A 144,179-nucleotide genomic window follows, 5' to 3' on the forward strand; every position below is an offset into this window, starting at 1 on the left:
GGACTTACTGGGGCCAGCAGCAGGAGCCTCGGTCGAGGAGCGGTCCTGTGGTTCCCCCGCCAACTCCGACCCCGTCTTCTTGCCCCTGGGTGGTGCTGATGATCATGTAAAATATAATAAAGAAAGAGACAAACATTAAGGAGTGCTGTGAAACAAATAATAATAAATCATTTGGAAAAATAAGTCAAACAACATTTTAGGAAACAACAATTGCAATAAAATTGACCTATCTAATCAGATGGATCGACTACTGGCTGCTTCCTGCATTCACGGATCGTCTACTTATTTATGAACACTCCAGTGTTCCATAATCATTCTGATTACAATTACTAACGAAGCATAGTAAGTACCACCTGACCTACACCACCTATTCCAGACGGGCCAATTTTTCACTAAGTCTGCATTTCCATTTTTTTCAGTCATCAAATGCATAGATGAGATGGAGGACACATGCATACATTTGTGCATACATACAACAAATTGTGGGTTGGTTGCATGATTCTGATCTAGTTCTGCTACTGACTGACCAATGCTAAGCCTACCACTCACTAAACAAAGTAAAAAAGGTTCTACGGAGGACTGGGGTAAGCAGCACTCATTGACAGAGGAGGCATCACGCAGACCACATAAAACAATTATTAACTAATACTAACAAACTAAACCTGGGGGCAGATTTATGTTCCCTGGCGCATCCCTGCAAATCAGCATGGATGCGCCAGGGAAGATGCGTCACTCAAGTTTGCCCTTGCGCCACTGCAGATGCGCCGCATTTACAATGAGGTGCATCGTGGCGCAAGGACAAGCAGATACGTGACGCATCTGCCGGCGTAAGGTTGGCGCAGTGCTGAAGTTGCGTCGCAAGCACGACGCAACTCCATCACTGTTCCAACCTACCCTATCCCTAACATGGTGCGTCAAGCCTTACGCCTGCTTCAAGCAGGCGCAGGGTTTTGATGCATCAGCGTTGGGAAAGTGACTCAGTGAAATCTTATAGATTTCACTGAGTCACTTTTCAGGGGTGTTCCTGCGACGGAACGCCCCCCCTGAGTAGAAACGCCCACATGAAACCTGACGTAGGTTTCATGTGGTGCAGGGCTTGACACAGTGGCGCATCTCCATAGATGCGTCATGATGTAAATGGGGCGCAACATGACGCAGGGTTTACGCCACCGCTGCGTCACAAAAGTGACGCAACGGCGGCGTAAAAGTGGCGCAAGTCTGATATAAATCTGCCCCCTAGTATCCAATATCCATCCACCACTATTTTACAGTAGGACAATGGAAGGACTAGAGTCTCTCTAGCAAATCGCGTTACCTAACTTCAGTTCTCTAAAATAAACTCTTACATAACCAGCACAAGCTAGCGCAAACTAAGTTGCAAACAAGTAAGAGTACCACCGAGCACCTGGGTCCTACAATCACAGAAGATTTTGCTTTTTGGAACGTAATTTACCAGCAACATGTAGCATGCAGCAATAATCTTGTTATTCATCAAATTCAATTTATACACAATAAGTTACTCACCAAGCCCAATGACCTCGACACCTAGCAGGTCCAACAGGTCCTGCTCCCGGTCCAGGATGTCGGACCACCGGTGGGCCAGCTGATTATGGGTGTGCTGGACCTCAGAGCACCGGAACACTGCCTGGCGCACCTTTGCCCACCGACAGTGACGCTCCTGGGTAGCGTACCGGGAGCCGGGCCTGCCGCCTGCTGCCAAGGTCAAGGGGAGGTGGCGCTGAATGAAAAAAACAAAGGGCGGCCACCTCCCCAAAAAGTTGCCGGGCCTGCACCCCTGCAGGACGCATTCTGCCGCAGGCGGACCTTGTCTGCTCCTGCAGGTCCCTTGCCCTTGGCTCTAGGTGTGCCCTTAGCCATGGTTCTGGGGTGGGTGGGAGGCGGAAAAGAATAGTTAGAAGGGGAAAAAAAGTTAGGGGGAAGAAGAAAGAAAGAACTTTATAAAAGTTAAAAAAACACAGTGAAAGTAGAAATAAAATGCAAAATATAAACGTAGGGAAAGAGAGAGATAGATGCTAACTAAAAAAAGTCAGAAAAAATGTTTTAAATACAAAGGATTACAAAGATTAAGGGAGGATAGAAAAGTAGGCCCAGAACCATAGCATAGAGTGAAAAACAAGATGGCCGCGCCCATTCACGACCGTGTGGGTAAGTTTGCGCGATATTTCTCGCGAACATGCACTATTCGTCGCGAACAAGTAAAATGCGCTCCCGAACATGACAATGCGCATCGCGAACACGCTATCTGTGACCCGGAGCAGGAAATAAGGCATCGCGGGCGGGACAATTGAAAAACAAGATGGCCGCGCCCATTGGAGACCGCATGGGTAAGATCGTGAGATATTATCCCCCGAGCATGCAAACATCTCCCCGAACACCCTCACCATGCTCCCGAACAAGAAAAAGCCATCGCGAACGGGCGCACCAAGCAACTACACAAGCTCACGAAGCTACGCGTAGCTCGCGTAGTGCAAGTTCATCTTTGCGTAGCTTCGTGAAGCGCGACTACACGAACTACGCCCAGGGTTAAAATTAGCTCCACTAACTATAACGTTCGAATTTCTTTGTTTTTGTAAGAGTGAAATGACCAACTAAGTATAACGTCCCTGAAACCTATGGTTTTTTCAGTCAATTTAAAAAAAAATGTAAATGCTAATTTCTAACTATAACATCCCTGAAACCTATGGTTTTTTCATTGAATATATTTATATATACATTTTATTTTAAACACCTCCATTTTCACTGCTTTTCCTTTGGAAAACTACCTCATTCAGCTCCAGCCTTCTCTTGACTGCTATTGCTCTTTCACTTCAAAATGCTTGGAATATGGATTGTGGGCCACAGCTATAGCTATTGGGCTAAAAAAGCTGGAAAAAAGAGAGGTATTGACAGGGGCTTGGGTTTGCCAAATGTGCAGATTACTTGGTTTGGTCAGGGAGGGTTAAAGTTTTATCAGTTGCTGGCTTTGGTTAAATGCATTGTGGATTCCCAAGCTCCTCACCTCATGATTGCACACTGTGGTTCCAATGATCTAGGCACATTGACTGGGGTAGGGCCGGAATTCCTAATGAAAGAAACCTTTAATGAACTGATGCCGCTTTTCCCTCACACTGTCTTGGTATATTCTAATAAATTCAAGATCAGGGGAGAATGAATCACATGTCCTGTTTTTTGCCAGGGTCTTACGATCTTGTATTTTTGAGACCCTCATTCACATTTAAATCTGGGTGCGGTATATGTTGGTTCTTCACTCTGTCAGTTAGGTAAATAGCATCATCATTGGGTCTTTTATCACTTGAGTGTTCAGTTCTTCAAGTGATTTGAGTTTTCCACCTGGAGGGAGACAGTCTGGTTTTTAGACAGTTGTGACTAGAAAGTGAATAGTGTCCGGAAGAGGTGAGCAAAATTTAAAAATTATCTCCATTCCCTTGTTTGGTCTTATATTATGACAGGGAAGGGGCAATATTAAACGGGGTGAGCAGTGCTAAAGTTGATGTGTTAATGATCCACCGTACCTTGTGTCAGGTCGTGGTAGGTCGACATCTTTCTTCCCTCGGTTGCCCTAACGGGTCTGTGGGCCTTCTTCAGGACCAAAGTGAAGCTGACTACTTTTTAGGTCGCTTCTAGGGAGTAAGCAAATCACTTACCCCAGGTTGGGACCAGGTCACCCACACAACAGGCAGGGCACCGGGGGATGGGGTCCCTGGGCTACAAATGGCCACAAGGGGGCCTGCTTGGACCCCCACCCTTTCAAATCTAAAAAAACATAAAAGGCTGGGCCCCGGGAAATGGGGACGCCGTGGCCTAAATTGTCCAGGGAGGGAGGCCACATGGCCCCCTCCCTTTTGGTCCCCTTCCTAAAAAATGCACTTAGAATTTTTTGTTAAAAAAGCCAGCGTTTCATCTGAGACCCCACCTCCTTTCTCCACGACACTGCAAACATGCCTCCTGGTGTGCTGCTGGTTGGGGAATGAAGTCCCCTTGGCTGCTGAGAGTCCTAAGGGGCCAACAGGCCCTCCTGTTACCTCCAGTAAGCCCCATACAGTGGGATTGGTGAGTGGTGGTCTGAGGTCATGCCCCCTTTCTCCACCACTCTGCAAATGCGCCTCTCAGTGTACTGCTGGTGGTGGGATGAGGTCCTCTTGCCTCCTGATGGCCTCAGGACTACAGTGGACTGCTTCCCCAAAGCAGCAGTGCACCAGGAGGCGTGTTAGCAAAGTGGTAGAGAAAGGGAGCATGGCCTCTGACAACCTCTCAGTAATCCATCTGTGTGGGTCTTACTGGAGGTAAATGGAAGGCTAGTTGGCCCCCAAGGACCCTTAAGAGCCAGGGACTGTGTCCCCAACTAGTAGTGTGCCAGGAGGCGCGTCTGCAGAGTAGAGGAGAAAGGGGGCATGGTCATCAACATCCTCTCAGCAAACCCACTGTGTGGGACTTGCTGGAGGTAACAGGAGGGATAGTTGTCCCCCAAGGACCCTCAAAGTCAAGTGGACTTTATCCCCCTACTAGTAGTGTGCCAGGTGGTGCATTTGCAGAGTAGTGGAGGTGGGGGTTGTGGCCTTCTACAAGGTCTGAGCAATCCCGCTATGAGGGACTTACTGGAGGTAACAGGAGGGGTAGTTGGTCCCCAAGGATGTCCTTGGGAACCAACTATCCCTCCGGTTATCTCCAGTAAGTCCCACAGAGTCGGATTGCTAAGAGGTCTTCGGAGGCCTTGCACACCTTTCTCCACCACTCTGCAAACGCGAATCGCAGTGCACTACTGGTTGGAGGATAAAGTCCATTTTACTCCTGAGGGACCTTGGGGGCCATGAAGCCCTCCTCGTACCTCCAGTAAGCTCAACACAGTGGAATTCCTGAGAGCTGGTTAGAGGCCCAACCCCCTTTCTCCATCACTCTCTAAACGTAACTACTACATAAAAAACAATAGAAATTCACTGAAAAAAACAAAGGTTACAGGGACGTTATAGTTAGGAAATGGAATAAAAAAGAACCTAAGTAATTCACTGAAAAAACTAACAGTTACAGGGACGTTATAGTTAGGCTCAGGTTTCACTCATACAAAACCAGTGAAATTCAGCAGGTATAGTTAGTTGAGCTAACTATAACTCATGCCCCTCAATGCACTGCTTATGACCTCACCTATTACCATCCCTCATGCCATGATCAGTGACATCACTCATGACATCACTGATTACATCTCAAATGACATCACTACAGAATCTCAAATGCACCCACTCACACCCCATATAACCTTTCATACACCCACTGCACACACACATCGACTCACTCACCCATCCAGCCACTCACACAGCCACTCACTCACCCATTTAGTTACACACACACTCATACACTTACTCATACAGATACTTACACATACTCACTCACCTATACAATCACTGACACAAGCACACATTCACCCATACAGCCATTTCCACATTAACTCACACACCCATACAGTCATTCATATACCCCATTACTCACCTATACTGTCTTTCACATACCCAGTTACTCTCCCATATACCACTGACATATGCACTCACTCACCGGCACAGTCATACACACACTCACTAACCCGTACAGCCCTTCACACACAAACTCACTAACCCATAGACTCACAGACTCACCCACTCACGTATCCATACAGGCAGTCACAACCCTCCTCAATCAATCAATCAATCAATCAAAGACATTTCTAGAGCGCGCTACATACCCGTAGGGTCTCAAGGCGCTGGGGGGGGGGGTGCCGCTACTGCTCGAACAGCCAGGTCTTCAGCTTCTTCCTGAAGGAGAGGTGGTCTTGGGTCAGGCGCAGGTCGGTCGGTCGGGAGTTCCAGGTCTTGGCGGCCAGGTAGGAGAAGGACCTTCCTCCTGTAGTCGCTCTTCGGATGCGGGGGACGGCGGCGAGGGCGTGGCTGGCAGATCGGAGGTGGCGTTTGGGAGCGTAGAAGTTGACTCGGCTGTTGAGGTAGCTCGGGCCTTGGTCGTGTAGGGCTTTGTGTGCGTGGGTGAGGAGGCGGAAGGTGACTCTCTTGCTGACGGGGAGCCAGTGGAGGTCTCTCAGATGTCCGGAGATGTGGCTGGTTCGTGGGATGTCGAGGATGAGTCTGGCTGAGGCGTTTTGGATCCGCTGGAGTCTCTTCTGGAGCTTGGCGGTGGTGCCGGCGTAGAGGGCGTTGCCGTAGTCCAGTCGGCTGGTGACGAGGGCCTGGGTGACGGTCTTCCTGGTCTCTGTGGGGATCCACCAGAAGATCTTCCGTAGCATGCGTAGGATGTTGAAGCATGACGAGGAGACGGCGTTGACTTGCCTGGTCATGGAGAGGGAGGAGTCCAGGATGAAGCCCAGGTTGCGTGCATGGTCTGTCGGTTTGGGTGCGGTGCCCAGGGCGGGAGGCCACCAGGAGTCGTCCCAGGCGGAGGGTGAGGAGCCCAGGATGAGGACCTCCGTCTTGTCTGAGTTCAGCTTCAGGCGGCTGGTCGTCATCCACTCGGCTACCTCTTTCATCCCTTCTTGTAGGTTGGCTTTGGCGGCGGCGGGGTCGTTGGTCAGGGAGAGGATCAGCTGGGTGTCGTCGGCGTAGGAGATTATGCTGAGGTTGTGTTTGCGTACGATGGCCGCGAGGGGGCTCATGTAGACGTTGAAGAGGGTGGGGCTCAGAGAAGATCCTTGGGGGACGCCGCAGATGACTTCGGAGGCCTCTGACTTGTATGGTGGTAGGCGGACTCTCTGTGTTCTACCGCCGAGGAAGGAGATGATCCATTCTAGCGCCTTGTCCTGGATTCCGACGTTGCTGAGGCGCCGTACTAGGGTGCGGTGGCAGACCGTGTCGAAAGCCGCGGAGAGGTCTAGGAGGATGAGGGCCGCTGTTTCTCCATTGTCCATCAGGGCTCGGATGTCATCGGTGGCGGCGATGAGGGCGGTCTCGGTGCTGTGATTGGCTCGGAAGCCGGACTGAGAGGGGTCGAGGGATCCGTTTGTCTCGAGGAAGGCGGCCATCTGCTTGTTGACGGTCTTCTCGATGACTTTGGCTGGAAACGGGAGAAGCGAGATGGGGCGGTAATTCTTGAGGTCGGTGGGGTCCGCTGTTGGTTTCTTGAGTAGGGCGCTGAGTTCGGCGTGCTTCCAGCTCTCCGGGAAGGTGGCGGTGTTGAAGGATATGTTGATGATGTCTCGCAGGTGGGGTGCGATGACAGCGTCGGCCTTGTTGAAGACGTGGTGAGGGCAGGGGTCAGTCGGTGATCCGGAGTGGATGGAGTTCATCGTGCGGATGGTGTCTTCGGTACTGATCGGGGTCCAGGCGTGGAGGGTGGTGGTGGGGGGTGGTTGTTCGGTCATGCTGTGCGTTGGTTGGTTGTCGAAGCTGCTGTGTATGTCTGTGATCTTGTTGTGGAAGTATGAGGCGAGGGAGTTGCAGAGGTCTTGCGATGGGGTGATGTCGTTGTTTCCTGCGCTGGGGTTGGAAAGCTCTTTCACGATGTTGAAGAGTTCCTTGCAGTTGTGTGCGTTGTTGTCCAACCGGTCCTTGAATGCTGTTTTCTTGGCGGCGCGGATCAGCTGGTGGTGCTTCCGGGTAGCAAGCTTGAAGGAGGTCCTGTTGTCCGGTGTCGGTTCCCTTTTCCAGACTCTCTCGAGGGCTCGGCAGTTCTTCTTGGAGCTCTTGAGTTCTTCGGTGAACCATGGGGCCTTCTTGCTGCCGGGTCTGCTGGGCGCGGTCCTCAGTGGGGCGAGTTCGTCCGCGCAGTTGCTGATCCACTTCGTGAGGTTGTCGGCGGCCTGGCTGGGGTTCGCTGAGCTGGCAGGAGGGTGCTGGCTCAGGGAGGTGGCGAGCTGGTCTGCTGTGATCTTGTTCCAGCTTCTGCGGGCGGCCTGTTGTTGGTGATGGTGGGTCGGCGTTCTCTTGAAGGTGAAGTGGACGCAGCTGTGGTCCGTCCAGTGAAGCTCTGTGGCGTGGCTGAAGTCGATGTCTGTGCTGGATGAGAAGACGGCGTCGAGAGTGTGTCCGGCAAGGTGGGTGGGGGTGGACACCAGTTGCTTGAGTCCCAGGTTGGCGAGGTTGTCGAGCAGGGTGCTGGTGTTGTGGTCGTTGTTGTTCTCCAGGTGGAAGTTGAGGTCTCCCAGGAGGATGTAGTCAGCGGAGGGGAGGGCAAGCGGGCTGACGAAGTCGGTGATGTCCTCGCTGAATTGGGTGCGTGGACCAGGGGGTCGGTAGATCAGGGTGCCTCTGAGGGTGGTGGTCGGGTTGGTGTGGATCTGGAAGTGCAGGTGTTCGGCGCTGGTCAGGGTGTTGTCGGTGCTGGTCGTGAGACGGATGGTGTTCTTGTGGATGATGGCGATGCCTCCTCCCATCTGGTTGGCGTTTCGGTCCCTCCGGACGATCTTGTAGCCCTCTGGGATGGCGATGGCGATGTCGGGAGCTGAAGAGGCGTTCATCCAGGTCTCCGTGAGGAAGGCAACGTCAGGGGCTGTGGCGTCGAGGAGGTTCCAGAGTTCGATGGCGTGTCTGTGGACGGAGCGGGTGTTGAGCAGGATGCACTTGAGGTGGGTACTGCTGGTGTTCGGCTTGGTGGGTGCGGGGCAGGATCGGATGCATGAGAACTTGCAGGCGTGGCAGCTGAAAGGTCCGTTGGTACGTCCAGGAGTGGCTTGATGGCATTCTGGGTGTCGGCCGGTGTTGAGAGCGCTGAGGGTGGCGGCTGAGTACGTCAGGCGTGTAGGTCGGGGTCTTCGAGGTCCAGGGGTCCTGGCACTGGGCGCGGTCCAGGCGCGGACGGGCGTAGACGGGCTTGCCTTTGGCGCGCCTTCGGCGCGCCCGCTGCGCGTGACCGCTGCGCGTTCGCACGGTCGCCATATAAGGCGAAGTGCGCGGGTGGGCGGGGCAGCTGGGAGGCGGGAGCGGGGAGGGAACAGAAAGAAAAAAGGGGCGTGGTCAGCGGTGGTGGCGGGAAGCGGGGAGCGGGGAGGGAGGACGGCGCGGTGGGCGGGCAGGCAGGCAGGAGGGCGCGAAGGGCTGAAAAAGACACGAACAAAATGCAGGCACAAATGTCAGGAGAAAAGAAAAACAGTTGACACGGGGAGAAGAGCAGTTTAAGCAAGCACAAATTTTGACAAAACAAGCGAGAACAGACGCTATGAAAAAAAATAGTTAACACGGGGAGAAGAGCGGTTAAGCAAGCACAAATTTTCGACAAAGCAGGCGAAAACAGACGCCAGCGGCGACAGCCGGCAGCGAGGCAGAGGGCAGGCAAGGGGGCACACACAGCAGTTGGTGGCCGTGCGGCGCGGGGGTGTCCCACAAGTGGGTCACACTCACCTGCGTCGCACGGTCGCCATATAAGGCCAAGTGCGCGGGTGGGCGGGGCAGCTGGGAGGCGGGAGCGGGGAGGGAACAGAAAGAAAAAAGGGGCGTGGTCAGCGGTGGTGGCGGGAAGCGGGGAGCGGGGAGGGAGGACGGCGCGGTGGGCGGGCAGGCAGGCAGGAGGGCGCGAAGGGCTGAAAAAGACACGAACAAAATGCAGGCACAAATGTCAGGAGAAAAGAAAAACAGTTGACACGGGGAGAAGAGCAGTTTAAGCAAGCACAAATTTTGACAAAACAAGCGAGAACAGACGCTATGAAAAAAAATAGTTAACACGGGGAGAAGAGCGGTTAAGCAAGCACAAATTTTCGACAAAGCAGGCGAAAACAGACGCCAGCGGCGACAGCCGGCAGCGAGGCAGAGGGCAGGCAAGGGGGCACACACAGCAGTTGGTGGCCGTGCGGCACGGGGGTGTCCCACAAGTGGGTCACACTCACCTGCGTCGCACGGTCGCCATATAAGGCCAAGTGCGCGGGTGGGCGGGGCAGCTGGGAGGCGGGAGCGGGGAGGGAACAGAAAGAAAAAAGGGGCGTGGTCAGCGGTGGTGGCGGGAAGCGGGGAGCGGGGAGGGAGGACGGCGCGGTGGGCGGGCAGGCAGGCAGGAGGGCGCGAAGGGCTGAAAAAGACACGAACAAAATGCAGGCACAAATGTCAGGAGAAAAGAAAAACAGTTGACACGGGGAGAAGAGCAGTTTAAGCAAGCACAAATTTTGACAAAACAAGCGAGAACAGACGCTATGAAAAAAAATAGTTAACACGGGGAGAAGAGCGGTTAAGCAAGCACAAATTTTCGACAAAGCAGGCGAAAACAGACGCCAGCGGCGACAGCCGGCAGCGAGGCAGAGGGCAGGCAAGGGGGCACACACAGCAGTTGGTGGCCGTGCGGCGCGGGGGTGTCCCACAAGTGGGTCACCCACCCACACAGACATTCAGACAACCATACAGGTACACAGTCAACCAATCACTCACCCATACAGCCAGTCATGTATCCACTCACACACCCATACAGCCACTTAGACACCAACTGACAGACAGATACAGACATTCACACAACCAGTCAGTCACTCATAAATTCACTGAAACACCTAATCCGTCACGTATACAGTTAGTCATGCACCCACTGAAACATCCAAACAGGCACTCATATACTCACTAATTCACCAATGCACATTGTTGTATATATATTTAACACATAAACTTTTTAAAAACCTTCGGTAACCAATTGAAGTCATCAGTGAAGTTATCAGTGATGTCAATTGAGATGTCATCAGTGATGTGACTGACCATGTCATGAGTGATATAATATGTGAGGTCATGAGCAGTGCATTGCAGGGGCACGAGTTATAGTTAGCTCAGCTAAATATAACTGCTGTATTTCACTGGTTTTGTCAGTAAAAACCTGAGCCTAACTATAACATCCCTGTAACCTATGATTTTTTCACAGAAATAATATAAATAAATATATATATATATATATATATATATATATATATATATATATATATATATATATATATATATATATATATATATACACAAACATATTTTTTTCTTTTTACCTACTGGCGGTTGCCAATAGGTAGTTATAGATAGGACCTAGGTTCAATAAGGAAACTGTTTTGTGACTTGGCTATATCTTTGGCGCCGTTTGATTAATCTTCATGAAATTTTGTAAACAAAATGTTTCCTAATATCTTGTTGTACTTGAAAAGTGTCGGGGAGATTTGTGAAGTTAGGGCTGAGGAAATGGGGGTAAAGAAAAGTGTGTTTCCCATGTTAATTTCCATAGGGATTTTGGAAATGACTACTGCCTGAACTGCTGGACGGAATTACGCCAGATTTTGCAAAAAGGTAGCTCATGGTCCAGATAGCATGGGTGTTTGCTATTTGGTTTTAAATCAGTTTAGTAGTTTTCGAGATATTATTAGAAATCCAAATTTGTATATCAAGGGTCGCAACTAATTAGTAACGAATCGCCAATAGGCGCAACAACAGGAATGCAGCAATTGACTGGCTACAACCTGAGCAGGAAGTTGTGGTTACCATTTTAAGTAAGAGGACACAGTCCCCAGGGCTGAACATGAAGAACAAAAGTGCTAGAATATAGGGGTGTTTGTGTGACACATTTATGTGTTCAAAATGTTTTTTTCAACACGCGAAATTCACCAATGTGTCGCAACGCTCAGCCTGCGCTTGTGAAAAAATCCTGATGAATTCATAAATATCACTGAAATAAACAAAAGCTATCACACCCACTCACAGACCCACACAGACACTCATGCACCCGCTCACAGACCCACTCAGACACTTAAACCCACTCAGAGACCCAGTTAGGCACTCATGCAGGCACTCACAGCCCCAAACAGACACTCAAGCAGCCACTCATAGAATCATTCAGAGACTCATGCACACACTCACTAACCCACACAGACACTCAACCACTCACTCTTATGCCCATTCAGAGACTCATGTACCCATTTTCTCCATTCTGCTGTACTATCACGAGGCAATATGCACTTTATTTAAACTTTGTTCTGGATTTTACTTATGTTTCAACTTTTTAATGTTAACTGTGGCTGCATTTTATTATTTTATATGTGTATGTATAGCATACTTTTATGGTAAATGTATAAATGTATTTCAATCAACCAATCGACTCATACACCCACTCAGAGACCCACTCAGGCATTCAAGAACCCACTCAGAGACTCACTTGATACTCATGCACCCACTCCCAGACCCACTCAGACAAGCATGCACCCACTCACAGACCCTATCAGATACTTATGCATCTGCTCATACTCACATGGACCCAGTCACAGATCCACTCAGATACTCACACACCCACTCAAACACTAATGGATCCACTGACAGATCAGCTGAGAGACTGATGCACCCACCCACAGGATCAGCCAGAGACTTACCAACACACTTATTGAGGTACTCAGACATTCATGCACACAATCACAGACTCACTCCAACAGTCATGCACCCAGTCATAGGCCACAACACTCAGACACCCACTCAGAGATCTACTCAGAGACTCACAGTGAAACTCACAGATCCACTTAAGCACACATGCACCCACTCACAGTCCCACTCAGACACATACACACCCACTCATGAACCCACTAAAGCACCCACTTACAGACCCTCTCAAACACTCACATACCTATTCACAGACCCACTCAGGCACTCACACATCCACTCACCGACCCACACAGAGCACTCACACTCCCACCTAAAGACCCACTCAGAAACTTACAAACCCACGCATTCAGACAGTGATACACCCAGTGTGATGCACAGAACCACTTATATAGTTGCAAAGTTTTGAATGTGCTGGTGTTTATTGATTGTCTACTTTTGTTTTGCAAATTCGTGACGTGGTAGCAAATTTTGAAAATAACTTAAAAATACATTTTAAAAGAAAATGGACAATATTTTGGGACAAATTGTGGCTCTGTGAAGATCCTTTGTGTTTATTGTGTGTATATGATAATTACACATAAAGCAGGATGCAGTGCATCAAGTTTCTGCAAAACACCCAGTTGCCTTTGTCTGTGAAGTGAACTGTGACACTTCTATAGATTCCCTCCACTGTCAAAGCACAAGTTGTTGAACATAGAACCCATTTTATGGCCTCTGAAGAATGCAGAAACAGTTTTATCACCATGTTTCCTAGCTTTTTCTATTTGTGGACAGAATTCACTTTACCAGTTTTATTTCTGCCTTTGGCATATGTTGGAGAACACCAAGGCAGTCTGAGGAAAAAGTAACATTAATTGAGCGAAGGTATTTGGATTTCCAATCCTACCCCAGTAAGTGTTCAGAGGTTTTGCCACTACAGTGCACAATCATGAGATCAGGGGCTGGCAATCTGTAATGCTTTTAACCAAAGGCAGCAATTAACGCCACTTTAACCCTCTCTGGCCAGTCTAAGTAATGTCCACATTTGGCAAACCAAGGCCCCTGTCAATGCCACACTAGCATATTCTCTGTCCCAAATTACAAAGCTGTGACCCACAATCTAAACTCTAACCATTTTGAAGGCAAGCAGGTATAGCACGCAGGAAAAGGCCAGAACAGAATGAGACAGCTTTGAAAATGAAAGGAAGTTATAATGGAGGACAGGAGTTATTTAAACAATATGATAGATTTGTTGGATGGTGTAAGCAAACAGAAAATTTGGTAGTGATTTTTAAGAAGAAGTAAGTACATCTGTGATTGGCTGTGCTTAATATAAAAAATGAATGTACTCTTAGATATGCTTACAATTGGAAACAGTCAAGTACAGCTGCTGCAGTTGAGTTGGAGAGTAATGTGCAGTTTCTAGAATATGTTGTGAACTTCTGACCTACTGGTTCTAGTGGGTTGCTATGGAAACTCTGCTAAGAAGGTTTTGGGAAAAGAGTAGTAAACAGTGTAGTATGTTTTTACAAATTAGAGTTGTTTAGGGTCTTGGATGCCTTGACGAACTAAGTGGGTTCTTTATAAAAAAAAGGGGGGGAGCCTGACTCGAATCTCAGAGAATTACACTTACTAAAAGATTTCTCATCTTTTGAAACCTACAGGATGTGACAACAGGGTCCACCCCCTCGGCCTATCCCAGGTAGCTAGAAGTTTCCACCGTAAACTTAGTTTCTCTCTTGTTTTTTTTACTGCACACCGCTGTAATAAAAGAGTCCATTTCCGAAAGATTCATACACATACCAGTGATAAGCGCTGTTAGCCACATTTTGTACACAAGTGCCGAGCACCTCAATAATTTAAATATACATTTGTCCCATGGAAAAGGTACACTGCATGAAGCATATAAGGACAAGTGGGGCGGCAGGGTGTCACAAACAAAATGCACACAAAAGGCTTTATTAAAAGCACAGCATGAAACAAATCTGGAAGCCACAATAGTTGCATAAGGGTGACAGATTATGTGAAAATAAGATAAAGAGTTGCACCCTTGATTGAAATAGAAAATAACATTCGATCTCTATTCTGTCTTTATATATGTCCTGTTTGTGAGAAGCCCATATGTGTGTCAACAAACATAACAATTCAGGAGGTGGCATGCACACCGCGTTCTCAATGTAATCCATATCTTCAATGTACACATTTGCGTGCGAAACTGGGCCATGCCTTGCCCAAAATGCATCTAGAGTTATACAATGTAGTGGGGAGCGTGTTTATACGCTCCACTCCCAGTCGCACAGCTTGTTCGGATACTGTGATCCTTTAACTTTTAGAGCATTTAACTCGTTATGAATGTATTCCTTTTAATCCAGACCTTTGTCCAAAATTTCTTCAATTGATTTAAACCATTTTACAGATCCACATTTTTCCATAGTGCATTTTATTCATGCTTCTCATGATCACGAGTGCCCATCCAGGCTTCTTCGGGAAAACGATCACAAAATGCAGATAAAAGTTCAGAGCAGCATTACTTTATTAAGACCCAATGCATTTCGGGCATATTTCCAGCCCTTCGTCAGGGGTAACTGTGAATCAACAATTTAAAAAAATATATTATTATTACGTAATCATCTTTGTTACATCTTATACAAAAAACCGCGTAAGTTTATAATTGCCTTATGTATCTTATTAACTCAAAAACAGTGCATGTGCCGTTCCATTAAAACCAAAACTTCTCACTTAACCCAACAAAATAAATTATACAAATGTTACCCACGTTCCCCCAAGTATCAATCTTAATTGTGCAACCCCTTTAACCCGCCCGTTTGCTAAATCATTGCGCGCTTTCTCTAAACCCACCGCTGCTCAAATGTTAGCACTTATACGTTTAAACTAACCCTCTCGTCCCGACATTTCCATATTGCCACATTTCATAGGACTCTCACGCCCTTTCTTATCTCTCCTAGTATTCCTGTTGTTTCCCATCATTAAACATCTACGTCAACCCCGTATGTCAAAAGTCCTACTCCTCACGTACCTGCTCACCATGATTTCTCTTTCCGCACAGCGTGCGCCTGAAGTAACATTGTATCACCAGTAACGGGCTTTCTAATTTAAACTCAAGGTGCTCCACCCCCTGTGTGTATGTGATTAATCACCTGACGCTCTCAGTTTCCCAGTGAACTATAATCCCCAAGATGCACTTTGTTACAACAAAATTATGTTCAACAGTAATTGTGTTAATACCAAACGCCAAATCGTTAATCTATATGTGGAATTTTAGTGATTTCATTATATAAAAAGACTTTGTCGATCCATGAAGTCAGCTTCGTTATTCATTGCTGCTACTGAGAACTTGCTGTATCATCGTATGTGGAATCCTTTATGTGAAGTTCTTCATTTATAGTTCGACTGTTCATTCGGGTGCAAAACCAACAAGGGCAAAAAATTTCTATAACAATTCAGGAGGTGGCATGCACACCGCGTTCTCAATGTAATCCATATCTTCAATGTACACATTTGCGTGCGAAACTGGGCCATGCCTTGCCCAAAATGCATCTAGAGTTATACAATGTAGTGGGGAGCGTGTTTATACGCTCCACTCCCAGTCGCACAGCTTGTTCGGATACTGTGATCCTTTAACTTTTAGAGCATTTAACTCGTTATGAATGTATTCCTTTTAATCCAGACCTTTGTCCAAAATTTCTTCAATTGATTTAAACCATTTTACAGATCCACATTTTTCCATAGTGCATTTTATTCATGCTTCTCATGATCACGAGTGCCCATCCAGGCTTCTTCGGGAAAACGATCACAAAATGCAGATAAAAGTTCAGAGCAGCATTACTTTATTAAGACCCAATGCATTTCGGGCATATTTCCAGCCCTTCGTCAGGGGTAACTGTGAATCAACAATTTAAAAAAATATATTATTATTACGTAATCATCTTTGTTACATCTTATACAAAAAACCGCGTAAGTTTATAATTGCCTTATGTATCTTATTAACTCAAAAACAGTGCATGTGCCGTTCCATTAAAACCAAAACTTCTCACTTAACCCAACAAAATAAATTATACAAATGTTACCCACGTTCCCCCAAGTATCAATCTTAATTGTGCAACCCCTTTAACCCGCCCGTTTGCTAAATCATTGCGCGCTTTCTCTAAACCCACCGCTGCTCAAATGTTAGCACTTATACGTTTAAACTAACCCTCTCGTCCCGACATTTCCATATTGCCACATTTCATAGGACTCTCACGCCCTTTCTTATCTCTCCTAGTATTCCTGTTGTTTCCCATCATTAAACATCTACGTCAACCCCGTATGTCAAAAGTCCTACTCCTCACGTACCTGCTCACCATGATTTCTCTTTCCGCACAGCGTGCGCCTGAAGTAACATTGTATCACCAGTAACGGGCTTTCTAATTTAAACTCAAGGTGCTCCACCCCCTGTGTGTATGTGATTAATCACCTGACGCTCTCAGTTTCCCAGTGAACTATAATCCCCAAGATGCACTTTGTTACAACAAAATTATGTTCAACAGTAATTGTGTTAATACCAAACGCCAAATCGTTAATCTATATGTGGAATTTTAGTGATTTCATTATATAAAAAGACTTTGTCGATCCATGAAGTCAGCTTCGTTATTCATTGCTGCTACTGAGAACTTGCTGTATCATCGTATGTGGAATCCTTTATGTGAAGTTCTTCATTTATAGTTCGACTGTTCATTCGGGTGCAAAACCAACAAGGGCAAAAAATTTCTATAACAATTCAGGAGGTGGCATGCACACCGCGTTCTCAATGTAATCCATATCTTCAATGTACACATTTGCGTGCGAAACTGGGCCATGCCTTGCCCAAAATGCATCTAGAGTTATACAATGTAGTGGGGAGCGTGTTTATACGCTCCACTCCCAGTCGCACAGCTTGTTCGGATACTGTGATCCTTTAACTTTTAGAGCATTTAACTCGTTATGAATGTATTCCTTTTAATCCAGACCTTTGTCCAAAATTTCTTCAATTGATTTAAACCATTTTACAGATCCACATTTTTCCATAGTGCATTTTATTCATGCTTCTCATGATCATGAGAAGCATGAATAAAATGCACTATGGAAAAATGTGGATCTGTAAAATGGTTTAAATCAATTGAAGAAATTTTGGACAAAGGTCTGGATTAAAAGGAATACATTCATAACGAGTTAAATGCTCTAAAAGTTAAAGGATCACAGTATCCGAACAAGCTGTGCGACTGGGAGTGGAGCGTATAAACACGCTCCCCACTACATTGTATAACTCTAGATGCATTTTGGGCAAGGCATGGCCCAGTTTCGCACGCAAATGTGTACATTGAAGATATGGATTACATTGAGAACGCGGTGTGCATGCCACCTCCTGAATTGTTATAGAAATTTTTTGCCCTTGTTGGTTTTGCACCCGAATGAACAGTCGAACTATAAATGAAGAACTTCACATAAAGGATTCCACATACGATGATACAGCAAGTTCTCAGTAGCAGCAATGAATAACGAAGCTGACTTCATGGATCGACAAAGTCTTTTTATATAATGAAATCACTAAAATTCCACATATAGATTAACGATTTGGCGTTTGGTATTAACACAATTACTGTTGAACATAATTTTGTTGTAACAAAGTGCATCTTGGGGATTATAGTTCACTGGGAAACTGAGAGCGTCAGGTGATTAATCACATACACACAGGGGGTGGAGCACCTTGAGTTTAAATTAGAAAGCCCGTTACTGGTGATACAATGTTACTTCAGGCGCACGCTGTGCGGAAAGAGAAATCATGGTGAGCAGGTACGTGAGGAGTAGGACTTTTGACATACGGGGTTGACGTAGATGTTTAATGATGGGAAACAACAGGAATACTAGGAGAGATAAGAAAGGGCGTGAGAGTCCTATGAAATGTGGCAATATGGAAATGTCGGGACGAGAGGGTTAGTTTAAACGTATAAGTGCTAACATTTGAGCAGCGGTGGGTTTAGAGAAAGCGCGCAATGATTTAGCAAACGGGCGGGTTAAAGGGGTTGCACAATTAAGATTGATACTTGGGGGAACGTGGGTAACATTTGTATAATTTATTTTGTTGGGTTAAGTGAGAAGTTTTGGTTTTAATGGAACGGCACATGCACTGTTTTTGAGTTAATAAGATACATAAGGCAATTATAAACTTACGCGGTTTTTTGTATAAGATGTAACAAAGATGATTACGTAATAATAATATATTTTTTTAAATTGTTGATTCACAGTTACCCCTGACGAAGGGCTGGAAATATGCCCGAAATGCATTGGGTCTTAATAAAGTAATGCTGCTCTGAACTTTTATCTGCATTTTGTGATCGTTTTCCCGAAGAAGCCTGGATGGGCACTCGTGATCATGAGAAGCATGAATAAAATGCACTATGGAAAAATGTGGATCTGTAAAATGGTTTAAATCAATTGAAGAAATTTTGGACAAAGGTCTGGATTAAAAGGAATACATTCATAACGAGTTAAATGCTCTAAAAGTTAAAGGATCACAGTATCCGAACAAGCTGTGCGACTGGGAGTGGAGCGTATAAACACGCTCCCCACTACATTGTATAACTCTAGATGCATTTTGGGCAAGGCATGGCCCAGTTTCGCACGCAAATGTGTACATTGAAGATATGGATTACATTGAGAACGCGGTGTGCATGCCACCTCCTGAATTGTTATAGAAATTTTTTGCCCTTGTTGGTTTTGCACCCGAATGAACAGTCGAACTATAAATGAAGAACTTCACATAAAGGATTCCACATACGATGATACAGCAAGTTCTCAGTAGCAGCAATGAATAACGAAGCTGACTTCATGGATCGACAAAGTCTTTTTATATAATGAAATCACTAAAATTCCACATATAGATTAACGATTTGGCGTTTGGTATTAACACAATTACTGTTGAACATAATTTTGTTGTAACAAAGTGCATCTTGGGGATTATAGTTCACTGGGAAACTGAGAGCGTCAGGTGATTAATCACATACACACAGGGGGTGGAGCACCTTGAGTTTAAATTAGAAAGCCCGTTACTGGTGATACAATGTTACTTCAGGCGCACGCTGTGCGGAAAGAGAAATCATGGTGAGCAGGTACGTGAGGAGTAGGACTTTTGACATACGGGGTTGACGTAGATGTTTAATGATGGGAAACAACAGGAATACTAGGAGAGATAAGAAAGGGCGTGAGAGTCCTATGAAATGTGGCAATATGGAAATGTCGGGACGAGAGGGTTAGTTTAAACGTATAAGTGCTAACATTTGAGCAGCGGTGGGTTTAGAGAAAGCGCGCAATGATTTAGCAAACGGGCGGGTTAAAGGGGTTGCACAATTAAGATTGATACTTGGGGGAACGTGGGTAACATTTGTATAATTTATTTTGTTGGGTTAAGTGAGAAGTTTTGGTTTTAATGGAACGGCACATGCACTGTTTTTGAGTTAATAAGATACATAAGGCAATTATAAACTTACGCGGTTTTTTGTATAAGATGTAACAAAGATGATTACGTAATAATAATATATTTTTTTAAATTGTGGATTCACAGTTACCCCTGACGAAGGGCTGGAAATATGCCCGAAATGCATTGGGTCTTAATAAAGTAATGCTGCTCTGAACTTTTATCTGCATTTTGTGATCGTTTTCCCGAAGAAGCCTGGATGGGCACTCGTGATCATGAGAAGCATGAATAAAATGCACTATGGAAAAATGTGGATCTGTAAAATGGTTTAAATCAATTGAAGAAATTTTGGACAAAGGTCTGGATTAAAAGGAATACATTCATAACGAGTTAAATGCTCTAAAAGTTAAAGGATCACAGTATGTCAACAAACATAGACAGTCTCTATTTTGAATCCTCACTAGAGACATTGTTTGGCTGTATATCCTGTCTGTAAAACAGTAATTTCTTATGTGCAAACATATGTGCATCATTTTAAACTATACCAATAGTAATGATACACAATATTTGTGAAATAAACATGGCAATAAGTCACGGGTAGGAACTAGAGAAGAAGGAACCCATCTGGCTCTGAATTTACCTTATCTATATGCTACCACTGCCACTTTCTAATACACTTCACTTCTTTCAGGAGGAAAAACAAAATGTGATTTTCCTGACGAGTGTTGTAAGTAGAAACCACACACACCATCCTTGCATGCCATAGTGTGCATGCTTGTTTTTTTCTTTATTGGTCCTGACAAAAGCAATTATGAACCTGAGAGGCACTATTAGAAGATAGCTGAAACATGTAGACCACACTAAGGATAAGTGGGATCAATTTAACATCCCACATTTATTCCACTATTTTTAACATTGACCACAATTTACTTCACTTAAATGTATGTCTATTTCACTGGAATACTTGAGCTAATTTTAAAACGACACTTTTCACTAATTAACTCACCATCACTGTTTTCCCCTATAAAAAAACAGCTCTGCTGTAATCAGGCATCGCAGCACACCCTGGAAGCACTCGGCGACCAGGCTGGGAACCCAATGATGAAGCATGTCACCTATTAGGTAGGTGAGTTAGGCTTTTTTTAAGACACCCTGTGGGTTCCAAGGCAGTGCACCTAATAAACCATGAAAAAGTGGTTATAGGAATAGTGGCTAATTGAATGAAAGCCTCGTTCTCATTTTGTTATTATATTGATTGTTTGGGATGATGAACGGGTCTTGGTTCTCGCTTCTCTCTCTCCTATTTATATTTAGATATACTAGTGCAGCGCACAGCTGTGAGAGAATACTAACTATAGTCTTCTAAGAAGAATTACGCACAATAACTCCAGGACAAGAAAATACTTCTCTGAGGGGTACTATGAAGACTACCACATTCGGTATACCTCTGGAGACTTACTCTTGACATAAACCCCGACACTAACAACAGTGACAGACAACCAAGGTCTCACGTTCACAGATGACAAATTGGAAGAGAGTCTCTCAGTCCCACTGTTACCAGCAGATTTAAACATGGCCCAGACAATTGCACAAAGAAAAGATTGGGATACTTTAATAGAACAGAAAATAAACAGAATCTGTACCAATTTACATGGAGTCATGATGATGGAATACCTAAGAGCAAGCACAGCACAAAGGGGTCTAAGAGTAACGAATGCCCCTAGACAATGGCCCAAAATGTACTGTGGAGTCTTAAAAATTATCGATCAAAAAAAGATTTTGTTTTGCGAGGTAGTCATCTGTGTTTTTGGTCCGGGGCTCGGTGGGCATCTAAGGAAACCTACCAAACTCAGACATTTCTGAAAACTAGACACCCTGAGGAGTCAAGGGAGGTGTGGCTTGTATGGATCACTTAACGTTTGCCTAACCAAAACCCCCAACAAACCTCAAATTTAGTTGAAAAAAATCAAATTTTTCTCACATTTCTTTGTGGGAACGTTTTGGGACCACTGGGCGGAAACAAATTTCCTACTTCCCAGCATTTCCCCAGGTCTCTTGATAAAAATGGTACCTCACTTTTGTGGGTGGGCCAGGTACCCGTGGCAGGGAAGGGCACAAAACGTATATTGCGGAGACATCAAAATGATCTATCTCAAGATGACCTGTTTTTGCAAGATGGTCACCTACATTTTTGGTTCCGGGCTCATCGGCCATCTAGGGAAACCTACCAGCGCCACAGATTTCTGAAACTAGACACCCGGGGGAGTCCAGTGAGATGTGATCCCCAATGATTTCCTACCCAGAATCCCCTGCAAACCTCAAATTTAGCTGAATAAAATCAAATTTTTCCTCACATTTCTCTGTGGGAAAGTTGTGGGTTCACCGGGCTGCCACAAATTCACTACCACCCAGCGTTCCCCCAGGTCTCTCAATAAAAATGGTACCTCACTTGTGTAGTTGGGCCAAGTAACTGCAGCAGGGAAGGGCCCAAAATGTAGTGTGGAGACATCAAGAATATCTGTCACTCGACGGCCATCTAGGAAAACCTACCAAAAGCAGAGATTTCAGAAAACTAGAACTTGAGGGAGTTGCATGGCTTGCATGGATCCCCCAATGTTTTCCTACCCAGAATCCACTGCAAACCTCAAATTTTGCTACAAAAATCAAATTTTCCTCACATTTCTGCCTGGGATCAACACACTGTCACAAATGTCCTATCACCCAGTGTTCCCCTTGGTCTCCCGATAAAAATGATACCTCACTTGTGTGGGTGTCTAATGCAGAATCAGTCTAAATATGCATATAAAACAAATATAGCGCTTAGAGCTCGCTGTGCTATCATCTCAATCCCTATGTTTTTGGCCCTTCCCAGCCGCAAGGGGAACACTGGGTGGTAGGTATTCTGTGCCGGCATGGTAATCCCAGACAGAAATGTGAGGAAAATTTGATTTTTTTAGCTACATTTGAGGTCTGCAGCGGATACTGGGTAAGAAAACGTTGGGGGATCCAACCAAAGCCATACCTCCATGAACTCCCCCGGCTGACCACAGAAATATCTGGCATTGTAGGTTTTCCCTAGATGGCCGCTGAACCCGATACACGAAATGCAGGTGTCCCCTTGCAAAACCAGGTCGTTTTGGGATAGAAAGGGGGCATCTGTGTATTTTGTCCCGGGCTCGGCGATCATCTAGGGAAACCTACCAAAGCCATACATTTAAAATAACTGGACACCCAGGGGAGCTCAGGGAGGTATGGTTTGCGTGGATACCCCAATGTTTTCCTACCCAGAATCTCCTGCAAACCTCAAATTTAGCTAAAAAAATCACATTTTCTTCTGGGACCACTGCGCCAGCACAAATGTCCTATGACTCAGCATTCCCGTCAGTCTCCCGAGTAAAATGAAACCTCACTTGTGTGGGTGGGCCAAGGGCTGGCGGCTGGCAAAGGGCCAAAAACATAGGGCTTGAGGGGATAGCACAGCAAACTCTAAGCGCTAAAAATCAGTTTTTAGGCAATTCTGACAGTGCAGTGATCCCACTCAGAAATGTACGGAAAATGAGATTTTATTTAGCTAAATTTGTGGTTTGCATGGGATTCTGGGTAGGAAAATGGTAGGGGATCCACGCAAGCCACACATCCCTGGACTCCCCAGGGCATCTAGTGTTAAAAAATGTGTGGGTTTGGTAGGTTTCCCTAGATGGCGGCTGAGCCTGAGGCCAAAAATGCATGTGCGCCCCTTGCGAAACCAGATTGTCTTGTGATAATTTTGATGTCTCCACAATATGTGTTAGGGCCTTGCCTTGCATGTGCACTTGGCCTACCCACACAAGTAAGGGACTATTTTTAATGGGAGACCTCGGGAATGCTTGGTGGTAGGAAATTTGTGTCAGCCTGGTGATCCCACAACTTTTCCACACAGAATTATGAGAACAATTACATTTTGTCAGCTAAATTTTAGTTTTGCAGTGGATTCTGGGTAGGAAAACATTTGGGGATCCATACAACTCACTCCTACCTGGACTCCCCCGGGTGTGTAGTTTTTCAAAATGTCTGGAATTGGTATGTTTCCCTAGATGACCGCTGAGCCAGGTATCAAAAACGCAGGTGATTCCCACGCAAAACAAGGTCTTTTGGTGGTTGATAATTTTGAAGTTTCCACAGTATGTTTTGGGCCATTTCCTGTCTCAGGCAGTAGTCCTACCCACACAAGTGAGGTACCATTTTATTGGGAGACTTGGGGGAATGCTGGGTAGATGGACGTTTGTGTATCCATGCAGATTCCAGAACTTTCTGTCACAAAAATGTGAGGAAAATATTTTATTTTCAAAGTTTGAGGTTTGCAAGGGATTCTGGGTAATAGAACCTGGTGAGAGTCACACAAGTCACCCCATCCCAGGTTCCCTTGGGTGTTTAGTTTTAAAAAATGTATAGGTTTGCTAGGTTTCCTTAAGTACCGGCTAAGCTAGGGTCCAAAATCCACACATAGGCACATTGTGAAAAAAGGGTCAGTTTTCAGTGGAAAGATGTGATGTGTCCATGTTGCATTTAGGGCTGTTTCCTGTTGTGGGTACTCAGCCTACCCACACAAGTGAGGTACCATTTTTATTGGGAAACTTGGGGAAATGCTGGGTGAATGGAAGTTTGTGGCTCCCTGCAGATTTCAGAACTTTCCATCACAGAAATGTGAGGAAAATGTGTTTTTTTTACAATGTTTGGCCTTTGCATGGGATTCTGGGTAACAGAACCTGGTGAAAGCCACACAGGTCACCCCATCCTGGAGTCCCCTGAATGTCTAGGTTTCAAAAATCTACAGGTTTTCTAGGTTTCTCTAGGTGTTGACTGAGCTAGAGACCAAAATCCACAACTAAGTCATTGAAAAGAAAGGGTCAGTTTTCTGTGGAAAACTGATGTTTCCATGTTGCGTTTTGGGACGCTTCCTGTCACGGGCACTAGGCCTACCCACACAAGTGAGATACCATTTTATTGGGAGACTTGGGGGAATGCTGAGTAGGTGGACGTTTGTGTATCCGTGCAGATTCCAGAACTTGCTGTCACAAAAATTTGAGGAAAATGTTTTATTTTCAAAGTTTGAGGTTTGTAAGGGGTTCTGGGTAACAGAACCTGGTGAGAGTCACACAAGTCACCCAATCCCAGGTTCTCCTGAGTGTTTAGTTTTAAAAAATGTATAGGTTTGCGAGGTTTCCTTAGGTGCTAGCAGAGCTAGGGTCCAAAATCCACAGCTAGGCACATTGCGAAAAAGAGTTCAGTTCTCACTGCAAAAATGTGATGTGTCCACGTTTCATGTTGGGCTGTTTCCTGTCGCAGGCACTAGACCTACTCACATAAGTGAGGTACAATTGTTATTGGGAGACTCAGGCTAACACAAAAAATATTAGAACAAGTGTTATTACCAATTTACTTTCTTTGCATTTCTACCTTCCAAATGTAAGACAATGTGTAAAAAAAGAAGTCACTTTGAAAGATTTCCTCTAATTCACATGCTTGCGGGGGTACCCACAATTTCGGAGATGTGCAAATAACCACTAGTTCTAAACTCTATATTTTGTTCCCATTTTGTAAATATATAGGTTGTCTTAGTTACCTATTTCTCACTCTTTATATTTTACTAAATGTATTGCTATATACTCAGTACACAATGAAAAAGCATTGCAAGTTGCAAATATAACGGTATATTGCTTTAAAAAATCTGCCATTGTTAGAAGAAGTTACAGGTGAAAACGTTAGCACAAATGGCTGTTTTTTTCAACTCAATTTAAATATTTCTTTATTTCAATTGTTAGTTTCTAGAGAAAACTCTTGAAGAATCTACACAAATGACCCCTTGCTGAATGTCTAGTTTTACGGGATCCATTATTGGTTTCACACCCATTACTACCACTAACTGGAAATAGGTTGAAAAAACAAAATATAGGAAAAATAGGCTATGTCCCATTAAAATGCTAAAACTGTGTAGTAAATGTTGGTTTTCTGACAAAGGTGTGCCTGATCCTGAGGGAAGATGATGGTTTTAGCACCACAAACCATTTGTCGATATCCTTTGCAGGGAAAAAAACAGATGCTTTCTTCTGCAGCACTTCCCCTTTCCCACAAAGAAATAGCTGTATTTTGGCCAATTTCTTGGTTTCCTTTATGGGAATCCATAAACCCTGGGTACCTTTAGAATCTTCAAGATGTTGTAGAAAAAGGAGGCAAATTTGGCGTGGATACCTTATGTGGACAAAAAGCTATAGGGGCTGAAGTGCAAACTACTCCAAATAGACCAAAAAGACTTAGCAAGGTTGATTTGATTGCTTTTATTGTTAACCGTTCGATTAATTAAAATCATTACAGTAAAAAAGCTAAAAGTGAAACCCACCCATGCCATCCCTCTCTCCAGCCATCCGGTGAACTTTAAAACACTGTTTCCGATAGTCAATCTTGTGTTGCAAAGTCCCTTTTGCCATTAATCCGTGGGCTTAACTCATGTTACGCCAATGTTCCAATCAAAGCACATGAAGTGGTGGGTAAGCTCTTTTTTGTCCATGGATGTTATGGCAGCACCTTGTTAGCCCATTAATCAGTCTCTGAGGTTCAAGAGCTTGTGGAAAATCATTTATACACTTGCGTCTCAAGCCTGGCTGATCTGGTGAACAAATGTTGCCGCTCTTGCGAGGTAGTGGGTTTTTGTTTCAGAAAGGCACCAATCTGATGCCTCCTTGCACATTCTAATGCCGAGGTCTCTTAAAATGGAACGGAGCAGCCTTTGTCGTTCGCTGGTCAATTTGGGGCAGCAACATAATAGGTGGAGCCAGGATTTCCTTTGGTAGTTGCGTAGGCGACAAGAGACGGCTCCGTCTGCTCGTGCCCTTGCTGGATTAAAGTCCGCAGTTATAAGGGCCATTAGGCTCATAAAAAGGATTTTCCTCCGGACCTGGGCCCCTAATGCTTCCCTTAGGTATTGTTGAGCTTTCCCCATGGTGTAAGATTCGTCCAATACCTTTGTGAGGATATTATGGCAAAGTGCGGTTAAATCCTTTTCAGACGAAGTAGAGTGGACTTGCCGTTTCATGATATTTGACCAGGCCTTATGCGGAATGTCTGGTAGAGACAGACTATTGAGTTCGATGTTTAGGGTCCCTATTGCTTTGCCCAGCTTGGTGTACCAGGGGGAGTCCTCTTCGCTGAAGATTGTTACCAAATGATGTTTAAGAGAGTTATACGATGCTTTAAAGCCTCTAATATAATACTTAATTAGGGCCAGTTCAGGTCTGCAGAGCCCTAGTTCCAACCGTAGCCGGTGTTCCTTCCGTGCCTGGGTACTTGCAGCACAATCTTGTGGGCTTTGACCTGAGGTGCTGCTATAAGTTTGTCTAAGGCTCCTGGAAATGCCAAATGACCGCAGTTAATGGCCGGGATTAGTTTTGCCTTAAGTACCCTCAACATGGGGTCTGCTGTAGGGCTAGTCAAGCGTTAGCATAGGCGTCTCATTGTTAGAATTACACCATTGGTTTTGGCAGTTAAGTGTTTTATATGAGTTGCCGGTGTTGCCCTCTCATGTAGCCAAACCCCAAGATAATTATAGGCTGTGGTAGTCCCAATTTGGTGATCTCCCAAATTCCAGACTGCTTGTTTTTTGTGGGGGTATCTGCCGAATATCATTATTTTTGTTTTACTCTGGTTGACTGTCAAATAATTTTCCTTATTATACGTCCCCAGCTCTTTTAATGCTCTTTGAAGGCCCACCCTTGTGTGATCCATCACTACGGTATCATCTGCATACTGGAGAATTGCCAGTCTTGCCGTGCCCAGTTTGGGTGGAAATAGACTTTCCTCTCTCAGAGCTTCCCCCATGTCTGCTGTATAGAGGTTGAATGATAGGGGGGACAAGACACAGCCCTGCTTCAGTCCGTTGTTGGTTTGGACTCTTGCTGAAAGCACTGTGGGGCTTATCTTGACTTGTACCCAGGTCCGCTCGTGAAGGGATATGATGGCTTTCAGGAGCTTTGATGGAATTGCCCAGGCCGACAATTTTCCCCAGAGTTTTCCCCTATCAACTCTATCAAAAGCGGTGCTCTAATCAATAAAACAGCAAAACAAAGGCAGGTGCCTGTCTTTCACAGCTCATTTTGAGAGGTAGGCCAGAGCCATGATGTTGTTCTGTTTGTCCTGAAGCCGGTCAGGTAGAATGGTAGTTTTTCGTTGTTATTAGCCCAGTTCTCTACTTCTCTCAATAATAGTTTGGCATAGGCTTTAGCTTCTACGTCCAGCAGGGCCACTAGCCTATAGTTGGCGGGGTTGGAGTGGTCGCCTTTCTTGTGAATGGGAAATAGGATTGATCCTTTCCATGATTGTGGAATTATTGCAGTCGAGTAAGCAAAGTTGTATAAAGGGGTAGGGATTGAGGCAAAGAATGATTTGACTGATTTAAATGCCATGGCTGGAATGCTATTAGGGCCTGGCTCCCCATTGTTCCTCATTTTCCTGATCTACCTTATTATTTCTATGAGTGTCTATGTAAGTGCTTATTTCCCAGGTGTTCTTAGGAAGGGCATGCTCGTCAGCTGATGTACCTCTAGTGTATAAGCCTCTTACGTACCCTTCCCACTCATTACTTGCATGTTATTCTCCTTGCTCCTAGACTGGGATCTCAGGCGGTTGATATACCTCCATAATTTGGCGTTGTTCTTTTCCTTTAACAGGGCGAATACCGTGAGCCATTTTTGTTCCATTTCTTTCCTCTTGTGTTTGTCTACTTTCCTCCTGTGGCGGATCTCAACACCACGATGGAGGCTCCCTCTGCCAATGTTCCTCTTTTCTTCCTACTTCTGAGTGCCTTCATAAGAACACCTTTACATTGACTCAAGCTCTTTGGTATCTGTGGGTTCTTTGAAAAAGAGGCCTTATGGGAAAGTATTTTTTTACAATCTTTTTTGACCAGCTTCTGACACAGGTCTTCTGTCAGAGCTTCCCAGAGACTCTGAATGGTTCTCCCGAAGTCCTCGAGCTTGCCACGTTAGTCCCAACTCCTAGATTTTCCCTTCGAGTTTGGTTGTTAATTTTATTCTTTTAATGGCTCTGAAGCGTTTATCCTCTGTGGATTCTCCCATCATTTTATGGAGGTCTGATGATTCCATTCCTAGGTAGAATGTTGCACATAGAGGCCTATGATCGAATTCCCCTCTGTCGTCGACCTGAAAGTCTTTCAACTTATTGGCTGATTTCTCGTTGATTAAAATATAGTCAATAGTAGATATGTTCTTTAATGATGGTGTAGGGCTCTACAAGGGTGATTGTAGTTTCATTATGAAGTGAGTTGAGTAAAGTTTAACATTTTTAAAAAGAGAGAGCAATGGGCCCACCATGTGCCCTTTCTATTGTTTGCCAGGGGCCCTTTCCAAACCTCTCAAATTAAAATCTCCTGCAATGATTACATTGTAATGCTCGTATTTAATATATGTTCCAGCCTGTTGGTGAATGATTCCATGCTGGCTGCAGTCAGTGCCTGCAGTCAGTGTTGATATAGCAATTTATGAGCAGCAAATTAAATGGCAGGTGGCCCTTCCTTAACCCAGCGATTGTCATTACTTGCAGGTCTGGGGAGTTTACTGGTATTTCTGTAGATTTTAGTTTACGTGCATGGCGTATGAAAATTGAAAGACCCCCGGAGGGGCGTCCGAAGATGTTTTTTTGGTTGCATTTATCCGATGTTCATGGAAGCCCACTATGGGTGTTGATGTCATTGACCAGGTTTATTGACAGCATTTAATGTCCCCTTTTGCGAGGTAGCCCTGTAATTCCTTGATCACTGCTTTTTTGTTTAACCCTGTGATGTTCCATGATATGAGAGTTAGTTCTTGAGAGAGGTCAGAGTTCCGGCCTTGGTGTTGATCTTCCCACACCGACATTTCCCTTCCTGCTCTAACGAAGACTTGATTTTGGCTAGGGGTGCTGTTGTCAATTCTCGCCTCTTGCAGCCTTAGCAAGGTGGGGGATGAAGGCCTAGCAGCAAAGGGGTTAACACAGTTTCATCAGAGAAATCAAACCGTCCTTATAAATGTTGTCGGCACACTCACTACAAAAGTCAAACTCGTAATGTTGTGCATTCAAATACTGAAGAAGAGAACAGAGATAAGTGGCAAGAATTTGCTGCCTACTTATTTGTAGAGGAACGGTTTTGTTTGTCCACACAGCAAATTATATGTACGTACTGCTATGATAAGTTAGAGGATAATAAATTGCCAGCTAGAGCAGCACATAACAAGTTAAAATTTGTTTCAATTTCACAAGTACTAAGCATTAAATATTTACAAATCAATTCCCGTACAATGTATACATCCTTTCCAAGCTATAGTTTGTATGGAACCAAAAACTGGGAATACCGCCAACAGAGCTACAGACAGGTCCTAAAGGTAGAGTTGTGTACTTGCCATTAGATTTCAAAAAGAGTTTTCAAATTATAGAGGTGCAGAGAGATTTTGATGATCCACTTAGTATTCTAGTATATGGTGTCCGGACTAAGAGCAAAACAATATGGCAAGAGTGAGGGGATATTAATAACGTTAAAAAAAAAACATTTTACCTGGTACAAAATTATATTTATTATAAAAATGCTGATTTTGTTATATAACACATATGGAGAATGAAACGTTACTTTCAAGTGGTCAGATGAAAAGGTGGATTGATTGAGATCAGAAGAAGTTTATTAACAATATAGCATCCATCCTCGGCATTCTAAACAATTTATTGGTGATGCTATTGATCTGTTTCAAATGAAGAAAGCAAAAAAAACTCCCATGAGTGTTTGGCTGAAAGGTTTAGAGGCTCGCTGTTTTTCACAACTGTCTTACCACAGGAGAAGGTAGACGCAATGATGAATGCCCCGTACAGATAACAGCAGCTGAATACCGGCCAACCAGATTATATTCAGAGGATCCTAGATTTCGCCAATGTGTTCCATACATATTTCATCTTCTGTTTGAGAGTGACTTGTATGGACTTTCATATACTGTAAACCATGTACTAATAACAGGAGTAATCGTCAAAACCTTTTTGAAAAGGAGTTCATTGCCAAAGTTCATGGAAAGGATGAAAAGTTGAAATACAGCCTGATTAATCTGATGACATGCCAACGTAGCACTGAGTATTGGTATCATCATCATGGTGAGCTGAAATGTATGTTGAGAAACCTAGGTGCAGCTACTTGGTTTCTGACATTCAGTTGTGCTGAGTATGCATGGGATTACTTGCTTGAATTTTTGAGAGAAGCAAATGCAAACATTAATGATATAAAAAGGAAGACAGCTGGAGAACTTTGCTCCTTGCATCCTGCTGATATTTGCAGGGAGACTTTCTTGGCCGATCCTATTGCCCTGCTGTTTGTTGGCCGTGCAGGATGCTTTTGTGTGCTGCCACTTGTGTTGGAGGAACCCCTAGTGGGACCAGGGTCACAGGGACACAGGGCCACGCGATACCTATTCCTGCATTGCTTTTATCACCCTGGGAGAGGACTACAATCCCCAGGGTGCAACATCACCACAGCAGCTGCTGTGGGTGAGGGGTTGGTGTGGTCATCACGCATAAAGCGCTGCCTCTCACCCCGCAACGCGGGACACGCGCGGGCCGAAGCCCGGACAAAGCCCGGACGAAGCCTGGACCAAGGGTGGGCCCATCTGAGCCCATCAGGGACAGGAAGAGACTGGGCTGGGCCACCCCTCTAACGTGTGACTTGTAAGCATTGTGCTTGGTAATTTACATTGTTGTTGACTATTGGTTGTTGGCTAAAATGAGCAAGCGTAAGGTGGGTGTGGGCTCAGGAGTTGTGGAGACATTAGACACATTTCTCTCTAGGGCCGAATCAGCGCTAAGGCTGTCACTGGAACCCCAACAACCGCTAAGTAGCATAACGTTGTCGTCTATCCCTGAGCATATTGCCACTGATGATGGAACCCTACAGTCTAGGCAGAATTCCCCGGTACGTTCACGTTCTCCACTCTCTAGCCCGGAAAGTTCAGCCCACACCCCCAAGACCCCTATGGTCCTCACGAGGAGACAGATGTCAAGTCAGGTCTGCGGTGAGGAACCACCATCAAAAAAAAGGAAAGCTCGAGGACACTTGAAGCCCAATCAACAGGTACCAAGAGCTGCTAAACGCAAGGCGGGTGAAAACGGGAGCAAAGGCAGTTGAAAGCCTAACAATGCCCGCAACAATTTACGTATTACAACTGCTACCACCGCTACATCTGACCCATTACCATGTCCGTCTTAGGACGTATTTTTTACAGGGATAGAAAATAAACTCTTAGCCCTGGTCAACCCCCTATTAGAAAAGCTGACTCTGATAGAGGGAAGGTTGGCAAGAATAGAGCAGTGCACCTCTAGTGCTCTGTTAATTAATCCTAGTGTGCGGCAGAGAGAAGAGATGGGCTCACAGCTGGTGACCGGAATAGACTCCAGGGCACCCCCAAATATAGTACATTGTCTCCCTCCCCCAGCCGCAGTATCACCTGTGGTTAACCAACCCACCCATCCTACTCAAAGCGTAGTATCCCCTCCATCAGTATTGACAGTGGGTGACTCTCGTACTCGGGCTCTTCAGCAACGTGTCAGTAATAATTCATACGCCCCCACGTCTTCACACCTCCCGCCGGACGCAACACCCTACACAGTTCTCCTGGCCAATGTTCCTGTGTTACTGTCTTCTTCACAGGAACACTGCTCTTCATTGAGGAATAGGGCCGTACATCTGCTGACCGTTAGGACTGGCATCAAGCATGATCTTTTCTCAGAGTTTAAAGTGGTTGGAAGAGTACCCTGGATTGGTAAATCACACAAGTCCCTGTCTGGTGTCTGTGTGTTTTAAGCTTTGGGTCTTCGGGTCTGGTCCAGCACATCTTGGACAGGGCTGGAAATCGACACATCGAGATGGATGATATTAATATTCTTCCCCTAGGCTTTTTCTACCAACCGTCTGTAGATAGCAGGCACATTGCATGGAGGGTGGCACCCCAAGTTTGTGGTCTATATAACTACTCAGTCCCTACATGTAACCGTTTTGATATTTTTGCCTCCTTAGATGATATCAATTGACTTGGATCAAACATTAGTCCATCCTTTATAGGCACACAAGACCACAGGGTACATTGCAAGACCGATTTAGATCTAAACATTCTTAATAATGAGGAACCAATTTCATACAGGAATTCCAAACAGGTAGGGGTTGAACACGGGGGTGGCATTAACACTGTGGGGGATGCAGGCCAAGGTGGGGTGGACATGAGTAGGGTAGTGAGGGAGGATAATCTACCTACAATTCCCTTAGAAGGGTTCCCCATGTCTACTAGTTTATCTAATCCGGGGGACTTGGATAATGCTTATGTTCTTAACTCCTTGGTCATTCCTGATACATTAAACCAAGGACTTAAAAAAACAAATCTGTCACTTGTCTGTTGGAATATAGCGGGTCTTTCTTCTAAAACCTCCTCTACCGAATGGTCTGCATTTATCGACGATCACGATATTTGGGCATTCCAGGAAACCTGCCCATTAGAACAAATTTATCACACTGGGTTCCTTAATTGTTTTAAACCGGCTTTGGGGGTACAGAGGGGTAGACCCTTAGGGGGACTTGTCATCTGGGTTAGACAGCAAACAGGCTACATAGTGGAGGAAGTTCAGATTGACAGTAGGGATACTATGGTTATTAGACTCCGGATGGCAAACGTACCGGATATACGGGTCACTAATGTTTACGCAAGAGGGACTCCAGGGGGTAGAGGCTCCAGTACAGTTGCGCTTTTAGATGGTCTCTTAGATCAGCATAAGGGACGCAGTAATTTGATAATCGCTGGGGATTTCAATTGCTCCTTTGAGCCCTTAGATTATGAGGATTACAACCTCGGTGATGAGGAGGATGCACAATGTGATATTCTGCCCCTTGAACTACCACCTATTAAAAGATGGACTGAGGCTGCAATAAAGCTATGTTTGGAATGGGGAGTAAGGGAAGTGAATGGGAGGTCTAAATCAGATACATTTAATAACAGGCTGAGAGGCAGCCGTATAGATTTTATTCTTCTCAATATTGAATTTTGGTCCTCCCTACTGGATATGGTAGTACAGGAGCGGATCAAAAGTGATCATAAACCTCTTGCACTATTATTGCAGGTACGAGATCTTCCCATTCACAACTATCAGGAAGCTGTGAAGGCAACAGTAGAAGTTAAGCTCTCAAACGACTGCAGGAGAGTCAGATGGGCTAAGTTCATTGACAATGAAGTGCACTTAGAACAGATGATGGTGCTGGTTGAGTGCTCGATAGCTACCCTTCACAACTGTGATACTCAGGAGGATATAAATTCAATCATCCCACAACTCCATAATGATCTGTTTATTAAACTCAAAACTTTTTTTACCAAAAAGATAAATAAAGAGAGGAAAGAACCGTGCTGAAGGGTAGCCACCTGGTACAATACATCTTGCCGATGGGCATACAGGGTACTATCAAGAGCCATTACACTAAACGGCATGGACGATATTAAAAAGGCAAGGGCTGGGTACAAGCAAACTCTATTACAAGCCAAAAGGGACTGGGATGAAAACCGCTGGCAAGATTTGCTTACAGCCAGCAAGGGGTAAAACATGGCTAACTTTTGGCATCTTATCAAATGGGGCAGTGGCAAATTAAATCAAGCTCCAGTCAACTATGTTGCACCGGAGCTGTGGACCTCGCATTTTGAGGCCCACTTTGCTGCCACTGAAGCTAGTACTGGTCAATTTTATATACCCAACCCTACTGCCACCCTGTACTTCTCTAGGTTAGAGGGCCAACATGCACTTAAACCAATCCCCAAAGGCAGGGCTCCCAGCCTAGACTGCATACCGGCAGACCTGTTCATGCATGACGAGGACAACTGGGTGACTTATATTCAGCTACTTGCTAATGCCATAGCTAGTGGTGCGTCTATTCCAGAAACGTGGTCTGGAGCAGAAATCGTCCCAATTTTGAAAAAGGGGGATCGATCTAAACCTGGCAATCACAGGCCAATTATTCTTTTTGATTGTACTCAAAAAATTATTGCCAGGTTGTTACTATGTAGGATCCAGACGTGGATAGATGAAACAGATATTATGTCACCATTACAGGCAGGGTTTTGACCACACACTGGCACCATAGACCAGGTTTTTAGGTTCATGATCATTTACTGGCGGGTAGTTATTATAGGAGGGGGCACAATTTATGCGGCTTTTATCGATCTTAAATCTGCTTTTGATTTGGTGGCTCGTATCAAAATGTGGAGAGTTTTCTTGGATATGGGGATACCACCTAAAATACTGTCTGTCTTAGTTACCCTACACGACTCTAACTATGCTCAGGTTCGCTGGGGCATGTAAGGGGATGTTACGGATAAGTTTACTATTTCCAAGGGGGTTTTCCAGGGGTGCGTCCTCGCACCCACCTTGTTTTCCCTATTTATTAACAGGGTTGTGCAGTATTTTTCTAACTACCCCACAGATGCTCCAACCTTAGCAGGTATGAAGATACCCCTGCTAATGTTCGCGGATGACACCCTGATAATGTCCAAGACCCAAAAAGGGTTACAGTCAGCCCTTTCTAGGTTCGAGGTATTTTGCCGCGATCATGAATTGGTGGTGAATGTGGAGAAGACCTAGTTTATGGTTCTCCACAAAAGTAAAGCCATAAAAGGGAGAGTTTTTATGAACAATGTCCATCTAGAGCAGACAGACGTTTTTACGTATTTGGGAATCACACTAGGTAGAAAATTAAATTGAAAACCCCAAATTGATATGCTGGCTCTTACACATGGCCAATTGACTGGAGTACTTATGAAGGAACAGAGACTTTCTCATACCAATCCAGTGGCTCCAGTTCTGAAGATTTATAAAACCAAAATTAGCACCTCGCTACTATATGGGGCTGAGCTGTGGGGTTTTGAGGATCTAGCTTCCCTGACCACAGCCCAAAACAAATTTGTGAGAGCCTTATTAGGTCTCCCACAATCAACACCATTATTGCCTCTTTATTTAGACTTGGACTGTTATAAAATTGAGAACATAGCTCGCTTCAGACCGGTGGCATACTAGAGAAGGCTTTGGGTTACCCCCGAACTGGCCCTGATGATAGGAAACTGTATCACCAGTTTAGAGTGGGTTCCCTCCCAATAAAATCTTTTATCTGTAAATGGCATCCCCTGAATGATGATAAATGTATTGCATGTCCATCACAGAAGGAAACATCAGCACATGTTCTGTTTGTGTGCCCTGCTTATAAGCCTCCCAGGAAGAAATGGCTTTAACCAATCTGTTCGATTCTGGGTACAAGGTCGGGCGTGGAGGCACTAAGGATCTTGAAGTCTGATACACACGAGCCCATAGAGATCGCCGTTGCTAAATCCTTGCGATGGATGTGGGTTATTCGAGCTAAAATGATGAGGGCACCATAATTGAGCCAAAGTTTATTAATATTTTTAGCATTTAATTGTCTTATGGTCGTCCCATAATTTTTTGGCTACGTATGTGAATCCCCTACCCAAATAACGTGTCAGCATTGTTCGGTTTCTAGTCATGCGGCTAAATAGTGGTGTCAAAACTGTGAAAGTTCTGTTTATGGTGTACACTCATGGTTTTATGTAAACTGATATTTATTTGTTTTTAACCAATTTTAATACTAACTGCTTTATTATTGTGATATTTTCTGCCAAACGTTTTATTGATATGGATTCATCAAATTATTTTTATACCATGAATTTGTTAGTCCCTTTATCTGTTGATGTACGATGTCTTTAATGATTATGACAATCGAAATAAAGACTAATTGACTGACTGACTGATATTTGCAGATATTTTAACCACAGGTTTCAAGCCATGATGTCTTTCATCTGTAACAAATCCAATTTTTCTCTTGGCTAAGTAACTGATTTATTTTGATGTAAAGAATACCAACCAAGAGGTGCTTCTCATATTCACATGCTGTTACAGATACAAGATGCACTGAAATTTGGAACAGACAGTGATGAGTCTGTCCTGTCTTTCATAGAACAGTATGTGACATCTGCTATCCCAAAAGAGAGTGGTGAAAAAGGTTAGAGACAGCAAGTTCTGCACTTTCAAACTCATAGATGTGAGAAGTACTGTCATCGAAAATACAGATGCAAAGATACATTTAATGTCGTTTTGGATTCATACAGCCCATCATTTCACAAGGAAGAGTAAGCAGCTTTTTATCTGCAGGCAGACATACACTGGCATGAAAGCACCGATAAAACATACAACCTGAGAAGAACAGAGACCTCAAGTATTTTAATGACTATAGTCCAATCATTCTGAAAATATAGAATGTGAACATGGATATACAGTTTGTTGCAGACAACTCCATTGCTGTTGCTTGTTACGTCACTTCATGTATTGCAAAATCAGAGAAGACAAAGATGAAGTAGATGTTGGAAGAGATTTCTGCAGAAACGATTTACCAATAATGGTATACCTTCCACTTGAAAATGCTTTCCCACAGAGAGATAGGGTTCTATGAGTGCTCAGATCGGTTGAGCTCAGTTAGTTTGTTCTTGAAGTCAAAGGGAATTGTTTGGCTAAGTATAGGACTTGCAAGCACACAAAATATAGTGTTAAAGTCTTTTTTGGATATTCAGCATCTAACGGAGTTTGATCCGGAAAGCACAGATAGTGTGAAATCAAATATGTTGGACATGTACTATCGATGAGTCCACACCTACAAAACATGTGCCTTTATAAAGTACTTCTGCAAAAACAACAGTTGATGGACAGAATGCAGAACAATGTCATACATTCACCCCAGTACAGAGATCTGGGCCTAAATTCATTGTTGTTTTGCTCACCATGCCATTCCAGTTTGAGCCCAGCCATATGCAAATCAGTCTTGACCCTGTGCCTCATGGGAACAGTCCAGCCCGAACTGCCAAGCCAGGTCCTCCCTGGACTGGAAACAAGCATCCTAGGACCGGTTTCGGGCTTCCACCCCCTTCAGCCAGGATAGCTTGATTCAAGTGGCATGGAGAGCACAGGACCCACGCCTGGGCATACCCGTCCCACTTGGGATGACAAATGCAAAAACAACAGTTGATGGACAGAATGAAGAACAATGTCATACATTCACCCCAGTACAGAGATCTGGGGCTAAATCCATCGTTATTTTGCTCGCCATGCCATTCCAGTTTTAACCCAGTCATATGCAAATCAGTCTTGACCCTGTGCCTCATGGGAACAGTCCAGCCCGAACTGCCAAGCCAGGTCCTCCCTGGACTGGAAACAAGCATCCTAGGACCGGTTTTGGGGTTTCACCCCTCTTCAGCCAGGATAGCTTGATTCCAGTGGCATGGAGAGCACGGGACCCACGTCTGGGCATACCCGTGCCCCTCGGGGTGACAAATGCAAAAACAACAGTTGATGGACAGAATGCAGTACAATGTCATACATTCACCCCAGTACAGAGATCTGGGCCTAAATCATAGTTTTTTTGCTCACCATGCCATTCCATTTTGAACCCAGCCATATGCAAATCAGTCTTGACCCTGTGCCTCATGGGAACAGTCCAGCCCGAACTGCCAAGTCAGGTCCTCCCTGGACTGGAAACAAGCATCCTAGGACCAGTTTCGGGGTTTCACCCTAAGTTGGCAGGGTATGCCCAGACGTGGGTCCCTTGCTCACTTTGTCACTGGATTCAAGATAGCCTGGCTGATGAGGGTTATGAACCTGAAACCGGTCCCAGGATGCTTGTTTCCGGTCCAGGGAAGACATGGCTTGGCATTTCGGGCTGGACTGTTCCCATGAGGCACAGGGTCAGACTGATATGCATATGGCCATGTCTGAACTGGGGTGGTGGAGTGAGCTAAAGAATGATGTGATGATGGATTAAACCCAGATCAGTTGACTGGGGTGAGTGTTTGATTTTCTCAAACACTCCGTCCATCGTCCCCTTTGTTATCTCTTTGTTCGCCCTAAGTTGGCAGGGTATGCCCAGACGTGGGTCCCTTGCTCACTTTGTCACTGGATTCAAGATAGCCTAGCTGATGAGGGTTATGAACCTGAAACCGGTCCCAGGATGCTTGTTTCCGGTCCAAGGAAGACATGGCTTGGCAGTTTGGGCTGGACTGTTCCCATGAGGCACAGGGTCAGACTGATTTGCATATGGCCATGTCTGAACTGGGGTGGTGGAGTGAGCTAAAGAATGATGATGGATTAAACCCAGATCAGTTGACTGGGGGTGAGTGTTTGATTTGCTCAAACGCTCCTTCCATCATCTCCTTTGGTATCGCTTTATAAAGTACCTCAACACTACAGATATAGAAGTGATGTAACGGAAAACATAGAAGAAGGGAAATATGTGGAAGTTGGATTTAACAGTTATTTGGTGAGACATAGCAAAGGATATCTAATTAACCACTGGAAACTGAGTTGCCAATCTTTAGAAAGGAGAGAGTTTTTCTATTTGGCACTTCTACAATGTTTCAAGCCTTGGCATGCTGAATCAGAACTACTTGGAGACTATGACTGCTAAGAAGATTCTTTCAACGCTGTAAAAGACAGCCTTCACTATCCAGTCTTTCCAAACTACTTGAAAATGTTGAAAGATGAGATTGAAAAGGAATAAACCATTGCTGCTGAGGTAGCTAAGGAGAGTTCAAAAAGCAGACAAAGTTCTATACCTTTAAGTCAAGCTCCTCTTCGACAACCAGTTATTAAAGATAAAGCAGCCGAAGCCATGAATGAGGTGGGGACTGCAATGCAACAAGCAAGACAGGAAAATGATGTTTTCGAACACTCAGGAGCAGAACTGAAGACTAACAGAAAGAAATGTATATAGAAGTAAAAGATAAAATAGAGCATGGATTTCTGCACAAGAAGAAGGAATGTGAACGCCCTTCATTTAAACCAATACTACTATACATGAGTAGTCAAACTAGCACTGGGAGAAGCTTTTTAATTAAAGTTCTCACTGCTTATCTACAGAGGACATTCAGAATCAAATTTCTCATATGTAGTAACAGCACCAACTGGATTAGCGGCACACAACTTTAAAGGAATTATTTTACGTTGACTACTTATGCTACCTGTTGAACAAGACAATAGGCTGGAATACCAGTACTGATGTGGTGAAGCTTGTCATTAGGTGCTAAGAGTATTGAAGAAGCGGAAGCTTTTAATCATCGATGAGTTGAGCATGGTCGACCTTAATACTTGCCTTTGTATACTTAAGAATGCAGCAGATTTTAAATACAGTGTAATGAGTGCTGTGTGGAGGAAAGCATTTAATTGTTTTCGGTGACCTACTGCAACTTACCCGCCGTGAAAGGATAGCCTGTTTTTAAGACACTTCGCCATAATGAAACAAGACATTCTTTAGGAGGTATTAGTAAAGTAAATATTTGGTTAAACTTTGAATACAAGGAACTAGTGAAGAATATGCATCGCGCATCAGATGTGGAATAAGGAGATATCCTGAAGAACTTTAGAGTAGGAGTTTTAACAAAAGAGGGGAAACATGCTTTGGAAAGACGACTTATCAAGAATCAATTTTCATCTAACAACACAGCAGCAAAACTAATGTACAATTTCATTGAAGAAGACAGATCCATAGTCTGTTTAATGCCAACAATTCAAGAGTGTTCCAACTGTAACAAACAATTACTGAAACTAGGGAAAGAAGATATTTTGAAAATTATAGCTATCGTTAAAAGGAACACCAGGGAGTAACAATACTACAATCGGAAAAACTACAAGCAAAATTGGATACTTTGGAGAAGTCTGTATCGAGGACTGCAGGATTAGAAAAGTGTTTACACATGTGCAAGGGCTGTTGAGTAATTTTTTGGCATCATTTAAATGTTGAGTAAGGGTTAGTAAATGGTGCTATGGATAAAGTTATTGATTTCATTAATTTTCCAAATAGGAATGAGGTTGAATATTTAGCTATAAAATTTGATCAGTTCATTGGTATGAAGCAGATTGGGCAATATATAGTGTACATTTTTTGCTTGTAAAGCACTTGCATGTACAGTGGCAGCAGTTTCCAGTGTCTCTAAAGTATGCTGTAACTATCCATAAATCTCAAGGTTTAAGTGTACATGCAACTTTTATTAGTATTGGATAGTTTTCAAAGAAGGTATGTTGTATGTAGCATTATCCCGAGTTAGAACATTGTCCGGTTTGTTTTTGGTTTATTTTGATGGTAGGAAAGGTAGTGCCGATGCAAATTGTGTCAAGAGAGTACAATTGTTTAAGAAGTGTATACGCTCCTCATTTAAGACAATGTCGCATTTATGAAAAATGGTTAATCTGTATAAGACAGTGTAGTGAAGATCGTTATCTACATATGTACAATGCTAAGTTAGCACAACCATGTTAGATGTTAGAAAGCCATCTTGCCGCTTTTGCTGCTTTTGCACACGACACTGTAGTCACGGTATTAAATTGAGAAATGCTTACTCGACTCTGCTTCACATGAGAACTGTCTGTTGTTAACATCCCAAACAGTGAGCAGCGACCTTGGTCTGTACACAGTGTAAAGAAACAGTCTGGGTCGCTAGACGGTGCATGTTGTTGAGTTCAGGTTGATCGGCCCACTAGTTTAGCCATAACACGCGCGCAGCTGCAAATACCTGAAAGTCGGGTGCTTTTAATATTGCAGTGTTACATGTTTTCATTACATTCGGAAGAAGAGCGTTCCCAGGAGCAGAGCATAGCTGATCCTGTGATGTGAACTCACTGAGCTGATCTTTACGGTATGGGGTTCCCCATTCAAGCCTAGAGACCTTCTATTAGTCTAATAATACTATTAGTGTGTTAGAGAAAGGAAGGTGGCTTCGATCCACTGTCATTTTAATATGATTACTCCTTTCATTTTCTATGGTATTGTAACTATGCTGATGGTTTTTATTTTAATCGTTTGCCTGCTTATGTTAGCCAAACTGCTGCATCTTAGGACACAAGGTTTATAAAATAAACTCTTTTAACTTTTACCTAGTCTCTGTTAATTCTGTTGTGGACTGGTATGAGAATAATTACGAAAAGGTGTTTCTGATTCCCACCATTCCTGAGAAATATACTAAGTCGCTTGTTCTGGGTTGTCTATACATTGGGACCGCCGAGCTAAACCTCGGATAACGAATGGGACACTGATGCTGGCCGGATAAGAGGTTCTGGGTTCTGAGGTGAGTTTTTGGTACACCACAATTCACTGAGGGCCTGGGTTCCTGCGCATAGTTCTGCGCATAAGCAGAATCCCTGCAACATGGCGCACCTAACGGTTGGTCTATTGATTTGAGACGCCTTAGTAGTGCTTGTATTAGTCCACAATACCCTCACTCTGGTTTCCGGATAACGGGAGTGACGGTTTAACCTACCTGTGTTTCGAATAAAATAGGTTCCTTCAAGCTTGATCATTAAAAAGGTTATTTAATCTGAACCCTTGTGCTACTAATAGACTGTAGATTTACTGTTTGTGTCCTAATGGCGGTCGATATTCCCGCTCATAGCCGTGCACCCCTGAAACGTCATTTGGCACAGTATGGGGTGCCGGACGATGGTATAGCTGTGATTTTTGTGGTAAGTGCCAATGTGTTGTTTCCATTTGAGTTGTTCTACTCTTGGGTTACTTTGCCGGCGGTGAGTGAAGACGATGATACGTTCCACTCCTATACTGCCACGCAGCTACCAGCCAACTATACGCCATACAGGACTCAGGAAATTCCTATTTCTGCCTGGCAGCATAGCATTTGGTTTAATGGCACCCTTCCCCATGCAGTTATACCGGCGAGAATGGGCCCTTTGTCAATTGCAGGGGCCACATTGCCGGTACTGGCCGGAAATACGCCTCATCCCCGCTATCTTCAAGTGACGGTGGCTGAGTTGCGTGTACATCACACAGCCCTTAATACAGTACATAGGGCTTTAGTGCAGTACATGTCACGCAACGTGCAGGTGGGGGCACCTGCTGTTGCGGGACAACCAATGGACAACCACGCAGTGGTTATTAGTCCTGTTATGGTTAATTTGGTTGTGGGCAAGTGCCCCCAGAATAGGGATGATTTCCCTTATTGGCTTGCTGAGAAATGTGACCAATTGGAAGCGGTTTATCCGCATACGACTCCTGTGGAGAAACACAGGATCCTTACCATTACTTTGCCGAAAGACTTGGTCCCAGATATGGCTGATTGTGAAAACTGGGGCAAAGTCTTTGCTGCGACGTACTCAAAGTGCTTTGGCACTCCATCTCTGTCGGTATTGCCCTCCGTTATTAAATGTGTTCAGGAGAATCACAGCGCAGAGGCTGCCGTGGAATTGGGAATGCGGCTTGTCGGAGTGTTCGATGTGGTTGCTACCATGATACTGGGCAACCTCAAAGGAGATGCTATGCAATTCCAAGTGCTTAATAAATTAGACGCAGTGAACGAAGACGACAAGCCGAGGGAATTCGCGAAAATTATCGCGAATGCCTATAAACAAGTTGGTCGTAGCACTTTAGGTGTTAAACCAACTGTGAAGAATCCTGATTTAATACAGCAAACAAAGGCAAACTCGTCTGGTAAGGACGAACGCCCTAATTTTCCAAAACAAAGTTGGCGGGCGAAAAAACAGGAGAAGCAGCAACAGAAACAGGGGTCTCGTCCTGCCTCTCCAGTTCAGTCAGGTAGTGAACGCACTTATGATCTGCGCGATCGTGCTACTATTAAGTCACCTGATCGATTTCAGGTTTCTGAACAACGTTCTCCTCGTTCTTCACAGGAAACATCGGCTTCACAGTCCAGTGGCGGAGGCGGTGGCAAAAGTCGGGGTGCCCCACAAGCATGTGAGCAATCCCGACAGACTGACGGCAAACGCAAGCAGGAGGAATTTGCACGTCAAAGACCCCCATTTCAGAAGAAGAAAGTTGCTGCACTGACAGCGAGGTATGCTTCAGATGGTACGGACGCAGCTTCAGAACCTGACATGGCCGCTAATGCTTCTAGACAGCGCAGCGGTAGTGCGACAAGCACTGCGTCCATATCTGGTGGCGACAGCAACTGATATATTCGTGAATATTGAAACTGCTGACACTCGGGTGTCTCCCCCTGATAGACTGTATAATATAGTCATTCAAATTGAAGGTGACAGACAACGTACAATTCAAGGTTTTTTTGGGGATAATCTGACCACTTCCTATGATATTCTATTGGCGGAGGCAGATTGGCCTCCGGCTTTCGTTTTAGATGCTCCTAGAGGGGAGGAAGTAATCCTCCCGTCCTTTGTGCACACTGTGCCTAAGGTCCTAGCTAAAAAGTACGCCGAGGAATGGGCTCAGGTGCAAGCGCCTGCGTTATATCGAAATGAGGTTGGCTGGGATAAAATGTCTCCCGGCCATGAGATTCCGTTGCGGACTACACCCCAACCTCAACCCCAATACCCCATACGTCGCGAAGCTAGACCTCACGTTGCATCGATACTTGAACAATTGGAATATCAAGGAGTTATTGAAACATGTGTGTCACCTATGAATAATCCCTTGTTCACTGTGACGAAGCCTGACGGGTCGTACCGCCTAGTTTTGGATTACCGGCACCTAAACTCTCATTGCTGGACCTGTGCAGTACAGAACACCCACAGTTCGGCTCTCGTCGATAGTCTCGTGAGAAAAAGGTTTAAAACCACACTTGACATTTCTAATGGCTTTTACAGCCATAACCTGTCCTCTCTTAGTAGTGAGTGGACGGCGTTCACCTCAGGTGGCAGAACAAAAACAATTCAAAAGATTACCAATGGGCTATAAGAACAGCCCGGGATTCTTTGCCGCTCGCGTGGTCTCCCTCTTGGAGGGTATAGACCCTGATGCGTACTCGTATGTGGATGACATTTATCTCACAGATGACGAGTTGGACCCGCATCTCCGTCGCGTTGATCGCAATATTGTTTTGTTTGCAGACTTCGGTTACAAATTCAACTTTGCGAAGTCACACATTGCGGAATATACAGTGTTGTTCTTGGGATACGAACTCAACAATGAAGGTCGAGGATTGGCTCTGCACTTTCTAGAGAAGTGCGCATGCCTCCGTGCTCCTACTTCACTGAAGAAATTACAATCTCTGCTGGGTTTTCTGAATTTCGGTCGAACTTACATCCCGGATTATGCCCAGCGTATCAAGCCGCTTTATGCCTTGGTACAACCTACTTTTTCCAAATCTTGTTGTCTGCCAGAGCATTCAGCTATATTGCAGTTATTGCAAGCTGATCTTCTTGCTTCTAAATACTTACTGACGCGTGATAACCACACTAACCTAGTCATAAGAATCGTGCCAGGCGCAGTTGGTTTCACATACTTAACGTTCAATGAGGGCAACACCGTCCCTATTGCTTACAAATCTCACTTGTACACTTCGGCTGAACTGCGTTTTTCCGCTGTCGAGAAAGTTCTGACGGCGGTGCAGATGGCGATTCTGAAAGAACGAGCGCTGTCGCGAGGAAAACGCATGTTGGTGCTGCTAACACCCTATCCTGCCCTTGAGGCGGTGACAAAAGCAAGTGTACCGAATTCTAAAGCTTTGCATCCAAGGTGGATACAATGGGCCACTTCCTTGACTTTGCCGGATGTCACTTTTATCTTTGACGCGGCACTTCAGACTCAGGAGTTTTTACAGTTTGAATTTGTTCATCCAGCTCCTCTGTCCTTGCGCCCGCTCGAGGATTACCATTGTGTCATATACACTGACGGTTCTGCGCAACCCGCTACTGGATCAAAGCACGCCTATTTGGCGGCTTGCGCAATTGTAGTCGGTACTTTCGTAAATGGTGACTTCCAGTCCGATGTCATGCATACGCAGTCATTGGGTGATTGTACCGCACAGTTGGCGGAGCTTCGTGCTCTGGTGCTAGCGCTAGAGTTTGCTGATCCCCAAGTCACTACCCTAATAGTGAGTGACTCCTTTTATTGTGTTCAATCTTACAACGACAATCTAAATTGTTGGTCTCAGAATGACTACCATGATTCCAAAGGTAGCACGATTAAGCATAAACTGTTTTGGGTTCGAGTGGCAGATCTTAAAGAACGTCTGCCTCTCGTGAATGTAATTCACACTCTTGGTCACCAACGAGTTGGTGTCCATGCTGTCGGCAACAGCCTAGCTGAGAGGCAGCAAAAACAGCAGTGGCGACATATTTAGTAGCGGCAGTTACTAGATCCAAAAGTATGATCGATGATGACATCTTGGCAGCTATTGCTGCTACAGAGCAGGGAACGAAGCCACAGAGAGGTTTCCCTGCTCGTTACCTTTATCGCTTAAGTCCTGATAAAGTCCCATTAGTGAGGATTAATGACGGTGGTGACAGGTTGATTCCCAACGCGGACTGCAGACCTTCTTTGAAATTAGCGGCTCACGAGGGCATGGCGTCCGCGCATGCCGGCGTTGCAGCTACTGTATCTCTGTTGCAACAACGTTACTGGTGGTGCGGTTTGTATAAACAAGCCAGAGCTTATGTTCTTACTTGTGACATTTGCCAGCAGATTAAACCTTCGACTGCGGCGCGCCCACCACAAACTCAGTTGTACATATCAAATAAACCATTGGGTTGTGTTTATTTAGATCACTGCGGTCCTTTTACCTCTGATACTGCGTACAAATACATCTTGGTTGCAGTTGATTCGTGCACACGTTTTCTGTGGGTGTGGCCACTAAGGAGTGCTGATTCTCGCACTGTCATAAAAGATTTGCGTGTCTTTGTTGGGAGTTTTGCATGTGGTACGTTTCATTCTGATCAGGGCCCGGCGTTCGCCTCTAAGGCGTACAAAGAGGCCATGAGAGTTGGGGGTCCAAATCAAATTTTCGTCTCCATACGGGCCTGAGGGTAATAGTGTAGTGGAGCGAATGAACCGTGACTTAAAGCAATCTTTGACAGCCAGAGTTTTGGGTACTGGCCGGAACTGGTTAGCCCACTTGTATGACGTGCAACGTGCACTTAATAATCTCCCTAGAAGATCTCTGGGTGGGCGGACCCCATACATGATGCTCTTTGGTGTACGAATGTTTGTCCCAGACCTTGATGGTCTAGACATGGCGGCATCAGCCGCACCCTTTGACGTAGATGAACACTGTGCTGTATTGCAGAATCTTCAAGAAGCCAGAGACAGTCTAGCGAAGGAACACGTACCCTCCTCATCTGATGCTGAACTTCAGATTCTGGTAGTCGGCTGGCTACCTCGAGTTGGTGATCTGGTCCATGAGAAAGTTGTGAACAAGAAGGAGTTCTGCCCCTCTTATCGTGCACGGGTTCCAGTGCTTGGAGTACAGGGTACTAGAACAGTCATTTTACCTCCACTTCCTGGTCGAAAGGATAACAGGTACATATCGATTGAAAATGTCAAACTACAGCGAGTGGCAGATTCTTCTTAGTATGACTCCGGCGGTTTCCTGCCCTTCGATGCTGAGAAATTCTGTTGTGGCCCGAGCTTCTGACACAGTGCCTGATGTTGCCATCGAGATGCATGCCGTTACTGGTCCCTTGTTGCCACAAACGCCTAGTGGTGTGCTTGAAGAAGTTGAGTATGCTTTTCCTGCAGATGTTACCTTGCCTGTTTTACAATCCACCACAGTTGCCCTCTCACAAGACTCTTTTGATTCTCGTTCAATGAATTCCATTGCCCCGTCCAAAGTTTCAATTTTTGTGGCTTGGTTCAAAAGGCATTTTTTAATACCCCCTTGGACTTACATTTGGCTGTTGCTCATATGTGTTTTTTTGTTTATGTCCATTGGCTTTGTGGTAGTGTTTTTTAGACTTATAAATGGACACTACCTGAATGAAAGGTCTATGATTCGACTAATTAATGGAACTTTGGCCCCCCACTCCTCATCGCACATTATGAAGAGGGACCAGACTTTTGTGAACATTACTGCCTTGCCTGTGCGTGATGGGATCGCTTGGGATGCCGTAAAATTTCAAATTCATGGCCCCACTGAAGTAATTAATGTGCCAAATGTATTTCGTGTTTCTATGGGTGATGTCGTTAAGCAGAACATTCAATCAGATGACTGGGATGTTCAGGCCATAGAAGCACTGTTTTCTGATTTGAAATATTATGCTACATTTGATGCTGAGGATTTGTATTTAGATACTGCTAATTATGATGAGCAATTTTGTTATCAACATTATGGCACGAATTTCCTACACAAAGCAAATACGTTTCGAAATTTTGTAAATTATACACAATGGGAACACTGCCCCGCCCCTAGGATGGGCAGCTCTGCCACGTTAGTGGAAAAGTTCACCTATTTTTCTGATTTTAGTGTGTCAAGTCCGGCCTCCTTTTATTTTAGGGTTGCGCCTGAGTCTGCTTCTAAAGTTAAACTGACACACACCAAATTGTTGTATTCCAAGTCCTTTATGGACGAGTTGGCAATTGGCGAGTATGATCTGTGGAAAGCTACTGTCGATCTTAAATCGGTTTGGGGCTCCAAACGATGGCAAGTACAGGGAACAGAAGCTTTGCATCGTGCCTGTCTCATCCCGAATCACATGTTATTTTTAAATTCGTCCATTTTTCAGACCACCTGTTTTGGATTGGCTACTTCTAAACGATTAAATTCACCCTCGGTTCCGGATCTGGGTGCTTATCCCAATTGGGGTAATCATACGGATCTATCCCTTGCTATGTTGCAGACACAGGTTTCCAACCCGTCCTTCAATATTTCTGAATTGAATCCGGAAGGGTGGTTGGTGTGGCAAATGAGTTCAGACTCCTGTCAACATCGGTTTCTGGATTTAAAGCAGGGGTATACACAGGTTCGTGTGGACCCCCGTTTTGAATCTTCTCACACTGTAACTACTTACTCAGTAGGGAAGTTGTGCCAGTCTTGGCTGCAACATTCCACTTTAGCGTCTGTTAAACTTCATTTAGCACGATTAAATGACAATATAGATTTGAATGATTTTGATAAGGGTCCTGCTGTTGGCAGGCCCAAACGATGGGTGTATGCTGTTTATAACGAAGTTTGGAAGTTATCACAAATTGAGGCTTCCAGATTACGCGCTATTGATCAAGCCAATATGGAAAAAGTGTTGGCTGTAATAGATAATAGTATTAACACCCTCTCTTCCAGAATTTATACCTTAGATAATATTGTATCGTCTGTGGTAGACATTGTGCAGGATGATTTGTCTGTATTGTATCATGGTCAAAATCAATTGTGCTCTATTATGCAGTTTGCATGGACGTTGCAAACGTTAAAGGCAGGGAAACTCCCTTGGGATTACATGAATACTTCGTCTTTGTTCCTTCCTTTTAATTTAACTGCAAAACAGCAATTCATGTCCATGAAAGATGCTACATATTCATTACTGCACATTGAAAAGTTAGAACCTTTGCCTTTCTCTGTTGCTGAATTGAATTCTGCTGTGTGGCTTGTACATGGATTGATCACGTTACCGTTCCCCCTGTTTAAGTTTAGTTCGTGCATGAAACATTATGCTCTAGGCAGATATGAACAACTCGGTACTGCCTTCCTGCATGAGGTTTGGTCACTCCCATTCACATATAGATGTGTGAGAGAAGGCAAGGAGGTTTACTTGAAAGGTGAAGAGTGCACTTCCACTCCGGACCACTCTGTTGTGTGTAGGCACATTCAATTGAATGGTGCATGTAATGTGCACGCCCCTAATTTAGCTTGCGTCCTGAAAGGGATTCCTGTGCCAGTTATTACTCCATCTTTTACGCTGCTTGCTAACGGTAGTTATTTACTGTTAAATAATGAAGCTTGCTGTGGGATGTTAGTGGGAATTCCCTACATAGTGACTGTATCACAGAGAGTAGTTTGCTGTAATAACATCCTTTTCCCACCCCCGCATGGCCGGCTCGATGTATCCATCTGGCCTTCCATTCCAACCTTGAAAGCAGAGTTCAACAAGATGAGCAGAATAAGGGCTCTATTGTCTCAAAAAGAAGTCGCATTGACTTCATCCCGGGAAACATTTGTCCTTCACGTAGCAAACACCCGCACTGAAGTGCAAGCACCTTTGAATACTGATCTCCCGCTTCATTTTGGGACCCTGATTCAGACTATCTTTAATGCCTCGCCAACAAGTGGCATGGCTCATTTTTTTTAAATTGTGGGCTCCGGCCTCGTGACCTCCTTTCAAACTATTTTTGGTGTGATCCCGGCCTTTTTTCATTCTATTTTTTCCAGCGTCTTCGGAGGTCTCCCTTTACTTCTTGCCCTCATAGCTGGAATACTGTTGTTGATCTATGCCCTGCACTATGGATGCACGACTTGCGTCACACGACAGCATGTCCCGGCTGCTCCATCTTCGTAACCGGATGCTTGAATACTATGGCACTTTACAACTGGCAACTCTGAGCATAGCCTATGGATTGTCCTTCCGGTTTCCCTACTTTACTTGTGTGCAGCCCGTCTTTCATTGCCTAGATTGTCCGTTCCAATGGGCTCTGGATTTGTGTCTGTCGAACTCGGTGTCTCCTGCCCCGGATTATGATCAGCTGATGAGCCCCTTAGTGGCTCATGAGTTGGACTGTTCTGGAGTCGGGATTATGGCCTGTGGAGCGGCACATGGAGTCCTTGGGAATTGGGAAATTGGAACGGCTGCGATTGACTTCTTAGCAAGAAGTTATCTTGAAGAACACGCCAGTTGTCCTCATCTGGTGCTGGAGGCTCCGGTGGTTGAGGAGCATGTATGTTCCTTCCCCGTCCTGAACTGGATGGCAGATAATTTTGCGGAACGTTCCAATGATTTCCTCTTGGAAGCTGTTGCAACTTATTGTGCTTATACATTGATGGATTGACTTTGCACTTCGAGTTCGTCCTACATCTATTAATGAGTTTTTTTTAATCCTTTATATGGGTTTTTTCACTCCTTTTAAAATTATTTTTCTTCTTTATTTTTTTCTTCGAACTTTTTCACTTACCTTATATGGACTTACAGTTCATGCCCTTGGTTCCGTTCTATCAAACTTGAACTCTGCGTTCTCTGCAAGTGCGCCCCTACTGGTTAGTGGTCCGATCAAGGGGGGGTGTAGTGAAGATCGTTATCTACATATGTACAATGCTAAGTTAGCACAACCGTGTTAGATGTTAGAAAGCCATCTTGCCGCTTTTGCTGCTTTTGCACACAACACTGTAGTCACATGTTATTAAATTGAGAAATGCTTACTCGACTTTGCTTCACATGAGAACTGTCTGTTGTTAACATCCCAAACAGTGAGCAGCGACCTTGGTCTGTACACAGTGTAAAGAAACAGTCTGGGTCGCTAGATGGTGCATGTTGTTGAGTTCAGGTTGATCGGCCCACTAGTTTAGCCATAACACGCACGCAGCTGCAAATACCTGAAAGTCGGGTGCTTTTAATATTGCAGTGTTACATGTTTTCATTACATTCGGAAGAAGAGCGTTCCCAGGAGCAGAGCATAGCTAATCCTGTGATGTGAACTCACTGAGCTGATCTTTACGGTATGGGGTTCCCCATTCAAGCCTAGAGACCTTCTATTAGTCTAATAATACTATTAGTGTGTTAGAGAAAGGAAAGTGGCTTAGAGCCACTGTCATTTTAATATGATTACTCCTTTCATTTTCTATGGTATTGTAACTATGCTGATGGTTTTGATTTTAATCGTTTGCCTGCTTATGTTAGCCAAACTGCTGCATCTTAGGACACGAGGTTTATAAAATAAACTCTTTAAACTTTTACCGTGTCTCTGTTTATTCTGTTGTGGACTGGTATGAGAATAAGTACGAAAAGGTGTTTCTGATTCCCACCATTCCTGAGAAATATACTAAGTCGCTTGTTCTGGGTTGTCTATACTTTGGGACCGCCGAGCTAAACCTCGGATAACGAATGGGACACTGATGCTGGCCGGATAAGGGGTTCTGGGTTCTGAGGTGAGTTTTTGGTACACCACAAATCACTGAGGGCCTGGGTTCCTGCGCATAGTTCTGCGCATAAGCAGAATCCCTGCAACAACAGAAGCTCACAAAAGAAACTACGGATGTTGCTGAAAAGAAGCACAAGAAGGAGAACAAGGAATACTGTAGGTTACCAGTTGTCAAATACTTCTGGTGTCAACTGCTATGCAAATGTTGTTCTCAATTTACTGTTTCATTTACCACATCTTGTAAATGCAATTGAACAGAAACCATAGAATAGATTGTGTTTGCTGCAAAGTGTACATGGTGATACGATTGTAATACATTGTGTTTCAGGCATTCGAGATGTAATAGAAATGTGCAGTGGATCTGTAGAATTTGCTGCCAACACTCAACAAGATGCACAGGAATATATTGTAGTCATCCTTGGAGTTTTAGAAGGAGAAGAAATGAGTATTGATGACTTATTTAGACTGAGTTGCACATGGAGCTATTACTGTGAAGATTGCTCTTTTACTTCTGCCACTAAAATCTATTCTGAACGATTTCTGTACTCAATCCTACCAGATTCCAAAACTGTGCCTTTTGACAGATTGATCAAAAATGCAAACCAAAATATGACCAGCCCAAATTGTAAATCATATGTCTACATTACACATATGAAGAAGTGGAAAATAACTTATTTTCATTTACCAAGGAAGCAGAGAAGATGGATCTAATTTGGAAACTGAAATTACAAACTTCAAAGCCGGACAAATTTCAATTTCTGGAACAAAATATACTACTATAGCTATTATCTTTCATAAAGGAGTTAATGTAACATCTGGACACTACACTGTCTATTTAAAGAGTGGAACTGGATGGATGTAATGCAATGACAGCAACCTTATATTCAAACCAAAACTGCCTTCCAAACTGCAAAATTCGTACCTTTTGTTTCTTCACCCAAAGTTCTAAGGAATATTTTTGGGGAAAAATAATGTATGGTGTTTCTTTTATGTGGATCATCAGTGCTTTAGACATCGTTCAGCCTTTCAGGGGTGATGTCTTTATAAAGTACTCAGAATTCAAGAGTCCTTTTATCTTCCAGAAAGCAGTTAATACAACATTTGGATACTACATTGTCTAATTAAAGGGTGAAACTGGATGGGCACAATGCAATTACAGCAACTGAAAATTGAAACAAAAACTGTTTTCCAAACTTCAAGATTGTCACCTTTTGTTTCTTCAACCAACGTTCTACATACTATTTCTAGAACAAAAGTAATGTATGGCATTTCGTCTATGAGGAACATCCGCATTTTAGAACTCATTCGGCCTACCAGGAGTGATGTCTTAAAAAAGGTCTCCAAAATACAATTCTCTTTCATATGTATTACTAGTATTGTACTAGTTATCATACTAAGATAATTATTTTTAGGACACCATGTAGGTTAGTTTAGACATTGTAGTTAAAACAATTGATAAAGGGCCTTTTTATGACTATGGTGGTCCACTGGACTTGACAATCCACACCCTGCAGGAACCTGCAATGGCGTTCCCATTGCAGTGCCTGTTACGGCTCTCCTATAAGCCCTTTATCAGGAAACGTCATGGGACCAGCCACCGCAGGACTCCTCGACCTGTATTCCAGTAGGAATCCGGCACGTGGTCTAATTATGGCTTAGGTGGTGCAGGAGCAGGACATTGGCATGGCAGCCCACTCTCGCATTGCCAAAGTCATAATAAGGCCCTCAGTGTTTGTAGTGAGTGCAATGTGTTGTGTCACTTATTTTTTGTGATATACTGTGCAGGTGGATTTTTTTTCCTACAATTTATGTGGTTGCTTTTTCCTTCACTTTTCAAGAATTAAGCTTTATATGCTACATTGGTTATGGTGTACAAGTATAAAAGCTGAGAACAGAAAAAAGAGAAAATTAATTGTTTTACTATAATGTGATATACTGTTACAGCATAAGTAATGTGAACCATTTTGTTTCTTGAATTTTGTAAATATAATACAAATTTTAATTTATGTTCTTTTTCTTTTTTAACAGTGGTTGGATTTATATTTCTTCAGATGTGTCAATCTACCTGTAATGCCACATGAGTATTTGTTTGAGATTCTGCTGGGGAGGGTCTTCTCGCAGAAAGAGTACTTCACATGCTTTGACACTCTTTTCTGTTCCCTGAAGGGGATGGTGAAAAACTCCTATTGAATTTATTACTGCTTTGCTTGTAGTTGGTCCGCCAAAGAATTATGTTCAACAGGGTGTGGCAACTGATTCTCACGGACACCAGATGCCATTTGATTGGCAAATGATGGGAAAAGCACCAACATTTAATAGAGAAAAAGAAAAGAGCAGGTGCTGAATTGACAAGAGGGTTTTTTGTAATATTTATGATTATTTTTTTACCCACTGTACAAGGATGAAAATGTGTACAGTACATTCATTATGGTGTGCAAGTACAAAATCTGAGAACAGTAAAAAAGAAAAAGGAAATACTTTAGTATAATGAGAAACACTACAAGAGCATACAAAATATGTTCTGCTTGGCTTATAATATGAACCCATGAATTGCAGAAACTAGAAGTTTATCAAGGCATTTTGCAAAAGTAATACAAACTTATATTTATGTTCTATTTTCATTTTAAACAGATGAATGACACCATCTACCTAAGTAAAGTAATTACTTATCGCTTACTACTTCTACAAAGCAACATAATAAAAGTATACACCAAGGTAGAGTTTTGTTGAGCCACTGAGACATCCAGAAATACACTGATAGAGGCACTCATACTTCCAGTCACTCATTCATTCAGCCACTCACACACCCACTCATTCAGTGATATAGTCAGTAATTTACTAATACATTTACTCACTAATGCACTCACTTACCAATATAGATATTCACATACTCACTTTCTCGCTAATACAGCCACTAACACATGTACTCACTCACCCACACAGCAACTCATGCAACCACTCAGCCAGGCAAACTATAACTAACACCCATGGAACTACTAATATGTCCAATTAGTCACCCATAAAGCTAGAAATACATTCACTCACTCCTCTAAACAGTGACTCATACACTTACTTATTTACTTATACAACTTTTAACACAGTCAGTCAGTAATTTATACAGCTTCTGTCATACTTATTCAGTGTTACATATAGGCACTGAATCAGTCATGACTCACCCATATGACACTCACACAGCCACTTACTCAATGTTATAGACACTCATGCACCCACCTATTCACCAATATAGCTACTCACACATCCATTCACAAACTGATACAGACTCTGATACACCCAATCACACATTGTTGTATACCCTATCACACCCAGGCACACACTGATGCAGACACTAACATACCCAAGGACACACTCATCCATATATTGACACACCCAGGAAAATACTCATGTATATACTGATACATCCAAGCACACTCTGATGCATACAGTAACATACCCAGGCATCAACTGACGCATACACCTATAAATCCAGGCACACACTTATGTATACACTGATACTCCCAGGTACACACTGTTCTACACACTATCATACATAGGCACACACACTGAAGCAGACACTGAGACACCCAGACACACACTGATGCATACACTTACACAGCCACTCACTCACCCACAAAGCAATTTACACACATTCACTCACCCATATAGGCACTCACAATTACTTACTCACTCATACAGTCACTGACAGAGCCACTCATTGACTGATACAGCTAATCAAATACACATCGACTCACTCAGCCTTATAGGTACTTACACACCCATGGAATTATTCATACAGTCATTCACACAGTCACTTACTTGCCCATACAGCCACTCATAGTCACTCACTCACTCATACAGTCACTCAGAGAGCCACTCAATCACTTATGCAACCATACACACAGCCACTCAATCATCTATAGAGCCACTCATACCCAGTGTCACTCTCATGCAGCTACTCACTCACCCTTTCACTTGCTCATTCTGCTATTAACATAGCCATTCAGTCATCCATACAGACACTCACACACCCAGTATCATACTCATATAGCTGCTCACGCCCCCAGTCGCTCAACCATATACCTATTCACACAGCCAGTAACTCACTCATACAGCCACTGATACAGTCAATCAATCACTGATACAGCCACTCACCCAGAGAGCCATTCAGTCACCCAGTCACTCACTCATACAGCCAGTCACACACCCAGTCAGTTACCCATGTAGCCATTCACACACCCAGTCACTCACTTATACAGATACTCACCCACTCAATCACTGAAACAGCCACTCACACACCCACTCACTCATCCACTCATTGATAGTGTGCAGAATTCACTCATCTGATGTAGATGCCTCCCATACCACCTGAACACGGCAAAGTCTGCCTCCAAAGACAAAGGTTGAAGGAGTGTCCATGAAGTCAGGAATGCATAGTGGGAGACTTTGCCTCCTTCTGCCCCCTCCTTCTAAGGATAGAACTTTCTTTTAGGGTTACGTTGTTGCTGCTGTTGACACTTTTGTACCTCTAATTTGTCTGCTCCAGACTGCTTCAAGGAAGAAAATAGCTTTTTCTCTTTGAACAGTTAATTGAGCTTCTCCTCCAATTCTGTGCCAAACAACTGTGAATGCTGGAAAGGTAACATTAAAGCTGAGGACTTTTGGGGAGCATTGATGTGCCAATCTTTCAAGGCTAGATTGTGCCTTGCCGCTATGCAAGCCCCACTAGTCAAAGTTGAAGCCAGAACCACATCAAATACAATGTCGGACATGAATTCTACCTGTTTTTCAATTTAATCCAGCAAAGAGGAACTATTAGAAGAGTCCTCCACTGCACTTAACAGTTTCTTTATACAGAAAGCAAACACTCAGAAACATAAGAGCCATAAATCCCAGCTCAGAAAGCCAAATGAGAACCAGAATAAACCTTACTGAGGGCTAGGTCCACCTCCTTATCAGTCACATCCTTGATAATAGCATCCTCAGTCAAGGAGGTCTACCCACCAGACTCGCAACAAAAGAGTCAATAGAAATGGAATCAGGTAAATTCTCATGCGGATCTTTAAGAGGATAAAATGTTACCATGTATCAGGGAAAAATTATTTCATCTGGGCCATTCCTTCCATTCCCTCTTAAGTATATCTAAAATGAAGGGATGTATAGGAAAATACATCTGTGATGCACTCTAGAATTGTCGCAATAATCCAGAAGAATAGGTTTCCGGCACAACATCTTCCTGGAAGCCAATATTATCCTTGACATGCCCCAACGATTTAGGAAAAATGTATTTTCTGATGTACTTGCCCCTTTGCTCCTCTGACTTCTGAATCTCCTAACCAGACCCAGAGGAAACAGGAGAGCGTGCCCTAAAAGAATCCTGCTGTTCTTTCGTCACAGGGACCAATTCCAGCAGAGTCTCTCTAATGAGGCACTTCAATAGCTCCTCAGACCAGCGTTTTATCAGAGGGGAACCAGAAGAAGAGTCAAAGGAAGAGGAAACCTCATGCGTTATCTTGTGAGAATACTTGCCCATTCCATTCTGCCATCAAATCAATAAGGAAAACAATTAATTAACTGAGGATACCGCAATACAGACCTACCTGCCTCCACCGTCTTTATACTCCTCTTTCAATACCAAGAGAAAGACGATCAGTCTTCCACATATGCCCGAACCTCCTAAATGCGCGGTCCAATGACCCCGGAAGGAACTTGCAATGCATCAGTAAAAGAAGACAAGGAGGACACCCAGCTCCCCTGTACTAACCGTCTACACCGCCTGCACCTCTCACAAAAAAAAAACACAGATTAGAAAAGGAGCTTGACTCCCTTCCAGCTCCAGCTTGCTGAACAGGAAGGGAGATCACCTATGCAAGCAGCGAACTAAGTCCAGCAGGGTCCGCCTTCTCCTTGTCCCTGTCTGTCCCACAAGACAGAAAAACAACAGGAGGAATGCTGGAGGAATGCTGGGTAAGTATAGTCTTTATAGGCACCAGCATAGGCCGGCATATACTTAAAGTATTCTTCTTGTTCTTATTCTGCCTTGCGAGGTGGAATAACCTCATTAGTGAGGAATGGGACGAGGACAAGGGGGAACTGAGGATAATGAAGATTACTAATAAGTAATGCTAGATATTACCTCATTGTTTTTTTTAGAGTTTTATATAGAGCTAATTCCACCCAAAGATATCAGAGCGCTTTACAAGAGCAACAGTTTCGTTACAGATGGACAAATTCATTTTTTGTTAGGGAGATTAAGTGATTTGCCCAGAATCACAGGATGTTAAGCGTCCCTGCTAGGACATGAACCCTGTTCCCCAGCTTCAAGGTAGACCACTTTAGCCATATGGCTACATCCTCTCCCCAAAGAGTTCTGAAATGTTTTGCTTGCAGATCCCAGTCATTACTCCATGAAGTATATCAAAGCACTGCAAGTCCTTGTTGATAAAAATAGTGAATGAGCCCAACCATTTGAATCACAAAGCAAGGAATATATGCATCACCTGGTGCTTTAATGAAGTTCATTAACATATTCACTGGTTTTAGATACCCCACAGCAACATTTTTCTCAGCACGATTCCACTGATGAAGGTGATAATGGTGAAAAAAAAGTGTCAGGAACTGCCTAAGGTGCTGCTTTATAAATGCATGCAAGCAGAACTTCATTCACCTCCGACCACCAAATGGCCAGACTTCTTTTGGACTTTCTTTGAATACCCTTGGTCACTCTGTCATCACGTGTGCCAAAGAAATAGTTGATATTATCCACATACTTACTGTCAATCAAGAAGCTTTATTCCTTGACACAAAACTCTAAATGTGATAAACAAAGTATAACTTTTTATATAAATCACCAGAACCTTTATCACATCCAACAAGTGCAATTTCTCTTCCTCTGAAGAAAAGGATGTGGGGAAAAAATTAGGTAAGAATATTTCTTACTCCCTGTTAGCGGATTATGGAATTTTAGGGAGGAAGGCAGGGCCTAACCTTAAAACCACTCTGTCATAATAGATACAAAAGGAGGACAACATAGTAAAGCTCTTAAACCCACTTGCCATTTCAGCAAATGTTAAAGCCAGTAAAAAAAATCATGTCCATGGTAAAAAACATGATATAAATTCACTCAAGAGGTTCAAAGGGATTGACATAAAGCGCTTTCAGTACCAACAGTAAATCCCACAGAGTAGTTCTAAACTTATCTCTTGGCCTCTCTAAAGGCAAACTCTTGAGTAATCGTGAAACAAAAGATTCTCCTTCCCCTAAGTTATCCCATGGGTCTATAAAGGCCTTAATGGATGCCCCCATGGATCTTAGTCTAGTGAAAGGTTTCTGGTAAGACCACTGCTTAAGAATTGCAGAGTAGCCAATAGTTGGGAATCTGATGGAAAAAGAGAATGGTCAAAGCACCATTACTAAATATTTCTCTGGTGTTTTCAATAAGCTTTTAAAATTAAAGCCTTAGGACATTTTTGAATTGCTTCAGCTAAGTAAGACAAAATTCTTCTCCTCTGCCGCCGGAAAATAACAAAACACCCTTTATCAGCAAGTGATGATGACAATGACTTCCTGGGATAATATTGCCATGGACGTGGCCAGAATGAAACAGCCATGATCACCTCTTGGGACTGACTCTTCATCTTATGTAAAACATTTGGGACCATATTTATGGCCCTGTTTGCATCTCTCTTGCACCACGCAAGGTGGTGCAAGAGTGACGCAAGCCTTAATGCATATATTTTAAGCCAAGCAAATCCACTTTGCATGAGTTTGAATGGCTTAAAAAATATGGAGTAATGCAACTCAGGGCAAATTGCTGTTTTGTATTACTCTGCGTAAGAGAGGTCTTCCATGGGCGTTGAGTGGGTGTTCTCACGCAACTCCCATGGTTTTTGATGCATTCCCAGATTTCCCAAAGCTGATAAACCTGGGAATGTGCCACAAATGATACGCCTCCCCAGGTGTATGTGCTGCATTCTGCAGCATTCTGCAGCACACATAGAAAGAGGAATCTCAGGATTGTTTTTGTGCAGGAAGGTTGCTTACAACACAGGCACCAACGTTCAAGGGTGCCTGCATTAGCTTTAGGCTGTAAAAATGGCGCCAGTGCAAGGGGAAAGAACAGGAATGCTCCGTATTGGATGAATATGGTGCACTCCTGCCTTTTCCCTGTGACGCAGGGCAGCGCAGAAAGCTGACTTGCTCTGTTCCACCACAAGAGTCATAATCATGGCCCTTGGAGCAGTTGAAAAAGGAGCAGTGGTGTAACATAAGCCCCTGCAGTGCAGGGGGCCCTGAGCTCCAGGGGAGCTGCTCAGCAAAAGTGCTAGGTGTTTTGCCAGGGCCCCCTCCATGTACTTGGCAGGGGAGCCCCCTCAAGCTTTGTTACTCCACTGAAAGGGAGTTAAAGGATATAAGAGTTTCTGAGCCCATTATACTATTAGGGCAACCACCCAATATTCTACATCCTCTGGAAACCTGTAACAGAAACTCTGGGCTTGCTTCTTCTTTCAGTTGCAGAATATTGAGGTATGGTAACTCAAACCTCTTGCACATCTTTTGGAAAATTTACAGCAACAGGCTAATATCTTGGAAGAGGAATTTCGGTTCCCTCATTGTCCTTCCTCCTGATATGTACTGCTCTCAGGAACAGAGCATGTCTCTTTGTCCACATGGCTAGCTGCCCAGATAGCCCTCAGGGACCTTTTCCTTTTCTCCCTTGATGGTTTACATCTGAAACAGTTAATAGATTGTCTCAGCATATCGGAACATTTTCTCAAAATCTAAATCTGGAAATGTATCAATGCTTATTCCACAATAGCCATATCCCTCCAATTGGAGGGTCATATAATCTGATCCCAAGACTACTGACCCTTCCCAGCATAGTCCTTTAATACTTCTTCCCATCCTAAGGAAATGTAATCTGTTGTTACAATGCATGTTTCCCAGTCTGAATAGGAAACTTCTTCACTAGATTTGAGCTACTGTTTCAGAACTTGTTTAGTCTGCAAAAAGATCAGTCCCTTCTTGTAGTAAACCAGGAATTTTAAGACCAATGTGCATACAGATATAGTACCACTGGATAGACATGCAACTATGAACTTGGACCCAGAAACATGTAAGACACCATCACACCTTGCAGGCTTAGCCAAACCTTACCGGAGATTACAACGATTGTAGGAACAGTCTTACCAACTCCTGAATACCAAGCACTTTTTGCTTTGAGAGATGCACCATTCCTTTCTCCTAAACAAATTTCAACTTGTGCATTGGGACCAGTTGGCATTTTTTCATGTTCAGGAGAAGGCCATGTCGCTCCAAACAAGACTTCACTGACTCCAAACTCTCTAGGGCCTCTCTCTTGTTGAAGAAGCTAGTAAGAGGTATACATTTCACCCCTGTAGATAAGGTACAGCCACCAAAGGTGCCACCATCTTCAGAAATACAAGGGGACAAATTTCAGCTGACAGGTAGTTTTACACAAAGCCTAAGGAATATCTGATGACATCTTGCTATCAGCATGGGAAAGTAAGCTTCCATGAGGTTGATAATTATCAGGAAACAGCACTTGGCAACTACAGGAATGATCATCTGCAGAGTCTCCATTGTGAATGGTATTGATTAAATCCATGAATTTTGGGATTTCTAATCTATAACAATCCTGACTCCCCTGAAACCGTGGAGGCTCTGAAGATTATTGAGTATATTCTAATATTCTAGCTCCCTTCAGCAGAACTAGCACCACTGCTCCTTTCATTTGAAGCTCCTGAATATTTGTTTCAAGGCAATCATCTTCTCTAGACACTTTACCAATGGTGTTGCTATAATTCCAGAATCTGGAGAAAACAATATGTATTCTATCAGAAAGCCTCTTCAAACTTTGATCACCAACTCCCCCGAAATAGGCTCAATTCACTTTCTTTGGAACCACTGGATTCATCCCCCACCCTATAGGGATGTAATAGAGGATTCCCTACATAGGATCATGGTTACTTACCTGGAAAACTTGACTTGTGCTTCTGAGGGAATAATAAGACCCTTGCTCAAATGGAGCTGCTCCTTCCTCACAGCATCATCACAGTCAGTCAGCCTAGCACCTTTCAACTCTATGGCCACCAGTCTGATCAGTGGAGTCCCCCATAGATCCTCGCTCAGCCCAGTATTTTTCAACATATGAATGACTCGCCATCATTATAAGATCCCACAGCATCAACATAATACCTCACGTGGATGATATCCAACTCATCCATTCCCTCTCAGACAACACGCCCAACACCCAGACCACCTCACCACCTCTATTTCTAAAGTTGCCGTCGGGATGAAGGTCAACTGTCTCAAGCACAACTCTGACAAAAGAAAGTGGTATTTTTCAAAAAGAACACCACATTTTGGACTCTACCCTGGTGGCCAGCAGAACTTGGACAAGTTCTCAACACCCCAATCAAGGATGGAACCTCAGCATAGTGGTGGACAATTCTTGATGACCAATCAAGTCAACACCTTCGTATTATCCTGCTTCCACACCATCAAACTTCTCAAACAAACCTTCCAGTGGCTCCCACTCAACAGCCGGAGAACAGTCACTGCCCTGCACCTCGAAAAAACTATACTGGCTTCCAGTTTAAAAATGCACTCTCATCAAGCTTTTTTCACTCACACATACAGGGTGCCGCCCAGTCCAAGCTTTTCACTCACACATACAGGGTGCTGTCCTTTCTTGGCCCCACCTATCTGAACCCAATCTGCTTCCACATGCCATCCAGAACCCTTGGCTCTGCAAGCCTCCTGCTAGCTTACACCATCTCATAGCCTCAGAACTAGAGCTGGGGATAGAGCTTTATTGCACCTAGCTCCTAAAGCCTGAAAAGACCTGTTGAAGGGCATCTTCTGCATGCTGTAATGACCTGAAGTCGGGTGGTCACTCTTAGAACAAGTATAGAACGAGAGTAGCTCTAGTATAGAAACATTTCATTTTCGCGTAGGTAGAAGTTGTGCTAAAAAGCAGGACAGTTGAGAAGGCAGATTCTTTATATAATTGTGGGCTGCCCTGAAGTTTATCAGCCGTCTACTTTCTGTCCATGTCAATGTAGCCATGTCAGAGTCTGAATACCTTTGTATATATAGATTTTCTATTTTCAGAAAAGACTGTTTTACAGCTAAACCACTCGTAAAGTCTTTTTTGTACTAATGGAAGAAGCTTATGCTCACTTAGACGATTGCGAACAGAATGTCCTTAGCACGTTTGGGAAATGTGCAAATGATTTGAACAAATGTATGAATGTCTGTTTTAATACCTACGTTTAAGTTCCAGATGGGCTCTATTCAGTTCCAGTGTTGCTAAACGCTGTCTTTGACAGAGTCCGATACGAGGTCTCAGGTTTTACTGCTTTACTTTGGAAAAGCACCACAAAATAATAAGATAAACGTATGTCTCATTCCCCTTTGGAAAGCTGCACTAAAATAATATGGAAATATTGCTGTGCAAAATAAGAATGTACTATTTCGAATGATTGGCTTGCAAAATACTTTTTGGGGCAACCACTTTATTGCAAATGTTTGTTTTGCCCTGTACACGTTTGTGTCCTGTGTGAAGCATTAAAGGTTTAAATTGAGGACTGACATTTTGCGACCAGTCTCTAAATTTGCAATTCAACCTTTGGGCTAACAGGTTGGATTACAAAGTTTCCAGTCAGAGAGGGTCACATAAATTACCTGTCGAAGTTATATTAATTGGGCATGTTGCTATTTACGACCCACAGCGATTGCCTACAAACACAGGGATGGTGGCCCTCAGATTAATTAAGACCACCATCTCTTTGTTTGTAATCCCCTAAGGGAAGCTTGTGTTTTTAAAGCTACCCATTTACTTTAAAGGAATTGCTGCTGGTTAAAAAAAAAAAAGAGCTTCCCATTTGTGAAAACATTGGGGGGAAGTCAGCTGTGGTCTGCTGGGCTACTGCCTACTCCCTTAAACACTGCTGACTTGATTCCTAAAGGGGAAGGTTGCCTTGAGAGTAAGTTGCCAGGTCCATTGAGGGGGTTGATAACTAATCAATGGTTCTATCATAATTGCAGTTGCAAGCCACTGAGATATATCATAGTGAATTGTAATTATGGAAGGAACACCCCTTTCATACCACTTCCTAATTGTGTTATGGAAAGGGTCGCTAAGCCCATTTTGCAAGTCGGTAGTACAATTCCAACTTGAAAAATGGGTTTAGGTCATTGTAAAAACATGTTATGCTTCATATCAGTTTGACTTTGTGAATCGCAGGGTTTGCGGATGCAAAAAAGGTTTTGTACATCATGACTTCCATATTGAGATCCAATATGGAGAATCTGAGCACTCCTATCACTATTGTTGTGTGTAGATTTAGATTCCGTTGATAGGTACCCCGATTTATGCCCTTATATAGGCACAATTCACATTGCCCTTATTTGGACATAGAAATCCGGCCCTTATTTAGACATTGTCCGTACAAACCAAATACAGGCATGGCCACCTACATCCGTCCAGCCACGTCACAACGATTTCTTGGAAAACCAGACCCTTAAGCCTTAAGGAATTTCCCCCAGCTTGAATATTGATTTCTCCAAGAACTCATTAAGTATGCATGGACATCTATTCCTTAGGGGTTCATTCATGACGTTCCTCTGCCGGACTTTTACATCAATACTGGCATTCCTAGACACCTTCAAGATATAAATATACCAGCACTTGCCTTGGCAAATTGCGGTTTCAGGAGGATTCGATCCAACCTAGACTACGCGGTTTGCCACGGCAAGTTCAGAAGGAGATCGAGTTCCAGCCTGATGCACTGACCTGACGCTGACATCCTCCTCGCAGAGAATCCAGCTCCAGTGCTCTCTGACTTCCCTTGCGGGGGGTTAGACTATCGAGTCCAGAAAAGAGATTCCAACCTCTCTCATTCTCAGGTATGGAGCTGACTAGAATTTAGAGAAACATTTGGCAACTCTTGGCTAAACTAAAATATAGCTAGCTATACTTTAAAAATAGCACCTACTTCAAACCTCGTACTACACTTAAGTTAGGTACACTGGGGTAGAACAATTTAGAAGCATCAGATGAGTATCACATTTTAGCATTATGTTATTTATGTATGTATTTTGATTAGTATATGTCATAGCTACAAACCATGCTATTGCAGTATTATTTTATCTTACTGCTAACCTCATACATTTGTACATAGCAGTCTGTCTTACGATTGTAGCAATTCATATTTCTTGCATGAGAAATAAGACTGTTCAATAAACCCTTTTTATTGGAAACTCCCATCTCTCTATTTCTGTGCAACTCTGTAGAAACGAAGCATGCACGATTGACTGGGGTGAAACTGTTATCTATTGTTTCCACGATTCTGAGACTGTTCCAATTCTAAAGGGAAACAAAGTATTCATGTTTATGCAGTTGGCAGAGACTAATCCCTTCTTGTATATTCGAGAAGTTTCTAGTGACCTCTGAGTTAGCTGGCACACACAAGTAATACGTTTAATATACTCGATAGAGACATACTGACCTAAGTCCTATGTCAAATCTATAGTGTATGTTATTCCAATGCGCAGAGCCTATCAGGTATATAGGAACTACACTACACTATTATTGTGAGAATGCAACTTTTGCAAGAACTGTTTTAAGTCTCCTTCAGAAGTTGTTGGGTATTCCCCTAACTGAAAATGACTGATGTTGAAAACAATGTATGTGGTTCAGAAGTAATTAGGTTTGTGTTTATTGTTATTTTTCATGGAGCTGAATAAGATAAGAAATGTCGTTGAATGTGTGAGGAGAGGGGCTACTGTGGTTTTTATGCAGGGCGGCACTGAGTACAGTGTTAAAAGGTCTGAGGGAATTACTGTTGTCATATGCACTTTTCTTGGGTAGTAGAAATTGAGCTGTATATTCACGAACTGCTTTAGGTGGAGGTTCATGCCCTTTCATCTGGTGTTATTTGTTATCTCTTAATTTCCAGATAATTGGGGTTTATTTAAAGTTGGGTGGATGTGGAACAGCTGCTAAAAAGTGGTAAATATCCCATCCACAGTATTATGAGTGCATTGATTTAAATTGCATTCTAAATATGGCAAACTGGACATCTGCCACATTTTGGTAGGTATCCTGCTCCACCGAGGTCTAAGTAGGGTTCCTTGTCAAAGGCTTGATCCCTTTTCTCTGTATCACAGGAGGTTGCATGACCAGTTATGCTCAGTCAGAGATGGAACCTTGAACTGAGAGACAGTGAAAAAGTTAAAGAGCCACCTTGCTTTTTTGGATTCACCACAGCACCAAGGTCAGGAGTGGAATGTCTGGAATGAAAGGCCATTCACAATGCTGGTGATAGAGGATTGTAGTAGAGCAGTGGTACTCAAAGCTAGCGGCCTGACAGACCTTTACTTGCGGCCGGCAGGTCTCCCTCTGGGACCCCTAGTTGCAGCAGAGAAAGCTGCTCGAGGTCAGGTATTTGGTTAATTCTGCTAGCCAAGCAGATCATTTTGTGATTCTGGGCTTTGTTTCAAAAGTTAGTTAACCTTGTTTTTTAAGCAGGGCTGCCCTCAGCGGCGGCCGGCTCAGGTATGCGTGGTGAGGAGGTGGGGGTTGCAGGGCGCAGCAGGGGGGAAGCCGATGGACGACGGAATATGTATTATTTATTTATTTCATTATTTTGTCGTCGGTCGACGCCTTCCCTCCCACCCCACCCCGCCCTGCCCCACTGCATTTACCTGTGCCAGCCGCCGCTGGCTGCCCTGCTCATAGAACAAGCTGAAACAAAGCCCAGAATCGAAAACGCTATAAAAACGATGTTGCAAAGGGATTTTTATGCTTTTCTGGTTGTCGGCTTTGTTTCAAAAGCCAGTTTAGCTTGCAGTTTCAGCAAGGCATCCCTGCTCGTAGGCATCCCTGGTCATAGGTGAAAGCTTAGCTGAGAGGACAGTGGGGGTGCATAAAAAAGGTAAGGAATCAGTGGCGGCTCGCCGAGGTAGTGCTGAGGGCCGGTGGGCGGGGTAGGGTGGGGGATAGTGGACTCGGACATATGACAGACAGGAGTAAGGTACGTAATTAAATAAATAAATCTATATACCTTGCACTCGATGCCGCGTGCGCTGTAGTAGTGATGGGGTTCTATGTGCACACATTACTATGTTTGCATAAGCGCGTTAGATGTAAAACTCCATCTTGCCACTTTGCCGCTTTTGTACACGACACTGCAGGTAGCTGTTATTACAAGAAAAACTGCTTGCTTGCTTTTTCTTCACATGAGAACAGTCTGTTGTTCACATCCCTAGCCGTGCACTGCGACCTTAGTCTGAACACTGTGTGCAGAAGCCGTCAAGGTCAAATAACAATGTATGCTTTTGAATTCAGGTTGATCGGCCCACGCTCTAGACATAACACGCACACAGCTGCAAATATCTGAAACTCGGGTGCCTTTAATATAGCATTTGCATGCATTATTCAGACACTTGGAGAAAACCTTTCCAGACACAGAGAGCAAAGCTGATCCTGTGATTCACCTAAGCTGATATTTACTGTATGGGGTTCCCCATTCAAGCCTAGAGACCTTCTATTAGTTTCATAAAACTAGTTTACTAGCGAAGGGAGGGTGGTTGTTTTCCACTATAATTTGTAATATGATTTCTCCCTTCATTTTCTACGGTATTGTAACAATGCTGACGGTTTTGTTTTTAATCATTTGTCTGCTTATGTTAGCCAAAGTACTGCACCTTAGAGCACGTAGTTAAACATAGACATTTTAAACTTTACCGTGTCTCTGATTACTCTTATTGTGTACTGATATGAGAATAATAACGAAAAGGTGTTTCTGATTCCCACCATTCCTGAGAGTACTCTAAGTCGCTTGTTCTGGGTTGTCTAATTATTGGTAGCTTCGAGATGATACGGAGAACGAATGAGACACTGATGCTAGTCGGATAGGCGTTCTGGGTACTGAGGTGAGTTTTTTGGTACACCACAATTCACTGAGGTCCTGGTTTCCTGCGCATAGTTCTGTGCATGAGCAGAATCCCTGCAACAGCGCAAGGTAAATAGTTTTATTTATTTAACTACTTACCTTACTCCTGTCCGTCGTATGTCCGAGTCCATTACCCCCTACCCTGCCCTTCCCCCGCCACGCCCCACCGTCCCGCAGCACTACCCCAGCGAGCCACCACTGTAAGGAATCTGATCATGAGTTCAGTGGGGCAGGGTCTGTGAATGTGGATAGGGGGTCAGGCAGGCAGTTAAAATGACAAAAATATTAAAATATTCTGTATCTCTTTTTTGGTCTCATAACCTACAGGTAACAGAATTTAAAACATGCAAAAAAGATTTGAAAGAAACTATTTCTAGAAATATTCAGAAAACGTGTGGTTTTTTCCATGCCCATTACCCCCCACCTTCCTCTGTCTCCTTGGGAATGCCACGGCATCGATGCGGCCTTCTGACCCATCCCAGACTGAACGTTTTGGCCCCCGAGAACATATTTGTGAATTCCCATGTAGCAGGCTAAAACCGACCAATGAAAACAATCTCTCTCTGTCTATCTGTCTTTCTCTCTTTCTTTTTCTCTCCCTCCCCATCTGCCTTTTCTCACCCTCTTCCCCTCTCCTGTTTTCCTTTTCATTTTGTTGCTATTTTTCTTTCCTTTTTTGCTCTGGTGCTTGAGGTCCCGTCTGGCGCAGTAGCATCACAGATCTATAAAGGATTTGGGTGCTGTATCCTTGCTGGCAGCAATGTATATAGCTCGCAGCTTGGACGTACCTCCCACACCCAAAAATCTTTCATCCCCTTGTACACCTACACAATTGCGTGAAACCCTGTGCAGCACCTTCTCAGGCAGTATAAAAAAATCCCTCAGAGTTGGATTGTAGTACGAGGCTTGATCGTAATAAATTAACTACCCAAAAGTAATTTAGGACTAAATTGGAAAAGGTGTGCTGTTTGTTGAGATACAACTATACGTTTTTGGTAGTCAAGGAGGTGTCTGATATTGATATACATGAACTTTGGGGCTCCTTCTGTGCACTGGTGATTACCAGACACCGTTCAGAGATTGAGGTATGGCTCCAACTGATCTCATCTGATGATGGGATGGAGAACAGGACATCTGATTGTACCACAGGATTGGCTCCTGAGGATTACAGAAAGATTTTCAGTTTGAAAGCGGACGGGCATGCTCATGATTTTAGGGTCACAGCAACACTTACACATTCCTGTGCCCCCTCTCTGTTGGTTGGCACAAACCAGGAAAAAAGGGACGTCCTAATTCAGGTTGAAAGTAACCTGACACTTAAATCACAATAACCTTGTAATATAAATTGGTCATGGTTGCTATAATGTTTTTATGCTGAGCAATAAGAACCACAGCATTGAGAATGTACCCAGGAGATCTCACAATATATTGGGAACACTAAAGTTTTTATCTGGATTTATTTAGCTATGAAGCCTCCCATAAAATCAGTGGCGGATATGTGACCTTCTGATGGCCATACAGGCTGTCACCACAAGGCCACATTACTGCAGTTTAGGTGGTGTTAACATGGCGCAGGTTGTGAGGGCAGTGAAAGGTCACCTACAGGCTCAGCCCTTCAGCATTCCTAGCTCGGCTCTACTCTGGTGTATATTTCGTTCACGCTGTCTGGTTGCCTCTCGAACCAGCATGCTTACAGGCCTTGAAAGGCTTTGTATATGCTCCATCTTCAAGTCCTCCTCCATGCAGGTGTATCTGCTTGTCCTCGAGCTCAGTTTGGCTCCTCGCCTCACTGGTAATTTCAGCATTTTAACTTGGAGACACAACATGCCAGAAAGGTTTCTCCATGGAATTAGACTTCCTCTCTGGGAAACAGGGAGCAACAACATGTGTGTTCCCGCTCTGACATGTTATCCTCCCCTCAGTTACTGCTGCAGAGCTTCAAGATGAAGCCAAGGCAAACACAAAGCAGTGGTGGTTCTGAGGGACACTAATTATCTAAATTTGGAGGCAGGCATGGGATAGAAGCCAAAGCACAATCAGGTTACCTGCATCATTAAAATACTATCCCCCAGTGCATCTTTATGGACACTTTCCCAGGCTTGCCACACTGGAGGAAGGAAGAGTAGTAAATGACCAAGGGAGTGGGATGTTTGGCACATCACAAGCGAGACATCCCAAGTGGGAATGAAATGTTTCTGCTCAGATCTAATAACTGAGCTTCTCAGGCAGACAAACTGTTTTCAGACCAATATTTTTGCAAGTCATATGTCTGGAGTGACAGTGGTTTGCAGCTCAAAAATAGAAGTGGATGTAATGACTACAGGTGCAGATGCCTGGTGCTAAATGAAGGATAGGAATGCAAAGACATACCAACAGCTGATGCAGGGAAGCACCATATGATTACACCTGTGTCCTAGCCAGTGACAAAGAACTTGCATTTCACAGCTTCCATGGAGAGCACACTTATACGCGTAACACCACATCAAACATTCCACGACTGTAGGTCCCAGTTATGAAGGACCAAACACATTTACATGAGAAATTCATAAAACCTTCTCCCACGGAAACAAGCAAGAGAGACCTGGACCCATACATTATAAATCAGTCACAAAACTTAAGCCTCCCTTTAAGGAAGGCACAATATCCACCATTTATTATAGAAGGGGTACTATTTCTAGACCAGAACAGATTTATTTTCTGCTGGCTGGGGGGGGGGGGGGGGGGGGGGGGTGGATAAAATACCATAGTAGAATAACTTGAATTGGCTTTCAGGTGTCCACTGGAAAAATCTGTGTGGGACATGAATGCTTGCTGTTTTCTCTGCCCTGCTTACGGATGTCTCTGTTGCAATTAACACAAAGTGTGCCTTAAATATTTCAATGCACTAGATGGGACAAGGATTAAAACTCTAACTTTTTGGTCTTGCTTTATGAACTGATTGCATTTTCAGGAAGATTATGGCCTAGTTTCACAAAACTGTCATGGAACGCAGCGAGGCACCCAAAGATGCTGCGCTGTGGTGCATGACAGGGAGAGAGCAGGAAAGTGCCATATCTCTGTAATTTGCACCAGCGCTAAGGAAAAAGCAGGAAAGTGCCATATCTCTGTAAATATGGCACTTTCCTGCTCTCTTCTTAGTGCTGGTACAAAATAAGGCAGCCGAGTGCCACACACACCGGTGTCTGCGTGGTTCTAACATAGGTTTTGTACAGTGAAAAGAGGGCCTACAACCAATCATTCATACAAGCCCACAAGACACCAAGGAAACAATTAATTTTCAACAAAGAATGGGCGGGGATGGCCCTCATTGGCATTTGGTCATGGCCTCACCCAAAAAGGCCCAAACAGTCGTTCTGCCCTGGAAGGCAGGTTTATGAGGTTTATCCCCAAGCTGCCCGCAGAGAGGGAGGGGCCGAAAGGCTACTAAACACCACGTATCTTGGGAAGGAAATAAATATCCTATCTTCTGGCTTTTCTCCCGGCCCGTAAAGTCTCCAACTCGATTTTTGCGTAACCTATTTTTGCCTAACCTAGAGGGCAAATTGGGCAGATAACCACAATCTGCCCACAGGATAGTGGAAAGTCAACTTGACTCCAGGCTTTTTGGGGTGGTGAACCTACTTTGTCCTCATCCCATGCCACACCCCAATCTGCCCACGTACGTGTACAGAAAGTCCAATAGACTCCAGAAAAAGAAGAGGTGTTATGGCCCACCTTTGCCTCGGGCCGTGCCCTGCCCCGACAGTCTCTCTGCCCCATGGGGGAAGTTTTGACATAGGGGCAGCAGAAAGACTGAAATATCAATTTCCTCTCACTTACCATGTTGAATAGCTGCACTGTTTGGTATCTGGGTCAGCTGGCAACCAAGGAAACCCAGATATTTCTAAAAACTAAACACACAGGGGAGTCTAGGGTGTTGGTACTTGCATTGATCCCTTTAATGTTTCTGATCAGAATGCCCTACAAACAAAGCCCGGGTGGCACTGGTGTAGTTGCTCTACGTGGAGTTCCACAGAGTTAGGCAAAAACTCTGCTCCGCGCCTCCACCCCCCCTAAATAAATATATATATTTTTTAAATATGCCCATTCCTACCACAACGTACGTATGACGTAGGGGTTTTCAGAGACCACGACGAGGAGGAGGAGGGCAGCCCGGAGACGCTGCGTATAAAACTAAGTGTATTTTTTTAAATCTTATTTGTTTTATTTTTTAGATATTTATTGGGGGGATAGAGCCGGGGAGCTAAAGGTGGGGCTTGGGAGTTTACACTCGTGTTCTCCGCAGAATGTGGAGTAGGCAAAAATCAGCAAGCTCCACCAGCGGAGCAGAGTTCTCCGCCCGACCTTACTACAAACTTCAATCATTGACTAAAATCACTCCTTTCCTCAATTTTCTGTGAGGTAAACATCCAGCAATTGTAGGGATCCACATAATTCCTACAACCCAGAGTCCCCACATTCCTCCCAATAAAAATGGCACCCCACTTGAGTGGGTTGTCAAGTGACCACATGGGTTCCCTTCATTCCCATTTCTCATGCATTCAATTTTACTGCATGAATTGGTGCATGGTTGGTACACAATGACAAATTATTATATGAGGGATGAAGCGCTGCCGTACATTATCAGGATATTGCAAGTCACTGAGGTGTCCATAACCATATAGACGAGAGAGGCTAAGTTCATTTATAAGGTTAAGGAACTCCAAGGTAACTTGCAAAATCCTTATCTTGTATGCTAGGGGGAACTTTATCCCATATAATACATGGTCACACCTTCCCACAAATCACTGAAAACCTTGGTGCGTAGCTCTTACATTCAAAAGAGGGAGCCTTTTTGCAAACATGAAGAATACAAATAAAACCTCCAGTGCAAAATTAAACACATCAAAAATCTGTTAGATATTTGTTGCAAACACATATTAGAAACATTTAAATACAAGTCAGTTTAAAAAAAAAAGCTTCAGTAGCTTGGAATGTGTGGAAACAAGCAGAAAGATTATTGCTTTTCTTTAAAGAGTGCAAAAAATAAACATACTCTCGCTACTTGTCATTGTAAGCTATTAAAACAGAGCTGAAGAAAAGAAGCAACTTTCCATTTATTGCTTTAGACAGCTGCTTTAATTATGCTCCATTACCCGACCTGCCTTTCGCCTCAGCTGCTGGCTCCGGCAGCAGGCAGTAAGACCTTAGAACTTGACTGTAATAACTTTATCATTGACTTCTGATGTCTTTTCTTTATAATCAGCGGCTTGTTGCATCCCAAGTCTCTAAGTCTCTAATGATAAAGAATATAGGGGCATATCAACAACAACCGGCGATAATTATCGCTCAGCGCTGTTAGCGTGAGGATAATTATCGCCGGCTAGCGTGAATTTTTATCACTGAGATAGCGTGCTATTAGCAACGCTTATCTCAATAGCGATAAAAATCTACACGCTAACAGGCTAACGTGAGATTATCGCTGGAAACCCAGCGATAATCACACGTTACCTTGTTGATAGGGACAGGCAAACTTAGCCATGATATCCTCCTTCCATAGGATATCATGGCTAAGTCTGAAAATTAGCAGACGTAAAAAAGCAGCGTTAACCGCGGTTAGCGCTGCTTTTTTTGTCTCTAACAGGGTTAGCGACATTCTTGATAATAGGAGAAATGTCGCTTAGCGACATTTCTCCTATTATTTTACTCTGGAACGCCCCCTTTGCATCTCATTAGAGATGCAAGGGGAAGCGTAGAGTAAAAGGGTGCTAACATGCAAATTTGCGTGTTAGCACCCTGTTGTTGATAGGGTGCTAGTTTTATCTCTGCTTTTTTGGCTTTTAAAGCCAAAAAAGCAGAGATAAAGCCCTTGTTGATATGCCCCTTAGAGACTACCATTTATACAGGGATTACAGAATCCCATGCATTTTAAGCTGTATAACAGTTGTTGCTTCTTGTATTGTGCATTTATGGGCAACCAAAAATACAACTAGGAAGGTCTAATGGACGCAACTCTATATTGTTTTTGTAAATTGTTCATCGGGGTAAAATATTACAGATGAAAACATTGACAGCTATTTTTATTTTTACTTAGTTTTTTATATTAGATTTTATGATAACAATTAGTTCTTTTGGAAAAGCCATGAGCAAATCACACTAATGATCCTTCGCTAAATTTTAAATTGTCTGTAGTTTTGAGAAGTACAAAGCTTTCTGGATATACCCATGGTTTCACATCTGTTTCTACTACAAACTGCAAGTCTGTTGAAAGCACAACAAATAGGAAAAATGGACTGACACTTAGAATTTTTTTTTTTTTTTACAATTCTTCTTGTTTCTGAAAGCTGAGACGTTGGTGATCTTAGCACAGCAAACCCTTTGTTGATAACATTGCTAGTAAAATAAACCATACACTATCTGTCACAACACATTTTCCCACTAAAAAAGAATATTTTGCTATATTTGGGCTATTTCTTCGTTCCATCCAGGGGAATCGACAATCCCTAGGCACCTTAAGAATTCACTACACATGAAAAAAAATGTAAAATGTGATCTGGATACCTTTTAAGGGGGAACAAAGTTATGAAGGGTTAAGGGCGAAGTGCTCCAAAAGTCACTGGAGTGGGAAGAGCCTCAGCTGCTAAGGGGTTAAAACACATAATGGCGAAATGAAATCTCTTTTAAAAACCTTTTTTTCTGAAAAAAAATCACACACACAAAATAATACATACATTGTATCCCCGATTGTGACACATTCAACACAAATGATATTTAGGTTAGGGTTGGGGCAGCGAAAATTCACGTAATTCACAAAATGTAATGTAATTAACAAAAACAATGTCAATAAAATAATAATAAAGACTTGTAATTAACCATTTAATCGTATGTTAAGTTTCACTAAAGATGTGCTGTGACCCAGAGCAGAGCTTTTGCATTCATTACCATCTCCAAATTTATTTATTTATGTTCATCATTTGGTCATCACATGAACCTTTGAGATGACAAGCTTATAATAGTATTGTCCTTTTAGTTTCTGGAAAGGATGTGATCTGGAAAAGCTTTTTTATTAGCCCTCATTGCCATGAAGTAAATTATGTGGACTGCTTTGCTTGAGCTATGTGCTGCATCACATGACTGTGAATGGTTTCGTACTATTTAAAAAGGCATTGACAAATGCTCCCATTTGTACACCACTGAGTGACAACCTTCTGAATTAAACAATACAGCTTCTTGACTTTATAAGGGTGGCTGAGTTGCCTGGAATATTTTCCAAATACGACAATTATGTTGCCTTTCTCTGTTTGAAAAATCACATGGGGGGGTGGAGCTTGCCTGGCTCCAAGATGGTGGGTCGTTAAAGTTGCTCCGTGAGCTCAGCCAACTATCTGGCATAATCCTGGCACCCATCTGATCCTCTTTTGCCCCAAACTCATCTATTTTATCCCCTGAGCATCCAACATCACGAGTTGCAGTGAAACTCCGGCTGAGAATGCAACCGGGATGCCAGAAACATGGCGATCCCTGGGACTGCAGCTGGTTCCCCGATAAGCTACAGGCCGGACCCTAAAGGTGACAGGCTGACAGCTGAGTGTAGATAGTGGGGTGGAGAGAGCAATTCCACAGCGGAGAGTAGGAAAACCCGAGGTGCTGTGGTGGAACTCGTCACTCGCTGGCACAGGGAGCGTGGCCACATTGATGAGCTTGACCCACCCGAGGGTGTGACCATGTTGCCATGTGAGGTTGCCACAATACGAGTAGGCCCGCTGTGAGCCAAGCGGACGCCCAACCTAGCTGCCTTTAACTGTGAAGCCCATGGACAGAGGTAAGGAGGAGTAGACTGGATTTGTGCAGGAGGCCTGGACTGCCGCCAGTGTACTCATTAACACGCGTCCGTTCGGGCCATGCCTCCCCTGCAGCAGTATACAGCCTCACCCAGCTTCCCCCCTACAGACACTCCATTGCTGCCTCTAATACTTTCTATCCTGCTGCAGCTATTGGACCCCCATTGGGAGCAATTCTGCTTGAAATTTTAGTATCATAGCTGCTCTGCAGCCTTTGGGGCATGAATGGCAGCTGATCTATCTCTATTGGAGTATTGTTTTGGCCGATTGCTCCACTCCTCCTTTGGCACTCTGCAGAGTGGCAAGCTATAGCTGACATATATGTTTATTGCCTGACCCAGCGCAAGTCATAGTATATGTCCTGCCTTGCTACGTTGCATCTTTCATTAAACTTAGTGTGGAGTGATCACAGGAGGTGACTGGGGTGCCCTTAATTGTGGTGGTTATCAACAGGTAATACCACACCACCCTTGGAAGGGGGCAACATGGTCAAAATGGACAGATGACAATCTAAACTCCAATTTGAGCCACATAAGACATCCAGGTACAAAGAGGCTCCCGTTGATGCATTGGATTCGGGCTCGCAGTCAACGGATCCCAATAGGGATTCAGACTTAAAACAGATCCTGGCGGTGATGCAACGCAGTTTGTCAAAGATTGATGAAAAATGTGATGCCCTCTCTTTCTGGATGGATAGAAAGATTAGATAAACAAGCTGAGAGACTAGACACTGTGGAAAGAAGAGTGTCTGATGCTGAAGACATAATAACTGCGAAGGCAACAGCACATACCAGAATAGATAAACTGCTTCATATGATCCAAGCCAAAGTTGAAGATTTGGAATCTCGTTCTAGGTGTAACAACATAAGGATCATAGACATGGCTAAATCAACAAACATCAACTACATGGAACAGTATGTAGAGCAACTCCTTATAGCGTTGCTAGGCAAAGCAATCTTTTCAGATATCTTTGTTGTTGAGTGCGCTCATCGCTCATTGGCTCTTAGGCCAGTTCCGTGGGCCAATCCCCACCCAATAATTGCGCGGCTCCTAAATTATAGGGACCATGATGCCGCCCTCAGAAATGCAAGAGAGTTGACGGTTTTGAGATATGAGGGTATGGATGTGTCCATATACCCGGATTTCACACAGCAAGTATAAGAAGCTTGCTGAAAGTTTTTTCCAGTTAAGAAGAAGCTACGTGAATTTCAACTGGAATAAAGCATGCTGTCCCCCGCCAAGCTACGGATCCTGTCTGTTGGGAAATTGCATTTTTTTTACAGACCTGAAACAAGTCCTCCAGTTCCTTAAGCACAGGGAGGACACAACTCTCTTAGAAGCTCCCCCAGGCCTCGCCTGGTGCGGATGATGACTCCCTAGACACGGAGAGCGATGAACTAGCCAGTGGTTTTGTGCCTGGTAGACTGAGGATCTGCTCTAGAGACACAATCAGATGGTTCCTTCTTAGTAGCGTGTAAGTGTATAGGGAAGAGAACTCATTGTTTTTGCCAGTCAATTTAACAGGAAATCCTTTGGACACATAGTAACCACAGACAACTACGTAAGCATGTTTGAATTATTACAAAGCCAAAAATAACCGACAAAAAGACATCTCAATATAAGGGTTTTGAAATACATCGGAATTAGCATAAAGCCAAATCTGCGTATCCAATTCAGACGATGTCGCATAAGCAAAACAATAAGTTAAAAAATCAGGATGCAGAGGATCAAAAAGCACGAGTCAAAGTTTCCCTGCATCGAGGGCTGATGAATAAAAGCATTAGTCTATTCCTACATTAACACTAAAGTGACATCCCTACTTAACCATCCCCAGGAAAGAATAACACGTGCCAGCATGTGAAGTCTACCGAAGACTTCTCTCAACCATCAATGGGTCATGTAGCATAAAGCTACCGAGACAGAGCTTGCTCTAAGATGCTCTCTCTCCCAAGGCAGAAGAAGAAATGGGCACTTTTCCTACTCCCAAAAACACATTATTGCAGGTATCTTTCCCAAGATTAATTTCGGGTCACACCATCTGCTCTCGGTGCAGTCCTAAAGGTAGTTTTCTATGAGACAACGATGTTGTTCTCTCGCAACACTTTGTCCTTTGTTCCCAGGCCTTCTCCTGTGTGAAGCACAACGACTTTCCTTTATCAACTCAACCAACATGATTGTAAATTCTTCTCTCCTTGCCTGACTATTAAGACAAAGACATTATTATAGCTATCAAGAATGCTTCTTTCACCAGCAACATAAAATGTGAGAAAGAACAAATTCCACAGCACACGTGAAATTCAGCTGTTAATTCTAAAGTGAGAGTTTCAGGGAACAGCGTTTCAGGTCTACAGAGTTCGACTAAAATAAAAAAGCATTGCAGAAACTTTTGCAAATTGGCTATGAATTAAGGCATGTACAATTAATGCATTTACCTACATTTAAAATGACATAACTAATAAACACATTTAGTACATGAATAATTGTCAGTTCACAACACGAGTTCTTCAAGTTAATATTTTCAGCTAATTACATTCACTTGGTATGTTAATTCTCCTTATTACTTTTTGATAACCTAAGCACATCTCGTTTCAAGTCAATGAATTTCAAAATTCTAACACTTCACGTTAATACGACAAAGGAGAATATATAGTGCACTCTACACATGTGATTATAATGCACCCCTACATGTAAAATGTTATTTCTGCTTCATCAGTTTCCCCCTCTGATGACACTGAGTCATCACAAAACACCATTAGATTACTGTAGAGTAGACTGATCTAAACTGATGTCGTACCTAGTCTCTTCTGTCTGAACTCCTCCAACCATTTCAGATTCTCATAATGACTGTCCTGCAGTCTTTCCACCCTTCTCTCTCTTTCCCTTAAAGAGTTCTCCACTTGCCTCTCCTTATGGCATTTGTATGCCCTTATCATACCTATGAAGATGATAACACAGACTACAACGATTATGATTGGCTTCCAGATGTATCCAAGAGTTCCCTTCCATAGATTGGCAAACCAAGTTCCAGCTGCTCCAAATCCTTTTCCAATCTTGTCCCAAACTCCCTCAGATATCAGGTCATGCATCTCATGATGTATCTCAGTGATGGTACTTATATTTTCCCTCAGATCTTCACTTCTGTCAGTGATATAGGTACAACACTGTTGGACATTCAGCATCCAACAGACTCCGCCTTCCTTTGCAAATAACACATCTAACGCAAGGTGGTTTTGTATTACCATCGCCCTTATCAAAACCATCTATGAGTAGCAATGACTGATCTGTGTTAACTGACAACTTATCCACAATAGTAGACAACTTTCTGATCTTGATGTCATTCAGCACCACTCCTAAGCTAGACATCATTGCTCCAAATATGTCTTCCACCCCTTCGCCAGCACTCAGTCCACTCTTTTCCCTATGGTTTGACTTCCCTTCCAAACCCTCCACATCTTCCACATGACATATTTTTGGGAACACAACTGGCACATAACAAGTTCCATACCAATTGTTTGGAAGCCAAACAGATGCATTCTTCCCACATACCAAATATACTCCTGGTACCAGTTGTACTGCTTCTTGCAAAAACTTCTTCGAAGAACCATCAAGTAGAAAGGTATGGTCAACCACACTCTGTCCCACAAATATAGTCTCATAACGACTCAGAACCAGATGAATGCAAAGCTTGCCTTGTTGTTCCGAATCTAGAGCTATAGGGCCATGACTTCCTTTAGCCTTGTGAGCTAACTCCTCCTTGGTCCATTCAAACTTTCCTTTCCTATTATTAAGCCTAACTGTTAAACTTCTATGTCTGTCCTCCACTTGATCTACACATTTCTTTTCTATGTCTGTTACTATGCAGGTTAAGTTATGTCTATGCACATAAACAGTATCTAGTGTTACCGTGGGTGCAAAATACTTTCCCATCCTCTCCTCTTGTTTGTAATAGTCATATTTGTAGAATGATATCTCTGAAAGCACCACATCATCATTCAAGAAATAATATTCGTAATGACCCTTCCCATAAAACATGCTAAGAAGCAAACTACAACTAATGCCATAAATTAAGGGCAAACGATGATACCTAATCCCTTCCTTGACTGAAGCAGGCAATTGCATATACACATAACAGTCACTCACATCCATAGTATTCCCATATTCGTAAAGCAACTTAGCATAAGCATTTAGCGTATAATCACCTTTAGACAAATCTGCATGAAGAAAGGGACTAGCTTGTTCTACTAAGCCTTTATCAGATTCTAGTGTACCCTCTTTCTAGACATTGATGGTAGGCATATATGTCCCATGTTCTCCCACTCCCTGTTCCTCAACCATGTGAGAACTTAAAATGGACTCAGAGATGACTACAGCTATTACTATGATTACTTCTACGATGGGTGCAACTATAATACATTTGTGCCAACGATTCGAATTTCCAGACTCCATTTTCGAAGGGCCTCGGATTATGGCTGTAGGAGGATCAACACACAGAGTCTCTTCACCGCCTGTTATTCACTTGCAAAAATGTTTTTGAGCAACTTCTTTGAATCTTGGAAAATTTCTTTTACAGTCTTTGTAGAAAATGTACCCCGCTTGTAAGACTTCCCCAGCCCTCTTTCTTGTCCTAAATGGAAAAGTTCCTGTTTTTAATTCATCTTCCACTTCGGCCTAGGTTGTGTTCTTCAAGCAACCTATTTACAGTTCAAATGTTCAATTTACATCCGTTATGAGATCAGAGCCAATCTCCTCAATAACTTGTTGTAACAGTTCTCCTGGACCTCCTTACACTTCCTGTGGCTTGCTTGGACTCACTCGGATCAGTTTCTGAAGATTCACTTATTGGTGCAAGTTCTCTTTCAGATACAAGTTTCAGGTGTCTCCTGCTCTGTCTCATAGGCCATGTTTCATTTGCAGCATCTTCTTTCCTTGACTGCACACAGCCAATTTCCACACCAGTCTCTTATGCTGAATCAGACTCTATTCCACTCGCAACGTTACCGTCTCTGTCAGTCTTCACCAGGGTTTTGTATAGCTTGACACCCCTCAGCTTGCTCTGCTGGGTATCCATCCTCTTCAGGAACCTCCACAGCTTGGCTTGTCCTCTCACGTGACCTCTCTGTCACGGATGGAACTACTTCTAGGAGAGAAGCTGTCTCATCAAAGGGACCTGTGTTTCTTTGGGTATGGGAAGCATGGATCTAGTTCGGTACTCCTCCCCACTTCACAGCAGTATTCATCACCAGTATCACCCGATATGGTCCGTGCCACCGAGAGTCAAGACAATCTTTCCTTACATGCTTTCAAACAAGCCCTTAATCACCTGGGCTCAGGTCATGGCAGAGGTCTTTCGAAGTCAATGCAATTGTCGCTTCAACCTGATGAGACACAGAAAAAACCACATCAGCTAATCATTTACAGTAGTCAAGGGTCAAATCATCTGTGATATTGATCAAATGCAGTGGCTGGCACAGCAGGGAAGCACATCTCCCTTCCCATAAAAATGTCATGCAGCGATACCCCAGTTCTCCTGTCAGGAATGCTGCACAAACTCATCAGAAACAAGGGCAACACATCAGGCCTTTCCAAAGATGTTGAAGCACACGGTCTAGCCTGTCTTGCTTTTAAAGTCCCATTAATTTGATCCACTATGCCTGATGCTTCTGGGCTATAGCTACAATGCAGTCTTTGATCGTCACACACAGCGGTACACAATAGCTTCATGACTTCACTATGGAAGTGTGTTCCTCTATCCGGCTCCAATGTAGCTGAAAATCCGAATTGAGGGATAAGCTTTCTCAGCAATAACTTTGCTACTGTGAGACTGTCACACCTTCCAGTTGGATAAGCCTCCTACCATCGAGAAAAGATGCACACTACAACCAAGATGTATCTCAATCCATTACACACAGGCATCTTGACAAAATCCAATTGGATCCTATTGAAGGGACCCCCTGATCTGCCAATGTGACTGAGAGCAACAACTGTCTTGTTCCCAGCATTCATCTGTTGGCACGTGACATACAGATGACACACTGCTTCCACAATCACACTAAACCTCGGATTGAACCAAGTCGGCTTGAACAAACTCACCATTGCATCCCTTCCTATATGAGCTGCTCCATGAATCGGGCTTGCCATTGGGTTTAACAGAGAATCTGATAACACTGCCCTACCATCAGCTGAAACCCATATGTCATTTTCTCCCTTCTCACAACGTGCTCTGATCCAACCCGCTTGTTCCTTGTCTGTGGCTTTCATTTGCAAACGCCTGACTTCATCCCATATGTCTGCAACACCTAGCATCATGCAGAGTTTGGTCTTCTCTGCACACTCCCCAATATATTCCCCATGGATAATACATGCATGTGTGGCACCAAGTTGAGCAACTTTACCAGGATATCAGTTTACCGTTGTAACAAAATCATCTAATTTCCCTTGGGCTGCGCACTCAATGAAAGCCACTTCTTTTACTAATTGCAATGCTTCAGCAATTGTCTCACATAGTCCCCATTCCTCATGGGAGAGCCGAATGACATTAGGAACTCTCTCTGTGACCATAGCTATCCAAAGTCATGAACCACACTGAAACCGTACTGGCTATCGGTATAGATGGTGACTCAGATCTGTTCAGAGACAAGACATGTGCGGGTCAAGGCAATGATTTTGGCTACCTGTGTGGAATATACCCCCTGCAAACAAGCCGCTTCCACCACTCCAGAGATGGTACAGACAGCGAACGCTGCTCTTAGATTACCTTCACTGTCCCTTAGACATGAACCATCAACAAAGAGGACTTGATTGGGATCTGGCAATGGTTCATCTACAATGTCAGGTCTCGGCTTGGTTCAAAGCTCAGTAACATCCAGACAGTCATTGTCTTCACAATCTTCCCCATCAGCATTTGGAACAGATAATAAGGTAGCAGGATTTAACACAGAACCACGCTTCAGAGTCACGTTCTGTATAGCGAGCAACACCTGCTCATTTCTTGTCAGCCTTTTATTTGTCAAATGCTGTGTTTAGGTACTCATCATCTAGAGCTCAACTGAATGTGGTACATATACAGTAAGTGGGTGACCCATCACAATTCTCTCACATCGTTCAATACTGACACCTGTTGCAGCAATGGATTTGAGACATCCGGGCAAGGCTAAAGCTACAGAATCTAATGTAGCTGAGAAATAGGCCTCTGGTCTACGGGCACCCCAAGGTGTCTGGGTGAGTAGAGAAAGAGCACAATCCTCCCGCTCATGAAAGAATAATGATAATGCTTTGTTGTAATCAGGCATTTCTAGAGCTGAAACGTGACTTAGGCACTTTCTTAACTCCAGGAAATCAAGCAAACAGTTGTTATCCCAAGGTCTGTAAAGACTTTGCCATCAAGGAGAATTTAGGAATCCATTGTTGGTAATAGCCAACCATTCCTAAAAACATCTTGACCTCCTTCTGGGTAGTAGGCGGATTCATTTTCATGATCACCTCCACTTGCTCTGGCGACACCTGCCTCTTGCCTCTTTTGATTCGTTGACCCAAGTACTGCACTTCGGTGAGACAGTACTGAAGTTTTCTCAGAGATACCTTAATGCCCATTGTCAGCCAGATGATTTAGTAAGGTGATAGTATCGTCCTTACAAGCCTCCCGTGCTTCAGATGCAAAGAGGAGGTCATCTATGTACTGAACTGGCACTGAGTTTCAGGGAAGAATCAAATTCTCAAGGTTCTTTTTCAGTACCTGATTGAATATGGATGGATTTTCAGAAAACCCTTTAGGGATACAACACCACGTTAAGACACATTTCTCCAGACAGAAAGAAAATCAAAATTGGCTTTACTCGTGCAATGGAATGGAGAAAAATGCTTGGCAGAGGTCAATCACTGTGAACCATTCAGCCTCACAAGGAATCTGAAATAGGATCACAGGTGGATTTGGCAACACAAAACAACATGGAATCACAATGTTATTCACCTTTCTAAGGTCCTGAACAATGTGATCATTTCTGCTTGGTTTCTGCAATCCCATGATGGGTGAATTGCACAGACTTCCTATGATCTCTTTTTGAATGCTCTGCGCAATCATGGACTCAATTACAGATGTGATCCCTGCCACCGTTTCTGAGGTCAGATTGTACTGTGGTGTTCTCGGAAATTCTGCATTAGGCTTGAACTGCATGCGGACTGGCTCGACTCCTCAAATCAGTCTAATTTCCTCTCCTGAGAAGTCCCATAACACTGGAGAGACGGTGTCTGTGTAATGGTTCTGATTTGCCATTTTGAAAGCATTGTCTTCATCATTAGTTCCTTTCGGTGTATAATAGATGGTACAATTCAATTTACACAAAAGTTCACGCCCTAGCAAACAGACTGGACTCAAATCACACACCACAAACTGATGGTAATTCTGAAAGGTTCTGATTTTTACCTGCACTTCTGTTAGAGAGTTTGTCATTCTTCTTTTAGAAACTCCTACAACTTGGATTGATTTTACCGAGAGGGTTAGGCTTAGGACTACTGCACATCTCACAGAAGAACTGGTAGCACCTATATCAATCAAGAATATTACATTCTTGACCATCTATGTCTGCTTCTACTTATGGTCCACTCTGGTCTACCTCTAAGACTGCACCAAGTGTACAATCTTCCTCCCCCCTTCAGGCACCGCATCATAAAGATGGATCCTGATCAAATCCATCCAGCACTTCCATTAAGGGCATCTAATGATGAGTTTGATTGCCCTGTGGAAATGTGGATTTCCCTGATCAGTTATGTCCCCTATCTTGGACCCCAACGGTTCTATATGGTTCTATATGCATGTTACAAGTACATGTATGTTTCCTCCAGTTCCAGTTTCGAAGACGCAAACACATGTGCGTCCACCGTTAACATGTCCTCTGTCAGATCCGCCATGAACAGGCCGGATATTCCATTCCTAAATATGAAAGGCCACCGGCTTTATATGGTTCACTTATGCCATTTTTACAGTCCAGGCAAGTAGGCCCTGATTCTGCCATCGAAACTCCTCTTGCCTTCTGCCTCTGAAAGCTCCAGTCTGAGCCTGCATCTGTGACCATGAACTCTGTCTCATTCTCTGCGCGGCCCACGAAGCCTGACATCAGCCTATTCTCTGCCAAGAGCTGTATTTCACCTTCGAATTATCTGCTTCCCCCTCAGCCGATGCATTCCTGCCTAGTAGCTTAAGTAAACATTCCTCCAGTTACCAAGCAAAAGGCCCGGTTTCTCTGCCCTCATGCAAGTAATTCATAGCCCTGTCACCATGGAATATTCCCATCCCCTTGCATCTCATATAGACACTTAGACGCTTGTACACGCACACACAGTCAGTATAGAATAGATTCTGTCCGAGAGCCCTTCCCTTGTGGATAACACAGTTCTTTAAACATAGGATATTAGATATGATTTGGGATTAGGTTGACATAACCCCAGACTTTTGTCTCCACATGTAGAGCTAAATGTCAAGTCCCTTTCACCCTCTAGTTGCACGTCTATCACACGTCATGCTGCTGCACGCGCATCTCTGCCGAGTATTTCTGCTGACATTGCGAAATCATCTCCAGGTATCCACCCACACATGACAATTTACCCATTATCATCAAGTGGACGCCCACATGGACGCCCACCTTCACGCCTACTTACACGCCCACATGCTCTTATCTCATTCTCTCTTGCTCTCTTGCTTACGTACAATTGAGAAATGTATATATACTGTACTCTGTGAATAATGTTTTGAGAATATTGAGAATACTTTTCAGCCCCGTCCAGATCCTTTTTGGTGATGGAGATATTCTCCCTTTGACTCGAGTTATTGGAATAAATCCCTTTATGAATCTGATACCACAGACTCAGCCTCTTGCTTTATGCATGATCTTATTGATATCTGAAAAATTATGACAGCGTGATATTTTATTTACCACAGAATGGCGCCCGAATAGTTTAATCTCTTTCCCCACACGCCGGAGATGAAGGTCCTGTTTTGCCCCCTTCCATAGCCGTGATGGACTTCAAGCGTGCACGTCGCGGGTTTTCCCGCCAACTCCCTCAGGCCACCGAAGGGGACAGACTGTGACCAGGCATCCATACGAGGCGGTGAGGAACGCAGATTGTCTACCCAGAGCCCACCTGCGAGAGAGCTGCGTCCGAGGTATACAGAGGCCAACCAGGTTTTCAAAGTCCCGATGTCCAGAGGGTCCGATGTCCGCAGTCGTCGAGTCCAGTCCATTCTCTGAGGCCTTCCGTTTCAAGGAGCTACTCGGTGAGTACCATCGCCGGGGAGGCGTGTTGACGCGCACATAGGTTGTGCCGGTCAAGACGGATTTGGGTACACAAATCCGGTCTGCACTGTTTAGCAGTGTATATGTACTGTTTAGCAGTATATCAAGTATTCCGAAGTATCTAGTTATTGTCAAGAATTCTGCTTGGTGATTAGTTATGCAGACTGTCATCATTGTTGGTCATTTTTAAAGGTTAAAATGTTTTATGTTCAATGTTTAATGTGTTAAAATGTCCTGCATATTGTGGTATGAATGATTGTTCATTATTGTGCTTTTTGTATTAAGTGTGTTCCAGATTAAGTATCAGATCAGTTGTCAATATGCCGCTCTTTTCGAAGTTAAGACAGATTATTACTAGAAAAGGGGTGCTTGAAGAAGCAGTTCCTATTCCTCCTAGGGACACTCCAGGGCAAATAATGTATCACAAGCATGGCTTAGACGCCATATTATTCCTTGATCTATGGGTGGACTACACCAAAGAGTTACCAGAAAGTCAGAGATGGCCCGTAGCTGGGACCTGGGATGCCGAATGTATCATGAAAGTCGAAGAAGAGTTGTGGAAGAGGAAAGCTAGACAGTCACAGAAAGACGCTGTTGAATTATGGCGTAAAGAATAGCATAGACGCACAGAGTAAGCGCTCAGAAAAGAAGAGAAAAGTAGGGAGGATTCAGACAAAGCCCGAGAAAACGTGTTAGTTGAGGAAGGTATACGAGTAAAAGCAGGACAAGTAGATGGACAACGAAACACTCTTATGAAAGAGAAAATGTAGACCAGCTTGGAAGGATGCCATTGAGTTTTTGGCGCAAGGAGTGACATAGAAGGACAGAGTAAGTGTTTCATGAAGCAGAGAGAAGTGGACTGGTGTCTGGAAAAGCCAAGGATGAGATGTTACAGGAGGAATTTGAGCTGGTAAAATGAGCGCAGGCTGACAGAAAAAGAAATACTGACGTTGCTGGTATTTATCCCGTCCTTTCAGAGGGCCCAGCAAGAGTGGCCCCAGTAAAAAGACCAGTTATAATACATATATTAATTACATAGTAGCCCAAAGGTTCTTGAGCCCCCCACCAAATGAACAGCGCATAGCTGGTGTTTACATGGTCCAACATTTGACTACATTGTCAATAGGAAATTGAGAGGGGTGCAGCTAGAGAAGGAGCAACTCCTGTGATTTGATGACACCCCTAATGTACAAAGTGTTAACGAAAAATAATTAGTGACAAGTTTAGCTTGGAAAAAGAATTGTGGGTATTTCGAATTTGCAAATTTTTCATGAATACAGGTTTGTGTTCTTGATGGTCCAGTGAGCCAATGTGCTGGGTCAAGTCGGTAAGATTATGACCCCCTGAGTGCAAATTGTATGTAAAAATAATTTTTCAATTGAGCGAATTATTGCAGTTTTTATGGAATTGAGTAGTCTTTTTGTCTTTGACAGCTTCAGAGTGAGGAGAAGGTGGGGGCCGTGTAGAGCAGAATGTGATACAGAAATCGGAGACAGATTCTGACCTTGTAGCCAGTGTAGGTGGGGGCCGATGAGAGGAGCAGAACAGGGCACTGCTTAGAAGGCTTCTCTGACATCGCATCTGTGTAATGCCTGCAGCTGGAGAGCCTTGGGGCCAGGAGTAGGAAAAACAAAAAAAAGATGGCTGGCAGCCCAGGCTCAGGCCGCGCTGAGGGGCTATTTTTAACTTCTCTGATAAGACAGGGCAGCTGAGAAATGTAAGTCGAGAAAGATTCCCTTGTTCTATTCTGTGCAAAACAAGAGCCCCGAGGAAATGTCTATGGAGAAGATTTGTTTTATTTTTTAGCAATTGTTATATTGCTTCTGGTCAGAAAGTAAAATGTTGCTCTTGTTTGGAATTTTAAGGGCTATGTGCCTATATAAAAACGATTTTCAAATTCAGACATTTTTGAATTGTGGCCACAAGCTGCCACCAGTTGCATTGGATAAATGATCCAGTGGTTACGGGTCTGTGAGGAAAGATGTGAGATGCATCTTCGACTAGGACATGAGGGTACATTGTGTACAAAGAAGCATAGCACATTTTTATAAAAAAAAAAAAAAAAAAAAAAAAAAAAAAAGAGACAGGTTCGTGTGTTCGTCATTTTTTGATTATTGTTACTGATCCTGTGTGTCAGACTTGACGCGGTCATCATTGGGATGACCCACTGCCAGATGGGGTTGTATAGGGCAGGTAAATAAGTTATTGATTATAAGCCTGACAAATTAAGCAGGCCAGAATGTTCGCATCTGAGCTGTAGGTACTGTAATTGCGCATCGCTGCTCATTTATATATGTTAGTGTAATTATCTATGCTTTCTGTGCCCGGTATACTGATGGCTTGGCACAATTACTAAATTTCACAGACATGATATTACCATTATCATGCTGTCAAAATAGCAGACAACACGTTATCAGTGTATGTCTAATTGGTGTTGGAGATGAATGAAACAAAAGAAAAAGGCTATGCAAGACTAAAATATTTTTCACATAACTGCCTTTCTCTTATAGACAGGCAGCCTCGGTCATATGTTTCCAGATTGGACATTAAGGAACAATTATGATCTGTGCACTCGCATTTTAACTCTTGAAAGGCCTGTTTTAAATAAGGACTGCCACCACAGAGGGACATATGAGGCTCGGTATTTAGGGTAATGAGAAAATATCTGACAGGATTTCCTTTTTAAAGTTTGCTTTAGTAAGCTCATTCTTGTGAGTGGTGGCCCCAAAAGTTGACTTGTTTTTGAATTAGGCTATTTATTGTATAGGTGGAAATTATTGCACATTGACTGATTTCTTTAGCAGATAAATTATTAATTATCAACATTAACAACTGTTCTTAAACTTGGTTTTCCGAATATTTAGGTAATTTAGCATTCCTATTAGGGCCTCCTAGCATTAATGTTGACTTCAGGTTGGTGTAGGTTCATGTAATAGGGACATTTGCATATGAGATGTCATTTGGCCAGCTTATGAGCTAACACAATGAGGTTTGTACATTAATTTGAAGGATTTCTCGCCGTTTCACATACGCTGTGTATCTCCTATAATTTTGCTTACGCCCAGTAGCTACACACAGGGATTAATAGTATTGTCAAGACACAGGGTTTGATAGTGTTTGACAGCAGTGAAATCTGTTTCAGATTTCCTCCTGTCAAAAAGGGGGGGGGAAGGAGGAGAATATTGGCTTCCCGCTAGCCCCTTAAGAAATTAAGCCCCTTAAGAAATTAAGCCCCCTTAGAAATTAAGCCAAGGAAATAGGTATGGTGTTTTCCCCTTTTTCTCATGTTTTATTGTGATCTTTCAGGGGAATTAGTCCAAGCCCCTAATACAGCTTCTACTAAAGTCCTCCCTTGGACACAAGAACACACTGTGGCATTTGAAGAATTAAAGAGAGCTTTATGTCAAGCACCAGTTTTAGCAAACCCTGATTACAACAAATCGTTTATGTTTTTGTGACAGAGCGGGATGGAACAGCACTATCTGTCCTAACACAAGATCATGCAGGAAAACACGAGCCCTGTGCTTATCTTTCTAGTACATTAGACCCAGTAGCACAGGCTTTGCCTGCGTGCCTAAAATCAGTTGCAGCAACGGCCTTAGCCATAAGACAAAGTGACTCGATAGTGCTGGGCCACCCTCTGACAGTACAAGTACCACACGCAGTAGAGGTTCTCTTGAACCGGACACAAACACAACACCTGACTGTAGCTAGACTGACGGATTATGAGCCAACGTTATTTCAACCACACATAGAGATCAGACGATGCAACATACTGAATCCTGCTACCCTTTTGCCCTCCAGTACAGAAAGCGTTTCACCACACAACTGTGTTGAAGTAATACATACCGTGACTAAACCAAGACAAGACTTGACAGATGTTGCACTCCCAGACCCCGACCTAACACTATATGTTGACTGCTCATGCATGAGGACAGGGGCGGGAGAATTAGTGGCAGCATATGCAGTGACTGCTGATACTGTAATAATAGAGACTAAAAGAATAGACATATTGTCAGCACAAGCAGCAGAGCTCATCGCCCTGACACAAGCGTGCATAAGAGCTAAGCACCTGAGAGTAAACATTTACACCGATTTTGTGGAGAGAAAGAGGTTTCTTGACCTCTCATGGGGCCAAGATACAGCATGGCCCCTTATTCAAGCCCTACTGGAAGCAATACATTTACCAACAGCCATAGCTATCCTAAAATGTAAAGCACATACTAGAGCCACAGATACCATTTCCCAAGGCAATGATCTGGCAGACCGAACTGCTAAACAGACAGCTCAGACCCCACTAGACATGACAAAATCACAGATACTATCACTGTCCAAAGCCATGACAGTTAGGGATCCTTCCAGGGATGTACAAGACATTCAGACACATGCTACTGTAGACGAATTAAAGAAATGATCGGAACAAGGAGGGGTACTGACTGATCAAGGTTGGATGACAAAGGGCAAATCCACATAGTTTCTTTCTGATTCAAGGGTACAAGTGATTATAAATACCACACATAGTCCTGCACACTTAGGAGAGAAAGCAATGATAGATAGCTTACAGAATATATGGTTCAACAAGCACCTGCGTGCAGCAGCGAAACAAAAGGTCAGAACATGTATGATCTGTTGCCAATTCAATGCAGGTAAAGGCATTCCGATGGAACAAGGTGGATTCCATCCACCTGACCACCCTTTTGAAGTGCTCCAAATGGATTATATCCAAATAAACAGATGTAGAGGTTACAAATATGTCCTGGTACTAATGAAGCAGGTGTCCCTTCTGTTAGGGTATACCTGGAAATTCCATTGTGTGCGACATCCTGAAGCAGCAGGCCTTGTAGAAAGACATAATCAGACATTAAAAATTTGCGCAGACAAAGGTATAGACTGGATGGTAGCCCTGCCGGTTGCCCTCTTTTACATGCGAATTGTAGCTCATTCTAGAACAGGCTTATCTCCCTATGAAGTGGTCTTTGGTAGACCACCAAAATATGTGGGCACTACAATGCCTAAAAGATTACTTATGTTGACAGTAACATGCTGACAGATTACCTGGCTTCCTTGATGTCTGCACTACTCTCTTGTTGTTCGCAGGTTGCTGCCGCCTTCCCTGACAACACCCAGGTCAAAGAATACTCCATCGCTCCTGGATGACAGGCGCCGAAGTCAGTGCTCTGGACCACGGGGACGGCCGTTAAAGTCAAAGTGCACCTTCACCACTCTTTTACAAAGGAAAAAAAACTTTGAACTTGGATTTTGAACAACATTTTCTAGAGGAGAATGCCCAGAAGTTTCCACAAAGCTAAACCTTGATTCAAAAAGTCAGAACCCGTTTGATCAATTAAGTCCACTAGGTGGTGAAGCGGTTGAACATGTATTCTGGCTCGCATAAGATCTTGGACAATAACATAAAGCAAAAATAAGAGTTAGATAAGAAGCAAATAGATGTATAGTGACTGTAATTTTTCAATATCTTAAGAGCATCACGATAATATGTATCAGCTTAATACTACATGCTATTTTTCCTCCTATTGCCTCACTTTTACACTCCTCCACTAATGATACCATAAAGCACACATTTAGTGATCTGCCATCCTATGAGCTATCATATCGACTTGCCTAATTTCTAATTTAAAACACTTGTAGAGCGCAGCATACACCTAGCGGTTTCTTGGCGCTGAGGGTTCATTGGCTGAGGGAAAGGAAGACCGGGGCGATAGTTTTTAAGCGGGGAAAGCCTGGCTGAATAGGAAGGTTTTTAAGTCTCTGCGGAAAGGAAGGTATTGGGTTGCGGAGCGGAGATTGTCAGGGAGGGAGTTCCAGAAGGAAGGGGCCAGAGTGGAAAAGTTGGACCCGCCCCACTTTTTGCGCGAAAAGCGGGGGATCTGGAGAAGGGACTTGGAGGAGGACCGGAGATTTCTAGCGGGGACGTAGGGTTTGATGAGTGAGGTGATGAAAGCAGGAGCAGTGCCCTGACGGGCCTGAAAGACCATGCACCCGATTTTGAAAAGGGAACGTTGTTTCACAGGGAGCCAATGGAGTTTTTTCAGGAGGGGAGTGGTGTGGTGATAACGTGGAAGGCCAAATATCAGTCTGGCCGCCTGGTTCTGAATGACTTGAATGCCTTACGCAACAATACCTTTATTCAGATGCTGCACCATTCACATCAGACTAGCAATGCTACAGACTGCTGGGTCTGTGGCCGACTCCCCCCCTATCAGAACTATAAGGGAGTTTTGCCCCTTTATTCTCTATCCGTTCACACACAATGGCTCCTGTGGAGCATGGTTTAGTTTGATTAATTCCCTAGATTCGAATTCCGCAGTTTATCAAGACAACTGGGTATGGGGAAACCTGAACTTAGTTTTGCTTAAAGTCTGCTACCCTAACAAGGAGGGACTTCCCAAAAGAACAGGAACTGATCTAAGAAATGAAGTATATGGATTAGGTAATTTTACACTTAACCTCATGATCCTGAACGTTGAATCTGAAGCTACACCAATCTTGCCCGCCATGTCCGTATTCCCAGTAAAAGAGGAATTATGTATAAGAAAGAATGGCTCCATACACATGGGCCATAGTAAATGCACCACTGTAATAAAATTCAGTGATCAAGGCAAGTCTACATGTAGAGCTTCTCGTCATTCCTACTTTATATGTGGCCAGACCGCATATATACGCTTACCTCTAGATTGGGATGGTACCTGTTACATAGCATTCCTCCTATCACCTGTTTTCCTAGCTCCTCCTGATTCTCATAGAAATACTCATTTAGTACACAATAGACAGCAGAGAGATCTCCCAATTGTCAATTACACTGAAACAGCATGGGAAAAATACACAGATTTCAATAAAGGTTTCTTTCCCTATATAGGTACAGTTACCAATAGTAAGCTGATACGTAGATTAACCAGAACCCTTGAAGCAGTAGTGAACGAAACTATTTCCGCCTTAGGCAATTTAACAGAAGAGCAGTCTGCTATGCGGATTGTTGTGCTTCAAAATAGCCTTGTCCTTGACGTTATCCTGGCCGATAGGGGCGGAGCTTGTAGGGTCATCGGATCAAGCTATTGCATTTTTCATACCAGAAAATTCGCCATCTGTATATAAAGCCATAACTCGCCTTCATAAGATTGTAAGCCAGATACACCAGAATCCAGGCACCTGGACTTGGTCCGGTTGGTTTTGGAGTGTATTATCTACCTTTGGATGGAGGGTCCTATCCTTCCTAGGTATTGGCCTTCTCATACTATTCAGTTGCTGTCTATGCCTGCAATGTGGACCAGCGATTTGTGGTCTGTGTGCCACATCGTGTATTCCACATCAAGGTTTTCGCTCAAGATCCCGGAAGAAGAAAGAAGAAGAAATGATGCTCCATGAGCAAATCGATGGATTAATGAAGATTGATGTTTCTTGACGGGCAAGTAGGGGACAAGGAGGGAATGTGGAAATGTGGATTTCCCTGATCAGTTATGTCCCCTATCTTGGACCCCAACGGTTCTATATGGTTCTATATGCATGTTACAAGTACATGTATGTTTCCTCCAGTTCCAGTTTCGAAGACGCAAACACATGTGCGTCCACCGTTAACATGTCCTCTGTCAGATCCGCCATGAACAGGCCGGATATTCCATTCCTAAATATGAAAGGCCACCGGCTTTATATGGTTCACTTATGCCATTTTTACAGTCCAGGCAAGTAGGCCCTGATTCTGCCATCGAAACTCCTCTTGCCTTCTGCCTCTGAAAGCTCCAGTCTGAGCCTGCATCTGTGACCATGAACTCTGTCTCATTCTCTGCGCGGCCCACGAAGCCTGACATCAGCCTATTCTCTGCCAAGAGCTGTATTTCACCTTCGAATTATCTGCTTCCCCCTCAGCCGATGCATTCCTGCCTAGTAGCTTAAGTAAACATTCCTCCAGTTACCAAGCAAAAGGCCCGGTTTCTCTGCCCTCATGCAAGTAATTCATAGCCCTGTCACCATGGAATATTCCCATCCCCTTGCATCTCATATAGACACTTAGACGCTTGTACACGCACACACAGTCAGTATAGAATAGATTCTGTCCGAGAGCCCTTCCCTTGTGGATAACACAGTTCTTTAAACATAGGATATTAGATATGATTTGGGATTAGGTTGACATAACCCCAGACTTTTGTCTCCACATGTAGAGCTAAATGTCAAGTCCCTTTCACCCTCTAGTTGCACGTCTATCACACGTCATGCTGCTGCACGCGCATCTCTGCCGAGTATTTCTGCTGACATTGCGAAATCATCTCCAGGTATCCACCCACACATGACAATTTACCCATTATCATCAAGTGGACGCCCACATGGACGCCCACCTTCACGCCTACTTACACGCCCACATGCTCTTATCTCATTCTCTCTTGCTCTCTTGCTTACGTACAATTGAGAAATGTATATATACTGTACTCTGTGAATAATGTTTTGAGAATATTGAGAATACTTTTCAGCCCCGTCCAGATCCTTTTTGGTGATGGAGATATTCTCCCTTTGACTCGAGTTATTGGAATAAATCCCTTTATGAATCTGATACCACAGACTCAGCCTCTTGCTTTATGCATGATCTTATTGATATCTGAAAAATTATGACAGCGTGATATTTTATTTACCACAGCCCTGTGAGATTCTCAGAGATTGTGGCACTTGCACTAACTGGTTCTGATTCCCTCCCGCATTAAGAGATCTCGGTCTAGTCACTGTCAGTAACTGATTTACCCCTTCTACAACTTGCATGAGTTCTCCTTCCTGCACCTGATTTGCAGAATTTAGATGACACTTGCGCTACCAATTCATGATCTTGTGACACAAAGGACAAGCAGTGGTCTTTTTCAGTGTCGCAACGTCTATCCCTCCTTTAGGATCTATAGGGACACCTCTTACTTTTCCCTGTCCCATCTGTCCTGCAACTGGCGTAACTTGAACATCTCCTGGAACATTTCCTTGACCACAAACTACCATTCCCCCTGTTACCTACTTGCTCTCCCTTTGGACATTTAAACCAGCATCAACTTCTCCTCTATCCTCCTATGCTTGAAATACACCTCATCACTGCAATACCTGCCATACCATAGAATTTCATCCACAGACTTATTTTGCAAATTGCTCAAATGTTGCTGGATCATGAGACTAACCTACAACCTCAATCCCATCACAAACTTTGATACTAACTGTCCCATATCTTTAGGGTCGAGTGTGTCTAACCCGCTGAACAGCTTAAAGGCTTGTAGGAGAGTTTCATAATAAGCATGCACTAACGTTTTAGGCTTTTGAGTCATTCGATCTATCTTAACCCAATCAATGTCTGGAGGGTTTATTCTGAACTGTAACCATGTGATCACCTGTTCATACTTTTCCATAACCACCGGTGAAGGACCATGAGTTGCAGGATCCCTCTCTGGCTCATCAGCAGGCCACTCAATAGCTATTTTGCTTGCAGACCACCGATCACTAGGAACCACAATTTCAAACTGAGTATTTAAGTCAATCCACAACACCCTCGTAATCTTAACAAAGCGATCAACTTGCTTGTACAATTCAGCAGGTTTCTCCCTCAACATGGGAAAATAATTTGTGAATGCAGCAAAGTCACCCCTGTTCCAAGGGACATGCACATACCCGCCACTCGGCACATCTCGTAGTGTGCATGCTTTAACTCCCGGTGTTCCCCCTCCTGGAGGTAGTGTTTCCTTTGTTACCTTCCTCATACTATTCTTCTTAGACCACCTTTCCTCCCATTTATCCAACATAATCCAAGCCCTTATTCCTACAACCAACTATCGGATGTGTGTCTTCAATCCTGTCATTCTCTTTTCCTACAGCTCTTGGTCACTGTGGTTAAATCTATGATTTCCCTGTAACATTTTCGTTCGAGACAAGTCAACTCCATATCCCTGAGCCAACTCTGACAACTTCTCATGTGCTCTTCATGCCCTGCGGGTGACATCCTTCGCCACAAATAACAGGTCGTCTGGCTCATAGGTCTCTATTCTTTCCAAAGGCAAATTCCCACTAATGATCTCATCTACATCCGTCTTTAGCCCCACCACATCCAATAGTTTTGCTTTCACTGCAGCCTTAATTGTACTCTGACTTGACTTATCATTCTGAATTTCCGTGCTAATATTGTGATCTCTCAATCAGGATTCCTGGTCTGAAACGTCCAAGACATGCTGATTTCCAGCAGCTCCCTGACTTGTACTTGCTTCTGAGACTGCACCAATTGGTTCTCTCAGTGGCGTTTCCTGCATCCGTAAATCTGAACTAGTGCTTGCCATAGGTATAGACTGTATAGTACTTGAACCGTTGCATACTCCCGAAGGATTGGCAGTAGCTGCTAAAGTAGTATTAGATTCCCAGGGTGCTATAGAGGGACGGTTCTCGCTCATGCTCCCTGTTATTCCCAATCCAGTTACTTCAACCTGTATAGCTTGTCACTGGCTAAGGGTTCCTCCTGAGCTTGGGTCATACACAAGAACAACAGGACCATTAGTGACCAGTACCGTAAGAGCTTCCGGCAACTGTGAAACAGTACTAACTTTGTTCTGTTCCATTCCGCCTAAGGTGGATGCTCCTGTCCTCCCTACTCCTGCTGATATACTCCACACAACTCCTGTACCGGGACCCACTTTAGCTGGTGCGCTTCCCATGATTTGTGCGTTTCCCGAATCTTGCCCCCCATCCCCTGATCGTGGGTTATAAGGTGGCGGGCTCTCAGTTAACAACCCATCCAATAAGATGTCATCAGTTTCAGTACAGTTGTTTCCATTTGCCCTTCTGTTCCTGTTCTGAGAATCTACCTCTCCTACCAGCAATGGGTACAACCTTTCTCCCTCAATAGTGTCCACTCTCCACCTCTTAAGCTGTGCATCCCATTGTGCGTCCTGGCATGCCCTCAAGGCTTTCCTCATCTTCTCTTGGTATTTCTCCCTCTGCTTAGCATGTCCTGCACGTATCCATGCGCCTAATGCCTCAAACTGTGTTGGTCTAGACAAAGTTTGCAGCCAAAACATTACTTCTTTTACTTGGTGTAATACATCAACCCAAATGATCTAAAGCGTGAAAATGACAATTCACCCTCCTTTTCAGTGATTTTATGCTAATTTTGAAGCCAAACTATAGTATGGAGCCCTACTTTTGTCACCATATAGTGTGCTGGAGTATTCTCGGGGTCGCCTCTTCACCCACTCAAGTAACAACCCCTTGGTCATCCCTAAAATGTCTCCTGAGGCGAAAAGCCGGGAGTAGACGCTCTTGCTACGATATTCAAGACTTGCTCACTTTTAAAATTGTATTTTAATCCTGCAAAGCACTATTGCACTTTAAGGCCATCACGGAGCAGATCTAGGCTCACGTGACCCCTTACACCGGCGTCCTTCGCCGCTGGCCACGCCCACCGCTAGGCCACGCCCCCTTCCCGCCCTACATCAGCGCCGATTCTCGAGCGCTCGGTTGGGTTGTCTCCTGAGGCGAAAAGCCGGGAGTAGACGCTCTTGCTACGATATTCAAGACTTGCTCACTTTTAAAATTGTATTTTAATCCTGCAAAGCACTATTGCACTTTAAGGCCATCACGGAGCAGATCTAGGCTCAGGTGACCCCTTACACCGGCGTCCTTCGCCGCTGGCCACGCCCACCGCTAGGCCACGCCCCCTTCCCGCCCTACATCAGCGCCGATTCTCGAGCGCTCGGTTGGGTTGTCTCCTGAGGCGAAAAGCCGGGAGTAGACGCTCTTGCTACGATATTCAAGACTTGCTCACTTTTAAAATTGTATTTTAATCCTGCAAAGCACTATTGCACTTTAAGGCCATCACGGAGCAGATCTAGGCTCACGTGACCCCTTACACCGGCGTCCTTCGGCGCTGGCCACGCCCACCGCTAGGCCACGCCCCCTTCCCGCCCTACATCAGCGCCGATTCTCGAGCGCTCGGTTGGGTTGTCTCCTGAGGCGAAAAGCCGGGAGTAGACGCTCTTGCTACGATATTCAAGACTTGCTCACTTTTAAAATTGTATTTTAATCCTGCAAAGCACTATTGCACTTTAAGGCCATCACGGAGCAGATCTAGGCTCACGTGACCCCTTACACCGGCGTCCTTCGCCGCTGGCCACGCCCACCGCTAGGCCACGCCCCCTTCCCGCCCTACATCAGCGCCGATTCTCAAGCGCTCGGTTGGGTTGTCTCCTAAGGCGAAAAGCCGGGAGTAGACGCTCTTGCTACGATATTCAAGACTTGCTCACTTTTAAAATTGTATTTTAATCCTGCAAAGCACTATTGCACTTTAAGGCCATCACGGAGCAGATCTAGGCTCACGTGACCCCTTACACCGGCGTCCTTCGCCGCTGGCCACGCCCACCGCTAGGCCACGCCCCCTTCCCGCCCTACATCAGCGCCGATTCTCGAGCGCTCGGTTGGGTTGTCTCCTGAGGCGAAAAGCCGGGAGTAGACGCTCTTGCTACGATATTCAAGACTTGCTCACTTTTAAAATTGTATTTTAATCCTGCAAAGCACTATTGCACTTTAAGGCCATCACGGAGCAGATCTAGGCTCACGTGACCCCTTACACCGGCGTCCTTCGCCGCTGGCCACGCCCACCGCTAGGCCACGCCCCCTTCCCGCCCTACATCAGCGCCGATTCTCGAGCGCTCGGTTGGGTTGTCTCCTGAGGCGAAAAGCCGGGAGTAGACGCTCTTGCTACGATATTCAAGACTTGCTCACTTTTAAAATTGTATTTTAATCCTGCAAAGCACTATTGCACTTTAAGGCCATCACGGAGCAGATCTAGGCTCACGTGACCCCTTACACCGGCGTCCTTCGCCGCTGGCCACGCCCACCGCTAGGCCACGCCCCCTTCCCGCCCTTGAGGCCGCCTATATCAAATGTGCATTTACAGAACGCCCAGCGGACGTGCGCAGCGGGCGCGCCGTTTGCGCGCCGAAGGCACGCCTAAGGCAAGCCCGTCTGCGCCCGTCCGTGGCCGGACGGGGCTAGGGGCACGACTCCATGCCAATTTCATCTCGTACTCCTCTCAGGAGCTTACTACCCTCCATGGCCATTGGCCACTTTCGGACTCTGTCCGTAGGCACATAACATCACTAGGGCTTGTACCTTCTTCCACTCCTACTCTGCCGCTCTCCCCGCCCGCCTCTTCTCCACAATGCCCTCTCCCACCCGACCCTCTTCCTTCTACTCCGTCACTATCCATTCTCTTACTTAACACCAGGTCAGCGGTCAAGCACCATCATGAGCTCTTTGTCTTGCTCGATTCCGAGAAGCCTGACTTACTGCTCTTGACCGAAACCTGGTTTTGCTATTCTTCCCTTCCCGTTCTCTTGGCTACCCTCCCCTCCTCCTACGTGGCCCTACGCGCTGACCGTCCGGCAGGTAGGGTTGGTGGTGGTGTGGTGATAATTGCTCGGTCGGAACTGAACTTTCAAACCATCTCCTCTCCCCCCATTCCTCCCACTGAATTCCTTATAGTTCGCTCTCTCGCCTTCTCCCCCCCATCACCTGTCTTCTAATGTACCGTCCTCCCCAGTCTTCACCTCAGTTCTTGCCGGCTTTCCAAGACCTGCTGGCCAACATGGTGGTCAACTATGCATCGGTATTGGTTCTAGGGGATTTCAATTACTGGCCCTCGGACCCTTCTGAGTGCTCAGCTTCGAAAGAATTCACTGAGTTTCTCACATCCTTAAATTTTATGTCACACATCTCTGTCCCCACTCACTCTCATGGTCACATACTCGACCAGGTCTGGTCCCTCAATCTTCCAGTCTCCCCAGTGACGGTTTCCCCCTGTCCTTGGTCCGACCATGCCCTTATTTCCTTTTCCATCTCTCCCAATCCGGTACCCAAAGTCCTCCACGCCAAAAATACCTGGGCGCGGAATTGGAACAGAGTTGACTTTCCCACTCTGACGTCCCACCTTCTGAATTCTATCCCGTCCCTCTCTGGTTTGCCGTCCTACTCTCAAGCCAAGTCCATTAACACCTGGTTGGCTAGAGGCTGTGACTCAGTGGCTCCCCTGCGTCGCATCTCCGTTCGGCGACCTAAGGAGTCTAATAGGTGGTTTAATGACCACCTAAAAGAACTAAAACTGTCCGTTCGACAGGCAGAAAGACACTGGAGGAAAAATTATTGTCCCTCACTTAAAACCCTCTATCTGACATCACTCGCCGACTACAAGACCGCAATCCTTGCCGCTAAAACCTTTTACTTCTCTACCAAAATAATGTCTGCTGAAAACAAACCTAGGGAGATCTTCGGCATAGTGCAGGACCTGGCCTACTCTGATAGGGCTTCACCTCAAATCCCCCCATCCCAGCCTCTATGCAACCAACTAAACACCTACTTCCTTGACAAGATCGCCACCATCAAGGCCAACATCCCCCCCCCCTCGTCTGCCTTTGTTGATCCTTCCCCCCCTACTATTCAAAACCTTCTCACCTCCATCCCTCCCCTCACCGAAGAGGTATTTCTGGAGATCCTCCCCAAAGTAAAATCAGGTTCTCCGGCAGACGTCTGTCCGGCGCGAACCCTCCAACAAATCTACTCCTCTTGTCCTGAACCTCCCATTGCCTTTCTTAACAACTCCCTAGCACAGGGAGTAGTGACCCCTACGCTCAAATCAGCCACCATAGTGCCTATTCTAAAGAAGTCCGGCGCTGACCCCTCCATCTCAGCCAACTACCGCCCCATTTCCCTGCTGCCCTACCTGGGCAAGGTGCTGGAGCGCTATGTCACCGCGGTATTCAGCACCCACGTAGAGGCCAATGGGGGACTGGCTTCCCGCCAGGCTGGCTTCCGACCTAGGCACTCGACTGAATCAGTCGTGGTATCAGTACTGGACAACCTCAGGAAGGGCATGGATCACAACAAACACCAGGCGCTGGTACTCCTCGATCTCTCCGCCGCATTTGACACGGTAGACCATACCATCTTACTGTCCCGTGTCAAGGCGGCCGGTATTGAGGGATCAGCCCTGGTGTGGCTCTCCTCCTTCCTGAGGGACCGCACCCAGGCGGTCCGGCTAGGATATTTCACAACCACCCCACTCCCCGTCACCTGTGGTGTCCCCCAGGGTTCTTCTTTGTCCCCCCTACTATTTAATCTTTATATTTTTCCCCTCATCTTCGCTCTCCAGCAGCTGGAGGTCACCGTGTATAATTACGCAGATGACCTCCAGCTCATATTTGATCTATCCTCCTCTCCTCTTTCTGTCTCCAGCTTCCACCACACCATTACATTCATCAGGGACTGGATGAATCACAACCATCTCAAGTTAAACCCGGACAAAACCGAGTTGGTTCTTACCGGAGGTTCTTCCAGTCCCTGGAACTCTCTCTTCTGGCCCCCTACTCTTGGTCCCGCCCCCACTCCTTCTACCACGGTCAAAACACTGGGGGTTAAAATGAATAACCAGCTCACCCTTCACTCTCAAATCAGCTCGGTGGTTTCCTCCTGCTTCCTCGACCTCCGAACTATCCGCACTGTCGCTCGTTTCTTCTCCCCCAGGCACTCAAAATGATTATGGCCGCTCTAGTGATATCACGACTGGATTATGCCAATGCTCTCTACAATGGCATACCAGCATACAGTCTAAGGAGGCTACAATTGGTCCAAAACCAAGCTGCCCGGCTGGTCTTTGGCCTCCCACGCTATCATCACTCCACACCACTCCTCAGGGAGCTCCATTGGCTCCCCGTTAAGGAACGCTCTCTGTTCAAAACCGCCTGCATGGTTTTCCAGGCTCGTCAAGGCACCGCCCCCGCCTTCATTTCCTCATTAATAAATGAATACGTTCCCTCCAGAGCACTCCGTTCCTCCACCAAATCCCTCCTTCAAATTCCACGTTTCAGGCGTAAAAAGTGGGGTGGGTCCAATTTTTCCACCCTGGCCCCCACGTTCTGGAACTCCCTCCCGGACCATCTACGCGCGGCCACCCATTATGTATCCTTCCGCAAGGAACTAAAAACGTTTCTTTTTAAACAGGCATTCCCTGTGTAATCCTCCCTTCCCGGCTCTACCACCGGTTCTCACCTTTGCCTCTGTAGCCAATACCCTCCACTAGCGCCAAGAAACCGTTCGGTGCACGTTGCGCTTTATAAATGTTTTTAAATTAAATTAAATTAAATTAAATTAAATTAAAAAGATCCCACAACACTTAAACATTGCATGATTCCAATTGCAATTCGATGTTCTATAGATTACAACGGAGCACTTCTCTTCACCCACAGCTTCCCTAAGACTACCAACCAATCCCAGCGCGGAGTTACACCAACCAACCTAACGCAGCACTGGTCACTTGAATCAGTATAGCTTTCCTCTGTACACAAGGTTTACCAACCGATTCCCATACTTCCCATTCACACAAAGTTCCTTGTCTTAGGTGGAACTGCCAATAACTTCTCATGACAACTCCTCAGTTCTTCAGTTAGGCAATCACAATCTCAATCTCATTGTCTTCTACACCTTTAATATATCCCGAGATCTTGGGCCACTTTGAGACCTGCAAACTCAAATCCCAATCTTTGGACCACATCTGGCCCGAAACCACATTCACCGGCTCTCACACCAACTTCGCAAGACATCACACAGCCAATTAATTCCCGCATTCTAGCACACAACATACACCCCATTAATACTCACTCTTCCGCTCGCCGCCACCAAACTCCATCAGTCTCCGCCAAATTCCGTTGCTCTCCGTTCTTGGTCATGGGGCTCTATTTTGGGGCTTTTTATGGGTCTCAGCTCCACTTTTCTAGACTAATTCTGGATTCTCCCTCACTTCACGTACTAACTATCCTCTGCTACCAACTGAAAGGTCCAGGCCCAAAAATTCTGGACCTGTTCTAGAGACACATTCCGATGGCTCTTTACAGTAGCATGTAAGCGTAGAGGGGAGAGAACAAATTATTATTGACAGTCAATTTAACAGGAAATCCTTTGGACACATAGTAACCACTAACAACTAGGTAAGGTTAGTCTGATTTATTACAAAGCCAAAAATAACTGAACATGAAGACACCTCAATATAAGGGTATAGAAACTACCATAAAGCCAAATCAACGTATCCAATTTAGACAATGTAGCAGAAACAAAACAATCAGTTCAAGAAAAAGGATCAAAAAGCATGAATTTGAATTTCCCTGCATCAAGGGCTGATGAATAAAAGTATTAGTCTATCCCTACACTAACACTAAAGTAACATCTCTACTTGAGCATCCCCAGGAAAGAATAAAAGGTGGCAGCATGTGGAGTCTTCCAAAGAAGTCTCTTCACCATCAATGGGTCATGTACCATAAAGCTACAGAGACAGAGTTTGCTCTAAGATGCTCTCTCTCTGAAGGCAGAAGGAGAAGTGGGCACTTTCCCTACTCCCAACTGCACATTATTGCAGGTATCCTTCCCAAGATTCATTTCTGGTCACGCCATTTGCTATGGGTACAGCTCTAAAGGTTGTTTTACACGAGGAAATAACGTTCGTCTCTCGCAACACATTGTCCTTCGTTCACAGACCTTCTCCTGTTTGAAGCACAACAACCTTCGTTTCTTGACTCAAGCGACATGATTGTAACTTCTTCTCCTCTTGCCTGGCTAGAAAGACAAAGACATTATTGTAGCTAAAAAGAAAGCTTCTTTCACCTGCAACATAAAACGTGAGAAAGAACAAATTCCAGGCACACATGAAATTCAGCTGTTAATTCTAAAGCAAGTGCTTAAGGGTACAGTGTTTCAGGCCTACAGAGTTCAGCAAATATAGGAAAGTATTGCAGAAACTTTTACGAAGTGCATAGGAATTAAGGCACATTCAATTAATGCATTTACCTACATTTAAAATGACACATTTAATAAACGCGTTTAGTACAAGAATAATTATCAGTTCACAACACATGTTCTTCACAATAATATTTTCTACTAATTACATTCACTTGCTACGTTAATTCCACATTTTACTTTTCGATGGCCTAAGCACATCACATTTCAAGTTAATACATTCCAAAATTCTAACACTTCACGTTAATAAAACAAAGGAGTATTTGTGGGTGTGCTCCACATGTGTGATTACAATGCAGCCCTACAAGTAAAATGTAATTTCCGCTACATCAGAGCCTACCATTTTGATAAAAGGTGTAACCAACTGCCTTCTTGAATTATCTCTTCGCTATGCTAACCATCGTCTCCTGGTCATTCCCTTCTTTCATCGACAAAGACAAAGGAAAGCTGGGATAGCGTGTTCGTTTCTCCCTGCAAGTTATTGCACTCCAATCAGCCTATGACTAAAGACTGTAATCTTCATTTCATTCAGGCAAATTTTGAATGGACTAATTTCAGTCCACTAAAAAATCACAACATATCGGCTCAGGGTCAGGGATGTACACAAGTTGATGGAGCTGCAATACACTTTATTTACATCTCATGATCCAAAATGAAAGGCTGCCTTTTGAATGGTGTGGAGTTTAGCAGCATATTTAGTAAATTCGGGTATTTTCCTGGAATTGCTCCTGAAAACCACACTTTTCTAGACGTAAGCTCACAAAGAAGGCAACAGAGAAAATAGGGGTGTTTATTGCCCGAAACTGCTGGTCTCATTCCTCATGGCTAGAAAATCTTCAGTGGCAGTATGAAAATAAAACTCATATTTGCCCACTATGTCTCTACAAAACAAAATACATTCAACAGTGTGGTAATCACAATAGGTCAGAATCAAGCCTTTCGTGCATTTTAAGTGAATTTTAAATGTTCATAATATGAAGCTGAAACACAGTGACTGTGTGACGTATGTGAAGGGCATAAGTGGCCTGGCCCTGAGCATTTTGGTGGAATACCCTCTACAAATTCATAGAGGGTAAAGTGCAAGTCTATTGGTAACATTACCGTTATACAAAAGTACCACTTGTTAATTAATTAGCAGGAAAACGTTTTAGGAGATTCTCATAATTCCAGAGGATTACCATTAAAAACTGCAATTCTATAGATTTCTAGGCACAGGCTTTTTAAATCCAATCCCTCCTTTCAATAACTTGTATTCTTTTAACAGATTTACCGTGAATGTTTCCTTTTTTATAAAATCAAAGTTTCTCCACTGGGTAAATATTTTTCCTTGTGGGAAGTAGGGGTGGGCAGAATTTGCGAAATTCACTTTCGCAAATTATCGCGAAAATGTTAAAAATCTCCGCAAACACGCGGAAATATCGTGAAGATGCGGAAGTTTTTTTCCCGCGGCCATCTTGTTTTCACTTGTCTCGTGGTGCATGATCGCGAGAAGAAAGATGTGATCGCGCGACGAATGATGTTACTGCGGGCGCGAACTGTAGCAAATGTCTACCAACAATCCAACATCTCGTGGAGAACGCGACCGGATTGGGAAAACTTGTCGGCGAACGCGGGGATTCAGGTAAGGCGATCGCGCGCATGCAAGTATGTATTATTTTACAGCGCGAGCAAGCAAAACATTTCCGATAAAATGCGGATTGCGGAAATTTTGACCTTTTCGCGCTCTCCGCGGAACGCGAAAATGTCAAATGATCGCATTTTCCGCAAGCGGAACGGATTTTTATCCCAGGCCTAGTGGGAAGACCCTTCCCTCACAACGTATTAAACATGTATGTGGTCCTGTCACTTTTCCAACTTGGAAGCACAATTGATCCTGCAATTCAAAGTAGTTGTCCATGTGCTTTTTGTGAGCACATAATTGAATATCCACACATTTACTTCTTACTAGTTTGTTTGACCTAGGTTTCATTGGCACATTTGCCTGTGACATCCATCTCCTCTACCTTTTTCCATCATCTAAAGCATAGTTTCTTCTTGTAAATGGGGTGAGGGTCATTCCATGGCAAAAGCATGACCTCTACTCACCCCAGCATTCTCAATGTTAAGTTATTGATCTGTGTTCCTTAGGCAGCCACTAGTGAGAGTCCTGCACGAAAATAGCAAAGTTAGAATTGGCGCTGAATGAATGTGAAAGTTGGATAACAGAAGTTGTGTTCCTCTTCATTCGCTGCTCAACCCTTCAAGCTATTGTATTCAATGGAGTCGTGATCATTAGTAGGTTAGAAAAGTATGCCAAACACGCCCCACAATTCAGTCTGATGCTTTCTTATCACCTTTACAACAGAGAATCAGGTATCAAAGGTGATGTCCCTCATTCCTACCTAACTGACAGGCTTTGATGAATAGACAGTAGGTTAGAGCCAGGTTCAAAACACAAGGCATTTGGATTCAACTAGAGCAAAACATTACAGCCTGTGTGGAGAACATGCCAAGGCCACCAGGCCCCCAGTGCCCATCTGAGCGCCGAACTATGACACTCAGACCAATCACAACAGCTGCATTGAAGCGTTGTGATTGGTCAGGGGAGCCTGGGTGCTTACCAATCACAACGCTGCATTGCAGCGTTGTGGTTGGTCAGGGGAGCCTGGGTGTGCTTCCTGAACCTGTTTCCTGCCCGAGTCTGACAGAGGAGAGATGGAGCAGAGACACGGGACACAGCGATAAGGAAAGTGACTGCCCCCCCCGCCGCCCTACCACCCGCAATCCTGGCTGATCGCCACTGGAAATATATCGATTTCCGGCTCAAGTGTCTTACTACTAAGTAATTCCCTTATCTTAAAAAAATTATTTTGTGATTCGTGATGAATCAGTGGCTGACTGATGGTTATCAACAGACACATAAGGGCAAAAGAAAATGAATACATTTCTGCTGGGTCAGACACTCCCTGTAGGCTGTCCACATTTGATAATACAGGCCTAGACACAATTTATTTTTAAACTCCTTTTATTGTGCGTTCTACAGCTACATTTTGCAACATTTATCATAGCACTCAACTTTGCATCATTACCTGTCTACAGCTTTTTCAATGCCAGCTTAGTGTATTTAACCAAGCTATATTGACAGTGCAGTTGGCGTTGCTGATCTTAGGTGAAGTATTTGAGTCTCTGTTTATCTGCTTAAAGTGAAAACAACAGTGTCAACAGCTAGCTTGCACCTCTGCTATGTGGTAGGATCAACAGTGCAGTACCAATGCACTGGTAACTTCAGCGGGAGGGCTGATGGTGTGTATTGTGTTTTCCTGGTCACTCTGGATCTGCCAGGTCAGACCTGGTGTCAGCCAGAGATGTTCATCATCGTGCATTGTGGGGATGGTCAGTGGTGCTCTGCACATTGCGCAGCCCCCAATGAGTGCATCCCAGCCGGTCGCTAATAGGTACTTGTGTAGTCCCTTGGCTCTTCGTGGTGTAATGCTTGACTTTCGGCATGTACCCAGGCCTCTATAGAAACAGGCCTAGACACAATATAGATCCGGACTAGTGTTAAAATAGGAAATAGCTTGCAAGTCACAGGTGCAAGGTATAGTAACTTTTGCTTTGGGCACTTGTAAATGAATTACAATTAATTTGGTATTATTTAGTATGTGGTGGACAGAGAAGTGAAATACTGAAATATCTGAAGTAACCTTCTGTCAAACCGACAGTCCAGCCACTCTATTTAGAATTAAACAGACCATCATGTTTTGGCCGATTGAGCTGCTGCTGCCTCAGCCTGTGGAAACTTTAGACCGAGGGCCCCACTGGACAAAGCAATGGTGGTCTGAGTACCTCACACTATCAGTATTAAGGGATGAAATTCTAATAATTTTTTTTTCTATTCGCAAAATGTCTGGTGGCTTCGAACAGTAAAAAGATAAAAATTACCCAACACCAAGGGAGAAAACACCAGTTTGTCAGGGCCATTTATTTTTTGTATATAAAAACCAAATTCCAACTTCGATAGTTTGTCATTGAAAGTGCTAACTAGTGCTAACCAGTGCTAAAGTGCATGTGCTCACTCCTGAAAACATGGTAACATCGGCTTACCTCCGATTGGCATATTTAATTTACTTATATGTCCATAGTAAAGTAGTCCTACATGTAGCCAGGGCCTGTAAATTGAAATCTGACAGTGGGTTTGCAGCACTTATTGTGCCACCCACTTAACTACCCCTTTAAACATGTCTCAGGTCTGCCATTGCAGCCTGTAGATGCAGTTTTAGACTGCCAATTCGACTGAGCAAACTAAACCTTTAGCCTGGCCCAAATCTTTCTTTCTAGTACATATCCGTTACCTCTAAAGTAGGCCCTGGACAGCCCAGAAGGCAGGGTGCAGTGTATTTAAAAAGTAGAACATGTCATTTTAAGTTTTACATGTCTTAGTAGTGAAAAACTCTTAAATAAATTTTTCACTGATGCAAGGCCTACCCCTCCCATAGTGTAACATTGGAGTTACCTTATTATATTTAATAAGCTATAACTTCAAAATGGAAATAGGTAACCAGATTATGTTTGGTGTCTTAGGAATTGTAATGAAAAATCCTCTCTTATGGTAAAGTCGTATCTTAAATTACAATTTTAAAATGACTCTTTTAAAATGTTGGCATTTTCCTGCTTTAGCAATTTGGTACCTGTAGCCTTTCTTTGGGTCACATGACTGGGTGTAGCTGACAGTTGGACTTTGTGTATTACACCTAGACAGCCACATCCAATAGAGAGCCTGGAAGGGCCATTACTGGCAGGATGGGAGGGCAGAGCTGGGCACAGCCTTACTTACATTTGAATGGTCCTGCCTCCACACAAAGGGCTGCATATCCCCTTTAGCTAGCCTGAAGCCAGTGCAGGTAAGGCAGGAAGGCTGTGGACTTCAAATGGAAACCCCGAGCAGCTTCTTCCACTTCGATGAAAGGCCGAGGTATAAATATTGGACCTCAGACACCAACTCTCCAGTACACTCCTGGACCTGTGGATACTTTGCCACGAAAAAGGACTGATGTGCTGCAGAAAGGACTGCCACTCTTCTGGACTGCTGCTCTAAAGGACTGCTGCCCTGCTGCGTTGACCTAATGCCCTCTTCCTCTTGTCTGGGTGAGAAAGATGGGACCTGCATCTGTTGAACTCAGAAACCCAGATTGACTCCAAAGGCTAGTTGGCTGGCCTCCTGACTAGAGCCTCAGGGACAGAAGACTCCAACAACCTTGAACCTAGCCCCTGCACACTGCCATCTGTGAGTCCTACTCTGCAAAGTAGTGCCAGCTCAGTTCTTGGACTTCTGGGAGTGGAAATGAAGTTCACTGACAGCCTTTTTGTGGACCCAGCAGAACCAATGCATCTCCTCTGCTTCATGGTGCAATCCTGAGCAGAACCAACACATCGCCCCTGCTGTGAGGGGTCTCATGATACAAGAACTCTGCATCGATCTTGCAGCCTGCATTGGAACGACCACCTGTGCGAAGATTTCCCCACACCAGCACTCACATTGCAAACTACTTGTCAATGGCAGCCTCAACCATGACGCAGGTTCTCGCAACCAGCCTTACAGCTCTTCTAAATGACGCATCCCCTCGAAGGAGTGACACATCCTCGACGCCGGACATTCCATCACAGACCCATTGCCTATTCTGCACAATGCATCCTCAGAGCTGGACCTCACAGTGCTCAGCAACCAGAATTAAGATATTGTTGTTTAGTGGGCCTAACTGGGTGTTAGTAGCCGGCCCATGCTCCATCGCAGTCGACCTGAACTTGTGATTTTGTCCCGGTCCGGCGCAACCACGTATCCACAGTTGTTACTTCTAGTTTTTGGGCACTATTTTACTGAGATTTTTAAACCTGCGTCTCTCCGGTTTTACTGATTGGATTTTTGTAATTTTGGTCTTGTTTTATTTATTAAAAATTACTCTTTTTTTTCTAATCTGATGTGGGATGCTCTTGTGGTGATGGTGAGTTTTTACTATGTTATTGTTTGAAGTGTTGCACAAAAACCTTACACATTGCCTCTGAGGTGAGCGTAACTGCTCTGTGCCAAGCTACGCAAGGGTTGAGCACAGGTTAATTTAGGGTTTTCTTGACAAGAGTTGTGGTTCATACTTGAGTAGGATTTCACCCCCCTTCAGCCAGTAACCAACTTCTTACACTTATTTGACAGATACAAAATGCTTGAATGTGCGCCTTTAGAGAATGGAACTGTGTGATCATTGAATCGATTGCATTTCCAAGTATCAGGAATTTCTACCATAAATATTATTGTCATTTAAAAATATAGTTTTGTACATATAGAATACAAACCATTTTCAAATTATATTTTGGAGATGTCGAAACAGAAACAGCTACACTGTTATTTTCATGGAAGGAGAGAGGCTTCAAATCTTCCTTGAAGACGAATGCATGATCTTGTTGGGTGAAACATAATTACTCTGGTCTTATAGGGAAAATGTGGTTTATGTATGATGGATACAGTAAGGATGGTAAGAGTCAACACGGACGGCATGATTAAGGCTAGTGGGATACTGTTTGGTCCAAAGAAATGGAAAGAAAAGAGCGGGACAATTTGTATAGAATATTTTATGAAATTTTTAGTTTTAGCCTATTTTAAAAGTATTTTGTACATATACAACTGTTTAATAACATGATCATAAAAATTAATATATACAAGTAATACAGTTATTGTTTGGTAAGGCCCCAATAGTCTCTTACTTCTAATCCTATAAACAGATTACAAACCAGTCTTCCTACTTATTGTTCTGGGGAGTCTACATACATTTACTCATGAAACCCAGAAAATTAGGGACCCAAAAACCATAAAACCCAAAAAATTCAGGGACTCGTTAGGGAAGAATGTAATCAGATGACTGGCTCTGAAATTAAGTTTAAAGAAGTGATATATATATATATATATTTTATTATATGTTTTAAATCCCCTCAATATATGGGGAATTTAATATGAGCGCAATGAAAGTTTGCAAGTATGATACATTATGTACTTATAAGCAATAGTATGTCTTCCATGTCTATTAATGACGATGTTGCACTTGCACTTTAAAAATGGGTAATTCTGTGACGTATGATCAGGTGATCAAGGCCGCTTGGACGGCCGAAACGCGTCCTGACACAAGAGGAATAAAATATTAATGCTGCAAAAAGTTGGTCTACGCTGGTGATTTCCACGCACAAGCGGGTGAATATCGCGAGTTGCTGTGATATATATATATATATATATATATATATATATATATATTCACTTAAAAAACCATAGGTTTCACACATGTTATAGTTAGCTGTACATTTCACTCGTAAAAAACCAATGAAATTCCACGTTATAGTTAGATCAGGTAACTATAACTTGCGCGCCCACAATAAACTGCTCATGACGTCACATATTACATCACTCATGACATGGTCAGTGACATCACTCATGACATCAATGATGACATCTGAAATTACACATTGTGGATTGCGGTCGCGCAAGTTATAGTTACCTGATCTAACTATAACGTGGAATTTCATTGGTTTTTTACGAGTGAAATGTACAGCTAACTATAACATGTGTGAAACCTATGGTTTTTTAAGTGAATTTGCAAGGTTTTGTAAATGATAATTCCTAACTATAACATGTGTGAAACCTATGGTTTTTTTCAGTGAATTTGTACGGTTTTTTAAATGCTAAGTTATGTATTTATTTTTATTTTTTTTTCTGGTTTTTCACTGTGCGCACACCCTGCGCGCACGGTGCGCTTCGCGCACCGTGCGTGCGCTGTGGGCGCGCACCGAGCGCCCACGTTGCACAGTCCATGCCGTGCGCGCCTCGCCTTTTTTTACACAGTAACATTTGGTTTTTTCTCCCTTGTGGGTCCTTTCATTTATTTAATAAATGTGATTGTTACTTCTTTTTTTTTTGCCGTGCGCGTACGGTAAGCTTACCGTACGCGCACTCCGCGATTTTTTTAAAAATTTATTAAATGTATTTTTCGTACTTTTTGGGTCCTTCTTGGACCCCCTGACAAACACTAGGGGGTCTGCAACTCTCTTCGTTGCCCCCTTTTCACGTTCCCCACCTTTGTTTCTCAGTGCGAGAGACAGAAAATGGCGGCCGACACTTCCTGATTTCGACCGATTCGAATGTTTACAGTCATGTAACCACCAATCAGAATTGAGCTCGCGCACGGCACCGTACGCGTACGGTAAGCTTACGGTAAGCGCACGGAACGTGCTTACAGATATATATATTGATTTAAATGCTATTTTCTCAGGACCTACTGAACAGATTTACACCAGACCTACAAAAGGCACATCCTTGACCTGAGGAGTACCTCTCTGCCAAATTTCAAGTAATTCTGTTCAGCCGTTCGGGCTGTAGCTCGGACTAAATGTCCTATGGGAAAATGCATGGGGAAAACGCATTTTGGGACCCCCCTTTTTTCTCAGCCCCCGCTTAACGAATCCCCCCGAGACTTTCAGGGTAGGAGCGGAGCGTAGCGCCCCATTAGTTTTGAAAATTTCGCGAGGATTCGTCAACCGGCGCCAAAGTTATTCCAAATAGAATGTTGCGGAATTCCTATGCAAACACGGTCCTAACTATAACTATCTACTTGCGACCGCCAGTAGATAATATATATATATATATATATATATATATATATATATATATATATATATATATATATATTTATTTATTTAGGTAGTTATAGTTAGGACCTAGTTTCCATAGGAAAAGCGTTTTTTGTTTTCCCAATATCTTTGGCGCTGGTTGACGAATCTTCGCGAAAGTTTCAAAACTAGTGATCAGCTCCGGTCAGCTTCTGTCTTGAAATATACGGGGTGATTCGCCAAGCGGGGGGCCGAGAAAATAGGGGGGGCCCAAAACGTGTTTTCCTCATGTATTTTTCCATAGGAGACTTTAGACAAAGCTACAGCCCGAACTGCTGAACGGAATTACACCAAATTTGGCAAAAAGTTAAGCTTTGGTTCAGAAAGCGTCCTTTTTGTTAAATGTGTAAATCCGTTCAGTAGTTCCAGAGATATTTGAAAAAGAACAAGTTTCGATATCTAGGGACGCGGTGGATTCGCGAACCCTCCCGAGCACGAGCTACACTCTGATTGGCTGTCAATGGCTGTCAACACTCCAAACCAGGAAGTATTGGCAGCCATCTTGTGACTCTGTAGAACTGAGTCACAAGAAAACAGTAAACAGTAAAATTAAGAAAAGGGGGCAGGGTAGAAACACCCTGACCCCCTAGGGCTGCTTAGGGCGTTCCACAAATACCCCCCGGGACAAAAATATATATATATTTTTTTAAACCGGCAGAAGTCGCGTTGGGGTCGCGACTCCTGCCGAGAAAATAAAAAACAAAGACCCGTGGACTGTCACTTTCTAAAAGCCCCCGGGTGGACCAGGTCCCGGGGGCACTCGCAAATTAAAGTGTGGGGGCTCATGGGGCCTCCACAGCCCCAGGGACCGCCACCTCCTTGGGGCAGTTAATATTTAAATATGGGGGTCCGTTGGAGACCCCCATGCCCCGGGGACTACCACCTCCCCGGGGCAATGAAAAGGAGGGAGGGGGGCTGTATGCCTCCCCCTCCAGGAGCCCTCGATGGCCCTAGGGACCGCCACCCCCACTCTTGCAGTTTCCCGGGGTGCCCACCCCCAGGACACTGTTGTTTGCAATGACAGGGCGAGAGCAGTGGGGCTCCCGCCCTGTCATTGCAAACTCCTACATTGCTTCATGGAAGTGAGAGCAGAGAAACCTGCTCTTGCTTCTACGAAGCAAAGCAGGATTGCTTTTCCACAACGGGAGCCAGCAGCAGCTCCCCTTGTGGAAAAGCAATGCCGACTCCCACTGGAAGCGGGGAGCCGGCGGGAACGTGGGGGCATTGGGGCTCCCCCCACGGTCACCAACTGTGGGGCTATGCCCTGGGGGATGGGGTCCCTGGGGCCAAAAATGGCCTGGGAGGGGGGGGGGGGGGCACGCAGTCCCCTTTCCTTTTTATAAAAAATAAAAAAAATTACATGTCCCAGGGGATGGGGTCCCCGGGGCGAATATAAATTATTAATGGTAGACGTTTTCTTTTTTATCGCCAAAGTTTGGAGTTGCGACCCTTGCGGGCATTCAGCGTGGCCCCCTGGTGTAAACACGAGGGGTGTGCGGCTCCCAGCGCGGCCCCTATTGTGAATGCGAGGGGTGCGTTGCTTCCTAATGTAAATGCAAGGGGTGCGCGGCTCCCAGCACAGGCCCCTAGTGTGAATGTGAGGGGTGCGCGGCTCTTGTAGTCACGCTGGGTGCGCGATTCCAAGATAAAAAGATTTTTTTTTTTCATATAAACCTAGGTTATATGTTAGGTTATTGAGTGGCTCTAAAAAGAGCCCTTGTTTTCATTGGGAGATTGTTGTAGCTACATGTAAGTGCGGATGCAGAGCTTCAGGTTGTTGAGAAACACTCTGTTGCCTTCATCAGTGAAGTGTACTCCATCACTTCTGTAGATGCCATCCATATTGAAATGAAGATTGTTGTTATAGATCGAGTCCATGCTATGGTCTCTGAGGTAAGCAAAAACAGCTTTATTGACATTTTTTCTAGCTTTCCCAATCTGAGGACAAAATTGATTGGACCACTTCCATTTCTGTCTTTGGCATATGTTAGAGTATACAAAGACAGCTTGGGCGAAAAGCAACATCAATTCTGCAAAGATGGCCTTCATTAGCATTTCTAGACCTACCCAGTCAATGTGCCTAGGTAATTTATTTATTTTATTTACAAGGTTTTACTTAGCGTGAACGTGACCCACAAGGGTATCAGAGCGATTTACAGTATATAGTTATGAAGACATAAGAAATGAGGTAGTATACACGCATTTGATATTCGTCATTACTTACAAAAGAGGTAAATAGTATAAGATAACATAGGTGACCAGTAGCCAACACATGATGATCCCAGAGGGCAACAGAACATTACATTATATACAGTTATTGAGCCTTAGGTCAGTATTGTGGAATTAAACAAACATATAATTTAAAAGTGAACTGTATACCTTAACTCTGAACTGCTGAATTTAAAACTGAACTGCATATTCTGTGATTTTAACTGTACTCTGTTTGCTAACCCCCTTATTGTTGTGCAGATCTACTGTTTGCGCTTACCTTGCCTTCATCTCTGTATTCGCCCTGATCTGTCCCCTGGCTGGCGATCGTAGCGCCGCCTGGGACCCGATTTTGGCCGCCATCTTGGGTGAGGAGCTTGGAGCGGAGACGAGGCGAGCGGACTAGCGCTCGGCCCCTCCCGCCCTCAGCCCTACAAAATGGCCTCCCCTCCCTGGAAGCGCAGCGGACGAGCGCAGCGGGCGCGTCGTAGGCGCGCCGGAGTCTCGCCTGAGTGAAGCCCGTCTGCGCCCGTCCGTGGCCTGCCAGGCCCAGGGCCCTGGGACGCTGCCCCTGTTCTCACTTATTCCGCTGCTACACTCAGAGCACTACAGCATTGTCCCTGTGCTCTCCCTCCTGCCGTTTGGGATCGCCTAGTGTCTCTTGGCATCCCGGCTGACATACTTTCACCCCCACCCATATCTCAGGCTCTGTCTGCCCCGACCCAGCCTGAGTCCCAGATTCGTATACTCTATCTCAACACGCGTTCCCTCCCTCAACACCACTCTGACATATTTCTTCTTCTGACAGCCGAGAACCCTGATGTCCTGCTGCTCACTGAGACTTGGCTATCTGACCTCTCCCTTCCCGATATTCTGGCCGCTCTGCCACCTAGCTATTATATGCTGAATGCCAATCGGCCTTCAGCGCGTCGCGGCGGAGGTGTGGCAGCAATCATACGTAAAGATCTTAAATTCATTGCTTCCTCTTCGCTCTGCCTTCCAGAGGTTGAGAATCTTGTTATCAGCCTAGCCTCCGAGGCTGGAGCTCTGACCCTCATTGTTCTGTACCGTCCTCCTACCCTTATGCCTTTGTTCTCTGCTGCCCTCAGCGAACAGCTTGCCGCCCTGATGATTGCCTCTGCTCGTATCGCCATGTTTGGCGACTTTAATTACTGGTATAATCAGGCTGACGCCGGTCCTCATGCTACCGAACTGTTTGAGACACTCCTCAGTTTGAATCTGACCCAGCATGTCACTACTCCCACTCACATCGGGGGCCACATCTTGGATCACATTTGGTCGATGGGGGTATCGCTCTCTGGCCCGATTATCTCCCCATGCATCTGGTCAGACCACTCTCTGATCGAGACCTCTATCTCGGTGAAAGGCCCGGTTAGACTCCCGCCGTTGGAGGGTGGGGTTGCCAGGAAATGGAATGCCCTTGATCTTCCTGCCTTCCTTTCTTTTCTTGCAGAAACCCTACCCCCTCCTAGTAACAGCTCAGGCGTCAACGCCTTGGAGGCTGATATCACCCACTGGCTTACGACAGCCAGCGACCAATTCGCCCCCACCTCTCGGTTCCCTCGCTCCCGACATAGCAAGTCCCACAAATGGTTCAACTCAGCTTTGAAATCTCAACATCTTGAGCTACGTCAAGTGGAGCGTAGGTGGAGGCGTAATTACCTCAGCACCGACAGGGAGGCATACGTGCTTGCACGCAAGGAATATAAAAAAGCCAGCAAAACTGGCCACACGTGTGAAATCTGGCTCCCCCCAAGACTGCTGCCCTCCTTCAGTGCTTCGCCAGATTTGCCTCACTTTTCCACACAGTGTTCTTCCCCTACTCAATGCCTCTCTTAGCTCCGGAACAGTCCCCAGGTCATTCAAGGAGGCTATCCTGGTTCCTCTGTTGAAAAAGCCTGGCGCAGACCCATCGATTCTCGCAAATTATCGGCCCATCTCCCTCCTGCCTTACCTGTCCAAAATTCTAGAAGCCCATGTCACTGCCTGCCTCTCGCAATTCATCGAGGAATCCAACTTTTTAGAATTAAATCAAGCCGGCTTTAGACCAGCCCACTCCACCGAGGCTGTTATTCTCGCCGTGTTGGATAACCTCAGAATTAACGCCGACAGAGGTCTCTCCCAGGCCCTGGTCCTATTGGACTTGTCGGCGGCATTCGACACGGTGGACCATGCCATCTTACTCCACCGTGTCGAGTCAGCAGGAATCCATGGGCTTGCTCTGACCTGGGTTAGGTCTTTCCTTGAGGGAAGATCTCAAGCTGTCAAACTGGGCCCTTTTACAGCTCCCAGCACCCCGTTACTCTGTGGCGTCCCCCAAGGATCCTCTTTGTCCCCCCTCCTTTTTAATTTGTACCTTCAACCCCTTATTCACTCCCTGGGTAGGTGGGACGTCACTGTGTTCAACTATGCGGACGACTTACAAATTATTTTCCCACTCACCTCCCCTGACGCCACCACTAATTTCCAAATGGTCATGCTACACATCCAGCATTGGATGAACCAAACCCAACTGAAGCTCAATCCTGGTAAAACTGAGCTCCTCCTTCCCGGGAGGAGCGCCGCCCACTGGGGCCCTCAGTTCTGGCCTTCTGAGCTTGGTCCTCCGCCTTCACCAGCTGACTGTGTAAAGAGCCTCGGAGTCATCATTGACTCTCAGCTTACTCTCAAGGCCCAGGTGAGCGCTGTAACTTCCGCCTGCATGTTCCAGCTCTACCGGATACGGAAAGTTTCCTACCTTTTGACCCCGGAAGCCTTGCTACAGGTGATAATAGCCCTGGTGATGTCCCGTTTGGACTTCTCCAACTCCCTGTACCTCGGCCTCCCTAAATCCTTGCTATCTAGGCTCCAGCTCATTCAAAACCAGGCCGCAAGACTCGTCTTTAGAATCCCTAGATGGCAGTCGGCCAGACCCTTGTTACACCAACTACACTGGCTGCCCATCAGTGAAAGAATAGCCTTTAAGGTCTGCTGCCTGGCTTTTAAAGCTCGGTCAGGCCTCTGTCCAGCTTTCCTGAAATCTCTGGTCATCCCTTACTGTCCCTCCCGCACTCTGAGGTCCATTAATCTCCAGCTCCTAGTCATCCCTCGCTTCAAACTTTCTAGATTAGGCGGCCGCAGCTTTTCTCACTTGGCTCCCAAGCTGTGGAACTCTCTCCCTCCCCTCCTTAAGGCTGAGCCCTCTCTCCTCCCTTTCAGGAAATCGCTGAAAACTCTGCTCTTCTCACATTCCCGTTAAGCCTCTCTGCACATCCCCGTGGTCTATCAGCGCCAGGAAACTTATGGTGACAGTGCGCTCAATAAATTCCCCTTAACATTAACATTAACATTAACATTAACATTAACATAATCTTCTCCTTCCATCCATAAGAGGTAGCCAGGGATATGAGGATCGTATTGGTGACTCGATGTCAGCATAGAATCAAGTTTTAGGATGTGAATTTGTTCATTAGGAGTATTTTTACCTCTTTTTTGAAGGTGGTAAACAAAGAGATTCCCTGTACCACTGGAGGTAAGGAGTTCCAAATCTTTGGAGTGATCCCTGAAAAAGCTCTGCAACCAGTCTCTTTTTGTGAAAGGATTGTGGTTTCAGAAGCAAAGAACTCGCGCTTCGTAGTTGTCTGCATCCTCCGGATCATTCTAGCTTTAGAGCTCGGTAACTGGGTGTGTTGTTCTGTAGTGCTTTATGGGTCATGCAGGCAACCTTTAGTTGTATTCTTGCCTCATTGGGCAGCCAGTTCAGCGCTTTCAAGGTCGGAGAAATGTGGCTATTTCTTTTAGATCCTGATACCAATCTTGCCGCAGCGTTAACCCCCCGCGCTGTGCCCATGACGAGTCCAGCTCGTCATGAGGCATTCCCTGGGGAATCCCTCTGGTGCGGGCACCAGAGGGAGTCCCTTTAATTAAAAATAGCCTCGGGAGCTGGGGAAGAGCTTCCCCAGCTCCCGAGCCCCCCCCCCCCTTTCACTGTAAAGACGATCGGCACGCATGTCGCGCCAATGTCATTACAGTGAAAGTGAAACTGAAATGAGCCAAGAGGCTCATTTCAGATTCACTTGCTACGTGCTCAGGGGGCTATCTCAGCCCCCTGAGCACGTAGAAAGACGGGAGAGGTATCGTTGGAAAGGGGAGAATCTCCAGTGGATCCCTGCTTGGGGATCGCCACAGGAGGGCGATCCCCAAACAGGGATCCACCCACTAGACACCAGGGAAGGGGGAGCGGCCCCTTGGGCAAGGGCCTTTGCTCCCCCCTGGTTATTTTGCCGCAATTGAGACTTTTTGCTGCCCCCCCGGGGGGCAAAAAGCCCACTAGACACTAGGGAATTAAAAAAAAAATTAAAATAGGAGTGGGGGCTGCCCAAAACGGGCAGGCCCATGCCCCCACCCCACCCCCCAATTACTACAGTCTTTATGCCCCCCCGGGGGGCAGATGGGGCATTGGCCCCTAATCTGCCCCTTCGGGGGGGGGGGGCAGAAAGCCCACTAAATACCAGGGATTAGTTTTTATTTTATTTTTTAGTGTGGGGGCTGCCCGAAACGGGCACGCCAATGCCCCCACCCACCCGCCACCATTACAGTCTTTCTGCCCCCCCTTGGGGGCAGATGGGGCATCGTCCCCCAATCTGCCCCCCCGGGGGGGGGCAAAAAGCCCACTAGACACCAGGGAATTAAAAAAAAAAAAATAGAGGTGGGGGCTGCCCAAAACGGGCAGGCCCATGCACCCCCAATTATTACAGTCTTTCTGCCCCCCCCGTGGGGCAGATTGGGCATTGGCCCCTAATCTGCCCCTTCGGTGGGGCAGAAAGCCCACTAAACACCAGGGATTGATTTATAGATTTCTTTTAGGGTGGGTTTGCCCGAAACGCGCACGCCAATGCCCCCACCCATCCACCACCATTACAGCCTTTCTGCCCCCCCTTGGGGGCAGATGGGGCATTGGCCCCTAATCTGCCCCTTCGGGGGGGGCAGAAAGCCCACTAAATACCAGGGATTAGTTTTTATTTTATTTTTTAGTGTGGGGGCTGCCCGAAACGGGCACGCCAATGCCCTCACCCACCCACCACCATTACAGTCTTTCTGCCCCCCCTTGGGGGCAGATGGGGCATCGTCCCCCAATCTGCCCCCCCGGGGGGGCAAAAAGCCCACTAGACACCAGGGAATTAAAAAAAAAAAATAGAGGTGGGGGCTGCCCAAAACGGGCAGGCCCATGCCCCCCCCCAATTATTACAGTCTTTCTGCCCCCCCCGTGGGGCAGATTGGGCATTGGCCCCTAATCTGCCCCTTCGGTGGGGCAGAAAGCCCACTAAACACCAGGGATTGATTTATAGATTTCTTTTAGGGTGGGTTTGCCCGAAACGCGCACGCCAATGCCCCCACCCACCCACCACCATTACAGCCTTTCTGCCCCCCCTTGGGGGCAGATGGGGCATTGGCCCCTAATCTGCCCCTTCGGGGGGGGGGCAGAAAGCCCACTAAATACCAGGGATTAGTTTTTATTTTATTTTTTAGTGTGGGGGCTGCCCGAAACGGGCACGCCAATGCCCCCACCCACCCGCCACCATTACAGTCTTTCTGCCCCCCCTTGGGGGCAGATGGGGCATCGTCCCCCAATCTGCCCCCCCGGGGGGGGGCAAAAAGCCCACTAGACACCAGGGAATAAAAAAAAAAAAATAGAGGTGGGGGCTGCCCAAAACGGGCAGGCCCATGCCCCCCCCAATTATTACAGTCTTTCTGCCCCCCCGTGGGGCAGATTGGGCATTGGCCCCTAATCTGCCCCTTCGGTGGGGCAGAAAGCCCACTAAACACCAGGGATTGATTTATAGATTTCTTTTAGGGTGGGTTTGCCCGAAACGCGCACGCCAATGCCCCCACCCATCCACCACCATTACAGCCTTTCTGCCCCCCCTTGGGGGCAGATGGGGCATTGGCCCCTAATCTGCCCCTTCGGGGGGGGGCAGAAAGCCCACTAAATACCAGGGATTAGTTTTATTTTATTTGTTAGTGTGGGGGCTGCCCGAAACGGGCACGCCAATGCCCCCACCCACCCGCCACCATTACAGTCTTTCTGCCCCCCCTTGGGGGCAGATGGGGCATCGTCCCCCAATCTGCCCCCCCGGGGGGGCAAAAAGCCCACTAGACACCAGGGAATTAAAAAAAAAAAAATAGAGGTGGGGGCTGCCCAAAACGGGCAGGCCCATGCCCCCCCAAATATTACAGTCTTTCTGCCCCCCCCGTGGGGCAGATTGGGCATTGGCCCCTAATCTGCCCCTTCGGTGGGGCGGAAAGCCCACTAAACACCAGGGATTGATTTATAGATTTCTTTTAGGGTGGGTTTGCCCGAAACGGGCACGCCAATGCCCCCACCCACCCACCACCATTACAGCCTTTCTGCCCCCCCTTGGGGGCAGATGGGGCATCGTCCCCTAATCTGCCCCTTCGGGGGGGGGGCAGAAAGCCCACTAAATACCAGGGATTAGTTTTTATTTTATTTTTTAGTGTGGGGGCTGCCCAAAACGGGCACGCCAATGCCCCCACCCACCCGCCACCATTACAGTCTTTCTGCCCCCCCTTGGGGGCAGATGGGGCATCGTCCCCCAATCTGACCCCCCGGGGGGGGCAAAAAGCCCACTAGACACCAGGGAATTAAACAATTTCTTTAGGGTGATGGATTTTATTTAGGGTGGAGGCTGCCTGAAATGGGCACGCCAATGCCCCCACCCCCCACCACCATTACAGCCTTTCTGCCCCCCCCGGGGGGCAGATGGGGCAGTAGCCCCCAATCTGCCCCCCCAGAGGGGCAGAAAGCCCACTATCCACCAGGGATTTTTTTGCGCAATTGTTTTTAGGGTGTGGGCTGCCCGAAACGGGCACGCCAATGCCCCACCCTCCCCCCCACAAAAATGAAAGTCTTTCTGCCCCCCAGGAGGCAGCTGGAAACTGTAGCCCCCAATCTGCCCCCCCCCCCGGGACGCAGAAAGCCCACTAGAAACCATGGATTTTTTTGTTTTATTAGTGTAGGGGCTCCCCAAAATGGGCATGACAATACCCCCTCCCCACCCCCAGAGAAACTCCAGTCTTTCCGCCCCCCTGGGAGGGTAGTTGGTGGCAGCGGCCCCTGATCTGCCCCCTGGGGGGGCAGAAAGCCCACTAGGCTCAAGCGAGTACGCAGGCTTTTTTATGCGTGGGGGTGGGGGCTGCCTAAAATGGTCTTACCAATGCCCCCACCCCCACAAAAAACATCCACAGTCTTTCTGCCCCTTTAGGGGCATATCGGGATGAAACCCCCTTCCCCGATTCCCCCCCCAGGGCGGCAGAAAGCCCACTGGGCTCCGGCTTTTTTTAGCAATGTGCATACCTGTGGATTTTGGGCCGTAGCGCAGTTGGCACGTAGGCAAACCTAGCAAACCTGTACATTTTTTTAAACTAGACACCGAGGGGATTCCAGGATGGGGTGACTTGACTGGCTCTCTCCAGGTTCTGTTACCCAGAATCCATTGCAAACCTAAAAATGTGTCCAAAATAATAAATTTTCCTCACATTTCTGTGGTGGAAAGTTCTGGAATCTGCGTGGGTCCACAAAATTCCACCCACCCCGCGTTCCCCAAAGTCTTCCGAGAAAAATGGTACCTCACTTGCGTGGGTAGGCCTAGTGTCCGCATCAGGCAAGGGCCCAAAACCAATTGAGGAGACATCAAAATTACCTATCACAAAACAACCAGGTTTTGCAAAGGGGGTCCCATGAGTTTTTGGCCCTGGGCTTGGCGGCTATCTAGGGAAACCTACCAAACCCACACATTTCTGAAAACTAGACACCCGGGGGATTCCAGGGAGGTATGGCTTGCGTGGATCCCCCAATGTTTCCTTACCCAGAATGCCCTACAAACCTCAAGTTAAGCTGAAAAAATCACCTTTTTCACAAATTTTTGTGTGGGAAAGTTGTGGCATCACCGGGCTGACAGAAATTTCCTACCACCCAGCGTTCCCCCGGGTCTCCCGATAAAAATGGTGCCTCACTCGTGTGGGAGGCCCAAGTACCCGCGACAGGCAAGGGCCCACAACGTAGTGAGGCGACATGAAAATTGCCTATCTCAAAACGACCTGGTTTTGCAAGGGGGGTCACTTGGGTTTTTGGCCCGGTGCTCGGCGGCCACCTAGGGAAACTTACCAAACCCACACATTTCTGAAAACTAGACACCCGGGGGATTCCAGGGAGGTATGGCTTGCGTGGATCCCCCAACGTTTTCTTACCCAGAATGCCCTGCAAACCTCAAATTTAGCTGAAAAAATCCCCTTTTTCACACATTTTTGTGTGGGAAAGTTGTGGCATCACCGGGCTGACACAAATTTCCTACCACCCAGCGTTCCTCCGGGTCTCTCGATAAAAACAGTGCCTCACTCGTATGGGAGGCCCAAGTACCCGCGACAGGCAAGGGCCCACAACGTAGTGAGGCGACATGAAAATTGCCTATCACAAAACGACCTGGTTTTGCAAGGGGGGTCACTTGGGTTTTTGGCCCGGTGCTCGGCGGCCACCTAGGGAAACCTACCAAACCCACACATTTCTGAAAACTAGACACGTGGGGGATTTCAGGGAGGTATGGCTTGCGTCGATCCCCCAACGTTTCCTTACCCAGAATGGTTGGGTACCTTTGTATGTTGTGCTTGCTCTTTCATCTTTAACTTTCAACAGTTCACCCAAATTTTTATTCCTTGTGAATGTAAAAATCGGTAGTTCATTGAATAAGTTGTTGAAGTCTTGTTCTTGTTTTAGAATAGGCCAATGTTGTTTGATTATTTTTTTGAAGTTGTTACTTACAGTGGAATATTTAGATACTAGAACGTTCCGTTTGCTGGTATTCGAGGTTGATTTTATGAACAAAGAAGTTGTTTAACAACTTCAAAAAAATAATCAAACGACATTGGCCTATTCTAAAACAAGAACAAGACTTCAACAACTTATTCAACGAACTACCGATTTTTGCATTCACAAGGAATAAAAATTTGGGTGAACTGTTGAAAGTTAAAGATGAAAGAGCAAGCACAACATACAAAGGTACCCAACCATGTTACAACTGCAACAATTGTAACAGCATTATTCAAGGATCCTTCACCACACATCCAAGGAAAGGACACAAAATTAAACTACATGTCACAGCCACCTGTGACACAACCAACGTGATCTACCTATTAAAATGTCCATGTGGCCTAGTCTATATTGGAAAAACTAAACGAAAAATCAAAACAAGACTCAACGAACATAAATCCAATATCCGTACCCACAATATCAAATCCAGCATTGCTATTCACTTCAACGAAAATCACCACAACATCAGTCAACTAAAATTCATAATTTTGGAAACCGTGACAAGAAAAGAAGGCAGGGACAATAACAAACACTTATTACAACGTGAGAATTTCTGGATCAAGAAAATGGATTCATTAAGACCATACGATCTTAATGACCGTATGGAATATCAATGTTATTTATAGAGACAAACAACGTATCTGTATATCGACTGTATCATGATTTCTTACTTTCAAAAGTGGAAGTTCCAAACCTCATTGCTTACTTGTTAGCATACCAAAGCTATGTATCCGGATGTTGAATCCCCCATGACTGTTCAACCCTACTGTTTACACGTCATTTTGACATTGATACATCATCTTGTGTTTAATTGTTGACTTTTGTCATATTTACCTACCTCATCCCACATGTTTTATATATAATTTCCTTAATAGCACTTGACTAACAGCAGCAGGTATTCATAAATATATTTATATACATCATAAACATCACAAATATAGCTGTAACCCAATGAGCCAATAATATGAATGTTATATACCATAAACGCAACATTGTTCGGAATCAAAACATGAATGCTGATTAATTTCCTTCATTTACGTTCCAAACACAACATGGCAACCAACAGATTCTACTATACGGGAGTTACGCTATATACATTGTCTTTTTCTAAGCGCACCAACTCAGTCTAACCACTAATAGATCAAGTTACCATATGGGAATAACACTCTAGATATATTTTTTTAAGCGCATTCACAATTTGGTTCATTATACAAACACTATCCACGTTTAAATCCAACATGGCCGCCAAAACACCCCTTTGCACATTCAAGTAACGTTGCATCCTTTGTTTCGATTATACGAACCAACAGATTTGTCCGTTATTTCTGGCTAGCTCCAAACAAACGCCATTCAACCACATCAAGACAACAAGAAACACACACTAGTTCATCACGAACCTGAAGTAAGTGATTCTCTCATAGCTCGTTTAGCTTCGTTTAGTTATGAAACAAACGCATGAACATTCTCTGACATCTTAGAAGTTTTCACGAAATTTGACATACATTGTTAATATCGTGTTTAAACAAACGCACGAATACTTTCTGACATTTTAGAAGTTTTCACGTAATTTGGCATACATCGTGAACATCGTACTTACAAACACAACGCTTACTATTTTCTTAACCTTAAACATTTCCCTAAAATTCGCCTACTTGATAATTCATGTCCTTCCTTCCATACGTAATGATTGAAACATCGACACATTGAGAATACTTAGTTTTTTTCCCCCAAATTCAAATGTATAACAACCAAAGCCTTGTTTATAACGATTTAATATTTGTTAGCACCTTGATAACCAATTATCATGTATTAGAGATTTACTAGCCTCCTCATTATGATTGCTTTGTAGATGTGTCCCTGACGAAGGGTTCAAGGAACCCGAAATGCATTGGACAAGAAACAAACATCTGAGTCACAAGATGTCTCACACAATTTGAAGTAGTGAATGAACTAAAGTACAAATGAACAAGCAGCTATTGAGAAATGCAATGAATAAAATTGCTAAAACTACACACAACGTGTAATTGAATCTGTTTTTCTAAATCTGACGTCTCTAAAAGGAGATCCATCAGCACATCTGTTGTTTGCGTCACATGTCAATTTCTGCAATTTTTAGCATGAAATGTGGCAATGCGTCCATTTTGGGCACAAAATTCCAATCTGGCGTGGCACATAATTTTGTGTAATTTTTTTGCAGTTTGATTAATGGCAATTGCATAAGTTTCACCCTGCCTTAGTTGAAAAACAGCAGTGTTGTGGGTTGTGCGATATAGAATTTTTCTATGTCATGTTATGACTTAGCTTGTGGAATGAAGGGATTCCTTAGTTACTGAAAGGTGGAATGTTGGGGGTGGAGAGGGATCGCAGCTGGTGTGGACGCAGGCCTATGTAACTGACACTGATAAATAAACTCTTGTTTATTTGTATACTGCTGGTTCTCTCTCGTCATTACACAGAGATTCTGAACCTGCAAAGAAAGATGGCAAGATTTCCTATAAAATGTTTAATTTGGCCTCAGTGGAGAGTAAAGTTAACTCTAAAACTTTTAAAGTGAATGAAGAGACTTCCTGGGCTAGAAGGCCATTGTTAGATCATGCATCCTTGGTGTGGCTTCCCCTGTCTTTTTGCTTCTGCCTCCTATATTTTTGACTGTATGCTGGACATTGTGTTTGCTGTTTTTTTAATCCGGGACACTTTACCACTGCTGATAAGTGCTAAAGTGCAACTGTTCCCTATGTAAATTGTAATTATGATTGGCATATTTGATTTACTGGTAGGTCCCTAGTAAAGTGCACTGTGTGTGCCAAGGGCGAGTGCCAAGCACTGATTGTGCCACCCACATGAGTAGCCCTAAAAACATGTCTCAGGCCTGACACTGCAGTGTATGCAAGTGCAGTTGTAAACTGCCATGTCGACCTAGCAAGTGCACCCACTTGCTAGGCCTATCCCTTCCCTTTCACTACATGTAAGGCACCCCTAGGATAGGCCCAGATGTAGCCCAATGGGCAGGGTGCAGTGTATGTGAAAGGTGGTAAATGTACTGGTGTGTTTTACATGTCCATATAGTAAAATACCGCTGATTTCATTTTTAGGTCTCACCTAGCGTTGCAGCGCGGATGCGCTGCCATCGCTTTGCGAGGCATGCAGTATAGACTGTAGTGTGGAAGCTTTGTGGAAGCTCCCCCCACTCTCTGCCCATTGGCTTTTGTCTTAAATGCTGCCTTCCGATTGGTTTGAGGCTTGTTAGTCCCTCCTCATTCATCATTTGTATCCTTCCACGGCTATTGGACCCTTTACTCCTAGCCCTATTTTCTTTTAGGCCTCGTCTAGCATTGCAGCGCGCATGCGCTGCCATCGCTTTGCAAAGCATGCAGTATATACTGTGGTGTGGAAGCTTCGTGGAAGTTCCTCCCAATCTCTGACCATTGGCTTTTGTCCAATTGGTTTGAGGCTTGTTTGTCCCTCCTCATTGTTCATTTGTATCCTTCCATGGCTATTGGCCCCTTTACTCCTAACACTATTTTCTTCCCTGTCTCCCCACCCCATCGCCCCCTCCCTCAGTCTGTGACTTTTCAACCTCCCCTGCCCCTCCCCCCACTCTCATTCATGTTTTCTTGCGTGCCGGCACTTCCGTTTTCATCTTTATTATTGCCACCTTGAAATATGCGCTTTCAAGATGTGTGCTGTACAAAAACTTCTCTTGTTTAATGAACTAGATTTTAATGTTACTCTAAATATAATAAGACTCTAGGCAACATTCGGGGTATGCATGGCAACTGACGCCTCTTAGTTCACAAATGGCATTGTTGTCGGGCAGGAGGAGCGGTATTGTTTTAACTCATGCTTAAAACAAGCACTTTTAATAACTTCCTCTCAATTCAGTGTTATAATCTTGTGTACTGAGGTGACACGCTAAAGAAATGCACTTTTTTGAATTCTGGAGAGACATTATCGCATATTTACATCATGTTTACTGTATGATTAACATGCCGATCTTTTCACGTCTCGCCCACTGGCTCGTGTCCGCTTGGCTTTCCTCCCGCTGGCTCTACCTGCTAATTAATATATTGGCTTACGCACCTCTAACAAAGAGAGTAGAATGGATACATAACAGTGAGCCCGGTAGATGGTAGAAAAATAGGCTGGTGCAGACAAACAGACAAAGTCAGTCTCCATTGCCTCACGTCAGAATCATCACTTTCAATAACCTGGAAATCTGCCGGCAACTCCTGCATGCCCCAACCTCATCCCCCTCACCTATTCTTAGCAGAAGCAGCAGATTCTGAGCTGTGCCCTCCTGGTGCAGAGGAGCACGGCAGAGTCTGTAGAAGCGCTAGGATCCCTAGCCTCTCCGGGCGGGCACCTAAGCCTTCCAGGTGCCTTTACACTCAGGATAATTGAATACATTTTGTTCTGTGCTTTAGTCGCCCCTCTGTGAGCACTGTCTGGTAGATGAACCTCTGTGTTAATAAACACATTCAAAGAGGTGGTTGGGTACAAACAAACAACAGCCACACTACCGTACGTTTTGAACTTGTAGTTAAATAACTGCTCATCAAGTACCTCATTGGCTGATCATTCCATGGCACTACCAAAACTACATTTGGACACATTTGCTCAACTGTAAAAGACTCCCTTCTATGGGTCATTTAACAACTCAGGGCTTTGGAGTTAGGTAACTTACTTTGGATGCTGTGTAAAAGAGTAAATACAAAAATTAATGCAATGAAACTAAGCAACCAGTACTGTCTAAAACACTGTGAAAACTGACACGCATTCTGGCATTTTGTTTAGTTGATGTTGATTTCCTAATAGATGCGAGTAAAGTACCCTTAATATCTTAATAAAATCTGCACTCTTTTAACTAATAGCACCGGGCGACCTTTGACAACTAGGCAATGAATACATTTTCATGTACCCCCGAAGCCCCCCTGCCCCCGCCCAGTTGGCAAACTTCATTGCCTCCCAATGTTTTGGCGATAAACCAAGATACAGGATAGTGAGTCAAATAGTCCATAAAATGAAAGAGAAGCTGGGATTCAGATTCACATGCTCCGCTCCAGATCGCGTTGTTTAGTCTGTAAGCACTACTTTTATTAATGAGTTTTGCATTATTAAAGCATCACGGTGTGCATGTGTGGCGACACTTCACCCATGAGGTACGTACCAAGCAATTGTTGACACAATCCACACTGCGTCTTTTTCAATATATTTATTACGAAGTGCAGGTCCTTTCCAAGGGATTTTGCACACTACGTACATTCACTCCAAAAATAAAGGTGTAGGTAAAAAAGAAATTGCCATGGACAACGTCAATAGCTCTCACTCACAAATGCGAGACCTATTTGCATTGCAAATGCTTGTTCACTATTGCAGTGACTGTCTCTCCCATGGGTGATCATTGGAGCTGCCTTGTAACACCTTGCAACTGTAACTTTCAGTTAGGAAGAGCTAGAGATTTGGACTTTGGGTTCCCTGAACTCATGATTTAAAAACACATCTTTCTGTGAAGGTGTGTTTTTGACATTGTGTGTTTGAAAATGCCACTATTAGAAAGTGGGCACGTTCTTGCTTCACCATCCTGTGCCTCTGCCTGCCTGCGGAATCTACATCTGGTTTAGAGTGTTAGTTGGGCTGTTTGTGCATTTACTCTAGACAGACACACAAAGTGAGCTGAGATGTGACCTGCATATCCTGATTGGCCATCACCAGGCTGATGGGCCTTCCTGAGCTAGAGTGGTGGGAGGAGTTGTCACTGACAACTGAATAGGGCTGTGCATGTCCTCTCACAATGCTGTATTCACCCCCCTGTAGTGTGTCTAGAGCCAGATCAGGGCAAGGCAGGATCTGTGCACTAATAAGCCTACCCTTTGATGTATACTTACTTCAAAGGTGGAAAGGAGTATAAGTATTGGACCTGTAACCCAACATTTTAACAACAATTCTGGATCAAGAGGAGATTCTGCTTAGAAGAAGAGCTGGGAAAGCTGTAGGGGGAGAACTGCCACTCTGCTTGTTGCTGTGTTGTGCTGGCCTTCTGCTTTCTGCTTCTGTCTTGGGCAGAGGAAAGATTGAACTGTACTTTCTTATCCTGCTTATCAAGGTTCTCCAAGGGCTTGTGTGTGCTTGCCTCCTGTTGGAAGTCTCAGGGCCATCAAAGACTTCATCTGCAGCTCCTCTGAACTCCTCTGTTGGGAATTCTGGCCTGCCAAGTGGTGGCAATTCCAGTTCTGGGCCTTTGGAGGTGGCTTTGCTACAAAAAAATGAAAATCCATGCGGCGCCCTTCAGCGCCTGTTTTTCCCACCGCAAGCTTGGCATGCAGTGAAAGACCAATGCATCGCTGCACTGCGGCCGAAGAATCGACGCAGCGCCTGTTCGCGCGTCTCCAAGATTGCTGCAGCCTGAGTCCTGAGCACCCTGTCTCCAATGTCCGAGACCCCTGCTCCAACTTCGATGCAGGCTCTGCTGTGTGGCTGAAGAAATCGACGCATCACCTGTCTGGGGTCGTGAAAAACTATACAGTGCCTGTTTCACCGCCGCATCGACTCAGCGTGCCTGGATTTTACATGCATCTCACCTGTGTGCCAAGTCTCCAGCGATACCACAAGGAGCTGATGTTTGGTGTTCGGAATTCAATGAACCACTTCTCACAGTAAGGAATTGATGCAACACTTCTGCGTACAGCAGAACTGACACTTCCATTCACTTGGGACTCGAATCGACGCATCGCTTGTGTTTTCTGATACTTCCCTCCGCTGCGGCTGTTTTTCGTCTCGGATTTTGACGCCTCAAAGGCAGTTTGTGCTAAAATTGACAGATCGATAGAATTCAATGGATAAGCTTGCTTAAACCTTTAAAAAGTGATATGTTTGCTTATATATGTTGGATTTTTGTAGTTTTGGTCGTGTTTGGTTTAGAGACAGATTAGTTATTTTTCTAAACTGGTGTGGTGTCCATTTGTGGTGTTACACTGTGTTACTGTGTGTTTCATGTACAAATGCTTAACACATTGCCTCTGAGATAGGTCTGGCTGTTTTTGCCAAGCTACCAAGGGGGTGAGCAGGGGTTATCTTGGGTGTGTAACTCCCTTACCCTGACTAGAAGGATGGGTCCCCACTTGGACAGGGTGCATACCACTGCAAACTAGATACCTCTATTTCTAACAGCCATGATTAAAGGATATTCTTTCCAGAAAAGTGTCCAGGCTACTTGAAGTTTAGAAGTCTAGGTTAAGAATTTCAAGTCATCATCCTCTGTACAACCATACGCTTTATTCTGCAACACAATGCATCGTGGTCTGACCCAAAAAGTTACTACATGTAAGAAAATCTCTGGGTCCAAGACAGAGGCTGTGCCATGGCCTTATCATCAAAACAGAAGAGGAGAGGTGTGGCTCACTGGTTAGAGGCGGCAGATCCGCAAGCAGAGAATCGGCCAGGGACCAGGGTTCAATTCCCGACGCGGCAGGGTTGTGGACCAGGGTCAAAACGGACTTGATAATTCTCGCCTCGGTACCTACTCTAACCAGGAACACACTCGGCAACTCTGGGCATTAGCTTGCCTCATCTCCACAACGGCCCCCCACATTCGCCGGGGATGCCTGGTTTCACCTTTGAGATACCCAGGAGGGACCATCTCACAGGGATAGCCAGGACGGGTTCCCCAGCGGTCTACAGCGCCACGAGGCCTCAGGGCAGCAGTGCGCTTTACAAGACACTTACATTTACTTTCTCTTTTGGCCCTATGATGGCATGGTCTCTAGGGCTTCAAAGGTGGCACCAAAAGCAGCGGGTCAGCACATTGAAGGAGTGTCATTTTGTTGCAGACGCCAAAGCCTGTGAAGGCATGGGGTCAGAAAGTGTCATGTTAAGGCTGCCAGAGTCAACTAAACCTGCTGAAGTGGGTCCAGCCTTGGGGTGACTTCCAAAGAGTAACTTAGCTGCCCTGAAAAAACCCACATGGCTAGCTGATAGGTTTTAACATGGGCAGGTACAGCTAATGGTGATGGAAATTCAAGCTTCATATTTTCTAAAATCGATATGTACTCTGATGAGGGGAAAGAGAGGGGCATTAGGGGGATGATGGCAGGACTCCAAACGGTCCAAGGAGTAGGATAATTTCCTCGAGGAAGAAGAGATGTTCTCCTTCGTGCAAAGCTTTTCATGACTTTTTGTGGGAAGACCTTTGGGACAAGCTCTCCTTGCCTGGGGACTTTCCTGAAGCGGAAGGGAACCATTGTGGTGTATGTCTGCATGACTTGGAAAAAAAGGTGCCTGCTTTGTAATGGCCTGTGGATGCTTTAAGAAACAGGAGTTGCAGGCCCAGGAGCTTAATTTGGAACCATAACACCACATACAGATATAATTTGGATACGACAAGGACCTCTTCTTTTTATGACATCTGCAAAATATTTAAATCATGACATTGCTCTTAAAAGCTGGGGGATGTTGCCAAAGAAGCATTAATAAGAGCTATTATCAGCTGTCAATGTGGTGCAGAACTGACTCCAACATGCTGGTTGGTGCCTATTTTCTTTGATATCATCACATCTGAGTCTTGACTAAGGCCACAAGAGGCAAAACGCTGATACTGGAAGTTATTCTTAGGGAGAACTTTTCCGGTTCCAGTCTGGTAGATATTCATAAGGTGAGAAAAAAGCAGGAAGATTTATTCATAAGAAACTTTTTTTAGTACTAAATTTACGGTTAAACAAACTAAGGGCCTCATTTACATGAAATGGACTCATCGATGTGTGAAAGCAGTGATGCGCCAGTTTACTTGCGCCTGCAGCAGAAACCATTGTTCCACCATAGATGTGCCATATTTGCACAACGGTGCACCATGGTGCAGGGTTTTTTGGTGCATTGCTGGAGTTGGTGGGGAAACCAACGGACCTCTAGAAATGCATCACAGTGCAGAGCCAGCTTTCACTGATGCATCGCCTATTGAATGGGGACCAATGTGTTAGAGCATAAAAAGGTGACAAAGTCACCTTGCGCTCAAACATATTGGGCCTGGATTTTACGAATACAAGTGGGCATAGTGTCCACTTGTATGTGTGACATCAGCACGTAATGTCACAAATTGTGGCAATACGTGCACATACATACCTTCCGTGGTCCACTTACCTCATGACTTGATTACATATTGCAATCAAGTCCCTTCAGCTGGGGTGGTCCATCGGACACAGCCAATACGTCATCCCAATGCCTGGGTTTAGCAGGCATAGGGATTGTGATGCATTGGTAGTGCAGTGGCCTGAACAAGGAAAAAAAGTGGCAAATACCACTATGGCAGTTTTACAGTAGGCGTTTCCGATGGAACACCTACGTTGCAAAAATTAAAATCCAATTTGGTGCAGCCGATTTCGGCGCAGGTAAAAACTGACAGAACCTTAAAAAACGTGATGCACCTGTATCCATGTAAATATAGAGCAAATGAAGCGCTGTCGTTGTGTCAAACAAAGTGACGCAATGGCGGCGCAAGGCGGCACAAGGGGCTTGTAAATAAGCCCCCAACTGTTTAAGGGCGACAGAAACAGATCTTGTGCACTAGTTGAACTAAAAAAACCAGACAGATGTGTAGAGATACACACAATCTTACAAATTCGATGTTTGGGATCTTTGCAAATGAAGCGCTGTCGTTGTGTCAAACAAAGTGACGCAATGGCGGCGCAAGGCGGCACAAGGGGCTTGTAAATAAGCCCCCAACTGTTTAAGGGCGACAGAAACAGATCTTGTGCACTAGTTGAACTAAAAAAAACAGACAGATGTGTAGAGATACACACAATCTTACAAATTCGATGTTTGGGATCTTTAGTATCCATATAAAAATAAAGACCTTAAGAAGTCCTGATTCATGAAACGAATCGCGTTGGTTGTGGTATGGGTTTGTTATGATGAATCAAATAAAGAATAGTTCTAAGATAGGGTAGGATTGGACTTTGTCTTAGCCAGGGCTTTAAGTGGGAAAAAAACAACTAGGGGTGCTCTAAAAGGGGCGGGGCAACCCTCAAAGGGGTGTGGCCTACTAAGTAGGGGCATGGTCGAAATAAAGATAACTAGTGTAGCAGTACCCCCTGCTCTGACAAGCCGTCAGCTCTAGGACTCCTCAGAGTGTCATTAGATTTGGAATTCCCCGCTCAGGCTTGCTCTCTCCCCTCCTAAGAAAACATGCCTCTGTCAGAGACCCACCCACCCCCTTCTTTTTAAAAAAACTTCGCCAAAGCAGTGCTTTGCGGAAAGGCAATCTTGAAATGTAAGCCACTTTTTTTTTAGTGTGCCCCGGACGATTTTTTTATCCCAATCCAACCCTGCTGACCTGCAGTAAACTGCGTGGTGGAAAGGTCTATTTTCAAAACCGCTTTTAGGAAGCAGTCACTTTACCTGAGAGAAAAAACTCAAGGGTAACACGTCCTCTTTCATCGTATATAGTACTTTAGAAGTTGTCATTTGCTCAAAATAAACCCTACATTTTCTTGCGTGACACTATCCTATTTTTTTAAAATCTCAACTGATTTTGTGGTTTGGTGCTCAGACCATACTAGTTCTGCAGTGCTCCGCACCGTCCTATCTGGTTACATCTATCAGACAGGTCCAGTTCACATAACGTTTCTAAAAAGGTATCTTATCATTGGAATGAGGTGTTTTTGAAAAACATGGCGTCCGTTCGGTACTTACATAAACTGGAAAATCCGGACGGGGTGAACCAAAATAAATGTTGAGAGCTCTGCCGGCCTCGGGCATATGCGCGATACTCACCTCAGAAACTGGCAATCGAAGAGGTACCTCAGAATCGGAGGACCGAAGTGGACTTTAAAGGAAGACCTTATAATCGAGCTCAGGCGTGCAACGCCCATTGGGTTCAAAGGGCTTCAGCCCCCCCCCCCCCTTGTGTGTGGCAGCCCGGGCTGTGACAGCTTCCTGGGTACACACACAGCCACACCTGAGTACTTCACAGGTCTAAGACCATTTGCATGTTAATGATTCGTTGTCATTTTTTCACCCCTTCTGAGAGCCCCTGCATCTCCACACTTCCTACTACTGGAATAATGAGCCCCCCCCCGAAATTTTTCCTTAGCCGCTCCCGAAATGTGGCTCTACTTGCGCCTCTGATCGAGCTGGTGTGGGGGTGCCAGGGGTACTGGGAGCGCATTAGCTTGATTTGCTTAAGTCTGTAACACTAGTCCAAGAAAAAAAAAAAAAACGGACTACCTCTGCAAGGCCCGAAAATAGAGTTGATTGAGACCCGTTTCGAGGCCCCCTGAAAATACCTGCCGGTGCTCAGACACAGACAGACGGGCCCACTTAAAGTCCTGGTCTTAGCGAATACATTTGGCACACTAATATGAATTTATAGCATTTGAGGCTGTTATGGAGTGCCTCCCCAATCGCAATACAGTATGACCATTTGTGGGTGTTATGAGGGTAGGGTGGTATGACGGATAGCCCAGGAAGAGGACACTAATGCTTTACAAATAGCCAAGTATGATTAGCTTATGCAACTCATAGTACCACTACTGGCATCCATGTATTAAGAGAAGTCTTGTGGAGTTCAAGTGTAAGGTGTGGGGCGTCAGTGGCGTAACAAAGGCCCCTGCAGTGGGGGGGTGCTCCAGAGGGGCACCTTCGGCGCAGTACCCTGGCTGAGCGCTCCTGAGTGAGTCCGGAGGGGGCCCCCTCCATGTGCTTTGCAGGGGGTCCATCAAGTTTCGTCGTGCCACTGTGGGTCGTTATTGTGTCTATTGCTCATGGTGAATGTGGAGGCTGCGCTTGCTTGTGCTGCTGTCTGTGGTGGGGCGACCCAGGGATAACTTCTATAATTCATTCATGTTTTTCTACAGTCCATCTGGTTTAATTTCTCAGGTGTTGCTGATCTCTGTTAGAACTTTCTACGCCTCTCTTTGATTTCACATCTGCTACGATTGCAATCCCAAGATTCCATCAGTCTACAAAGCTATAGAACATTCGGCAAATAACACCGCATTTCTTTTCTATGACACAAAGGAAAACAAATGACTGCAAACATTGGAGCGGTGTGCCAAGTTTACTCCGCACGCGCGCAGGGCCTTGAGGCAGCGGACAGGAACATTCCCTATGAATAATTTGAGTTCGCATAGTAGGAAATGGCTCATTTCCTACAGCTGGTGTCCTTTGCGTTAGACACATTACTTTAGCAAAAGTGAATAAAGTGACGCTCGGTTATAGGTCAACAATAATACAATACTGCTGAATACTTATGAATATTCGTACAAGTCTGTCACCGCGAGGGATGCCAGGAAAAATGCTCTTCATTCTGATGTGCAATAAAAGTAAAGCAAACATCAAGGCCACCATTCCAGCTCATTACTGACTTTACACTTTGCAATAAATATTTTTATATGGGCCATCTCTGTAATTTCCATTCATTACGGAATGCGGGGTTCGCCAGGACGACCCCGAGCGGGGAAAGAACTCTGCGAGGCGTTTGCTTTGCTTAGAGGTGTTTGAAGCAGTTCCACCTTTCGTCTCCGGGGAGGATTTGGACGCAAATCAAGGGCGAAATCTGCTGCCATATCTTGGCAATGGAAACATTTAATTAGTATAATGACCACTTTCGGCGGGAGTAAAAAAAATCATCCTGATTCATGTCAGGAAATATTCAACTGCAGTCAAATGGGTTTTCTAAGCCAAACAGCTGGACACAATTCCTTTGGGCTTAACTTCTGAAAGTAATCGATGCTTTACCGTGTATTGTTTCACGATGGAATTACGGCTCGTAATTTACAATTCTAATGTAAAAGCGCGCGGCTTTGCCTTGGCGTCTGCTATATAAGCACTAACAAAACTGCTTCACGAAATCTGACAAGCCATTAAGTAGAAAACCCCTTCTGCCAAGGCACGGAATACATAGCAGGTCTTGCACGAACGCGAGAAGCTTGCAGCCTAAAGCGCCTATTTCCACTCACAGTGTTGCATGTGGGTGGCGAGCAACGCCAAAAACATCTGTGTTCAGGGCTTTAAGTGGGATGAAAAAACTGGGGGGGCTCTCTCAAAGCGGTGTGGTTCATATGATTAAGGGTGTGGCTTAAAAACACTAAGCTAAAAATCTGTGCTTAGCATAGTGTGCCGCCACCTCACGGGTATTTTGCTGCTTCTGTCATTGGATCCAGACATAAATCAACAAGTAAACATTACACCTACAATAAGCCAGGACTATTGACTTTGTCAATGGTTATAAATTGCATGAGATAAATAAGCCACAAGTATGGCTTCGTTGTATAGCATATTGAAAATGCTTCAGTTCTGAAATGGGGGGATTGTGAAAATACTATATCGAGTCTCTTTGAAGGTACCTCAAAGGCAGTGAAGGGTGGCACTGCCACAGAGTTAAGGTTTTTTCACCCTAATTGTGAGGTCAAAAACGGAGAGCCCCATAGGGACCCGTTTCGGCACCTGCTTTTAATAACTACCGGTGCTGAGCACCGGCAAGCCCCGGCCCACTTAAAGCCCTGTCTGTGTTTATGCCCACTGCGTTCGCGCCTTTCGCCTACAGCAACAGAGGTAAGGAAATGCAACAGTGACCACCAGAATCTTTTACCAGATGCTGGGAGGCAGCGGGAATCCGAAGAGCCCAAAACATAATTTCAATTCGCCCAGCCAAAAGTTTACGTTCACAGTTGCAGATTTTAACAAATGCCCTGAAGAGATACACACCAATTAGCAAAGGGCACCAGTGAGCGTACAGCTGCCCATGTGCACCCACTAGTGCAAGAGTTCAACAGCGCACAGTTAAATTCAGAATGACGTGGGTTAGGTTTTGCCTGCCTCGGCGCATCATTTATTCATGCAGGGATTGAATGCCAACGATCGCCGCGTGAGTTCTTCCGTTTGGACCTAGCACAGATGAATGACCAAGGCACACAGAGGCTCTTTCTGACCCGAAAGCCCCAAGTTTGCCTGAGACTTTATGAACAGCACTGACCTGAAGTACAAAAATGTAGCTTATAAATGAATTTCCTTCTGCAGTAGAATCCGGCTGGCCAGCCCCTTAAAGCCCATTCTCCGTATTTAGCCTACAATGATCAACAGACTGCCGTTTTTGCGCCCATGTCAGTGCAAGAAGCAAATACGAATACAGCTGGTAGTATAAGGAAGAGTCCAGTGCTAAAAATGCAAAATGGTGGGGGGCCCCTGCAGAATTTAACACGCACCCCTGGTTCTCCCATATCTGATATTCATTGGCCATCGTCTGAAATGCATGCCCCTGAAGGGCTGGGGCTCCACTGCCTGGGATCTACCACAAATTCATGTAAGCGACACTCTTTAAATCCTGTCTGCCCTTGTGGACAAACCACTTCTCTGCATTGTGAGGCGGAGAGGAAGAAAGGAGCAGTAAAGTTCAGGAAGACACTTGGGTGAATTTTCACTCCTTGGTCCTGCTCCCTACTATTACCAGCCTGTGCCTGCTTCATTGAAAGAAAACTTGGCAAGCTGTTAGGTGCATTAGCACGTCTACAGGCGGCGACACATATTACTGCGATTGAAAGCTATAACTGACACTTAAAAGATGTTAGCATGATCAGTTTGAAAGAATATTCTCAAAACATGTCTTTTGCAAATTTTTGTCTCCACCAGTCAATCAAGGAAATCCAAGCAATGGCTATCAGACCTGAACAACATGCTGGCCAAGGATGCCGTGCACATTTTGAGATCCTGAATCATTTCACCAAGCCAAAATGGAAGGCTATCAGCAACATCTCCATGGAAAGAAACAAAGATGACTCTTCAAAAAGAAGGTGAAGAATGATCTCTCTCTCTCAAACACCCAATCAAATTCTCAAACCCATGATGATGCCTCTCCAAAAGCTAAAGCCACTTGTTCCTCCATCAAAGAAAACATCTCCACAGACCTGCTAGGTGCAAACACCAAAACGAAGCACTCCTTTCACTGCTTGGAACCCATAAACATCTCATTCATCAAGGAAAATAAAACCGCTGTTAATCTCTGTACTGTCTGCCTGATGAGTGATTCACTTTCTGAATGGTTTACTCCTTGAATACATAAAAACTAAGGATCTGATTATGATCTTGGCGGATGGGATACTCTGTCACAAACGAGACGGATATCCTATCCACGTATTACAAGTTAAATAGGCCATGATGGAATTGTAATTTGGCATTCAGGATATCCGTCACATTTGTGATGGAGTAGCTCTGTCTGCCGAGATCGTAATCAGACCCTAAATCTCATCCTTACCAAATAAAACTATTGTCAAACTCCACGTATGTATATAGTTTTCACCCATGTCCTACTCTTCCCTTCTGGACCAAAGTGTTGAAAAGCTGCTTAGTGTTCAAACTCAAACAATGCATAGAGAAAAGTGATTTTTGTAAGTCCAGTTAGTTTTCGGAGCAGGATGTAGCAAAGAAGCTGCAACCTTAAAAAAAGATCACAGTATCCAATGTTCTAGACAAAGAGCACTCCTCATCCTCCTGCGACTTTTCCACCACATTTTGACACAGCCGACCATGCGGTTCTCCTGAAGCCGTAGAAAGTGAGGAAAGCAATCAATAGCACAGCATAGTCCTAAACTGTATATTTCATTCTTGGAAAACTGTACTCTATGCATTCACATGAATAACCCTCACTTGGAGCCAGTAATAATCTTCCAAGGGGGTCCTCAGGGCTCTAGGCTCTCTGCAGCTCTTTTCAACTCTACATGGAGTGGCTAGTCACAGCTTAGGTAGATTTAACACCTACTATCACTTCTATGCGGATTGCACCTGGCGCTATCTGAAAATCGACTCGGAAAACGACATTGAACACACGGTCAAAATCCACAAAGACATCCAAACTTGGATGTCACACCTCCACGTAACATTTGCTTGCTGAAAAGAGAGCTCCTCCTGTTATCTCCTCGTAATTGCAAAATCTCAATCCATACATAACTCATATCTCTTCAATTGTGCATCCTGCCAAATCCCATTGCTTCCACTCAGACAAAACCTTCAACATTCAAACACACATCAATGCAATGACCAAAGGTGCACAATTTTAACTGAGGCTCCTCAAAGGAATCACACCTATATACTGGATACAGATTTTAAGACTGTTATTCATTCCCTAGTCTTGTCGAGACCGGTCTCTGGAAGTTTCTTATTTGCAGAAATCAACAAAGTGCATCTAGCATCCTTCAAAGTAACTCTCCAGCAAACCTCCAGACTGGCTATTGGATCAGAAACGTTTAATACCATCTACCTGATTCTGGCATCTATGAAATGGCTTTCCATTCACATTAGAAGTCTCTTCAAACTAGGTTGCATAACACATAAATCCCTGCTTTTGGGATCTCCCAACTATCTTAATCAGAAACTGAATCTGTCCGAAAGTCAAACCATACTAAGAAGTAAGGACAACTTTCTACGTGAAACTGACAGATTTCAGGAGCAAAATGTCTCAAACAATCCGTCTCTGGAGGTGCACCTAGGGCATGAAAGGCTACTGCCTGCAGATTAGGACAACTGAGTGGGATTGGTTCCTTTAAAAAAGTGCTGAAAAGCTTGCTGTTTACGGTCCACTTCCAGTCTGGAAGCTGGATATTAATCGCTGTTTTATCTGTAATATTGGGTCCTTTTGTACTCATTCCAACATGACGTGTTAATGGTCTATAAGTTTACATGATTTATTTTGATTATTTTCTGTTATTCTATTTGGTGTTTTACTTCATATGACTTTTTGTATAAAATAAATCCCAAGTAAAGCACTTTGTCAGCAACCTTTCTGGTTTTGTACATGCTTAAAAACAAGGTATATAAATAAATATTTCAAATGCCACCATCTTGAGCATCATTGGATCAGTAACTGGACAAAAACTACACCCTATGTTCCTGGGCATTTATCATTCTCACCAGGAGAGCAATGTAGATGTCTTGGATCTTTGCAATAGAGCCCACCTAGCGCATTGAAACTAATCCTATAATAATAATAATAATAATAATAATAATAATTTCTCACTACATACAACCTACTGCTAGACTTTCAACACCCATTTAATGTGTCCCTGCCTGAGCCCTCAACCTCATTTCAATCAGTAAACCACCACACCATAATGAACATCCCAAGTGAAAGAATGGAATTGGGTTTGTTTCCTATCTCAAGAATCAAAGTATAACAATAGCTAACTCTTTATTTAATATTTCTGTGCTGCATTGAACGCCCAAGGATGCCTCCGGTGAGCAACACTGTTTAAACTTCTATATGAAGTCCCTAGCCAATCTTCTTATTAACATGAACATTTCATACCACGTCTTTAGTATTTTATCACAGTATTGCGTTTCAAATAGTAATGTACAAGAATATCTTGCAGGTCGAAATAAGCAGATTTGGAGCTAAGAATAGGAAATGTGTACTGGTACACACCACACTCTTTCTCATATACACCTGCCTTGAAGATATTGTGTTCATTGCTATTCTGCAGTCAATAGTCTTGTACCTCGATATTTTTTACCTCTATATTCTCACAAACTACCATTTCTATGCTGATGATACTATATGTCTCCTATATGGAATTGCCAAACTACACCCATCTTCTGTAAAAGTAATGCTTCATGTGGCAACTAGGCTCATCGAAGGAGCAGGGATGGGAACCTTGACAACCTAACTCCTCTGCTGATATTACTCAAGTTGCTACGAATCGAAGCAAGCGCAAATAGATGGAGGCCCCAAGCTAGAAATCACTTCCTTCCAAAATGAAAAAACTCTGGATCTCATTCAGGAAATGCACTAAAGATTTGGATCTCAGTGCCTCCTCTTGCATTTAGAACATTGTACTCCTATGAAGCCATCAAGAAACAAGATTTTATAATTCCAACAGTGTTAATTCGTTAGTACAGTCCACCAGAGATATAGCGCATACTGTGGAGGCTCACAATGTGCTGACTTAAAATTCATGTTAATGGAATATATTTGCTAATTTCTAACCTGCTCCTTTCACCCAGTCTACTTTATACTGTATCTTCAGGGGACATTGCTTATATCGCATGCATTTTGGATATGTTAAGTAATAATTTTTGTTAATCTGTATCACTGATTGCTAAACAATGTAAAGCTACCTGTCTCATATTTAGGTCTAGTTTGTGTTATATAAAGCTACTAAAAAATAACGAAGTAAAAAGACCTTCAACCTCTCCTGTTATATCTGTGCTGAATATACCCCGGTGATCTAAAATCTTCTTTAGGCATCAAGATCCCCGGCCTCTTAGACTGCCTTCTGTCAACAGACCAATGGTTTCTAAATGGCTTCTAAAGGCTGACCTTAAATCTAACTCAGCAAAAATGGAAATTCCCAGTAGTGGAACTTGGCAGCACCCTGAGGCAGAAAAAAACCATGGCATGATCATGGGCTCTCACCTCTAACTTGAAACCCAAGTTAACAAAGTGACAAGAGAAACTTTTTTAATATTACTAATACTATATGTATCTTCCCAAGCTTAGTGTTATTGTTCAAGATTCCAAAATCAATAGCCATATTATACACTTTGCATTGACAATGCAAACGGCTCATGTATTGACCTTCTCAAAAAACTAATAAGCAATCTGCAAAAAAATCCAGAATGCAGCTGCAAGACAAATCTTAAACTGAGCAGCTATTTCAACATCACCCCTGTCCATTACCTGCTAAACCTTTTATTGGTTACTAGTGGATAGGAAAATTTCCTATAGAGCACTCTGTATCACACTTTAGACATAGGAATTTCTAAAGAACACGTTCACTCCAAAGGAGCATCTTGGCACTGAGTCCAAATTCCTTTAGAACATTGGAACATTGGGAAATCCATTGAAAACAATAGAGTGCTCAGGGCTTCTAATGGCCGGTAGAAGCCCGGAGCTCCAACATTCCAATGTTTGACTTTGTTCACAGCTGTTGCTGTTAACTAAGGCCTCTGGGAGCCCGAGGGGATTTAAACCCCCTTGGGTTCCGAGAGGAGTTTGTTTTGACTAATTAGAACATTCTGCCCTCTAGGGTCGGAATGTTCTAAGACCCTTTAGAGCCCTCCTTAGTGAGCTCTACCAGCCATTAAAGGCCAACTCCCTTCTTAAATGTCCTTGCCTTTGGCTCAGGCCTTTAACACTGGAGCGGGCCTTTAATGGCCGGTAGAGCCCCGAAGACTGAAGCAGACACAGCATTACAAGTGCTAGCCAGTGAGCTAGCAAAAGAGATGTGCTTTCAAAGCCTATGTAAATGAAAAATGTTTTGGTGTATTCCGAAGATGTTTTGTCAAGTTGTTCCAAATAAAGGGTCATAACAAAGTAGCCATTAGCCCTGCACCCCCCCCAATCTTGTATGCTTGAATTTAGAGACTTTAAACAGAAGAGTGGAATCCGATCACAGTCTCTTATTAGAAGTGAATCTACAAAACCTACTAGAAAAGTACAAGGTGTCAATGTGGTAAAAAAACCTTAAGCATAGGCCCAAGCAAAATTGTTCTTACATTAGCGTAATCCACCACAATTCCAGTAACTTTGTGTTTATCTCGTTACTTGAAATTCCTGAAATTACACTGTAATGCCATACCACATTATTAAGCATTATTTGCAGTGAAAATTACTTTGGACTCACCATTTGCACTAAAAGTGTTAAAAATATTCAGGGAAAATAAAAAGCCCTGCGGAACCACAAGGCGTTTTTACATTCTGAAGAGTAGAAGGGTTATGGTCTGGAAGTGGTCTTTAGAAAAAGAGCTTCCCACTTAAGCACAGTACCTATGATGCCAATCTGCTCAATGCCAGTCAACATGATCCGATGATCCATCATATCAAAGGCCACAGAAGATTCCAAGAGGATCCCTGCTGCTGAGCCTCCCCTGTCCACTATTAGTCTCAGGGCACTATAACAAAAAGAAGAGCTGTCTCAAACCTTCATCTAGAGAACAAGTCCATTTTATGGTTGTCTAGAAGACGTCTGTTTGAAAAATAATCCTTGTGTCCTTGTTTTAGGAAAGGCTCCTGTCAATAAGGATATGTTCCTTAATTTGATAATGTAAGGGAAAAGAGATCCCTTCAAATTTTTAAACATAGTGGTGGGACATATGTCAGTAGGAGATCCTCATTTATTTAATCAAACAGCTTGCTGATGTTTGCAGCAAAAAAGATGCTAAACTGTTGAAAGTCACATTGTACAGTCACAGAAGAAACCACTGATATTACACGGCTCCACTCCTAACCATTCCTCTTTTTCAAAATCACAAATTGGAGGTAGCTCCATCTGTATATAAATAATTGGCTCTGGAACAGAGAATAACAGTCACCGCAGCCTTTTAGAATTCAAGAAAGTCAACAAAGGTCTGCCTGTGACCACATTCTTGTCTAAATAACCTTACAGATGGCAAGATAGTCTTGTTTGTGTCTGCAGCACACATGAACTATCTCTCACACTTATTTTCTATACCACCTTGGGCATTGAAACCTTCCACATGCTGTTGCATCAAGTCTCTAGGACATCTCAGTGGCCTCAAGCATGGCATCAAAATTCACCACTCCTAATGTTACTTCTACCAACACCATCAACCAACCATAACCATCATACGGAATAGCTACTTATAAATCTGTATAGCACTTTTTAGGGTTTGTCAATGAGTAGGGAAGTATTACAGATATGCTCTAATACAATACATTACAAATTATGAAAACCCCCTCTGAATGAAATGGTATTCTGATGTTTTCAGAATGCTAAAAGATTGGGCCAATAGGAACAGAAAAAGAAACATAATTCCACACGAGGGAGATAGATAACTCCCTGCAGGATTATCCATTGTTCCTATGGTTAGGGATATGCAGGCAAACCACTGATTTACTACTTTGGTCTAGTGCCACCTTTCCAATCCAATTTTTGTCTGATTAAACTATGTTTT

The sequence above is a fragment of the Triturus cristatus genome, chromosome 2_1 (assembly GCF_964204655.1).
Source record: "Triturus cristatus chromosome 2_1, aTriCri1.1, whole genome shotgun sequence".
In the NCBI taxonomy this organism is placed as follows: Eukaryota; Metazoa; Chordata; class Amphibia; order Caudata; family Salamandridae; genus Triturus; species Triturus cristatus.